At 45.9% G+C, this 144,179-nt stretch overlaps 1 protein-coding gene across 1 annotated transcript; it reads left to right on the top strand.

Annotated features, from left to right (window-relative positions):
* Window positions 1-24,781: 24,781 nt before the first annotated feature.
* Window positions 24,782-140,361, top strand: SLC35F3 (solute carrier family 35 member F3). Its single transcript, XM_039248838.1, has 7 exons — window positions 24,782-24,910; window positions 40,395-40,719; window positions 125,439-125,658; window positions 132,337-132,462; window positions 134,932-135,124; window positions 135,900-135,989; window positions 138,869-140,361. Exons 1-7 carry the CDS (start codon window positions 24,835-24,837, stop codon window positions 139,102-139,104), a joined length of 1,266 nt encoding a protein of 421 aa, XP_039104769.1. The 5' UTR covers window positions 24,782-24,834; the 3' UTR covers window positions 139,105-140,361.
* Window positions 140,362-144,179: the final 3,818 nt, after the last annotated feature.

Here is a 144,179-nt window from a genome sequence, read left to right as displayed (position 1 = left end):
GTGGTGTGGGTCCCTACCTGCTTTTCCAACCTCGTCTCTCAGTGTGCCTCCTGCTCACTCCGTTCCAGTCACACTGTCCCCCTCGTCTTGTGTCCCCTCTAGCTGGAACCTTCTTCAACCAGCTTTTTAAAGCCTGGTTTTTTTCTTCCTTCAGTTTCCAGCTCAGTTTTCACGTTCTCGAGGAGACCTCCCCTGACACCCACAGACCTAACACATCACCCCTCCTTCTCCTTTTACTTGCTTATTGTCACTGATTTGTAAGGCCCAGGAGGGCAGAGGCTTTATCTTGTCAGAGATTAATACAGCCAGGTGGTAGTTCAAACAGGCTTATTTTTTTTAATGTTTATTTATTTTTGAAAGAAAGAGCAGGAGGGAGGGAGGGACAGAGAGAGAGGGAGACACAGGATCTGTCAGCACAGAGCCCGACGCAGGACTCGAACCCAGAAGCAGTGAGATCAGGACCTGAGCCGAAGTCAGATGCTTAACCAACTGAGCCACCCAAGCACCCCAAATCAGGTTTTATTCAGTGATTGCTGACAGTAGCGGAAAGTGCTGAGCTCCACTCAGATTTGTGCAGAGGTGACCGAGTGATTTGAAAGGAGAAGAAGAGGTTAGGGAAGAGGACATGGTAGAGTCAAGGAAGGGGAAAATTGCAGAAAGCAGGAAGTAGGGGCATCAGTTTATACAAAATGGATCCAGGTTTTGCTAACCTCTACTTACCAAGTTAGGCTCCTACCCTCCCACAGAGGTTGGACAATGGGTGTTGACTGGAACAGAGTCAGTTCTTCTGGCAGCCTTGAGTCTTCTCATATGGGCACTGGGTCATCCCAGAGACGTAGGCTTTAGATGTTAGAAACAGTTAGTGTTTGCTCAGGTGTTTGCTGGCCAAGATTGAGGCCTGAGGGCTCAGAGGAGCCTGGCTAGAGTTTAGGTAAGAAGGGAATCTTCATCAGTCCTTACCCACCAGTACAGTGCTTGGCACCTAGGAAGTGCTCAATTAACATTATTGAATCGGTGAACAAATGAGTGATGAATAACAGGAGGGGATGTGGATAGAGGGCTGGGTGCGGAAGGGAAGGAGAAGCTCTCTCACCCATGGAGGACCCCAGGGTGGAGGGTGACAGCTTAGCAGACCCTTAGGTTATAAAATCAGGCCACACCCCTGCCGTGGCTCACGCACAGAGTCCTGCAGTCCCTGTACAGTGAGTGTCTGCAGAGATTGCTTTAGAATCTGCGTCGACCTTGACTCAATGTCATTGATTTGAGGGGAAAGAAATTTCAAAAGAACCAGCAGCAGGTTTTAATGAGAGCATGTTTGCAGCAATAACACATCTGGTGTGTTGAAAGACCAGCCAGAAAAACAGAGGCAGCTGAACAGCACCCACATTTTTTATTCTTAACAAGATCAAATAGACTTATGCCTCTGATAAGCTATACCAACTATGGTTGTAATTAACATTGAGCTGTTAGAAATCCCGGCCAGGTCTTTCCTTCACCTGTGATATACTGTAAATATAAATACAGGAAGATGCTTTGGCATATGGAAACCCCCTTGAACTCCAGGGGCATTGGGAGATGTTAGTAGTGTCAACTCTAGCAGCTGAGTGACTTCAGAGGAGAAAGAAAGGAAACATCTAGGACAGCCATCAGTAGGTATTCAGATGCATTGATTAGCTCCTTTTGCTGCTAAGTAGGAAAGTAGTTCCTGCGGAGACATTTTGTTCATTTTCATGTTGATTACCTGGATTATGTTGTGTTTCTTTTCAAAGGTGAAACTGCTCATGGGAAACTGTGTTGGATGAGAGAATAAGACATTAATGACAGTCGCTTGGAGGCGGGAAGGAGCTATGCTCTAGTATCTCAGTTGCTGTGGAGTTGATCTTTATAGGAATGGAGCAGGAACTCAGCATCCCCTGTTGAGCAAATATTTTGAAAAAACAAATGCCAGACACTCCCAACTGTTAAGCTTTTCAGAAAAAAAACAAAAACAAAAACGAGTCATAAGAGGGAACAAAAGTATTCAGTGATTTGTTCAAGAAACACATACGAATGCTAAGAGTTTGCCAAGTAGCAAAGATGGAAAGCTAAAACAGGCGTACCTCGTTTTTTTGTGCCTTGCTTTATTGCACTTTGCTGATATTGCATTTTTTGTAATAAATGGAACTTTTGTGGCAAACCTGCATCCAGCAAGTCTATAGGCACCATTTTTCGAACAGCATTTGCTCACTTCATGCCACTGTCACGTGTTGGTAATTATCACGATATTTGAATTTTTTCATTATTATATTTGTTACAGTGGTCTTATCATCAATAGTATCTAATATTATTATATTTGATATGGTGGTCAGTGATCTGAACTCACTGAGAGCTCAGATGATGGTTAGCAATTTTTTAGAAAGTATTTTTAATTAAGGTATGTACATATTTTAGACAGTACTTACTAGACTACACTTAATAAAGTGCAGTATAGCATGGATATAATGTTTATATGCACTGGGAAACCAAAACTTCATTTGACTGCCTTTATTGTGATATTCTCTTTATTGCCATGGTCTAGAACCAAACCTGGAATACCTCCAAGGTATGCGTACAATTACAGCAACTCCCACTGTACAGTATGGGGCTGGGGGAAGTAGGTCTGTGATCACATAAGTATAAGAGGCAGTGAGGAAATCAGTTTCGGTGCGTTTTTGTTTTGTGTTTTTTAAATTCTTATTGTAGGTCTTCCCAGAGGCTTTCATAAGCTAATGTGCCTTGTGGATCTTCGAGGCGGGGAGGGGGATGTAAGTTGTGCCACATTTCCCATTTCCTGTAGCCCCCACCTGAGTAGCTAGTGTTCCATGGAACACCCTTTGGGAACGACACGCGCCACCGTAGGTTCTACATACACACAGTGTTGATAGAAGCATGAAAGACAGCAGCTCTGCCTTGGAGAATCAGGAAAGCCTTCTCAGAGAACGGTGTATCCAATCCGGGTCTTCAAGTGAGGACCAAAGGGAGGGAGAAGTGGAAAGAGGGCATCTACATTGTAAAGTTGATTGTAGAAGACGGGAACGTGAGAGGTTGGGTGGAGGAGAGAGGTTGGGACACATTGGGTTTATCCTGTTGATTCTCTGCAACAGAATCACCAGGGATGCTCTTTAGGACTATAGGTACCTAGGCGTGCCTCAGCCCCCAAGATTATTTAGTTGTTCTGAGGTGGGGCTTCACCATCTATATTTTCAAATAATCCAGTGAGCAGCCAGGGTTGAGAACTCCCATCATAGATGGTGGAGAGCAGTCCAGGGGCTTAAATATAGATCCTTCCTCCATCCTTCCTTTTTCCCCCCCTGGGTACCCATTCTGGCCCAACCTTTTATCTGCATTGCAGTGGCGAAATATCTTTTATTCTTTGAGAAATAGTCGACACACATCACTGTCTAAGTTTAAGGCATACAGCATGAAGGCTTCATTTATATATACTGTGAAATGATTACCACAGTAGGTTTAGCCAATGTATCCATCTTCTCATATAGATACAATAAAAAAAAAGAAAAGAATAAAGGGAAATAATCTCCTTTTGATGAGAACTCTTAGGATTTTTTCTTTAACAACTTTACCATGTGTCATACAGCAGTGTTAGATTCAGTCTCAATGCTGCCCATTACATCCCTAGTACTTACTGATCCTCTAAGTGGAATTTTGTGCTTTTTTGACCACCTTTCTCCAGTCCCACCCACTCGCCACCATCCCTATGCTGCCTCTAGTAATAGTAACCACAAATCTGATCTCTTTTTCTATATATTTTTCTATAAGTTTTTTATAATTTTTTTTAGATTTTACATGTAAGTGAGATCATAACAGTATTTCTCTTTCTCTGTCTTATCTATTTCACCTAGCACAATGCCTTTAGGGTCCATTCATGTTGCCACAAATGGTAGAATTTCTTTGCTTTTTTATGGCTGAATAATATTCCAGCATGTATACATATGTGTGTGTATACAACATATGTGTTTGTGTGTATATGTGTGTGTGAGTGTATATGTGAATATTCCATCCATTGATGGACTAAGCAACGTATTGCTGGATTTTGCTTTTCTGTTTTTTGTTATGTTTGTTTTATCCATTCAGGCATTCTGTATCTTTTGACTGGATAATATAATCCATTTACATTTAAAGGAACTTTTGATAAGTAAGGACTTCCTATTGCCATTTTGTTAATGTTTTCTAGATGTTTTGTCATTCTGATTTTTCTTGTTTCTTCATTCTGCTGTTTTTGTGTGTGTTTCGATGTTTGATCTCAGTATGCTTTAACTCTTTTATCATGTTCTTTGGTGTAATTACTATATAATTTTCCCTTACGGTTGCCATGAGGGTTACATAAAATAGCTCAGTAGAATTTGTAAACTTTACACTTTTACTTCTCCCCCTCACATTTTGGGTTATTGCTGTTACAATTTACATGTTTTTTTTATATGGTGTAACTTAAAGCAGATTGTTGTAGAATGGTTATTTTTACTTATTTTTCTTTAACTTTTAAACTAGAGTTGTAAGTGAATTATGTACCACTGATACCATATTGCTGAATGTAACTTTGACTATTTATTTACCATTACCAGTGAGATTTACCTGCCTTTTATGTTGTTAATTAAATTAGCCTTCTTTTACTTCCACGTGAAGAAATAAGTCCTTTAAGTATTCCTTGTAAGGCAAGTCTGGTAGTAATGAACTCCTTCATCTTTTATTTGTGAAAGTCATTATCTCTCCTTTGTTACTGAAGGACAGCTTTGCCAGGTGTAGGATTCTCGGTTGACACTTTCTTTCAATATATTGAGTATGTCATCCCATTCTCTCCTGGCCTGAAGAGTTTCTGTTGAGAAATCACGCTAGGCTTATGGGGACTCTCTTGAATATAACCTCTCTCTCCTGCTACCCTTAAAACTCTTTGTCTTTGACTTTTGGCAATTTAATTATAATGTATCTCTGTGTAGCTGTGAGACCATGACCTGAGCCAAAGTCGGACACTTAACCGACTGAGCCACCCAGGCGCCCCAAGAGGATTATTCTGAAGTCTTTGTCTGACAGTGCATAGTTGTCCATTTTTGGGGGGTCAGTTATTAGAGCTTTATTAGTTTCCTTTGGTTGCACCATATTATAAAATCGTATAAAATCAGATTTTTCATGATCTTTTGATTCCTTCCATTGGGAGATGTGCATTTGAGTAATGGGACTCCTCTTCTGGCCTTTACAGGTTTGCTTCGGCACAGACAGATCTTCACTAGTCAGCTCCGTTTAGGTTTCTGAGTGTCTCTGCCAGCAATGTCCTTGAACATAGGGAGTGCTGTATGTTCTGTGTTTAGGTGAGGCCAGTGTGGGTTTGAGCTCTGAAGACAAGGATAAGGAGGTGAGCAGTGCCACTGACTGAGAACAGTTGGATAGGCCTCCTGGTTTCTTTCACTGCCCAACTGAGGCCATAGCATGGGCTCCATGCCTGCTTGGATTCTCTGGTCAGCCCTACTAAGTGGTCAGAACTGGGTCCTATATTCAGTAGAAGGTGCTATGAATTAGCCTGCAACAGGCCGGGACCCAGAGCCTGTCCATCTCATTGTTTGGGAACCTGCATCAGGCCAGAGTGTGCACTGACCTCCCTGCCCAGATGAGGACTCTGGTTTTGTTCTGCAGGTGAAGGAAACCACAGGCTGGGCTCTCTATTCAAGGGCCACTGTCTGTAGGGCTGTTGAATGGGCTTCCCAGCTTCCCATGTGCTCTGGCTAAGTTCCCCTGTCAAATACGCCGAAGGCTTCGTTCAGCAATGAGCAGGGCTATGAATTAGAGACCCTGCCCACGAAGCAGCTCTAAAGCTGGAAAAGCTCTTTCTCGCCTTAACTCAAGCTGACCTAAAGCCCAAGTTCTCTGGCCAAAGAAGGCCACTGGCTTTGATCTGCAGACTATCAGCTCTGCCCACCTGCCTCTCAGCTTGAGTGCCTATGGGCTTTATAGGAATTGTCTCCGGCCCTTCTGGTCGGATGGGGCCTGAAAACATTCTTCACGGGGCGGGGTCTCTGTCTCGGCTCACTTCTCAGGGAGGGAAGAGGAGGAGCCATTCCAGGCTATTCTTAATTTCCCAAACAGCCTTTCCAGTTGGGAGGGGCCGGGCGCTGCCCTCACTTTGGCCGTGAATAATCCCCCTTCCGGTACACAGCGCAGGAACATTCCATGCTAAGCACTGGCTTTGCGCTGGGAGGGATCAGTCCTGCCTGCCTGCCTCTTGGCTGGAGCGCGCTGAGCCACACAGCCTCCAGGACTCGTCACCAGCCCTTTGGGTCTGATGGGGCCTGGAAGACATTCTCCGCAGCAGGTGGGGCTGTGACTCAGCCGTTTGGCCCGGGCGTGGGCAAACTGAGCTCTCGCGCTGGCACAACTCATTTAAGGATCTGGATCAGGCAGACTTGTGTGGTGCCAAATTCCCTGGTCAGAGCACACCTCCCACCTGATTCTGCAGAGGAACAAAACCACTGCCGGGGATTACCACTTGGGCACTGCAGGCACGAACTTCATCTGCCAGGATCCGCGGGCTGGTTGTGGCAAGCCCTCCCCCCTCCTCCATCACAATTAGATTCCCAGTGCAGATTCACCTGTGGCCCCCATGGTACAAGGAGATCAGAGTGGTGGCTTCTGCAAAGTGACCCACAGTGCCAGCGGGGACCGGTTTTTCCCACTGGCTTCCCACTGGGGGACCCAGAGGCCCAGGGGAGACCTCTCTGCACGGGGTTGAGCTGGCCTGGGGGAGGGGCAACATGGTCAATGCATGAGGGCTTCTCTTGTCCTTCTAACAGTCTATTTTAGCTTCTGTGGTGGGGGCGGGGGGTCTTCAGTGTCACTTCCATGTCTAAGAGTCTCACAGTGGTGTCTTATTCTTGAATAATTGTTGGTTCTTCTTGTGAAGGGGATCGAAGTCAGGAACAACCTATGTCGCTGTCTTGGTGACATCGGGAATCCATTCCTCCTTCCTTAATGCCTGCCATCTGCTCCCGCACCAGTGTTTGGACAGCTGCCTCTGTACCCTGCATCCTGCAAGCCCCGGAGATCCGGCTGTAGACCAGACTCCTGTCCTCCCGGAGCTTACTCAGAGGAGAAAGACCCAAGACTAAGCAAATATGGGCACAGCTGCCGATCGAGGGAAAGAGCAGATGCTATGGAAAGGGTTGAAGCTGGGACACCTGGTTGGCTCAGTGGGTTAAGCATGTGACTTCGGCTCAGGTCATGATCTCATGGTTCGTGAGTTTGAGCCCCGCGTCGGGCTCTGTGCTGACAGCCAGCTCAGAGCCTGGAGCCTGTTTCAGATTCTGTATCTCCCTCTCTCTCTGACCCTCCCCTGTTCACTCGCTCTCTCTCAGAAATAAATGAAACATTGAAAAAAATTAAAAAAAAAAAAAAAAAGAAAAGGCTGAAGCTGACCACTCATGAGTGACCACCAGGACACCGACCTACTGGGGGGTGAGGGCCAGGGGAGGCATCCTATGATAAGTGATGCTGAGGACCAAAGAAGGAGTAGGTCCTATGTGTCAGGAAGAAAGCACGTTCCAGCCAGCAGAGAAGAAGGTGCCAAAGGAAGATGAACAGGTCTGCAGGGAGGAGGCAGGAAGGTGATGGGCAGGGACTGGATCACCCGGGCCTGGAGGGCTTACACTTTAGAAAGACTCCTCTTGGGGCACCCGGGTGGCTCAGTCGGTGAAGCATGCAACTCTTGATTTCGACTCAGGTCATGATCTCATGGTTCGTGGGTTCGAGTCCTGCTCTGGGCTCTGTGCTGACAGTGCAGAGCTGCCTGGGATTCTTTCTCCCCTTCTCTCTTCCCCTCCCCCACCCACTCTCTCTGTCTCTCTCTCTCAAAATAAATAAACTTAGGAATGTAGGGAAGGAGAGAGGGAGGGAGGACGGGATGGAGAGAGGGAGGAAGGAAGTCCTCTGGTGGCTGTGAGTGCAGAAGAGAGAGGGCAGGACTCAATGCCCAAGTGGCCAGTTAGGAAACTTTAGCCATGGTACTGGCCCGTGCACTTTGGAAAATGAATTGGAGTTCATTTAGAATAGACACAGAGGAGAGACAAGAGCATTTGAGAGAGAATCAGCAGAATTTAATGGAAAGCCACATTAGGAGGAAGAATGTTTAAGCTACACTAGACCAGATTCCCAGTCTCCTCCACTGCACACAGCCAGGTGATTAACCCCTGATGAATAACAGATGGGCCTCGCATCAGAGTCTGAGAGCCACCATAGCCCCTTAGGGTTAAAGAAGTCTAGTCAATTCACCCTTCCTCTCACGGATTTGTGCTTGGACTGGGGTGCTACAGTTGCTGAGCTGGGTGGTCTAGAATTTTATTATCATTAACGTGTCATTAAATACACCTGGTAGTGTGCTGAGGCTCGTGGTATGGTGTGACATGGCATGGTGGCTCATACCATCTCCTTCCAGTTATACCTCCTCCCAATTTCAAGTTCAGTGACAGCACATTGATAACTTGAAATCATCAGTATTTACACCAAAGCAATTGGAAAAGGCCACAAATCAGGGCTTTTCTTTTCAGAGCTGGTTTGGCGCTTCTCGGGACATATAGTACATCATCTAGATTGTTCTGTGTGTTGCCTTCAAGGATTTTGAGAAAGAAGTACACACACGATTCTTTTTTTTAATTTTTTAAAATATTTATTTATTTTTGAGAAACAGAGAGACAGAGCATGAGCAAAGGAGGGCAGAGAGAGAGAGCGAGACACAGAATCTGAAGCAGGCTCCAGGCTCCTGTCAGCCCAGAGCCCGACACGGGGCTCGAACTCACAAACCGCGAGACCGTGACCTGAGCCAAAGTCGGCCGCTTAACCAACTGAGCCACCAAGGCACACACAAGATTCTTTTTAAAACCTTTCCTTGTGTGCTTAGTTATTTAAACCTCACCCTGCGTGGCTCTGATAAATGAGTTCCCTTGGGAAGCCTTTTGCTGGGTGACAGAGAAGTTGGTAGAAGGTACGAGTCCTACTGAGTTTTACTTCCAGTTCTAGGTATCTTTGTGAAGGGGTAGGTGTTTTCATTCCAAGAAAGAAAGAAAAAATAAGGCAATTATGCTCTAGAAAATCATGCCTTGTAGGAAAAGGGAGAGTGGGTCCCTGCTTTTTTTATTATCTTCCTCATCTTGGCACTTAGGGAAAATATACAGAGAGAATATAAAGTCTTGGATGAGGGTTGGCTAGGAGAACACTTATTGGAAAACTATAGCCACCCTTGACTTACCTCTTGTATGTTCGCTTTGTGGAAATACCCTTGGTTCCCAGTGATGTAGGCATCTTGTGCTTTGCTGGGAGGCGGAGCAGACGGCACCAGCTGCCAGGCCAGTGTCTGGCAGCCTCACCCAGCCAACAAGTGAGCCGAGCATTCGGCCCCCGGGCCCGGTCGCTGCAGTGCTGTGGAGTTCTGATTAATGCAGGGTCCCACTGAATCCTCCCCACCACTCGCAAGGGGAGCCATGTCCACTCCAGAGGCAGGAACTGAAATACTTAGCATAATCATCATCTATCGTAATTTAATGGGCTATCAGAACAAATACTGCAAGAATGTCAAAGGCCAAAGGCATCCATGATATCAAGCAGGTGCATTGAACATTTGGTCTGAAAGACTCTATATAGTCACCTGTAAAACCTGGCCAGTTTCCTTTTATAACATTTTTAGCACATATTTGCTTAAGAAAAATCAGTCCAAAATAAAAACAAAAAGGGGGACAAGAGAAATAATTTTAAAAGTCACCTGCAGTGCCACCAAACACAGTAGCTATATTTCACAATATTTTTGTGAAAACCCTCACTATTTAATAATAGATACCAATAGATCTATGTGACTGTAGTTCAGAATAAACTTTTTATCATAGGTTTTAAAGAGCATAGAATTTTTTAAGTAACAGCTTTATTGAGATGGATTAACAGACCATACAATTCACCTATGGAAAGAGCTCAACTCTGTGTTTTTTAGTATATTCACAGGGCAGTCTAACGATCACCGTGATTAATTTTATTTTATTTTTGTAATGTTTTATTTATTTCTGAGAGAGAGAGACAGTGTGAGCAGGGGAGGGTCAGAGAGACAGGGAGACACAGAATCGGAAGCAGGCTCCAGGCTCTGAGCTAGCCATTAGCACGGAGCCCAACATGGGACTTGAACTCATGGACCGTGAGATCATGACCTGAGCCGAAGTCGGACGCTTAGCCAACTGAGCCACCCAGGTGCCCCACCATGATTAATTTTAAACATGTTTGTATCCCATAAAGAAACTCCATACACATAAGCAGTCACCCTCAATTCTCCCTTCCCCTCTTCCTCTACCAACCACCAGTCTACTTTCTGTATCTATGGATTTGCCCTTTCTGGACATTTCACGTAAACGGGATCGTACAAGATGGGCCCTTTTGTGTCTGGCTTCTTTTACTTAGCATACTGTTTTCAGGGTCTTCAACGTTATGGGATATAGCAGTACCTCACGCTTTTATGGTCGAATAATACTCTATTTGTTGGATATACTGTGTTGTCTGTATTCATTTATCAACTCAGTGGACATGTGTGATACTTCCACTTGGGACTATTGTGAATATGCTGCTATGAACATTCACGTACAGGTGTTTCTAGGGACATGTGTTTTTATTTCTCTTGGGTATAAACCTAGACGTAGACTTGCCGAGTCATATGGCAAGTCTGTATTTAACCTTTTGAGGAGTGGCCAGCCCGTTTTCCAGAGTGACGGTACGTGTTACAACGCCACCAGCGCTGTATCCATTTTTCTTCTCAGTTTCTCCACATCCTCTCCAACACTTGTTGCTGTCTGCCATTTTGGTTCTAGCCATTCTAGTGGGCATGAAGTGGAATCTCATTGTGATTTTGATTTGTCTGATGTCTTTGATGTTGTGTATCTTCTTGTGTGCTTATCATAAATTTCACGATTCGTGTATCTTCTTTGGAGGACTGTGTCTTCAGGCCCTTTGCTCATTTTTCTAAAGACTTTATTATTTTAGAGCAGTTTGGGTTTACAACAAAATTGGGAGGAAGGTACAGAGATTTCCTGTATACTCCCTGGCCCCAAGCATACATAGCCTTCACCACCATCAACATCACTCACCAGAATGGTATATTTTGTACCAAGGATGAACCTACATTGACACAACATAATCACCCCAAGTCCATAGTTTACCTTAGGGTCCACGTGTGGTGCTATGTGTTCTGTGGTTTGAATAAATGTATAATGACATCCATCCATCATTATATTTACTATACAGACTATGTTTGCTGCCCTAAAGATGCTCTGTGCTCTGCTTACTCACCTCTCCTCCCTTTCTCCCCACCCCTGGTAACCACGGATCCTTTAACAGTCTCCATAGTTTTGCCTTTTCCAGAATCCCATATACTTATATGTCATATCGCCTTTTCAGATCAGCTTCCTTCACTTAGTAATATGCATTTAAGGTTCCTCAGTGCTTTTCATGGCTTGATAGCCTTTTTTAGCAGTAAATAATATTCCATAATATGGACATACCACAAGTTATTTAGCTGTTCACCTCCTGAAGGACATTTTGATGGTTCTCAGCTTGGGCAGTTAGGAAGAAAGCTGCTATAAACATCCACATGCAGGTTTTTGTATGAATATAACTTTTCACTTCCTTTGGGCAAATACCAAGGAGCATGGCTGCCAGATCACGTGGACAGAGCATGTTTAATTTTGTAAGGAAACTGCCCAACTCTCTTCCAAAGTGGTTGTGCCATTTTGCATTCCCACCAGCAGTGGATGACCGTTCCCGTTGCTCCATGTTCTTTGCCAGCATCTGGTGATGTCGGTGTTCGATTTGACCGTTCTGACAGTTGTGCTGTGGTATTTCATTGTTGTTTTAATTTCCATTTCCCTGACGATATAGATGAAGACCATCTTTTCACATGTGTATCTGCCATCTATCTATCATCTCCGGCGAGGTGTTCATATGGTCTTTAGCCCATTTTAAAATCACCTTTGCTTTCCATATGGAAACCAACTTGACAACAAACTATTTAAGAAAAAGAAATAAAATAAAATCACCTTTGCCTGGTTTTTAATTGGGGCTTTGTCTTTTTTTATTATGGAGTTGTTAGAGTTCCTTCTATATTTTAGGTAGAAGTCCCTAAGCATTTATATGATCTACAGCTATTTTCTTCCATTCTGTTTCTTGTGTTTTCACTTTTACCACTTTGTGGTGAGAAACAGACGAATTTGCCGTTTTGCACATGCCTACAACCTTTGTGACAGAACTGTCTCAGAGCCGTTTCCAGGTGCCCTAACTCACCTTCTGTCTCCCGAAAGGCTCCACTTGGAGTTAGGAAGCACTGACCTCGTCTTTCATTTCTTACAATGATTGGGGGGTTTTTTTGTTCGTTTGTTTGTTTTCCTCGAGGACAACTTCCTTTCCTAAAAAACAAGGAGTCGCTTTGAAGGCACTGTAATTGTCCTGAATCTTGTCCAATGTTTAAAATTGAAGTCCAAGAAGGAGTGGCCTCTTTATTTAACCTCCTGATGAGTCTCGGAAATACAGGCAGGTCCCATCGATCTAAAATAATCTGACTTCGTAGCAGCGGCGACTGAGAGACGGACCTCATCATTTGGTCCTTGTACATTTCTGGAAGTATATTTCAGTTGCTTCTCTTTAGTGTTCCTGGCATAGCCAGGGTTTTTTTTTCTCATAATGCTCTTAGTTTTATCTTTCCTGGCCCAAACTAAGGGTGATGCACTAGGTGATTTCCAGAACTCTTTCCACCCTGCAGAGTCTATACTCTTAAACAGTGTCACCAGGCCCTCCTTTGCATGGCCACAGAGTGTCACCTAGAAGCCATACCCAAAGTCTACTAGCAAGCAGGGAGTACTGTCACCCAAATGCAGAAGAGACCCCAGGGCTGTGAATTGGCTCGGCCCATGGACTCTGAATCCCACTGTGACTTGATCACTACTATTCAGATTCATAGAGAAGTTTCCTGCAAAGTTGTATGTCTGGTTGAAAATAACCATGCTTACCTATAGCATTTCTGGGCAGGGCTATAGATAAACATTTTGCAGTGAAAGTGATTTTTTTTTTAAATTCTAGTTTATGCCAACACATAACAAATATACATATTTGTTCATCTTCAGTTAGGTCCAAGGACAGTCGATCCCCTTGTGGTTTTTTTTCTCTGGTGTCATTAATGAATCAAATAATGCTTCAGGGGCCATGGATGATGTGAGCCTTAAAGTCTGCAAATATCACTGCTGGAAACATATTTTCAAGCTACAGTTATCCTTCGTGTCTCAGATATTTTAGGTTGTTACTGATCCCAAATTAGAATTCTGCTATCAATAGAGCATTTGATGCTGGCTCACTTTAAATAAGCAGTCAAGGTTAAAACAAAGATCGATGGGCTTGTCTTGTGAGTATTTCCCATAAGCTAGGCTCCACACAGAGCTGCCCCCATGATCGGTCCCCTCTGCGGTGAGCAGGGAGCCCGAGCCTTGAGTGGATTGTACATGCGTGACGAGTTTCTTTTGATGGCATGTTTTTTTGTCTTCTGTTTTCATTTTGGTAACTTTGCAGAAAGGGTGGGCTTGGAGTGGGGAGTAAGGTATAGAGAGGGACCGAGTTTCAGGCAGTAGCAAGAGAAGAAAACTGAGAGATGGGGGTGAGATTGAGTTGTGTCACGTTTTGTTCATCTGAGTCTTCAGGAAGTGGCAAGAACGTATCAGACCAAATAAATACCTGCCAAGAAGTATTATATTTTATTAATACAGCATACAGAATGGGTACACAAAAATCCAGTGGTAAAAACTATGCCTAATCATTTCTAGCCAGTGCCCTGCCGTGAAGCTGGTAGCTGTAGTTGATGATTAAGACAGATACTGACACAGTAGCAGTTTCACTCACATACACCCAGGGGCAAGATCTAAGACTACACATGAGCAGGAGTGAAGAGATGAAGGAAAGGATCAGACAAGAGTTCACTGAGGTTGGAGCAAAGACAGAAGCATTCTGAGGAAGCGGTCAGAAGGGGAGGCACCTGGTCTTCGCCAAGGCAATAGGGCATCCCTTCCCCCGACCCAGGTAGGAGGGCCGCCAAGGACTCTACCAACTCAAAGCTGTGGGTGGCCCTCCCTTCACTCTTGCAGGAAAAAGCCAACACCGCTCTTCACTCTCCCTTCTCTTTGTCTCATTACTCGCACCTTCTGAAAATTTGCACAGCACGGATATAAAAAGGCTGTGAGAAACAAAACATTCAGAATGTGGAAAAAAATGGAACTGTATGTTCCTTTTGATGTTGGAATGGACACTTCTAGACAGAGAGAGGAACAATGGCTTTGAAAGCATGGATCTGACAGAGTTTTATATAAGAACAGAAACTATCTAAATATTTGTTTAAGTAGGCTCCACGCCCAGAGTAGAGCCCAGTGCGAGGCTTGAACTCTCAGCCCTGTCATTAAGACCTGAGCTGAGGTCAGAAGCCGGTCGCTTAACCATCTGAGCCCCCTACTTGCCCTAGAAATTGTCTACTCATTTTAAAGGATTTATTTTATTTTATTTTATTCATTTAACAGTTGCAGCATTATTTTATACACTCCTGTACAGGAAGGCTTTTCCTGTTTTGTTAGTATTTGTGTCTTTTTACAAGAGACGCACCCTTTAAACTCGTCTCAGGCATCGATATTGGTCTCAACCCCATCTGCTATGGAACTGAACTTCTAAACTTAGATAAACTTCTCTTTTAGAGAATTCTCAAGGAGAAAGTAAACGAATCACTATTCTTGTGGTAGTTAGGGGGAAAAAAACAAAAAAATGGTAGCCTATTTAATTTTTTTTCAAATATATGTTATTTATACGTACGTGTGTGTATATATACATATATATATATATGAATGTATGGCCTGCATATAAAACAAATATGTGATATATGTAAAAATCTATTGGACATAAGTGCACACCTTGTTTTTTCTCCTTAACATTTCCCTTGTGTTATTGGATAAACTTGTTTTATCAGCTACAATATACCCTTTTGTGTAAATACACCAAACTTTATTTCCCATTTCCCTGTTAGTGAACCTTTATATTATTTCTACTTTTTTACTTACTCATATTAAAACTTAGATGGAGGAGAGCCTGGATGACTCAGTCGGTTGAGTGTCCAACTCTTGGTTTCGGCTCAGGTCATGATCTCAAAGCTTCATGAGTTCAAGCCCCACATTGAGCTCTGCACTGACAGCACGGAGCCTGCTTGGGAATCTTCCTCTCTCTCTCTCTGCCTCTTCCCCATCCATGTTGTCTCTATCTCTCTCAAATAAATAAACTTAAAAAAAAAAAAAAAACCTTGATGGACATCTTTGTCCATGAATCTATGTTCACATCAGATTACTTCTTGGGAAATTCCTTAAAATGGAAATACTGGGTAATAAGCCATAAACATTCGTATTTTTAAAGGAATTTTGATATACTTTGCCAACCTTCAGGATGGGCGTTCATGTGACATTTCCAAAGATCATTATCTTAAAATCAAAATGGGGATTCACCAAAAAATTCCAAGAACAGATTTTGACTAGAAAATTTCAGAAGGCTCCCAGCAAGCTGGAAAATGATACAGTGTTGATGTGCTGGGGCAAACCCAGACAAGCCTGGTTGTCTCATCAGCAAGTGCCCTAGGCTGGTCACTCAGTGTCACACAGCCTCAGACGCTCCCCGGGGGCACCAACAAGCCCATCTTTGTCCAAGTAAAAGGGAGCCAGTGTTAGAAGGTAGTTTTGCAAGTCACAAGATTCCATACATTTAATCCTCCAAACCTGACCAAGAGCTCTAGAGAATTCTTGAGACTTGTCCCCTTGCCGGTCATTTTGGGAAAAGGCAGGACTAACTGCCTCAGTCAGGAGCAAGGTCTCCAGACTTCTGGCTTCTTGCTTTGGTCCAAAATTTGCGGGACCTTCTCCTTCAGCCCTAAAGCAAAAAAACAGCCTTTGCCTTAAGCACAATTTTTGTTTGCTTTGGGGGGAAAAATGAGATGTATTCCTCATATCTGATTAAATCATGGAACATCTCTCTCCACGTCCTGCCCCTACTTCCGCTGAAGAATACAGTTTGTTGCAGGTTCAGATGTCTACCAGTGCCTACGCACGCCCAACGTAGGGCAACTAAGATCTTGCACAAAACAAGGGAGGAGCAAAGGGCAATTCTCAAGGCTTATTTTGGGGAAGACATGATTATTTCTTGGGAGTATTTTATATTTTTTGGCCAGGGGAGTCATTTGGTAGCCCCTGACGTGCCAAAATGTTTCCTCTCTCCCAGTGAGTTCACAGTGTTATGGGGATTTGGTCAGCCACTGTCTGAGCTCCCTGCATGTCGCACATGAATGTCATTGGCCAGAACTCAGCTTCATTGTCGCTGAGCAGGAAGCACACCCTTGGGTACATGGAATCAGCACTTAGTTGAAGGCTTTCAGTGAAGTGATGGCTGAGAGTGAGTCTGGGGGCAGCTGACAGCAGGTTTGTTGCAGTCACACGCTGACCCCGCCCTCTCCTAGAATGTGGCCTTGCTGGCCTCCACCAGGGTCCCATCTTTCTCTGAATCCAGCCCGAGGTGGCAGAAAATAGCCAGAAACCAGGGGCAGCACCTGGGGGCTTCTAATGCCAGCAGTTTGGCCAAGAACCAAACCCACTGCTGTAAGCATTGTTGGTTGGTCTGTTCTTCGGGGTAGGGGAGCAGAGGACACCATTATGCAGAGGACAGTCCCCCCTTGGGGACAAAATGAGCCTGAACCAGGACTTCAGGGAACCAAGTCTAGCAGGGAGGAGGCTTTTCGTTACTGGGATGCCAGGGAGCTTCCCCTTTCTGGTCGGGTCTGCAGAAGACACTTCCCAGGAGTTTCTACTTTGCCAGGCTGATACTCTATTAAACCCCTGCACCTTGGAGGTTTCCGGTGATTTGAGAGTATATGGAGGGTCAGTGCCAGGCCACGCATCAGAAGGGCCCAGCTGTTTCCTGGGTCTGTCCTAACTGGGGAATGAAGGATGATAGCCAGGTCCTCAAGAGAAGAAGGAAGCCATGGGAATCAGGGCCCGTGTGAAGAATGGGGTACCCAGAGGTTGCCCACACACGAAGGGGGTTTGTGCTGCGTGGGGCTCCCTTAGCCAAGGGGCAGGACTTTCCTGATCCCCCGAAGGGGCTGTTTCCAGGACTAGTTCAGGAGGCTGATCCTAACAGTACCTGCCCCTGCCCACCTGCGATTCTGCTTCTCTGGATTCAGCTCTTCGTTTACCTACGGCACTGGTACATCCCTGCTTCTTCCTGTCCTAATGATTTTCCATTCATTCATTAATTCATTCATTTATTCACCAGTGCTTATTGAGGCGCAGTTCATGGACAAGGTCCCTCGCTTCCAGTGCTTATGGCCAGCAGGAAGCTAAGGCAGGTGTACAGAAATCTCTAGGGCAGGGCAGAGGTGATCACTGCCTTCAGAGAAGTGCAGAGAGCCAGGTGACTTAGAGGAGGTCTCGATCCCAGGGATCAGGACTCCGGAAACTCTATCTGCCCAACTTGGAGCCTCCTCTGTCCTTGGTGAACATGACCCTTGCCTACTGATCCTGGCCTGCTCTGTGCTCAGGAACTAAAGAATAGAGCAGGCGCCTTCCCAAACCCATACGTCTTTCTCATTTTCAAGTCGGTCTGATGGCCAATCCCCTTGATTCACCCTTGGAAACGAACACCAGCCAAGGGAGTGCACCTCTGGCCTTGACGAGGATCCGATGTAGGTCAGTATTCTAGTTCCTGCTCTACAGAGGAAGAAGAGCCAGAGGAATCAGACAGGAGTCCAGCTGTGGTCGATGAATCATCCGGAACACAGCAAGCAGCTATTTCTGAACTAAATGGCATCAGATCTCCCTCCTCACCTTGAGTCCAGTGTCCTGGCCTCCAGGCACTTCCTCTGAGATGAAGCCAGTGAGGGGCAGAGAGCCATGAGCAGGAAGGAGATGGCCAGGCATGGTTGTTTTTGTCACTGTTGCTCCTGTGCAGGCACAGAGGGATAGTCTGGGAGGTGGCGGAAGCCGACAGTTCTAGAAAACTCCAGAATTCTGGGTCCTGTGAATATGCTCCTTGTTTGCTTCCTTCCTCCCTTCCCTTCCTTCGAAACTTCCTGTTTTGAGCACCTATCTCATAAGCCGTATATGGTGCTTGGTACAAACCAGAGATGGCCCTTCCCCATGAAAGAACTTAGTGGGAGACTAAAGATAATGACCGATGCGTTCTGAGTGCTGCTCTTTACCGGGAACTCTTACATGAACTTCACGTGTATTCCTTTTCCCGATCTTCAGAGCAACACTTTAAGGTATCTACTGTTGTTATCGCCATCTTAAGGATGAAGTGTCGTGTGTGGAGAGATTAAACGACATGCCCAGGTGAAACCATAGATAAGAAGTGCCCCCTTTCCAGTGTCGGAAGGAATTCATGGAATTTGGCATGTTCATTTCCCAAAGTAGAAGAGGATGATCACCTCTTCAGTATCTTCTGGGGACCAGACGTGGTGTACTTGCTCTATGCTCATGGTCTGTGTTGGCACCTAGGTAGGTCTCCGAGGTCCCAGGAAAGGGAGCCCCCCACCAGCCTACCCCCAGGTGTCCTTTCTGGCCTTTCTGCTCTTCCAGGGACGCTTCTCAGCTCCCATGATGCCACCACGCCATGGCCTGGTCTTGCAGAGGGCCACCCTGTGATGTCTTCCACTGGACAAAGGAGATGTTCCTGACGAGGATCCACAAAGAAAGTGACCAAACATCCCGTTCCCATCTCTGTGTGTCTCTTTTTGTTCATCATGATCCTGACTCTGGGCTCAGAATGGCCACAAAGCTAGCTATTGTCCAGTCACTGTGGGACAGTCATGGATGCTTGGAAGGGGTGTGTCTGCAAATGCAATCTTGACATTACTCTCCAGCAAAAGAGGACGAACCCTAGTGGGACCTTAATGAGTTCTCACTTTATCCTGTTGATGCACATTGCTGGAGAAGGGGCATGGGAGGATGGGAAGGGCCCCCAATGATCTGTCTATTGGTTCTTGTTTTCCTGAACTTGCACTTGGAGTTACTGAAAAAAGTTATCAATTCTTCCTGCCAGATCAGGGGAATGAGCTGCCCAATGCATGGAGTTAATTTCTTTCAATCTTTAACCTTCTCTCCTGTTGGAAATGCCAATGCATGAGCTCCACTTTGAAAGCTTCTAATGCTGCAGACTGATTTATTTGGGTAAAAACTCCATTTCTGGTTCTTGGAGCTACTTTAAGTGATTATTTTTAAACATGGGTAACCACAAAAGTAATTTGTTATTCTCACTGTTTAATACTACAAAGGACTATGAAGCAGTGTTAATATTTCAGAGCAAATTAATTGAAGCGGTCTATTTTCTGACTATTGAAAACCTTTGCTGGATTTAAAGTTTTTTATTATTTATTTTAAAGAGATTAAGTAAAGCTCTCTACTTAAAAATAATATCATTTTAATAGTATTTTTCAAACCATATGCATTATGACCCATGAGTGGATTGTACTAAAATGAACTTAACTTGATCACAATCAGCATTTTTTTGGCAATGAACAAAATAAATGGAACAGAATAGAAATAGAAATAGAATAGAATAGAATAGAATGAATAGACATATTTATACATGGTAAGAGTAGTATTTTATTAAATATTCAGATCAGTTATATATGTTTGTATATATGTATATTTATCAAGTGTTAAGTTGGTAGATGGTTGACAAACAGTAAAATTCATCCTTTTCAGTGTAAAATTCTATGAATTTTAATAAGTGTACATTGATTTCTGACTATGTCAAAAAAGTGAGAAAAACATTTAAAGGGAAAGTCTACTAACTGAGATATTCATGAAGGATAAGGTTCCTTTTTTTAATGTTTCTTATTTATTTTTGAGAGAGAGATAGAGACAGCATGAGCAGGGGAGGGTTAGAGAGAAAGGGAGTCACAGAATCTGAAGACAGGCTCCAAGCTCTGAGCTAGCTGTCAGCACAGAGCCCAACGCGGGGCTCGAACCCACGAACCGTGAGATCATGATCTGAGCTGAAGTTGGACACTTAACTGACTGAGCCTCCCAGATGCCCCAAGATAAGATTCTTTTAAGATCTTTGGAGGCAGTGACAACTATCTTTTCTTGGAAGATAAGTTCGTACACCTCAAATTTTAAAGCCAAGTGGGACCTTGGAGATTGTTCAGTTCATGGTTTTTAAAAGTTTCTTTTTACAGTGACAACTATTTTATAAACTGCGTCTAACATGGACATAGAAAAGTAGAGTCGACCTGCAGAGAGACCAGGAAAAACAGTCTGAAAACTACCAATGGGGTCTAACTGTCGTGTGCCCAAGTTAGAAAACTGAGGTCAGAATAGGCTGAGTGACCCCTCGAGGTTGGCCGCTCTTATTGGCAGAGCTGGTGCTCAAACTTGAGCTTTGCTGCCTGTTAGTCAGGGCATTTTCCATGTCTCTTCAGCTCAAGAGAGTCCTAAGTGTTAGTTAACCCCACCAAGGAGATCGCATGCTTATTTGGAATAGTGCGGTGGGTCTATAGATACGTACCAGTACAAAGATTGAAATGGCCAGTGACCACCATGAACGGCAAAAGTAGGAATCAGTCCAGGAAGACCAGACTAGATTTTTGGGGCAACACAAGTTATTTAGGGAGGCCGGAGCCTGAATATAGAGAGAGACCTGGGAGCCCTGTACCAGAAAGAAAAGTGGTAAGCCTCCAGAACTTGACAATCAGCCAAGTCCTTAGAACTACACACTTCCTTGATGATTCATCCCAAGGTCACCCGCCCGTCTCTTCCTAAAGGGCCGTGGCTAGATCCCTACATAGGGTTGCAATTTAAATATAGACTATTGAGTGTACAAGGAACTGGCTGATTTGTCTTCTTTCTTACCTGGGACTCCTCTTTTACTTCCTTACTCTGATTTGCGAGTGGGAAGTGGGGGTTAAGCAGGGAGGCTGTTGTGGGAAGGCCAGGGAGTATAAAACTCATACCCATGGTATGTAAGTTCTGCGTAATAGACTCATTATTCCCTGTATCTGCTCAATGAATTTAATTCATTGTTTGGACCATCATATTAAGAACACAAATCCCACTGACTCTTTATGAGCCTACTGTACAAGAATGCCACACATTGCCATTAAATATCCCACCTTGCCAACTGCAGCGATGAAAAGAGAAAACCAGAGAGTGGGGTTAGTGACAAAGAACATTCTTCTGTTATAGCAGACGCCTTGTCATGTAAAGCTGAGGGAGATACTGGGTTTGGTGAGCAAACCATTGACCATACCTTTTTAGAAGAAGACATTTATGAATATGATCTTGAAAAAGTCACACTCCAGTCCCTCTTTCAGATAAATTCCTCTAAGGTTAAAAGTAAGGCAGGTAGATACCCAATGACATCATTCAGTTATTAGCTCACACCAATATCCTCCAAAGAGGAATAGGGTCAAATGAGCCCACCTCTTGCCTAGATATTATATATACAGGGTTGTTTCCATTGATACTTCGAGGACCATGTCTGTCTTTACAAAAAGAATTATTAGCACCCTTTTTCATGTAATTTGAGATTTGGGTTTTTAAGTGGGGAGCTTGTGTGATTTTTAGGTATCCCTGAGTTAGGTCATGGTAGTCTCACTTTAGCATAGGGTTTTAAATTGTTGGAATTTTCAAAATATTAGTGTGTGCTCATATACCAGCACACAGTTAATGTTCTAGAATAATCTTATGTATATGAGTTTGTAAATATGCAGCGTCACCATGCTTACTCCCCCCCAGAAAAGTGTGCAATCAGGATTCTCAGCTCTCACATGGTCAAGCCACAGGAACTCCTTTTTTAAAAAAAGAGTAGAGGAAATATTTGCAAGAGTGGTAAGATTTTTTTTTTTTTTTTGGTACAAAGTGCAAGCGAATAGAGTTGAGTATAGAAAATGAGAAACAGCACTCGGTTCTTAAAAATCAGGGGAGGAATTTGATGAGAGCTGGTACTGCCTCTTTGATAAGCAGAAATCAATAGACACGAGGAGGTGATGACTTCTCAGGTATCAGAAGGTCCTGCAGTGTCCTGTGGGAGGTGGGGGGAGGGGAGAACGTTTAGGCATCACTACTGAATGAGTTAAGTTAACAACAGGGATTTTTAACAACACTTAATGATCTGGGTGCCTGAGTGTCTCAGTCGGTGAAGCTTCCAACTTCGACTCAGGTCATGATCTCGCAGTTTGTGAGTTCGAGCCCTGCATTGGGCTAGCTGCTATCAGCTCAGTGCGCCCTTTGGATCCTGTGTCCCCCTTTCTCTCTGCCCTTCCCCCACTTGCTCTCTCCAAAATAAATCAAAATTTTAAAAAACCACAGTACTTGATCATCTGTTTAACTTGTGTATGACATTGCAATAAATAGAAAGACACATTTTAAAAAAAACAGACAACTATTTATTGAGCACTTTCATTGTGAGCTGCCCAATAGAATGAGTGTGGATGGGCTAATTTTAAGTGCCAGGGGTAGTTGCTTTAGCACCAAATAAAGCTAAACATTGAAGTGCTAGGGGAGACCCAGACTCCAGTATGTTCAAGAGCATGATGAAATCTAGTGAAACCCACAGACAAGCAAAAGGAAATGGATTATGGGTCCCTTGATTAGTATCTCCTACCTGAACTGGAATAGTTAAGTGGACTTTCTGCATTTTACATCTCTAGCAGAATAGTACAGAACATTTTTCTGAGTACAATAGTAATTTGTTCAGACTGGAATGTGAATCCCGGCTTGGCCAGTTTACTCACTCTATGACCCGGGACATTTTACATAACCTCTTTTAGCCTCAGTTTCCCCATCTATAAGGCAAGGCAACAACAATCTCACAGGGCTTTTTTAAGTAAATAATGAAACAATTTCTGTAAAACAAACTAACTTGGTATTTGATACCTAGTAAGTCCTCAAAAAACAAGTATTTATTATGTGATATTTGTTTTAGTTGCTGTATATAATGTTGATTGAGGAACTTGGTGAAACAACCCATAAGAATATTATATTGCATATTAAATAGGCCCTCGTTATATAAGATGAAATGCTTTTGCTTTAGGCCTATTTATGCTTCATTTTCACAGAGAAGGGAATGAATAGCTTATTGACTTAGGGCATCATCTAGATCGAAGGGGACTTGGGACAAGTTCTTATATGTAAGAGGCATATATAATGTAGAGGCTACCACTAGAGGGCTCTGCAGAGACCTGAAAATCCTTTTCCTTGGCTATAGTGATGGGAGCGATCTTAAGAAGCCATGGCCTTTCGCGGAGCCAGGGCCATTCTGTCGTGGTGGCTGTCCAAGAGGACAAGTAATAACAAATCCCTACAACGCAACCTGTACAAACCACTTCTTCCAGGGACCTGAGGGTTTGTGCGTGCATGTCACCAGAAACAGCTGTTAGGTACCAGGCTAGGGAAACCCCATCGCTCCGAGGTCCCCCTCTGCCTCTCGCCATGCCACTGAGTCAGCCTCATGGGGATCAAGAATGACCTTGCACCGTAGAGTATCAACTTTGAGACAGGAAACCAAGCAGAGTGGGAGGTCCTCAGACTCTGGGGAAGGACTTAAAGACAACAAAACCCACCTTGAATGACGGCTGAATCTTCCTCTGCCCAGGGGAGGCGGAGACCCCCCCTGACTGGTGCCTGGGCGTGTGTGAGCGAGATGCCCATTAGGTCTCACGGAGTTCTTGGGCTGCCCCAGCCCTGTGCATCCTACCTGCAGGGTGATGGCTCCTCTAATGATGCATTATCATTGGATAAACGCCCCGGGGACTCGGTGGTCACTTAAGGACCAGCCCAGCCAGTGATGCAATAGGGATGTCATTGCTTTTTAACACGCATCATTGGCCAGTAGCTTGCAGCTGGGTCTGAGTGGAACAGTGAGACCAGTGTCTGCACAGGCCAGTGCCAGACCAGCTACAGTAGCATGAACCTGGGAGCTGGGCAGAAAGGAAGTTTCTCCACTTCCCAGGGAGTTGGGGCTCGCTGGACCTGGGAGATGGGACAGGAACGGAAATCTCAAGCCTTCCTCTTCTTGTTGCTGCTTTGCTCCATGGACTTTGCCTCTTCCTCCCCGCCCCCCCCCCAAAACTGTTGTCCCCCGAGGCCAGACAAGATAATGTGCCCATAGACTCTTTCAAAGAAGTTCACACAGGCCCTTGGGAAGCTTTGCTTTTTTCCTGACTTCTTTCGGTAAACCACAGCTCAAGACTCTGTGCAGGGAAGTCAGCTCTCAATTCAAAGTCAGACGCCTCGCTTTTTAAACTCTGAGGCTAAGTTCTCCGGTGTCCCCTCCCGTGAGCTGGTGATGGCAAAGGGCCGACCTGGGAGCTGATGGCCAGCCCTGCTGGAGGCCACTGCCTGGCCAGGGCTGGGAGGGAGGGCCCCGGGCTGCTGCGGGGCCGGGCGTCCCGGGGCGGGGGGCGGAGCAGGTGAGCCCGCGGGGTGGGAGTGGGGAGCGCACTTGTACGTGACGTTGGAGTTTGCAGCAGCCTCCAGGCGGGAGGCTGTGGGCGCGTGTGTGGAGTGGCTGCGCGGCCGGGGAAGATGTGCTCGGAGGGGCGGCCGCCGCAGTGAGCCGCACGGCTACAGGAGCCCCGCCGGCAGCCTCCGGGGCAGGGCGTGAGCGGCCAGCCGCTCGCGCTCCTCCGCGGCGGAGGCCACCGGGACCGGACCCGAGAGGCGCGCCCCGGCCGGCCCCAGGATGTAGGCGATCAGCGGAGGCGCTCCTGCAGGCGGACGGCTCATCATGAAGAAGCACTCGGCCCGGGTGGCCCCGCTCAGCGCCTGCAACAGTCCGGTCCTTACCCTCACCAAAGTGGAAGGTAACGGCTCCCTCCCGGGGCGGCGGGGGCTGGCGCGAGGTCGCTGCACCCCCGCGGGGGGCCGCCACCCTGCTGGGGCTGCCTGGTCGCGGGTGCTGCCGCGCACCCCGGGAAGCGTCGCCCGCAGTGCAGCCCCATGCCCGATGCCTGCAGGGGGTGGCAGCTCGGTAGGTAGCGCCAAGGCAGGGCTGAGCTGCTGTCGGGGAGGGGGGGGTGATCTGCGGGGGGGGTGTGCCCCCCTGCGGCCAGAACACAGGGCTGGCGCCTCCCTGTGTGGCCCCCAGCACATCTGGCGACAGGAGCGGGCAGTGGTGGCCTGAGCTCCTGCCTGTCCTGTCCTGAGGCACCTGCCAGCTGAGGCTGAGGAGGGAGGGGTCTCGCAGACACTAACCAGTGCTCTCCTGTACACACACCCCCACCACATTGCACACACAGGCGCACACACCCACAGTTGAATCCCCTGGGTTTGGAGCATCCCCTCTGCCCCCACCCCCACCCCAGGCAGCCCAGAGATATTGCTCAGCTGGTGAGGAAGGAGATATGCATATGCGGCAGCCCCAGATCAGCTCTCCTACCCCCAAGCCTCCCAGCCCCCAAGGAGTGTGCGTCCCCAGCTTCCCCAGAATGGGTGGAATGGGCGGGCAAGCAGGTGAGAGAGAAGCCCGCACCAGCCTGTACACAGGTCCTTTCCCCAACTCCAGGGACACACAGACATTTACACACAGCTGTTGTCCTGCTGGAGTAAAGGGGACCTTCCTTTCTGATGGGGCGGGGATGGGGGGTGCAGAGAGAGACCAGTCCTTAACTGCTTCTAACAGGAGGTGGAAGGCCTGAGTCTTCCTAGAGCTGGCCAAGTTGGCCAGGTGAGGGCAGGGAGGGAGCCGCCGGCCAGCGGGGAGAGGAAAGCAGACACTTCTGGGTTCCAGGCCTTCACTTCTCCCGAGCTAACAGAGCCCAGAGCAGCCAGTGTGTAAGAGAGCCCAGCTTCTGCCTTGTCCTTGGGACTGCAGCCTGGAGCCCAGACCTCTGTCTGATGGCTTCCAAGGACCAGTATCGCCTCACAAGTTCTTGCGTGTTTCAGTGAGGCAGAACCGGTAAGAACAAGATGGAAGCTTAGCAAGGCAGCTGTGTACTCCGCACGCAGCCCATCCGCTGAGGTCCGCCAGGAGCCTTCCTGGTACCATTACCCCCATCCCACAGCTGAGGACTGTGAGACCCTGAAAGGCGGATTGACTTGTCCAAGACCCATGGCTAAACAGTGGTGAGACAGGAATGGAATCTTGGGCCCTCTGATCCCAAACCTATGCTTTTCAGGACACGATTTTTCAACAACTTGCAACTCTTTACCTTTTTCATCATCTTCTGTCTAAAGAAGGTTGATGTTTTTTCCCCGCTTTGTGTAGCTGTCTCTGCCCCTCCCCCATCCCGATCTTAGGAGTGACTTGGCATCTGTCATCTGCACCTGAATTCAGTGCATGTGCCAACTTTCCCAAGGGGTTCTGCCTTCACGGGAACACTGCCCGGGCATACGTGCAAGATGGGGAGGGGAAGGACTGGAGGATATGTATGTCCTGTAGGGAAGCTGGAAGTGTCTGCCCACTCCTGGGTCCTAGGGGGGGGTCCCCCCACCTCCACCTTCTAAGGACAGCAGGCTGTTGCTGCGTTCCAGCAGGAGAGTGTCCGCCTCACTGCCCCCAGCAATCCCCAGCCCATCATGCAAGTCAGGTCTGAGCTGCTCTCCGAGTCAGGCTGAACGTGGATGGTGAGGCCACCCAGGCTGGGTGCCGTGACCCCACAGGGGCTAAAGGAGGCAGCGAGGGACATGCCAGAGGGACATCCCAGGTTCACCTTCAGGGAATAAAAATGGGGATTCCCCAGTTCCCTTCGGTTTAACTGTCAGGTGAGCATCGAGCTTCCTGTCCGCACTGATGACCTTAGCAAGCCGTGGACTTGGGTTTTTCACCAACGTGTGCCCGCCCATACACATCTGTAGATAGCGGAAAGCGTATGTAGCTGAGAATTGGAGAGATCAGGGATCAAGACTCTGCTCTTCTCCCCCCCTCCCCCCACCAACTTGTGTAAATCATGAGCATTGAGCCTCAGTTTCCTTGTTTTGAGCCCCAGTAAAACAGAAGTAACAACCCACCTCAGCTGGCTTTGGGGACGCAGTGAGGCAGGATGGGTGGTAACACGTAGCGCACATTAGGCGCACAGTAGATACTTAATAAATATCTGGCACTCCTCCAGTCACAGACTGTCTTGCACCTTCAGCAGACCTTCTTGTTCTCAAAGAGTGCGTGTGTGGTGACGGTATCTAGAAGCATCCGCAGAGTTCCAAGGATCCTAGAAAGCCCCCGATTCCCTTTTGCAGAGGACACCTACACGTAGGTCAGCAGAAGTCTGCAGGCCGGGGCCTGCTAAAACCTGCCGTTGGTATCTCTGGGACTCCATGTAGCACTTTCTCTCTGCCTGTTTTTTCTTTTCTTTTTTAGCCTGGTGTTTTTGTTCAGTTTGGCTCTAGGTCTATTTTTTGAAACCATTTGCATCTCGTGTGCTTGCTTTGGAAGTGCTGAATCATTTTGTTTTGCCTTGGATGCACAGGGCAGGGTGGTCCCCATCCTGAGGCTGTGTTTCTGTGTGGATGGCAGACGGGCTATAGTGACGGAATGCAGCCAGCAAGGAATATTTATTGGGTTGTGGAGCGTGTCTTCTATGGGGAGGCAAGAAGGCACCAGCGTGCAGTACACAGAAAACCAAAATAGAAAACGCTGTGCTGGGCTGAACTGGAACACAGAAAAACGGACACGCGGACTTCATTTACTCAACAGATACCTCATCCAACCCTACTGTGCATCCTTTGTCTAGTTAGTGAGGCCCTAGAAATGCAAAGATGAACAACACTAGCTTCGTTCCCATAAGGAAGTTTTCAGTCTAGTGCAAAAGAGGCATGCAGATTGATATATTATCTAGGGTAAGATAGTAAGTTCTGGTACAGAGCTAAGAACATAGTGTCACAGGGACACTGATAATTGAGGAAACTAAGGAGGCCCTCCGGAGGAGGAGACCTTCTTGAGGAGACCTTCCTTTCAGGAGGAAGAGGCCTGTCTGGGGAGGAAGCCTGTCTGAGGAGGAGGCCTGTCTGAGGAAGAGGCTTCTCTGAGGGGGAAGCCTCTCTGAGGAGGAAGCCTCTCTGAGGAGGAACCTGTCCCAGGAGGAGGCCTCTCTGAGGGGGAAGCTTCTCTGAGGAAGAAGGCTCTCTGAGGAGGAGGCTTCTTTGAGGAGGAAGGCTCTCTGAGGAGGAAGGCTGTCTGAGGAGGAGGCCTCTCTGAGGAGGAGGCTTCTCTGAGGAGGAGGCCTCTCTGAGGAGGAAGCCTTCTGAGGTAGAGGTGTTGTAACTGAAGTGAGAAAACTTGTCAGGCACAGAAGGGAAGGCTGTTTCAGGCAGAAGGAATGGTGTGTGCACAGCCTTGGCCAGGAAGCAAGAGAAGGGGAGAGCATCTGGGCCCCAGAGAGGGGTTGAGGTTGGAAAAGTGGTTTCCAGCCAGGTTGGTAGCATCTGTCCCATGTGACAGCATATCTTGTTCTCGTATCCTTTTCCTCACTTTCCCATCAGACGCAGACCCTGAGCATCGATCAGCAGCACATCTCTGTAGTAGAGGAGTATTTACGGGGATCGTCTATGTTCACAACCGGCTTATTCACGTTCAATACAAGCACATTCGGTATGAATTGGTAGTTGAGAACAATAACAACAGGTTTTCCCAAGAGGCTGACAGTATGTAGTATTCTGGAAAGAGTGAGGGCTTTGGAATCAGATGGACCAGGTTTAGTGCCCACCTCTCACGGTGAACCAAGTAACTTTGGCAAATGATTCAAGCTCAGTGCGAGCTTCTCTTATATAAAAATGAGAGGGACGCTCTGACCCTCTTAACAGTGATTGTTTTTGCTAAGGAGCCTTCCATGTTGCAGGCACTTTGTTTGGGGTGATTGCTCCCTGACTGCTATTTCTCCCAAAGGAAGGATAAGCATTGTTACCCCAATATATAGACAAGGAAACTGAGGTTCGGAGAAATCGTTCATGCAGGGTCATGTGGTTTGAAAGCAAGGGTGTCAGGCTGCATGTCCGTCTCTCCACTGGCTCCAGAATGTTACAGAACCTTTGTACCACTGCGTTTCACTTGACTGGCAGTGGGAATTCCACCTGCTCGTGGCCCTTTGGAAGAGCTCAGTAAATGTTTGCTCACCGGAGCTGCCACGACAATATGGCGTAGAGGACCGGACCGTCCCTGGGGCTCACGAGGCCAACTGTCATTGATATTCTTAGTACCTCTGCTCTGGGGCTGTCAGCCCATCTCAGCCGCCCCCAGCGCAGGTGTGGCTACTCGGTTTCTATTAATGGGGTAGGACTGTCATCCCCGGATGCCCCTTGTCATGTAAGTGGATCCCCAGTCCCGTTGGTCTCATCTTACAGGAGTCTTGAAAAATATACCACCAAAGGGCTCCTGTACCCAAAAATGTTTCCCACGTTGGGTTGTCCTGGACCCCAAGCTTCAGTAACAAAAGTCATTTGTCATTTGTATATTGAACAGACATGTTACCTAATTGGTGCAAGAGAATGAACTAGACATTGCTTGAGGACACTCGGAGGGGTAAATTACACAGAGCTTCCAAACAAATTACACAGAGCTTCCAAACAAGGGAGAACTGTCACAAATTCCATGTTGGAGTCTTTTTTTTTTTTTTTTTTTTTTAACTCCATGAAAGGATTATAACATAAATGACGTGTTTCGGTTGAGGGCAAGCGCACTTCTGGCTGGGACGCAGATGGCCACTATACAGCTCTTGGCCACCAGTCCCCCCGACCTTTACCAAAATGACCTAATCTAAAGACACGCTTTCCTGCTGAACCTGGATGTGGCTTCAGGATCCTCCTCATCTCCAAAATGCAGGTGATGGCTATACATTCTTTGGAACTGGACTTGAGCATGATCAGGGTGGCATGGTAGAGGCTATTTCTGTGCCCTGTGCTGTCAAGGGCGGGAGGTGCAAACACAGCGTTCCGGGCAGAGGCAGCCCACAGACAGAGGTGCAGAGCTAAGAAAGGCTGGCACCTGGCAGTGACCTGTATGCACTCTCCTGGGGCCAGAGCTCACGCTATCTGAAGAAGTAGTGGGGGAAGAAGGGGCCAGGGTTTGGAGGCCTCCTGAATTCTGGGCTCAGGAGAGCAGATTGAAACAGGTAGGAAGGGGAAGCCAAGAAGGGAGGAAAGACACCATCGAAGTCTGAGAAAAGCGGACAGTCTTCCATAGCTGTGGCGTTCCAAATGGGTCATGAAGTCCATTTCATCCGTCACAATAAATGTTTTTTAGGGAAGAAAGTAGGATAGAGTCAACAATACCAAAGTATATCACAGATAGTTTCTGTTGGAGGCCTGGGAAGGGAGCCATCAAAGACAGCCCTGAAGGTTAAGCCTGAGCAACTTGGGGGACAGAGATGCCACGATCAGTAGCATCAACAGCAAGGGTAGGAGGGGGGTGCACATCCGTGAAGGAAAGATGGGAATCAGAGTTAGATGGGCCGATTCAGAAGCCTTGGCGGTGCCTTCACACGCAGGTGTGGAGCAGGCCGCGAGGTGGAGAAAAGGGTAGTAAAGGCTGAGTGATGAGGTGACAGACGGCTGTGGGGGAGGGAATGGGCAGGCGCAGAGTCCTGACGGCCACATGCACCTGGGAGACAGGGAAGGCAGGAAAGATATCCCCACGGGCTGGACCAGAGGACCCACATCATAGGGCATCATAGAAACCACAGGAGGAAAACCAAGAAAGAACGAGTGTGATGTGGTATCAAGTACAGTAAAACCTTGGTGTGCGAGCGTAATTCCTTCTGGAAACATCCTTCAAAGCACTCGTCTGTCAAAGCGAATTTCAAGAACCACTGGCTCCGTTGTGATCACATGACATTCGGCATCACTTACTACCCGGAGTGCGAGACATCACTCGTGTATCCAGTTAATGTTGATTAGAAACGTTTGCTCATCTTGTGGAACACTCGCAGAACAAGTTCCTCGCAATCCTTGCTTTTACTATACGGCCAAGGAGGGTGTGTTTGTAGAAGCGATTTCAAGTGGGGGTGCAGGTCTGCAAGCCACCTTGCAGGGGGTGAACGTGGAGGAGGCAGAGGAACAGCGGATGTGGGGATACTTGGTTAATGTGTTTGGCAGTAAGAGCAGCTCTTTAAAGCTTATTTACTTATTATTTTTGAGAGAGAAAAAGAGAGCATGGCGGAGGAGCAGAGAGCAAGGGGGACAGAATATCCCAAGCAGGCTCCATGCTGTCAGTGCAGAGCTCAAGGTATGGCCCGAGCCCATGAACTGCAAGATCATGACCTGAGCCAAAAAATCAAGAGTTGGATGCTGAACTGACTGAGCCTCCCAGGCACCCCCGGCTGTGAGAGCAATTCCCCACCTTCAGAGAGAGGAGAGAGTTTTGAGAAAGCAGAGCATTGCTGTAGCCCAGAGGAAGGAGGCTGGTGCCAGCACAAGAGAAGAGTCGTTGATGCAACAGTGGCCAGGATTGGGGGCACGAGAGAAGGGGGCAGTTGGCCTTGAAAAAGCGAAGAGGAAGAGATGATGGGCAAAGACACAGGGAAATGTGGACATGCCGGGGAGGGAAGCCAGGGTCCTGAGCTGGCAACTTTGACCTTCTTTGCAACATAGGACGCGGAATTATCTGCCGAAACTCGTGGATGTGGACTGAAGGCTGCGGAGGAGGGAGAGGGTTCAGAAGAGCTGCGTTGGGAGAGCCAAGACGAGATGTAATTCTTAAAAGCCTTTTTGGCGAGTGATACATTCTCACTGGTTAAGACGTCATGTGACTTGGGAAAGCGTGTGTGAGGCCGAACAGCGGGGGAGGGTCAGGACGCTGGCGTTTCCTTTCCTGCCCCACCCCCCCTTGCTGATTAATATACTGGACGTGTCGCCTCACCTCTTGGAGCCTCGGCTTTCTCTCTGAAACGATGGGGGATTGGAATAGATCTCCTCTCCGTTCTCTTTGCAAGAAACATTCCGAGTCTCTGAAGTAGCTTCCTCATTAGCAGAGATGGGTTTATCTGATTAAAACCCTTCACTAGCTACACTCAAGAGAGCCGAGCTCTGAGGAAATGAAACCCGGCAGAAATAAGAAATTCAGCCTGAGTGCGTGCGTGTGTGTGTGTGTGTGTGTGTGTCCATGAGGCATGTACTCTCAGGGGTGGCTTTGGTATTTGAACATGGGGAGAAAAGACCAGCGGTTTGAGTACAACTTGCCCCTGAATCTTCGGCAGCGGGGACCTGCGGGGCTCCAGAGAGCACCCCCAAGTGATGGGGCCGTGGGGGAAAAAAAAAAAGTACAGGAAGACCTCAGAGAGAAGCTGCGACTTCCAGGCCTTGCTGGAGGCAGACCTGGGTGTCCTTGTAGAAAAGGCTCCGGGCTCGGGATGAGCTGAACCACCCGCCCCCCTCAGTTGTGCACAAGGTGGGAGACGAAGCTTAGGAGGGAGAGCCTCACACCTTAAGGCCGACCCCACATCCGGTCGGGATGCGTTCAGTCCTGCCCGTGCTGAGTGACCTTGCTGAGAACTTCGTGGTCTGTTTCGGAAAACTGTGCTTTTGTTCTTCAAGAGAAATCGGATCAGAGCCCATGGCATCAGCTAAAGCACGGCCCCGCTGTCCTGTTCCCGTCCGAGGCGCACCCCTTCCTGCCTGTGGAGCTGGATTCTGCCCGGAGGGCCCGTCCCTGCATGCAGTGTGCCCTCTTGGGAAGCCCTGGCACCCCCCCTGAGCTCTGCCAGCCTGAACACCAGTCCACACATGAGTCGCAGGGGTCCTCTGACGAGGAAAAACCTCAGCGATGGGGCGAGTGTGTGTGCTGGCCCGTGTGTGTGTATGCGGGTCACTCACTGGTGCCCCCAGAATATGACCTGCTGTGATGCAGAGGTGCCGCGTGCCCGGGGCCGTGCGCAGTAAGGCTGGGTGCCCGCGAGCTTGCTCCCCTCCCAAGCCAGACGTGGACTTTTCCTTCCCTGGGGCTCCAGTGGCTGCATTTAATGAGCTTTCTTTTTCTTTTTCTTTTATTTTATTTTTTGATGTTTTTGAGAGTCAGAGTGTGAGTAGGAGAGGAGCAGAGAGAGAAGGAGACACAGAATCCAAAGCAGGCTCCAGACTCCTAGCTGTCAGCCCAGAGTCTGACATGGGCCTCGAACCCACGAACTGGGAGATCATGACCTGAGTCGAAGTCGGACGCTTAATCGACTGAGCCCCCCGGGCACCCCTCCAATGGCTGTGTTTAAAGCTCACCTGTGGCCAGTCTCTTTCTCCAATGTCACGTTCGCCTGAGGCTGCATACGTGCGGGGATTGTCTTAAAGCCGCTGCATGGGGTGCTGGTGTTCGGAAACTTGAGTGTCATCGGGGGCCCTCTAAGGACACGCGGAGCGGGGTGCACATGCCAGTGCAGATATCTGGGATGTGTTTCCTGAGAGGGTGGCTATGGCAGGGGGAGCTGGCTGGCTGGAGGCCCAAGCCAGCCTCGCTCTCTCACTGCCACAGGACAGGGCTTCAGGGGAATCCCGGAGAAGCCTCCCACCTCCCCACTCCACCCCCCCCCAAAACACAGGCTTCATTCACCCCCCAATTCTGTATCCATACCCGGGAAATGATTGGTATTTTTTGTTTTTTTAATGTTTGTTTATCTTTGAGAGTCAGTGAGCGTGCAAGCGGGGTAGGGGCGGAGGGAGAGGGACACAGAGGACCTGAAGCAGGCTGCGTGCCCAGAGCAGGGAGCCCGACGCGGGGCTCGAACTCACAAAGCACGACCTGAGCTGAAGTCAGACGCTTAACCAGCTGAGTCCCCCAGGCACCTGTTTGGGTTTTTAAAAACAACTTTGCAGCTGCTGTGCGTTCTGCAAACTGCCTCTGGGGGCCTCTGGGACTCACTTTCCAGCTAAGACCTGAGCAAGTCACGGAGGCGCACGCATTTGAGATAGTATCTCAGATTCCTAATCAAATGATCGGTGTGGTTATTTCTTCTCCTAAAAGGTTATACAAATAAATACCGTGTCCTCTGCAGCTTGGCCCCACATCATGCACAGTGGTGCTCACGGTCTGTGTTCACACACACACACACACACACACCCAGGCACGGCACACGGCGCTGTGCCACCCTCGGGTTATTCCGCTCAGGCTGCTATAACTAAGCACTGTGGACTGGGCGACTCAGAGAGCGGACATCGGTGTCCTTGGTTCTGGAGGCAGGAAGTCCAAGATCAGGATGTGAGCAAGCCTAATTCCTGATGAGGGCCTCTTCCGGGCTTGGAGATGGCCACCCCCTCACTGTGTCCGCATGTGGCCTTTCTTCCACGTGCAACCACGGAGAGAGAGCGTGGTTTCCATAAATTGCCTATCTCTGGAACAGAGCTCTGGGTGGAAGTTCATACACAAGTGTGGTTACATCTCACCGGGCCATGGACTACACATGGCATCTAAGAGAACACTCCTCTGACACAGGAAAGAGCCCCCCTGTCCCCCAGGGCTTCTGAGTGAATTAGGTGGCATAACCGTAGGGAGATGCGTGAGTCCACGGTGACAGCATGTGGCCACAGGGCCAGAGCGTATGGTCCACTTTGCATTGCCCCCAGAGCTGTGGGCTAAAGGGTGAAGTTACAACGGAAAGCACAGGATCATAAATAGAAGGGTAGTTACTAGCTGGCGGGAGGGGGTGTTGGAAGAGTGAAGGCGACATAAATAGCGTTCCTCATCGTACAGTAATGGTCAGAGGAGCCGGGACAGGAAACAGCACGAGGCTCATTCCACACTGATTTCTTTGAGACAATCTGCACTTCCTCTTTCAGCTGTTCCCCTAAGGCGTGAAATCAAAGGCAGAGGAATTGCTTGACTTGCAATTTACGATGGGAGGGAAAGTCAGCAAAAGATTCCTGCCCTTGAAGATTTGAGAGGCTTTTGAAAGAAGGGATACTGTACCCCTTGTTAAAATTCCTTCTCTCTGAAGTCTGAGCATAAATTGGACAGTGCGTTTAAAATGACCCTGAGAATGGTACCTGACATGGGGTGCATTTGCTGCCTTGCAGATAGCAGAGAACCAGAGGCGCCTGGGTGGCTCAGTCGGTTAAGCATCTGACTTGGGCTCAGGTCATGGTCATGCGGTTTGTGAGTTTGAGCCCCGCGTCGGGCTCTGTGCTGACAGCTCAGAGCCTGGAGCCTGCTTCAGATTCTGTGTCTCCCTTGCTCGCTCGCTCTCTCTCTCAAAAATAAACATAAACGTTTTTTAAAGAGCAGATAGTGGAGAATGAATGCACCTGCAAACCAAATTTATCATGTCACTCTCTATTTACTCCTTAACTAATTCTATCTGTTTGTTATAGATGCTGGGGCATATACTTCCTAAATAAAGTAGGACTAACATCTGAATTTTCTCCCGTCCTTTCGGCCACCCTGGCTGAATGTCTGACCGAGGCGAGAACACTGTATGTTAACTAACTTGAATTAAAAAAAAAAAAAAAAAAAGATTGGGTATCCAGGTGGAGCAAGGTGGCAATGAATTTCAGATCCCACTGCCTTCCTCACTGCCCCTCAGCAAACCATGTGTATTCCTGACCCTGAACTTTGCTCCCCTGTTTACTCAGAGCCTTTCTCTCTCTCATCCAGGCCAGACGTCTGCTTTGTCTGGTTTCTTTTCACCAGTATCACAGCCCATGCTGGTGGTGCTCTGTTCAGAATTCCCCCTACGGTCAAAATCTCTGTTTCACACAGGATTGTTCTGTAATTCTTTCACAGGTGTGTTTTGTTACTCCCAGACAGACTGTAAGTTCCTGAAGAACAGTAACCACGCTTTATATTTCTTTTATTGACTTCCCGGAGCTGTGGGTCCAGGGCAGATGTTTTGTGTGGCTCCTTAATCAGCTGAGATGTCCCTACCATATGTCATACTGTATGTAGCCCTTTGAAATTTACGAAGTCCGTGCTGTTAAGCAGACAGTTAAATGAATACTGGAAGAAATACAATATGATCCCAGTGTTGCTGTGTGTGTGTGTGCGTGTGCGTACGTGAGTGTGTGTGTGTGTCTGTTACAAAGACACAAAAGACCAGAGAGAATGTAGCAAAATCTCCATGGTATTATTTATCTCTGGATAGTAAGATTTGTCTGTAGTCCTTATTATTTATGCTCGTCAGCAATTTTGTAAACTATTTGTAAAGAATATTTTTAACATCTGGGAGGTAGATCTAGTATTAGGAATGAATGAGGTGATGAAATTGATAAGTCATGATTATTATTAGCCTAAGAAGCCCAGTACTGTGAAATGGAAAGTTGGCAATGAATTCGGCTTGGATGCCTAGGACTCCTTGTGGGTCTGTTCCATTGTTTCCCAAAGTGTGTTCCAAGGGACACTGTTCCTTCCAGAGGTGTTACATGTAAATCATATAGGAAACACACACTCTGTAGCTGTGGAAATTCACAATGTCCGTCAGCCCTGAATATTCCTTAAGCAAAGGAACCTGGCTCTGATCTGTCTACCTAGTATTCCCCAAACTTTTCTGATCATGGAATCCTTTTTTTCCTTATAATGCCTATTGGGACACATTGTTCCATCTTATTTTTAAAGAACGGCATAGATTTTAGTTTTGAATGTCTTTATGTTGCCTATCTATTTTTTTTAAGATTTTATTTTATTGTAAGTAATCTCTACACCTAATGTGGGGCTCGAACTCACAACCCTGAGATCAAGAGCTCTTTACCAGCTTGTGTATTCTTAATATTCCCTTGGTTAAATGATCCAAAAGGCTAAGTATGACTTCTCATGTGGCTCCTGGGTGTCTCAGTTGGTTAAGCATCCGACTTCGGCTCAGGTCATGATGTCACGGTTTGTGGGTTCCAGCCCTGCACTAGGCTCTGTGCTGACAGCTCAGAGCCTAGAGCCTGCTTTGGATTCTGTGTCTCTCTCTCCTCTCCCTCACCCAGCTTGAGCTCTGTCTCTCTGTCTCTCTCAAAAGTAAATAAACTTAAAAAAACCTTATAAATTCATCAGAACAGCAAACAGCATCTGTCACCGCGTAATTCTTTAAGAGTTTTTGTTTAATGTTTATTTATTTTTGAGAGGGAGAGAACGAGCAAGGGGGGGAGGGACAGAGAGAGAGAGACAGGGGATCTGAAGCGGGCTCGGCACTGACAGCAGAGAGCCCAATGTGGGGCTCAAACTCATGAACCACAAGATCATAACCTGAGAGACTGAAGTCAGATGCTCAACCAACTGAGCCACCCAGGCGCCCCTAATTCTTTAAGTTTTGAAACTGTATTCACCACAAGGGACTCGATTAAAAAAAAAAATACCATCAACGCATGAATGGATGAAGAAGATGTGGTTCATCTATACAATGGAATACTACATGGCAATGAGAAAGAATGAAATCTGGCCATGTGTTGCAACGTGGATGGAACTTGAGGGTTCCAGCATCCAGAACTTATGCTGAGCAAAATAAGTCAGGCAGAGAAGGACAGATACCATATGTTTGCACGTATAGGAGGATTAGGAGGAACTTAACAGAGGACCGTGGGGGAGAAGAAGGGGGAAAATAGTGGGGGAGAGGGAGGGAGGCAAACCATGAGAGACTCTTGAATGCTGAGAACAAACTGAGGGCTCATGGGGGTGGGGGAGGGGAAGGAGGGTGATGGGAAGGGGGGTGATGGGCATGGAGGAAGGCACTTGTTGGGATGAGCCCTGGTGTTATATGTGAACCAACTTGACAATAAACTATTTAAGAAAAATAAAATAAAAATTTTTTATCTTTTTTATTTATATTTATCTTAAAAAAATAAATAATAAAACTAAAAAAATTTAAAAAAAAATACCAAGCCGCAAGCCTGCATTTGCTCCGTCTCCTCCAGAGTCCATCTTCAATAGGAAGTTAGTCGTACGAAATCCGTGGACTTTTTCTTTCGCCTCCCTAGTTGTCTTTTCCGTGAGTTTTTGACAGCGGTAGCAATGGCTGAGAAATCACTCCCAACACTGCTTGGAAAGTATCCCCATTAATGAAAGCTTACAGGGTTGGCCCTGCATGTCAGGTAATCGGTGTATAAAATGGAAATACGCGTGCTTCTCTCTGAAATTCCATTTCCCTGCAGTTGCGGGGATTCACTGGGAACAAAGCCAAGCCATACTGGTGGGAGGGCATAGCCCACAGGACGGGAACCTGCTTGCTTTCGCCCTTCTGTGTGTCTCCCTGCCCTCCAGCCCATGACAGAGACTTGCCACTTGCTGGAAGCTCAGAGGGTGATTAAGCATTTGATTTTCCACAGGCTTTCTCATTAGCATATACACTCGCAGGAAAAGTAAGAGGAAGAGGGAAATGAAACATTAACAAAGCAGATGAGGAAGCACAATACAGATGGTGGCGAGCAGGCGTTGAGCTAGTAAAGGACCTGATCCCTCACGTGAGTAGCCACGTTAAGACCTTGGGCTAAAACAGATACAACCGGGGCTGACAGTTCATAACAGGATTAGCCAACACCTGCGGAATAGGCCACTTTCGGCAGGATTCTTGCCTCATCCAATTGTTGTTTTATTTTTATTTATTTATTTATTTATTTATTTATTTTTTAAATGTGTTTTATTTATTTCTAGGAGAGAGAGAGAGACAGCGCGAGCAGGGGAGGGTCAGAGAGAGAGGGAGCCACAGACTGAAGCAGGCTCCAGGCTCCGAGCTGGCAGTCAGCACAGAGCCCGACGCGGGGCTTGAACCCACTAACCGCGAGATCATGACCTGAGCGAAAGTCGGACGCTCAACCGACTAAGCCACCCAGGCGCCCCTATTTTTATTTATTTTTTAATTTTTTAATGTTTATTTTTGAGAAGGAGAGAGAGGCAGATTGCGAGCAGGGGAGGGGCAGAGAGAGAGGGAGACACAGAATCTGAAGCAGGCTCCAGACTCCGAGACCCGTCAGCACAGAACCCGACGCGGGGCTCGAACCCACGAACTGTGAGATCATGACCTGAGCCGAAGTCGGATGCTTAACTAACTGAGCCACCCAGGCGCCCCAACAATTATTCTGTTCTAGAGAGTATCATCAACGGAACTCAGTTCACTGTCATGAAAGCCATTTAAATCACCACTGTGTTTAAACAAAACACAGAGTGCGCGTTTGGCCCCAGGAGATTTTGCACCGTCTCCTGCACCCCTGTGGCAGACATGGCCTTTTAGCACGGGGCGCCCCCATCCAGCTAAGTGCCAGGCTGACCTGCGGAAAGGCAAGTGAGCTGGAAATTTGCATCTGTCCGTGGTTACACCCTACGCACGTTACGGCTCTGTTTAAATTTCCAGCTGACCTGCACGCACACAATCATGAATGAAAACCAAACAGTGGAAAATAACGTCTTTTTTTTTTTTTTTAACCTCCTCATGGTCTGTGGGAACGACTCTGGCCCCAGAGTCAGGCTTTGGGCTGCAGGCCGGCTCCCAGAAGTCACATGGCTTTGAACGGAGTGTCTGAGGCCTCAGCCGGCCTCGGCTGCCAGGGGCTGTGGTTTTTAAGTAACACTTGGGAGTGGGACTGGAGGCCGCCGCGGGAAGACAAGGCGCATAAAGAGATGACAGGGGAAGAGTCTATTTTTGCTATACGTGCAAAATAAGATGAGCTTCTCTGCGTTCGTGCGTTTAACGGGCAGAAGGGGTTGGTGTCAGTGGACTGAGAGCTTTTAGAGGTCGGGGCCTGTGCCCTTCTCAGGCAGGACTCTCCCCCCCCTCCCCCCCGCATGTCCAGTGCCCCTTAGCACAGCGGGGCGCGTGTGCGGACACACACTGGAGTGAAAATATTTCCGCCTCTGTGTGTGTGCTGGAGGCGTGTTTACCAAATACACTCTGCATGCAGACCACCTGTTGAAAGGCAGATTCTTTTTTTATGTATAATATAATTTATTGTCAAGTTAGCTAACATACAGTGTATACAGCGTGCTCTTGGTTTTGGGGGTGGATTGCCGTGATTCATCGCTTAGTATAACACCCAGTGCCCGTCACCCATTTTCCCCTCTCCTCTGCCCTCCCCTACCCCACCATCACCCCTCAGTTTATTCTCCGTATTTAAGAGTCTCTTACAGTTTGTTGAAAGGCAGAGCCTGATTCTGAGCTTCTGGAGTGGGGCCTGAGAGTCTCCCGTTTCCACCAAGCTGGGACGGGGAGGGGGAGGGGCGCTGATGCTCCTAGCCCCCCCTCCACCACGCTTTGAGGGTCAACATCCTGGAGGGTAACTAGACCCAGCGAAAATGTCTTCTGCTTAAGTTTTGTTTCAGACAGCTGCCACCACCCCTCAGCCCCTCCCTGGAGTGGGGGGGGGGGGGGCTTGACGGTGGCAAGTGGGGTTCCACCCACGCCTTGGTTTCGGGGCGGCGAGGTGGAGGCATGGTGGCCCCCAGGTAACCAGCCCCTTCTCTTCTTCCTCCAGGGGAGGAGCGCCCCCGGGACTCCCCGGGCCCGGCGGAGGCCCAGGCGCCGGCTGGGGCGGAGGCCGGCGGGAGAGGCAGCCACCCCTGCTGGAAGTGCTCCCGGGCGCAGCTCAAGAAGATCTTCTGGGGCGTGGCGGTGGTGCTGTGCGTGTGCTCCTCGTGGGCGGGCTCCACGCAGCTCGCCAAGCTGACCTTTCGGAAGTTCGACGCACCCTTCACCCTGACATGGTTTGCCACCAACTGGAACTTTCTGTTCTTCCCGCTCTACTACATGGGGCACATCTGCAAGTCCACGGAGAAGCAGTCTGTGAAGCAGAGATACAGGTAGGCACCTCCCCAGGGTCAGGCCCCGCCCCCTGGGCCATTCTGCTGAGTGTGCTGGCCCTGAGAGGCCACGGTGCCACCTGCCGTCTGGGGGGTGGAGGGCGAGGATCAGAATTCTCTCTCCTCGGGGTGGTGAGCACCTGCTTCCTGTGGCTTCGGCCCTAAGGGCTCCTTTATGTGAAACAAAAGGCAGCATCTTTTAGAGACAGCCTGTAGTCAGACCCCAGAAAGGGGGGGACCAGACAGGTCTGTAGTTTCACCTCCGCTCCTCAGGCTAAGGTGAGCAAGCGGGAGACCCTGGCGCCAGGTGACACCACGGCTTCCTGTAGCTTCCCGTCCCCCATGGAGCCCGGCACTGCAGAGACTCGATGGCGCATCCTCTCTCTAGCCTGAGACAGTCCTTTTCTGTTGTGTGATTGCTGGGGCTTGAGAGCGGGGCTCTCAGAATCAGAGCTGAGTCTCAACTTTGTTGACTTGACATTCTCACGTGGAGTCTGCTGGTGTGACCTTCCTTTCCCGAAGAAGCCAGAAACCCTGACAAACCTTGCATCTCAATATACAGCAGGGTCCTCCCGCCCCACCCCCACCTTCCTTAGATGTCTCGTTGTTGGCATTGACCCTGAGCCCTCATCCTGTGCCGGTCGCTGGATCTCCCGGCTGCCCTAATTGGAGGCCCTCTGTGGGCTGAGTCAGGCACTTCCTGCTGGCCCAAATCAGATCTACTCAGGAAAACAAAAAATAGGCAAGAATGCTGGCCAAGGGGGCCAGGTGGGTGGGCCCTGGGCACTGAAAGCTGAAGAGTCTTCACTCCTTTACCCTCTGCCTTCTTTCTCATCTCACCCCCACCCTACTGAACACATGCCCCATAAAACGGCCGTGTCCCATGTACCATCTGCTCTGAGCTTCAACCCTGTTTTGAAGCTGCCATTAGAAATCACAAGATAACTCAAAACATCATGGGTCCAAGGAGTAACAAGTTTAGAGAATGGAGGTCTAGACTCAGAATCTTTCTGCAGGAATCTACCTACCATTAATGAATGCCACTGTAAAGGTACAGGTGGATGTGTGAGGTGCCTGGCTTTTTTACCGTTCAGACAGACAGAATCTGGACTGGAAGACCAAACTATAAATCAGACCACTGATTCCAGAAGAAGGGGCTCTGGTGGAGCATAGACTGAGTCACAAGGCCGGCCTCACACATCCCTCTTAGGGGCAAGGATTCAGAGCAAATTCCGTAGACAAGGCCCATAGGAGGAAGGAGACTGAAGCCTGGGACGGGGGCCCAGGCCTGGGGCATTCTCAGCATTTAATTAAACCAGCGGCCCATGGGCCAGCCAGAAATTGCCGAAGAGGGACTTCACACACCTCTCCTGAAGAGCAGCTGAACGCAGACTGAAACAGATCGGTCTAGAAGCTTCATTAGGACCCAAGATTGTCCCCAAGGCAACAGAAAAATAACAGTCTGCTTTTGGTCACAGACAAGAACAGATAGATACTCAGTAAATGATGTATTTAACAATCATGTGGCTCAAAACAGAGTTTGTGAGGAAGAGTTTGCCTTTCTTGAAACTGACTAGACGACGAAGCTCCTCTCAACAAAGAGAAATGAAATTATGTGTCCTTTCTTGGGAGAGAATCACTGGCAGAGAAGATGACTTGTTTCTCCCTGCTCCCTTCACCCCTGCGTGCTATAACGGGGCCTCCCCTGAGGTCAGCCCTGGCAGCTGCCTGACACACGTGTCCTCACACGACCATCACTCGCCTCGGGACAAGACGGGCACTGCCGGCCATCCCGGGCAGGCCTCGCACCACCTAACCAATTGCTGAGAACAGCTCAGAAGGAACCAAGCTCAGTGGGGGTTCAAAAGCCCAGGTAGGGAGAACGAGAGGTCACTGGAGTAGATTAGCTAAACACAGACATCCGCCAACACCTACTTCAGCTCATGGTCTTTGTGCAGAACATGTCTGGAGAATCACATCTTCCTGCAGAGTCATGAAAAGGTTTGTGGAGGCTGAGCGAACCGGAGAGTGGTAAAGAGCAGGGCCAATAATCACAACGTGGTCAGGGAAGCCAGCTAAAACCTTGCCCAGGCTCTGTGATACATCTTATGTCCGCCTCTTTAAAAGAAAATCTTCCTAAACGTCTTTTTCAAAATCAGCTCTAAGCAGAGCTGCCCACTTACTAACCAGTTGACTAGGTAGCTTAGTCAGGCCATGCACACCACTCAAGGGGCAAGGGATGATTCTTTCTCAGTAAAAGGGAGAGAAAAAGTTTAACATCACAGACTTCACTTAGGAGATCATGACTCTGTCACACTCAAATTGAGAGTTCTCTAAACAGACTTCGGGATTGCCAGGAATCAAGGAAGACTGAACTCACATCTCCCCTTTTGGTGCTTTTATCAGAATTAGTGCCAGAGGGAAGGATCTAGAATCAGTGGAGGAGATGGGTCTCTGGCCCAAGGTGCTTGGGCAGGAAGCTGGGGAGAGGTGTCACAGAGAGGGAAGCAGTTAAGCTAGCTCTTGTGGCTATCAGGAAGCAATCAGATGGAAGTCTCTTTTCCCCAAGCCCTCCCCACCTGGGCTGTGTTCCCAGCGTGAAGCTAGAAAAGTCAGCCAAAGCAGAGAGGAGAGCATACATTGCCTACTGCACAGCCCCTGAAACCCACCATGTCCGCCTGGGATCTTGCCGATTGAGTAGTTCTGGGTGGATCTGAGATTTTGCTTTCCTAACGCATTTCCAGGGGTGCTGGTGCTGTTAGCCAAGGGCCGTGCTTCGACTGAAACGGCCCTGGAGTTGTGAGTCTTACTTACAAGGTTTTAAATGCAGCTAATCTGACCAGCTGTAGGAACGAGGATTCACCATACCACGTAGAATGGATGAGTGACTCACTTCGGGCCCGGGGATGTTTGAGCCCCGTTCCTGTGCCACTTTCGAGAGAGGAGAGGCTCCATGGGCAATCATTTAAGCTGTGGGAGCCTCAGATGCTCATTTGTAAATGAAAGGTGATGACACATGTACTGTCTTACACACAAGATTGTTGTGTGATCAGCAGAGCAACATCCACACAAGCTCCCTAGAAACCGTGAGTTGCTGTTAAAAGGTGTGCAGCTGTCACCGTACCGTGCAGGCTTCTCCTGGGTTCTGTTGTCAGGGATTAAGAGAATAGGTGCGAAAAACTCCGGCCCAGCTGAACTGGGTTTCATGCCTCTGGTCCCCCGTTTCTTGCTGACAGCGGGCCATGGGGACGCACCAAGGAAATCGTGGTGCCTGGGACCCAGGGCGGGCACATGGAGACGTGTGTGGGCGCCGCAGAAACTGCAGACACAACTGGAAGTGGGGGTTCCTGTGAGTCTCCTACACAGCTGGGCACCGGAGGGGGGAGGCTGCCTCAGGTCCCTGCCCTGAAGAGGGATGGCTTTCTAGATCAGGACAACAGCTTCTCAAATCCCAGGGCTCACCACGGGGAGCGGAAATCAGCCAGAGCAGATCTGGGGCTCCTGCGCTCTGGTCAGAAAGGCTTCTAGGAATTTCTTCCAGTAGTGACCTGTTTTCATAAGCAAATGCTAGAACCTTCTGCTATCGTGCAGCTGCCAAAAAAGGGAACGATACAGTGGTGACAGATGTTTTGCTCTGCCTTTTGTCGCTTTAGGCTTCTAGAAGCTAGCCAACAGATTCTGTTTCAGAAACAGGGAGAAAGGTTCTGAGCCAAGGGGCAAAGGCAGTTCTGATACCTTTCATCTTATATCTTACCAGGGCCCAGTGTGTACGGAGTTACATGGACTTAATGCAGGAGCCAGCTGTGTGTGTGTGTGTGTGTGTGTGTGTGTGGTCCTGTACAACTGTGTTATTCAAGGTCAAAGGAGCAACTTGGGGCAATTGCAATCCAGAGGTTTATTCGTTCTGAAAATGGCATTGCTGTCTTCTCCGGGCGAGACACTAGGGACACAATGATCAACGGTCCGTCTCCTCAAAGGGCACCTGGTGTGGGAGTCACATGGGCAAGCAAGGTGGGGATGTGTGCGCAGGGGAGCCCAGGGGAGAGGCCAAGAGTGTGGGTCCTGGGGCAGGATGGGAAGGTTTCTTAGAGTAGATGCCGAAGGAACAGCCTCTTTAAAGCCAAAGCAGAAGGAGCTTGGGGCACCCTGGGCAGGCAGAGTAGCGCAGGGAAACACAGAGGGTACACGAAGAGCAGGGCATGTGAGGGGCTCTGGCTTGGCCGTGGGAGGTAAGCTAGACAGGAGCAGCCCCTGGTGATCCTCCCACACCTCGCACAGAGGTTTGAAATCTCACATGGATACTGGGGGGAGCCAAGGAAGGGTTCTAGGTAGGGCAGCGGAGCCATCACATTGGATCTAGGAATATCACCACCTCCATCAGACTAAATCTAGAAATATCACCACTGACATCAGGCTGGATCTAGAAACACCACCACCACCATCAGGCTGGATCTGGAAGGACCACCACCACCATCAGGCTGGATCTAGATGTACCACTACCACCATCAGACTGGATCTAGAAATACCACCACTGCCATCAGACTGGATCTACAAATACCACCACTGCCATCAGAATGGATCTGGAAATACCACCACCATTATCAGGCTGTTTCTAGATGTACCACCACCACCATCAGACTGGATCTGATGATCCAGTAGATGATCTACCGCCATCGGGCTAAATCTAGAAACACCACCACCACTATCAGACCGGATCTAGAAATATCACCACTGCCATCAGACTAGATCTGGAAACAACACCACTGCCATCAGGCTGGATCTATAAGGTCCACCACCACTACCAGGCTGGATCTAGATGTACCACCACTGCCATCAGGCTAAATCTGGAAGGATCACCACCACCATCAGGCTGAATACAGAAATACCACCACTGCCATCAGGCTGGATCTAAAAATACTACCATTGTCATCAGACTGGACCTGGAAGCACCACCACCACCAGGCTGGATCTAGAAACACCACCACCACCGAACACTGGTTGACGGCAGCATACCCGGGGCACCTGGACAACGTGGGTAACGCAGGTGCTGTTCTTCCCCTTGGGAGCCCACAGCAGAGTTGGGGAGAGACCCACGTGAAAATCAGACGAGCCGTACGGGATGTGAGGAGGAGGCAGGCAGGTTTTTTGGCTTAAGGGCACTTTATTATTGTTCTTAAGGCTACTTTTAAGTACAAAAAAAGATGGCCTGCCAAACCTTTTTTTTCTTCTTCCAGAAAAACAGGCCACAGAGAACGGTATATTACACAGATTTACAGATGTGGGGAGAACGGTCAGAATGTGCAGCGGCGGCGGGGCTCTGCGAAGGCCTCCCTGTGCTCCTCCCGGGGCCAGGGAGCACGGCCCTTCCCAGTGAAATGTCTGGCTCGCTGCTCCCCGCGTGCCCGGCGTGTGCCCGGCTGGCTGGGTGCGTGGACAGGGCCCGATACGCATTAGAGCTATCGGGCAGACCCAGGCCCAGAGGGGAGGGGCTTTGGGTGCTGCTGGATCAAGGGCTTTATTCTCTAAGCAGTGGGATCCTTAGGGACGTTCTGCGTAGAAGACAGATGCAATCAGAGCTGCTTTCAAAAGTGAGGCTTCCACATGCTAATTACACAACTGGTTACAGCATCTGCCCCATTTCACATCTGCGGTACCATGATTTCTGGCGGTTTCGTTTTTGTTTCTTGGTGAGGTGTTTTGTTTTGTTTTGTTTTGTTTTGTTTTGTTTTGTTTTGTTTTGTTGGCGGGGAGAGAGAACCCGGTTCCTCAGAAATGGCAAGCTCCTGAGTGTAAATCTTGAAGTATTGCAAAGCCGCTCTCTTGCTTTGAGTTGTCACTTCTTTACCCTAAAGAACAGCACTTCAGTGGTTATTGTCTCGCCAGACTCAGGCATTCTGAAAACGGGGGACGTTTTCTTTTCAGGAAACATTGGTACATGTTTGTGAGGCCCCCCGTGAATGCCAAGGCTGCACCACGACGGCCCTCATTAGCACACCCCTGCCTTCCCAGCGCCATGGGACCTTCTGCGTGATGCAAGCTGGTGGATTTCTTTCCTTGCCCTGTCTCACCCCAAGCCCCAGACATACTCTGGCCCATTCTCCCATCAGCAGCCCTTTATCGGGTGGAGCACTGTGAAATCAAAGCAGCCAGGATCTTTCCCTCTGGGAGGATGGAGATGCCCCTTCGTTCATCTTACACACTCTGCCAGGGTTTATCCTACACAGTCTTCCACTGCTGTATCCATAGCAGTGACCAAAAACAATGGTAAATCCCTGCCTAGGGAGAGAGCTTACGTTTTAGTGGGGAAACGAACACACACATAAAATAGGTCAAATGAAGCAAGGCTAGAGGGTTGGCATTGGGGTGCCCAGTAGGGCGATATTGATTTCAGGCCGGGGACCCCCCTGTCTCTTGAAGGGGCCTGTGGTGAACTTAACACCTCCCCATCCCACCCAGTCCCAAATGCCAGGGCTACCCCTGATTACCCATGGCTTGTTGAGTCTCATCCCTATAAGCGTTCATTTGCACAGTAAGGGTTCACCAAATGCCTCCTCTGACCGTGCTCGGCGGAGCACTGGGGAATGGAAGTTCCAAGCACATTTCTGCCCCTGAGCTGCTCATAACCCAATGGGTGCTTTGTACCCCTTGGATACAGGAGTCAGGTGGGAAGGAGGCCTGACCTGTTTGGCCCCCTGTGGGACCCAAGAACACCAGCTCGGAGGGTCTAGCAGGCAGAGGGAGGGTCAGGGTGTCCTGTTTTCAGCACATGCTTCTGCCTCCACTCTTTCTCCTGACTTGTAGCAGTCTTGTTTCCTGTCTCATCTTCGAGAATTGTCAACCCCCAAAGCAACGATACGTCCAGGGCCCTTGCAATTGATGTACAATGTTTTGTTGTTTGTTTTTATAACTGGTTTAGAAAAAAATGGGCAAAATATTTGGGGACGTTAGGTTTTCATTTGGTCTGTGTCTTCTGCTTGGTGGTAAATAATGGCAATGCGATATAGCCATCTTTAGGCCAGGGGATTTTGGCCAGGCTTGCTGCTGAGGCGGAGTACCTCCCCCCATCCCCTCCATACACACCACAAACACTGCGCGCATGTGTGCGTTCACATGCATGTGCACATAGCCATCTGAGCACAGAAGCAATGCTCCAAGTCTAAATGGGAAGTCATAATGGAGCCCGGTTTCAGCCAAAGAAGAAATGAGAGGGGGTGGCTGACATAGGTTTAGATCATCTCTGCCTGTTTTAAGATATCATTTGTAATATTCAAGGATGCATTCGTGGAGAAATGAAGCACAGAGCATTGTCCTCGTGACCCAGATGGTGACAGTGCCCAAATGCTTTTACACCAGGTCCCCCTTGCTCTACACGGTCCACCTCCAAATCCTATCATCATGGCATTCACAGTTTGGCTCCTTTCTTTCTCTTCATGCATCATCCCCACCTCACCACCACATCTCAGTTAAACAGCTCCTGGCTCCATCCCAGTGAAATTCAGTGACAACCAGACTCTCCTACAGATGAGTCTAGAATATTCCACAAGTTATTCTTCAGCTTTCACTGAGGCAAGTAGGAAATACCGTGTTAGCTGCTGATCTTCTCTGTCCTCATGTACTTCAGCCTCCATTCACCATGCTCCCCCGCCCCCTACCAGTTATCTGAGGTCTTTGATAATCCCCAAAAGGATATCAAGGATTTGTCTTGGAAGCTCAGCAGTTTAAGGAGGTTATACGATTTACCTTTGTAATTTCAGAGCACGTATAATTCAGCTGCAGCAATGTTATTCTTTCCCATGCAGTTTTATGGAAATTTTGCCATATTGGTCGGATCCAATTGGTCTGATCCAATGCACTTGCTTATGGGTTTGAAGAATAGCAGCTATTTAAGTAATGGCCCTATCAGTGTGATTGGGGGTCAAGGTGCCCTTGGCTAGACTTACCAACAAGAGAAACACATTTTTGACACAAAATGCCAGGACCTTGTGACATTGCAAGATCAGCGTCACCATGGCAGAGAGGTAGAGCAAGGAAGGATGGCTTTCCATCCTTCAGCCAGTGGGTTGAGGAGCAATTAACATTTGTACAAGTAAGACGATGGAGAAGGGCTCCATTGCATGGATGCAGGAAGGTTCAGAGAGACGTGTGCGTGGATCAGCTGCAGAAAGATGCATGCGGCTTATGTGCATAGGAGACACACTCCACATCCCGTCCCACCCAGCAAATGTGAGACATTTCTTACTTTTCTGTGTAATGTTTAGTCATAAACTCAAGGCAAGTAAGCCAGCTCACAGGTGTATTGAAAAGTTAAAATTTTACCACATTTAGAGAAAAGATCATCTGCCTAGAGATCTCAAAAGATCAGGAAGGGACTTTGAGGATTTTCTGACCCGACTCATCTATATTATCAAAGAGACCACAGATGCTCAGAGAAGGGGCATGAGACCTTTGTCTTCATCAGCTCTAGACTTTTTCAGAAATGCCACCAGAAAGGAAATAGGTCAACACACTCTTTCCTCAGAGGGAAGAACATGGAGGCAGCTCCTGGGCAGGATGGAGCAACAGTGAGTAAAAAAGCCACTGGCCTACATTTGGGGCACAGTGATAAAATGGAGAGAATGCAGGCTTGTCATTAGGCAGCTCAGATTTGAAGCCCACCTTCACCTTTATTTCACAATTTGGCCATACATTAGTCACCAGAAAGCTCCAAGCTTCACTCCTTCTCTGTAAAATAGAGTCCCCAATACCCACCTTGAAGGGTTGCAACTGGGATTGCCCTTCCTCTGGGCTCTCTAAGCTCTTTTTTTTTTTTAATGTTTATTTATTTCTGAGAAAGAGATAGAGTGTGGGTGCGGGAGGAACAGAGAGAGAAAGGGAGACACAGAATCCAAAGCAGACTTCAGGCCCCAAAATGTCAGCACAGAGCCCAACACAGGGCTCAAACTCACTAACCATGATATCATGACCTGAGCCAAAGTTGGATGCTTAACCGCCTGAGCCACCCAAGTGCCCCTGGACTTTCAAAGCTCTTGTCTAGATCTTGTGTTCCACCCACACAGACTTAAATGTGATAGTGTATAAAGCCCCAAACTGTACTTCGTCCAGAGGTTTTATGTTCATCATCAGTTGACTTCAAATGTGAATCCCTAGACTCACACAAACCATGGCTCCTGCTCTCTGCAGATTGTAAAATGATGATGATAGTAGTGGTGGTGATGGTGATGGTGATGGTGGTGATGATGATGATGACGATGGTAATGATAGCGATGATGATAGTAATGATGATGATGATGATTGTGATGGTGGTGATGATGATGGTAATGATGGTGGTTATGATGATGGTGATAGTGGTGATGATGATAATGACGATGATGATGATGATGATTGTGATGGTGATGATGATGGTGATGGTGGTGATGATGATGGTGGTGGTGATGATGATGGTGATGGTGGTGATAATGATGAACAATATTCCAGCCACAGATAACTGACCCTTTCTCCTCATGAACACTCAGATAAGCAGTGTAGCTGGTGTGGAGCCCACAGCACAGAGAACAGCCTTATGCCCTGTCATGATGTTGGACTGTCAGGATGGGGACATTTCTTGGCAGAGGGGAGTTGTGAGACAAGATGGACAGGAAAAGGGCAGGGAGCTCATGCTGTACATGAGCCAAAAGCCAGACAGATATTCAAGGCGACTCGTTTGTCTAAAGATCAGTGTCAAGCTCTCATTCTTTTTGGTTTGGGGGAAGCTAAACAAAGGCAAAGGGTAACATGCTGGTCCTGTATAGATGCTAAAGCAGATGCGTGTCATTTTTCTTGCACTGGCGCTAACTCAGCCTTTATTGTAGACAACTCTTAGCCACACTGGAACGCCCACTGTTCTATAGGAACAGACATTATAATGGCTTCCAAAGCCCTCGTCCCGCTTCCTGCCCCATACTAGAGTGTACCTACTAGTACCATCCCCCATCGGGCCCCAGGGATACAGGGGAAGGCCACATGGCAGAGGGAAGGGACCCCACGCACTGGAGTCAGGCTGGTTCATGTTTTCAGATTCACCACTTACAAACCGTGGGACTTTGGGTAAGTTGTTTATAAGTGCTCCTTTTGCTTCAGTGTCCTCATATTTAAGAACGAGGCCAGTAAAGCCTGTTTTCACAGGCTGGCTGCAAGGTTGGGGGCACTGTGCCCAAATCAGCTTGTCCAGAACTTGGCCATATTTTGGTGTTGAAATGATGGTGGTTGCTGCGCCCCCTACTGCTGGAGCAGTGGTTACTGTGGTGGTGGTTGTTAATTTGCATTCTCTGCCTTCACAGCCTTACTGTGCCCACCATATTGTTTTTAGCTGTTTCCTTTCTATTGGACCATAGAGCAAAGGGACTTTTGATACTTAGATTTTCTCCTATATTATTTCTTTTTTTTTTTTAATGTTTATTTACTTTTTGAGAGAGAGAGAGAATGAACAAGCAGGGTAGGGGCACAGAAAGAGGGAGACACAGAATCCAAAGCAGGCTCCAGGCCCTGAGCTGTCAGTGCAGAGCCAACACGGGGCTTGAACCCACAAACTGTGAGATTGTGACCTGAGCCAAAGTCAGACGCTTAACCAACTGAGCCACCCAGGTGCCCCTCCTGTGTTGTTTCTTTACGTTGCATTCCACATGGGCTTTCCTCAACTGAGGAATTGGGACCCTGTGGGCAAAGCAGTCACTGGAAATTGTCATGTCTGATTTTCAAAGCAGAATCAAAGCAAATCCTCTCATATAGCCAGCATCCATGCTGAGTGCTTCACAGAGTCAACCCCCTCCCCTTCACCAAAACATATTTTACCCACTTTGGGCATGAGCTGGAGTAGACCAGTCCACGTGCCCCGGCCCCCTCGGGCCAGCCCTCTACCCTACCGACCCCCCAAAGCCCTGAAGATCTGGGACTGGGAGGGTGGGGGCTCTCCAGCAGAGAAACTTCAGATAATTTTCTAGCCTGGGTCATCAGGCTGCAAAAAGTCAGGCCCCCAGCAAGTCGTGGGTTCCCTGCGCCTTAGTGCTGGTGAGCCTAGTCCTGTAAAGCTCTCAGTCATTGAAAGTACATATTGGGTTGAAGGCCACACCCCATACGATCTAGTTGAGTTTGTCACAGAAGATGACAAATGTGGCCCAAATAAGCTGCCTTTTTTTTTTTTTGGATGTCATAGAGTTTTATTTATTTATTTATTTTTTTACAAATAGTTTATTGTCAAATTAGTTTCCACATAACACCCAGTGCTCATCCCCACAAGTGCCCTCCTCCATGCCCATCCCCCCCTCCCCCCCACATCCATCAGTCCTCAGTTTTTGTCAGCATTCAAGAGTCTCTCATGGTTTGCCTCTCTCCCTTTCCCCCACCATTTCCCCCCTTCTTCTCCCCCTTGGTCCTCTGTTAAGTTCCTCCTAGTCCTCCTATACGTGCACACATATGATATTTGTCCTTCTCTGCCTGACTTATTTCGCTCAGCATAACACCCTCAAGGTCCATCCATGTAGCTACACATGGCCAGATTTCATTGTTTCTCATTGCCATGTAGTATTCCATGGTATAGATAAACCACATCTTCTTGATCCATTCATCTGTTGATGGACACTTAGGCTCTTTCCATGTTTTAGCTATTGTGGAGAGTGCTGCTATGAACATTGGGGTACATGTGCTCCTATGCATCAGCATTTCTGTATCCCTTGGGTAAATTCCTAGCAGTGCTATTGCTGGGTCATAGGGGAGTTCTATTGTTAGTTTCCTGAGGAACCTCCACACTGTTTTCCAGAGGGGCTGCACCAGTTTACATTCCCACCAACAGTGTAGGAGGGTGCCCGTTTCTGCACATCCTCGCCAGCATCTAGAGTTCTCTGATTTGTTCATTTTAGCCACTCTGACTGGCGTGAGGTGGTATCTCAGTGTGGTTTTGATTTGTATTTCCCTGATGAGGAGGGATGCTGAGCATCGTTTCATGTGTCTGTTGGCCATCTGGATGTCCTCTTTGGAGAAGTGTCTGTTCATATCTTCTGCCCATTTCTTCACTGGGTTGTTTGTTTTTCGGGCATGTAGTTTGGTGAGTTCCTTATAGATTCTGGATATTAACCCTTTATCTGATATGTCATTTGCAACTATCTTTTCCCATTCCGTTGGTTGCCTATTAATTTTCTGGGTTGTTTCCTTGGCTGTGCAGAAGCTTTTAATCTTGATGAGGTCCCAACAATTTATTTTTGCTCTTGATTCCCTTGCTTTTGGGGATGTGTCAAGTAAGAAGTTGCTGCGGTGGAGGTCAAGGAGGTTGTTTCCTGCTTTCTCCTCTAGGGTGTTGATAGTTTCCTGTCTCACGTTCAGGTCCTTTATCCATTTTGAGTTTATTTTTGTGCATGGTGTGAGAAAATGATCTAGTTTCATTCTTCTGCATGTTGCTATCCAGTTCTCCCAACACCATCTGTTAAAAAGGCTGTCTTTTTTCCATTGGATATTCTTTCCTGCTTTGTCAAAGATCAGTTGGCTGTATACTTTTGGGTCCACTTCTGAGTTCTCAATTCTGTTCCATTGGTCTATGTGTCTGTTTTTGTGCCAATACCATACTGTCTTGATGATGACAGCTTTGTAGTAGAGGCTAAAGTCTGGGATGGTGATCCCTCCCGTTTTGGTTTTATTTTTCAGGATTACTTTGGCTATTCGAGGTCTTTTGTGGTTCCATACAAATTTTTGGATAGTTTGTTCTAGTTTTGAGAAGTATGCTGGTGCAATTTTGATTGGAATTGCATTGAATGTGTAGAGTGCTTTAGGTAGTAATGACATCTTAACTATATTTATTCTTCCTATCCATGAGCATGGAATGTTTTTCCATTTCTTTGTGTCTTCTTCAATTTCCTTCATAGGTTTTCTATAGTTTTCATCATACAGATCTCTTGTATCCTTGGTTAGGTTTATTCCGAGGTATTTTATGGTTTTTTGTGCAATTGTGAATGGGATCAGTTTCTTGATTTCTCTTTCTGTTGCTTCATTGTTGGTGTATAAAAATGCAACCGATTTCTGTACGTTGATTTTGTACCCTGCAACTTGGCTGAATTCTTGGATCAGTTCTAGTAGGCTTCTGGTGGAGTCTGTCGGGTTTTCGATGTAGAGTATCATGTCATCTGCGAAGAGTGAAAGTTTGACTTCCTCTTTGCCAATTCTGATGCCTTTGATTTCCTTTTGTTGTCTGATGGCTGATGCTAGGACTTCCAGCACTATGTTAAACAACAGTGGTGAGAGTGGGCATCCCTGTCGTGTTCCTGATCTCAGGGGGAAAGCTCTCAGTTTTTCCCCGTTGAGGATGATGTTAGCTGAAGGCTTCTCATAGATGGCTTTGATGATGTTTAAGTAGGTTCCTTCTATCCCAACTTTCTCGAGAGTCTTTATTAAGAAGGGATGCTGTATTTTGTCAAATGCTTTTTCTGCATCTATTGACAGGATCATATGGTTTTTATCTTTTCTTTTATTGATGTGATGTATCACATTGATTGATTTGCGAATGTTGAACCAGCCCTGTAACCCAGGAATGAATCCCACTTGATCTTGGTGGATGATTCTTTTGATATGCTGCTGGATTCGATTTGCAAGGATCTTGTTGAGTATTTTTGCATCCGTATTCATCAAGGATATTGGCCTATAGTTCTCTTTTTTTGCTGGATCTCTTTCTGGCTTGGGAATCAGAGTGATGCTGGCTTCATAAAATGAGTCCGGGAGTTTTCCTTCGATTTCTATTTTTTGGAATAGCTTGAGAAGAATTGGGATTAATTCTGTTTTAAATGTCTGGTAGAATTCCCCAGGGAAGCCATCAGGTCCAGGGCTCTTATTTGTTGGGAGATTTTTGATCACTGATTCGATTTCTTCACTCGTTATGGGTCTGTTCAGGTTTTCTATTTCTTCCCGTGTGAATTTTGGTAGTGAGTGTGTGTTTAGGAATTTGTCCATTTCTTCTAAGTTGTCCAATTTGTTGGCATATAATTTTTCATAGTATTCCCTGATAATTGCTTGTATTTCTGAGGGGTTGGTTGTAATAAGTCCATTTTCATTCATACTTTTGTCTATTTGGGTGCTCTCTCTTTTCTTTTTGATAAGCCTGGCTAGAGGTTTGTCAATTTTGTTTACTTTTTCAAAAAACCAACTCTTGGTTTCATTGATCTGTTCAATTGTTTCTTTGGTCTCTATGTTGTTTATTTCTGCTCTAATTTTTACTATTTCTCTTCTTCTACTGGGTTTAGGGCATTCTTGTTGCTCTGCCTCTAGTTCCTTTAGGTGAGCTGTTAGATTTTGGACTTGCGCTTTTTCTAATCTCTTGAAATAGGCCTGGAGAGCAATGTACTTTCCTCTTAGGACTGCCTTTGCTGCATCCCATAGATTTTGAATTGTTGTGTTTTCATTTTCATTTGTTTCCATATATTTTTTAATTTCATCTCTAATTGCCTGATTGGCCCATTCATTCTTTAGAAGGGTGTTCTTTAACCTCCATGTTTTTGGAGGTTTTCCAGACTTCTTCCTGTATTTGATTTCAAGTTTCAAAGCATTGTGATCTGACAGTGTGCATGGTATGATCTCTATTCTTTTATATTTATTGAGGGCTGCTTTATAAGCTGCCTTTTTTGATGTTTGCGCAAATTCTATTCTCATGCTTCCTGGACCTTTTAAAATAGAATTATAGTAATTACATTTACGTCCTCAGCTGTTTTCTACTTCAAGTAGAGAGAAAACAAAATGATTTATATATTTAATGTAACATTTAGGAGTGCATCAGGATTGTTTCACACTTTTCTTATCTAAGTGCCTTGCTTTATGGTACTTACATTTAATGAATTAAATGAGTTACTCTCCATCATAAATACGTTATTAATTTATAACATAAAATAAATGAAAAGCAATGGAAACTAAAACTCCCTTGTTGCAGGAATGTGTCGTTAGAACCATTATTTGGCATCATTCTGCTGTATGTATGTTTCTCTGGGGGTAAATGGAAGAGAATTTTTTCAGAGAAGGGCTTTATGTTTCCCACCAATAGAATGGGGACAGCCTTCTTAATATTTTATCATGAATTAGTGTTGAGGGGATGTGGGCATTTTAAATGCTTATTGGTTATTTTTTAAGCATTTGGTTTTATGAAAGTTGGTGTGTCGAAGCCCCCCTCTGAGAGTGTCCCTATTTCTTGGTAATGATGTTTTCTCCCGTGCAGGTAGCAGAGGGAATTGACAAAGCAGACTGATAGACGTGTGTACATATGCATTTTACAGAATCCTTTCTGCAGGTGCTCAGGTGGCTCAGTCGGTTAAGTGTCTGACTCTTGATTTCGGCTCAGGTCATGATCTCATGGTTCATGAGATCAAGCCCTGTGTCAGGCTCTGCACTGATAGTACAGAGCCTAGTAGGGATTCTCTCTCTCTCTTTCTCTCTCTGCCTCTCCACTAGTCATGCTCTCTCTCAAAAAAAAAAAAAAAAATCCTTTCTGGGGAGGTGTGAGGCTTTGTAGATATTCCTACAGAGATGGGATGGAGCTACCTAGGTTTCTTGGCCAAGTCCCCAGCTTTCAGGAGTCCTTAGCAAGCCTCTGTCATTCCATAGTACACTGACACCATGGTAGAAATTCTCCAACGTCACCCAAAAGCAGATATGGGGAACTACATAACAAAGATCTCTGCTTCTCCTGCCATAGTATCGGGTTGTTGTGAGGAGAGGCTGTCCAGTCAGGGGCTGTATCTCCCAGTCTCCCTTGGCATCTAAGTTGGGCCAAATGATTTCTCTCCAAACTGATAATGTATCAACCAAGGCAGATAAAAAGCATGTGGGCATTTCCCTGCCACTCTTCTTCCCTGCTCCCCTGGCTACACACACAGGATTCCCAGGCTCCAAGGGATGACAGAGCCACCACCAGAAGGAAAATCCCCAAATGGGGAAATGCCACCTGTCTCCCAACAACATGAATCAGAACTGAACTTCTGTTGTGCCAAGCCTCTGAATTAGGGGGTTTGATGCTGTAGCCGGCATCGTGCTAATTGATACAGTCCTCATCCTTCCTGCCCACAGAGTCAGAGTTGATCTGAAAACCCATATCCTCAACCATGTGTACATGGACATTATTACTACCCAGAAACTCCCATGTACTTTTATTTGTATTCTGAATATTAAAAAAAAAAAAAATTTTAAGTGGCGTCTGGGTGGCTCAGTCAGTTCAGCATCCAACTTGGGCTCAGGTCATGATCTCGCAGTGTGTGGGTTGGATCCCAGCTTGGGGCTCTGGGCTAACAGCTTAGAGCCTGGAACCTGCTTCAGACTCTGTGTCTCCCTCTCTCTCTTCTTCTCCCTTGCTCTGTCTCTGTCTCTCTCTCTCAAAAAAGAAAATCATTAAAAAAATTTTTTTAAGAAATATACTGGACAGAAAATGGCAGCTCCTTTTTACAATTTTTTTAAAATTTATTTTCGAGAGAGAGACAGACAGAGACAGTGCTAATGGGAGAAGGACAGAGAGAGAGAGAGGGATACACAGAGTCCCAAGCAGGCTGTAGGCTCTGAGCCATCAGCACAGAGCCGGATGCAGGGCTCGAACCCATGACTCGCAAGATCATGACCTGAGCCAAAGTCAGATGCTTAACTGACTGAGCCACCCACACACCCCAAGAAAGTGGCAGCTTCTACATACAAGACGGGGGATCACATCCTCCTTGCCCACCTGCATCTCCCCAGCACCTAGCCCAGTGCCTGGTGCAGAGTATACACCTGATGGATACTGAAAGGGAGGGAAGCAGGGGAAAGGCAGGAAAGATACAATCACACGGGCAGGGTCATGGTTATCATCCTCACACTCGTGCGGGAGCGTGCTTGCTGAGACAGGTCTTACCAGGCTCTCACTCTCCAAGGGGCAGCCCTGGAAGTGACCCTTTATCCTGACCGCAAGCGGTTCCCCTACCACGCAGAATGATAAACCGATCCCGTTCTGAAAGAGCTCTTTAATTATAAAACAGTATTAGAAAAAGAAGTGCTTAATTATCAGACATTTTTTAGGATTAGTCTGGTCTGAAATTTGGAGGCTCCAGCTCAGGGGTGAGGGTGCTCCTTTACACGATGTGATTAAAGCCAAGCCACAAAGCTATCCCCATGAAGATTCGAGTTGGCACTCACCTTGGCTGGAATCTCATATTCTCTGAAAACTGCACCCTTACTGTGTCCCAGAACAGAAGAATGTAGAGGAGTTGTGCATTTAGGATCTTAAAAGGGTTGCACATGTTTTAACCTGCTATGAAATCTTGAGAGTTTACATCTGTTCCCGTTACTATGGCTGTTTAACCACATGCCCTAAAACTTAATGGCATAAACACCCTTCTTGTTAAACTCCGGGACTTTGTGGGTCAGGAATTCCAGCAGCATGTCAGGGATGGCTTTTCTCTGCTGCACAAAGTGAGGAGCCTCCACTGGGAAGTTTCCTGGGGCGGGGGGGCAGTAACCTGACAGCCAGAGGCTATGGTTCCCTGGGCTGTCTCTCCTCAATGCCCAGCAGTTGTTGCTAGTTGTCACCCGTGACGTCAGCTGGGGCTGTCTACCTGAGCACTTTTCCATGGCGTCTTTAGGTGGCCCGGATTTCCTCGCAGCATGGCGGCCCAGAGTAGTCAGACTGCTTTCACGGTGGCTCAGGGTCCCCCAGCAGTGACGGGAGGCCTCATTCCTTGTTGCACCTGGCCTCAGAAGTCACCAGCGGCATCTCTGCCATCCTCTCTCTATCAAGGCAGTCACAAGCCCGCCCAGTTCCAAGGGAGACATACAGCCCACCCCCTCAACTGGAGGCTGACAAGATCCCTGGAGAAGGAACACTGAGTTCGGGAGGCATTGTTGTTACCGACTTGGAAAATACAGTCTTACCATAACATCTAAAGTACCATAGGGTGGAGAGGAGAGCAGTAGACCTGCCTCATCTGAAAAAGGTGTGTTTCAGGGTTCCTGGGTGGCTCAGTTAGTTAAGCATCCAACGCTCTAGATTTTGGCTCACGTCATGATCTCATGGTTTGTGAGTTCAAGCCCCCCATCGGGCTCTGGGCTAATGGTGCAGAGCCTGCTTGGGATTTTCTCTTTCTCCCTCTCTCTCTCTGCCCCTTCAGAACTCTCTCTCTCTCTCTCTCTCTCTCTCTCTCTCTCTCTCACACACACACACACTAAATAAACTTAAAAAACAAAAGAAAGAGGTGTGTCTGGGCTACACGGGCTTGGGATGTCAGAGGCAGAAGTGGAGGAAGATCACAGGGGAGGCAGCAGGTGCCGAGGAACCTCTCTCGCCCTGACCCGAGAGAGGGGTCAGAACCCGGGTGTCCTCCAGAATCTGGTGGATGCCAGCCAGGCCAGCCCTGAAGCCCATGTGGACATAGTGGGATCTTGGGGCCAGATGTCAGCTTGCTCCCCACCCCAGGCTTCAGCAGCTGCCTCAGCCACTCCTTTCTCCGAGAAGCAGAGTTTTTATCAGCAAAACAGAAAATAATATCAGCCTGGATGGAGAAGGCTAATAGAAGTGATGATAAATGACTCAGAGAGTGGAAAAGTACTCGGGACCTGCCAGAGTGGAAGAACAGAGACATGCCGTGTTGACTTCCCAGCTGTCTCCTTGATCCCTTTTTCCATACTGCTGTTTCCCCCTCTAAATACGTGAATTATGTTTATGCGAATGGTATGCAAGGACGACAGCGTTCCAGGCCACTGTTAACACAGTAATTTATAACCCGAATCACATCCCTTTATGCACCGAACCTGCCAGAAGACCTGGCATTAGCAAAAAAACCACAGAGAAGACCGAATCAGCCAGATGCTGAGTTAAGGCATGAATAGGAAACTGCTCCCGGAAGCAGCAAGGACAGCAGAGCATTCTTGTGGCTCAGGGGGTGCAGCGCTCTGAGAACTGGGAGCCTCTGGTGGCCGCCATGTGCGTTCAGGTCAGTGGCACACGTGGGGCCGGTAAGGCTGTTCTGGGACCCAGGGCGGGCACGTAGCAGAGGTGACAGGCGCGGCAGGATGGGATGCCTCGAAGGAGCAAAATCCACAGTCAAGTCCAAGATGGTGGCAGTTCACAGGGCTGGAAATCGAGGTGTGAACCCAAGTGGGGTGGAGTGCAGGTGTCAGCAGTGGCTTCCTAAAAAGTTCAGGGCTAAGTGCATGGGTACACTGGGTGCTGAATGCCTAAAACAGGAAAGAGAGGGAGGTGGGGGAGGATAGCAATGGTTTTATTTTTTTTTTAATTTTTTAAAAATATGTTTATTTTTGAGAGACAGACAGACAGACAGACAGAGAGACAGAGACAGCGCAAGCAGGGGAAGGACAGAGAGGGAGGGAGACACAGAATCCAAAGCAGGCTGCAGACTCTGAGCTGTCAGCACAGAGCCCCACACGAGGCTCGAACTCACATCCAGGAGATCTTGACCTGAGCCAAAGTCAGACGTTTAACCAAGTGAGCCCCCCAGGTGCCCCAGGATAGCAACAGTTTTAATCTTTGTTTGATGGGTTGGTTACTTGGTTGCTCAGTCTGTAGATTGGTTACTTGGTCAATTCTTCGGTCAGTTGGTTGGCTTCCTTGATTGATTGGCTAATTAGTTTTTGTTTATTTTTTGTTTAGCAAAGGAATGCTTGCTTTCTTCTAATAAAAACAAATCACACAAGGAAATGTAGTATAGAGGAGCTATCCTAGCGTTATGCAGACGGCACTAATCTTTCTCCTGGGCATATTTCTTCCTTCCTCTCTCCCTCCTTCCCTCCTTCCCTCCCTCCTTCCCTCCTTCCCTCCCTCCCTCCCTCCCTCCCTCCCTCCCTTCTTCCTTCCTTCCTTCCTTCCTTCCTTCCTTCCTTCCTTCCTTCCTTCCTTCCTTCTTTCCTTCCTTCCTCTCTTCCAACATTGTGAGACAGAATACAAGCAGGGGAGGGGCAGAGAGAGAACGAGACACAGAATCCAAAGCAGGCTCCAGGCTCTGAGCCTGTTCAGCACAGAGCCCGATGCGGGGCTCAAACCCACAAACTGTGAGATCATGACCTGAGCCAAAGTCGATGCTTAACCAACTGAGCCACCCAGGTGCCCTGCCCCCGGCACATTTCTGTTCCTCTTAATCAGATGCAAAAGCCTGAGATGCAAGTCTCCTCCCCCAGAAGCACCACGTCATAGCCTAGAAACCAAAATGTTTCTTGCCACTTAAGTGAACAGGGTGCCAGCCCCTGCCCTTCCGGAGTCGAGGACCCCTCTTAGAGTGAGAACCAGGTGAAAACACCACCTTTGCAGCCCTTGTAGGGACTTTCAGATCATCTGGGAGGTCTGTTCCAGGTTTCTCCTGACAGAGTCCCTCGTGTGTTCTTCTATCCAGAGGAGGGGAGAGTTGCTCTTTCCTTGGGTGGGTTTTAGGGAACAGGCCACTAGGAAACAAGTGGTCAGAGCTAAGTCAAAATTCTTAAACACCTGCAGGGAATTGCTGATCCTCACAGTCCCCTGCATATTCCCCTGGGAGAGGCAGGGGCCCAGGGCCCCGTGGGGGTGGGCATCATATCCACCCACTCACTAGGGCCTCCAGAGTCCCCTGGATTTGCCAGCTCTGGTGGCCGCGCCTCCTAAGAGGGCCTCCTCCTTCTCACCAGCTCCAGGCCATGAAGACTCATGTTATTCTGCTCCCCTTCCATCTTCCTCCTTACGTATTTCTAGCTTCTTTCCTAGTTGTCCCTTCTATCTCCTGTAGAAGCTTCCATCCCCCTAATGAGAAGGAGAAATCTCTCACTTCCGGTTTTTTCTCCTCCAGCAAGGAGGCCAGACCACGTGTGTACCTGAGGCGGGAGAGGGGCCTCCCTCTTGCCTTGCGGGTCTCAGAAGATTCCTTTTGGTTTTCACTTCCAGGGTCTCCATAGGGGCCCCTTGGCCACCCGTGGCCAGTACCAAGTGCATCTTAGAGTGGAAGTTCCAATCCATGTGGGGTCACCCATCAGCTGTGGGTTGGGGCAGAAAGCCTGTAGGAAGGGGGAGACTGAGTGCCCTCCCCGCCGACCAGGGCCCCATATTTATATTCCACTGAACATACAGGTAGGCTCTGCAAATGATGTAGTCGTCCTGAGGGACAATAAACAAACTTGAATGTAAGTGTTCTATTCCCGTTCACAGTTCATAGGTGAACTTGACACCTGAGCCCAGGTAGATAACTAATATCCCAGGTGTCCCGAGCAGAGTGACTCAGGCAGGCACGGGAACTTACGGTCTCAAGGCTCCATCCCCTGAAGTGTGTTCCACAGAATGTGAGTCAGGCAGTGTGTTAATTAATGAGGTTTCTGCGATCAAATCATTCCGTGAAGTGTGCAGGACTTCCCGGCCTTGGTGTGCACTGGGACCTCACAAGTGGCATATAGCATGGAGTACCTGCCAACACAATCTTAGAGTGCTTTTTGTACTGAATATAACACCTGCACTGGTATTCTGAGTAGCACGTTTTTGAAGATAGTATTGAAATAATGATTCCAAGTAGAAGAAGAAATTTGGAGGATCCTGAACTAAAAAGAGATGCGCTTTGTGGCAAACGGTGAGCCTAATGGTAGAGAGAAGTAGAGCAAAGGCCAAGCGGAGGCTAAATGGAGCTGGGCCCTGGTCCCCCAGCAGAGGGGTTACGGTATAGATTGGTATAGATTATAGTGCCAGCAAATCACTGAGAGCAGAGCAAGAGCAATGGGATCTTCCAATGTCCTGACCGTCTTTAGATGCCTTATTGAGCTAAACAGTGATCCTCTGATGAATCTCTAAACTTCTTCAGGATAATTTCACTTTTAGCAAAGAAAGGACCTAAAAGTGGTGCTCTTTGACTAATAAGGAAACACAGTGTCATGGGTGAAGTTTGCAGAGACATCAGGGAAACTGACCTTGTCCTCCTGAAGGTTGGGAAAGAGAAGCACGTGCTTGGTGGCCAGATCATTTAAGTGGGATCCTCTGACCCTAGGCTTCTCATGGGAATAGCAACCATAGAGAAACTGTATGAAAGACAAGAGCCCATTTACAGGCTTAACCAAAACAGTTCCAAGTCCTGGGTAATAAACACAATCAAAATTTATAAGACCTTGATGAAGAAAAATTTAGAACCCGCCTGAGACTCAACAACATAAAAATGTCAATCCTCCCTACATTCATTTATGAGCATAATGCTATCCCAGTTAAAATTAGGTTTGTTTTAGGAAGTGGGCAAGAAAACTCAGAGAAAGGGCAGTAAGGAGAACTCGCTGTAGCTAGCTGTTCTGGAGGTTGAATATGCAGCGAAGTCCCAGAGATTGAAGCAGTGTGGTACCGACATATGTTTAGACAGAAGACAGATCTGATGTAAGAGAACAGCCTCAAATGAACCTGACCCTGAGGAACCTTAGTATATGGTAAATATGGTGTCTTGTCTAAGTGAAAGAAAGATGAACTATTTAGTGAATGATGTTGGGACATCTTGGGGGGGGACAAGTGACTCAACCTCCTCCTGTAAGCCTAGCTAAATTCCAAATCGAATTTAGGTGTAAAATCTGAAATTTTATGAGTAGTACATAAAAATACTGGATAATCCTTTCACTACCCTTCTCATTTTGTTACAAAGCCTAGGAATCATCAAAGGAAAGATTAACAAGTTATAGGGTAAACTACATTTTTTTAAAGCCTTAAGTCTAGTCCTTGGCCAAAACCAAAAAATAAAAATCACCATAGACAGAGTGGAAAAAACCAACCTTGACAAACTGGGGAAACTATTTGCAATTCATATGAGAGGCAAAGAGTTCAGCTCTTTAACAAAGAAAGAGCCCGCATAAACCAATATAAGCAACAATTCACTAGAAAAAAATGTGCAAAGCACATGATGAGTAATTCATAGGAAAGGCCTACAAATATAGGCAAAAAATGCTTAATCTTACTCATGATGAAGGAAATGTAAATTAAAACTGATTGACAGAGAAAAATAAATGAATAAAGAGATTTGATAATATGCTATGTTGGCAAGACTATGAGGAGGGAACCTTTCTTCAACACATGGCTGGTGGAGTGTAGATTAGTAAACTTTATGTAAGGCGATTTGTAGAGTAGTGTTTGTCATCATCATAAATGTCAACTCACTTTGATCTAGTGCTTCACTTGTAGGAATTTGTGTTACAAGGAAGCATAGATCATGAGATATGAACAAGGTGTCACTGTAGCATTGTTTATAATTAGGTAAAGATTAGAAATAACCTAAAATATTTGCTAGTGGGAGACTGGCTAAAGAGGTACAAGCTTACAGTGGAACGCTGTTCATGACTGAACTGTAGCTAAAGAGCAGATTGGGGAGTCAGGTAAGCGTCTGACTTCGGTTCAGGTCATGATCTCAGGGTTCTTGGGTTTGAGGCCTACATCGGGCTCTGTGCTGACAGCTCAGAGCCTGGAGCCTGTTTCTGATTGTGTGTGTGTTTCTCTCTCTCCCCCTCCCCTGCTCGTGCTCTGTCTCTCTCTCCTCCAAAAATAAATAACCATTAAATACACTTCTTTTAAAAAAGCAGGTGTCCCCAGCCCATCTCAGTGAAACCACTTTCCATTCCCTTCCAACCCATTCTCTTTCTGACCTCAGTTTCCCATCCTCTACTCTTTCACAGGCAATAAAATGCCATCACAGATGCTGAATGAATTTGACACTTATTTCAAAAGTTTTCATGGATATTCACCCTGCTTCTGTTTGCTAGCATGGGGAGAACAACTATAACTCTTAAATGGCAAAGATCTGACGGTTTGATGATACCCCAGTGTAAGAGAGAGTGAGCAGATTTTGGTAGTCTCAAGCACTGTGGTGACAGAGTAGATTGGTACAATAATTTTGGAAGACAATTTGACAATATCTATTGAAATTTTGAATGCCCATTAGTCAATCGATTCTGCTTCTAGAAATTTATCCTGTTGATACCTGCATTTATAAGAAAACTCAGTGTGTGTTATTTAGCTTGGCTCTAGGGATTTGGGGTCAATGTTGAATGGCAGCAGGAAAAAAGGTCCTAATGCCTTATGTCTGTCAGTGGCTCATCTCTACCCGCAATGCTAGTTAGTGTGTGTAGCTAGCATTCCCATCGGATTACTGATTTTACAGCAACAGAGAAGAAACACCAGCTGCTGGTCAGTCAATTAGAAAGAAGAGTCCTACTGGTGGAAACCAAAGCCTCTTACCTAAATGCAGTCCTGTCTTCTGTCTTTCAACGTACAGTCTAGAACACTAGTTCTCTGGTGATGGTAATGTGGTACGCAGGGTGTTAAGAACTCATGACTATAGCCAAGAGATTCATCATGAGGTATATTCCATTTGACCTAATTGACTGAAGAAATTTACTCGAGGAAAAATAATTGAAGAGGAAAAACCAAAAATATCAGTTTTTACTCTCAAACACTGAAGTAAAAATTAAAAGGCTACTAGAGACAAGGAAGCATGGGGTGCATGTTGTTTTAAAATAAAGCCCCAAATTCTTTGATACTCTTCCCTTCAAGAGGTGGAGGTTAATTTCCCCACCCTTAGGTATGAGTTGGCCTTAATAGCTCTTCCAGTGAATAGACATGATGGAACTAATTGATGGTGGATGACTAGCTCATCAGAGACATTATGGCATCCTCCTCGATTTGCTCTTGGGAAAATCTGCTACCCTGTTGTGAAGACACTCAGGTGCCCTGTGGAGAAGAAAGACCCCTTAGCAAGCAGATGAGGCTCCTGCCGGCCCCTGCTGACATCTTGACAGCAAATACATGAGAGGCTCTGATCCAGAAATGTCCATTAAACCACTCCCAACTTCCTGACTCACAGAAATTGGAAAATGATAAATGCATTTCCCTTCAAGCTGCTAAGTTTGGGGGTGACTTGTTATGCAGCAACGGCTATCTGATACAAAGAGGGAAAAAGCAGTTTAGGGTTAATAAAGAAGGTGTGTCATTGGCGAATGTTCTGCCCATCTCTTGCTCAGGAAATGACTTTGGGTTTTTTGTTTGTTTTGTTTTAACTTTTTTTATGTTTATTTTTTGAGAGAGAGAAGGAGACAGAGCATGAGCAGAGGAGGGGCAGAGAGAGACACACACACAGAATCGAAGCAGGTGGAACCTGGAACCTGGAGGCTCTGAGCTGTAAGCACAGAGCCCGATGTGGGGCTTGAACTCATGAATGGTGAGATCATGACCTGAGCCGAAGTTGGATGCTTAACCGACTGAGCCAGTCAGGCGCCCTTCGGTTGTTTTTTTTTTTTTTTTAATATATAATTTATATAATATAATTTATTGTCAATTTGGTTTCCCTATAACATCCAGTGCTCATCCCACCAAGTGTCCTTCTCAATGACTTTGTTAAGCTCTATTTTCAAAGATGTGTTGAAAAGGCTCTACTGAAGCAAATATTATTACTATGGTCAGGGTTGGATGTTAGCTTATGGTATATAATTTGGTATAACAGAATAATCTCAAGAAATTTAAGACAAGAATCTTTTGATGCTTCTCAGATAGTATTTGATTGCCCTGTATTTTACCTTAAATGTTCATCTCTTGTATCCTTAATCACCAAAAAAAAGTGATCATTGACATTTTACATTACAATTTCCTTGTGAAATCTCATCAATTTAAATTAAAGACCCAAACTTTTAATGAATGAGTGAACAAACATTAGGTGTATATGCAATATTAAGAAAAGACCCCCAAGAAATACTTTTCAGGGTAAAAGAAAGGATACGACTAATTATATTTTAAAACATAAAATGAACAAAAAGAAAGAATAGATATTTATATCACTTGAATGTGCATTAAAAATCTCTGGAAGGATAAACAAGAAACTAAAAACACTGGTTACTGGGATGCCTGCCTGGCTCAGTCAGAAGAGTATGAAACTCTTGACTGTGAGTTCAAGCCCCATGTTGGGTGTAGACATTACTTAAAATAAAACAAAAAATGCTGGTTACCTGTTCATGGGATTGGAACAGAGCAAATAGTTGAATATATTAAGTAATCAAAAAGAAATAACACACTTTAAAAAAATTAAACAAATAAAATGAATAGAGGAACCAAGAACATGAGTATGACCACCCAGGGTGCTGTCTGATGAGCTCAGAGCTCTTTAAAAGCAGGTACAGAAAATAGGCACATACCCAAGGCTAGATGCCAAATAAGGGCAGTCATAAACCCCAGGATGAGCTAAGCCTTGTGAAAGATGTCAGGTACAGGGCTATTTTGGGTTGTTTTGAGTGAGAACGTAACAAGAAAGGGTCATGTCATCACTGCTATTAGTGGGTATGGCAAGATGCAAACTGGTGACAGACAGAAAGTAGAACTGCTTTCCTCTTGCGACCCTACTGCTTCTTACCTGTGGGGTTTTTAAGCTCTGCTTGTAATTGGGCCTCTTAGCTTCTCCCATTTTCAAAGCAAGGCAAAGGCTTCTCACGAGTTGGGGCAACATTTCCAGTAGGTACCCAGGTGATTCCCCTTCATGCGGCTGCCCGGGTTGATTGACTTGTGCAAAATCAATAAACTTTGGTCATCTCCTCTTCGTTTCTTTTCTTTGCTTGGCTTAATGTGGCGGCAGTATTGCATTTGGTCTGCCCGTGTTCCTTTGGGTTGGTTGCCCCCTTTATGCTTTTGGCTCCTTCAGAGCCAAAATGTGTGCTCTCTGTATCCTTAAATAGTGTTCACACTCTCGTCTGGTCTCAAAACTCATTTGGGACCTCATTTTAGCCTCTGGGCAGCTTCACCTGCCTGCTGGGTCAACTGTGAGTGCCTCCCCTGTGCCCTGGCCTCTTCTTTCCAGAGGCCACCAGTAGTGCACGTGTTGATTTCACCCTTCAGGTACCAAACCATTGGAGAGAAGTATGTCACCATCTTCTCCAGTCCAGGAAGTATAATCTTCAAATGGAGTAAGAAAAGTGAAGCATAGAGTATATGAAGAAAGAGTTAAAACTCTAAGAAAGGAGACAAGATTGAAGAAATACGTTTAACCATTCCAAATACCCTTAAGTCTTTGGGCCCAAGTTAATTCTGTCTATCCCAGGGTAGTGAGACACCTTGCAAACATGATTGTGCAAGATATTATAAGATGAGGAAAGACACTGGAAGATCATTCCTCGGTTTTCCAAATGATGGGAGAGAAGACTCTTTATCAAACAGGCATGACGTCGACTCACGGCAACACTCATGAATGAATTATTAAATCCTTTGCAAGCTCTTTTACAAGAAGGACATAACTAGAAACCACCATGGCTCATGTATGTCACATGAGCTATGGAATCTTGGTCAACATGTTTTATGTATATATTTTCTTTTCTGTTTGAGTACAGGTGACACACAATGCTAAATTAGTTTCAGATGTATAGCATAGTGATTGGACAACTGTATACAGTACGCTGTGCTCACCACCAATGTAGCCACCACCTGTCACCATACACTATTATAATGCGTTCACTATATTTCCTGTCCTGTGCCTTTTATTCCTGTGACCTATTCATTCTGTAACTGGAAGCCTGTATCTCCCACCCCCCTTGACCCATTTTGCCCATCCTTCCCTCTGGCAACCATCAGTTTGTTCTCTGTATTTTTAGGTCTGAGTCTTCTTTTTATTTGTTCATTTGCTTGCTTTTTTTAGAGTTTACATATGAGTGACATCATATGGTGTTTGTCTTTCTCAGGCTGACTTATTTGATTTAGCATAGTACCCTCTGGGTCCATCCATGTTGTCACAAATGGCAAGGTATCATTCTTTTTTGTGTGTAATAGTCCACTGTGTGTGTGCGTGTGTGTGTGTGTGTGTGAGAGAGAGAGAGAGAGAGAGACAGAGAGAGAGAGAGAGAGAGACAGACATCTTCCTTATCCACTTTATTGATGGACACTTAGATTGCTTCCATATCTTGGCTATTGTAAATATCACTGCGATAAACATAAGGTGCCTATATCTTTAAAAAAAATTTTTTTAATGTTTATTTCTTTTTGAGAGAAAGAGACACACAGCATGAGCAGGGGAGGGGCAGAGAGAGAAGGAGACACAGAATCCGAAGCAGACTCCAGGCTCTGAGCTGTCATCGCAGGGCTCAAACCCATGAACGGTGAGATCATGACCTGAGCCAAAATCAGACACTTAACTGACTGAGCCACTCAGGTGCCCCTATCTTTTTGAATTAGTGTTATCATTTTCTTTGGGTAAGTCGTGAAATTATTAGATCACTTAGTAATTCTATTTGTAGTTTTTTGAGGAACCTCCATACCATTTTCCACAGTGGCTGTACCAATTTTTATTGCTCCCAACAGTTTCAGAGCGTTCCCTTTGGTCTGTATCCTTGCCAAGACTTGTTATTTCTTATCTGTTTTTACGTTAGCCATTCTAACAGTTGTAAGGTGGGCTTGATTTATATTTCTCTAATGGTTATTAATATTGAGCATCTTTTCATGTGTCTGGTGGCCATCTACATGTGTTCTTTGGAAAAATGTCTGTTTATGTTTTAGCTGATCATTGTTTGCCCAGGAGGAAATATCCAATGCTCAACACTTTTGAACCATCCTATTCATTACTTTTGTAGTGACTAAGAGGTATAGACGTGGTAAAAGTCTGTTATCCCAGGGTAATTTGTTTTACATAGTGTATCTTAATGTCATAATTAATTTAAAACTTCTGCTTTGTGAAAGACACCATTAAGACAATGAAATGACAGGCCATAGACTGAGAGAAAGTATGTGCAAAACATCTGATAAAGAATTGGCATCCAGATGTGAAAAGGACTTCTGCAGCTCCACAATAGGATCTTCTCAACACATGAGGAATGACTACTCTCAAAACAAACCAAAAAAATGAGACAAAAATTAAAAGTCTTGGCTGGGATGTGGAGAAGGTAGAAGACTTGTGCACTCTTGTTGGGAATGTCAAGTGTTACCTCCTCTATGGAAAACTGTGTGATGGCTCCCTAAAAATAGAATGACCATGTGATCTCTCAATTCTACTTCTGGGCATATACCCAAAAGAATTGACAGCAGGGCCTTTCAAAGATATTTGTAAACCCATGTTCATAGCAGCATTATTCACAACAACCAAGGAGTGAAAGAAACCCAACTGTCCACTGATAGATGAATGGATAAGCAAAATGTGGTATATCCATACAATGGAATATTATTCAGCCTTATAAAGGAAGGAAATTCTTTGTTTTTTTGAAATTTTTATTTAAATTCTAGTTAGTTAATGTATAGTGTAATACCAGTTTCAGGAGTAGAATTTAGTGATTTATCACTTACATATAATGCCCAGTGCTCATTATAACAAGTGCCCCCTTTAATACCCATCACCCATTTGGCCCATTCTCTGTCCACCTCCCTCCATCAACCTCCAGTTTGTTCTCTATAGTTAAGAGTTTCTTCTGGTTTGCTTCCCTCTCCCTCTTTTTTTTTTCCCTTTCCCATGCATTCATCTGGTTTGTTCCTTAAATTTCACATATGAGTGAAATCATGTGGTATTTGTCTTTCTCTGACACTCTAGCCCCATCTATTGTTGTTGCAAATGGCAAGATTTCATTCATTTTGATGGTTGAGTAACATTCCGTTGTGTATATATACCACATCTTTATCTGTTCGTCCATCGGTAGACACTTGGGCTCTTTCCATAATTTGCCTGTTGTTGATGATGCTGCTATAAACGTTGGGGTGTATGTGCCCCTTCTAATCTATATTTTCATATCAAAAAGGAAGGAAATTATGACACAGGCTACAGCCTGAATAAACCTTGATGATGCTATGCTAAGTGAAATTAGCCAATCACAGAATGGCAAGTACTGTATGATCCCACTTCCATTAGATAGTCAGAATAGTCATCATAGAGAGAAAATGGTGGTTTCCAGGGGTTAGGAAAGGGAGCAATGGGGAGTGACTATCAAAGGGTACAGAGTTTCAGTGTTATAACATGAAAGAGCTAGAGAGATAGAGGGTGGTGATAGTCCCACAACATATGAATATATTCATCATCACTGAATTATACACTTAACAGTGGTTAAGATGGTACCCTTTATGTATATTTCACAGCAAAAACATTGAAAGAAAGAAAAAAAAAACAATAGAAAAATCCAGTTAAAAAGTGAACAAAAGAAACAAACAGGCAGGTCACCAAAGAAGGTATAGAAATGGCAAGTGAGGATATGAAGAGACACTCAACATGATACGACATCAGAGAACTGCAAATTAAAACAACAATAGGATATCACACCATACGTGTTAGCAGGGCTAAAAACAAAACCCTGACAACATCAAATGCTGACAAGGATATGGAGGAACAGGAACTCTCATTGACTGCCGGTGAAAATGCAAAATAGCCTGATGAAAAGCCAGCCCAAACAGTGCTTTGGAAGGCAGTTTGGCAGTTTCTTACGAAACCAAATTTACTCTTACCAGGTGCCCCAGCAGTCGTGCTTTTCGGTATTTACTCTTAAGAAGAGCACTTAGGGCCACAGAACGGTCTTCACAGGAATGTTTAGAACAGCTTTATTCATCATTGCCAAGACTTGGAGGCAAATAAAATGCCCTTCGCAGGCATGAAGGAAACTTACGTATATACCACTAAGTGTAAGACTTTTCTATCTAGAAAAGCTACATAACCATGATTTCAACTATAGGACATTCTGGAAAACGCAAAACTACAGATAGAGCAAAATACAGATCTGGGATGGGGATGTGGGAGGCGGGTGGGCAAACAGTAGGTGAAGCACAGGGGTATTTTAGGACAGCAAAACGATTCTGTATGATACTGTAATGGGGGATAACATGACATTATGCTTCTGTGAAAAACAAAAGAAACCCTGTGTAGTACAGAGCGAACCCCAGTTTAAACTATAGACTTTAGTTAATAATAATGCATTAATAATGTTTCTTCCATTGTAACGAATGTACCACCAGTGCAAGAGGTTAATAATGGAGGGGGCGAAAACTACATGGGAACACTGTACTTTTGTGTTCGGTTTCACCATAAACCTGAAACTGCTCTAAAAAATAAAGTCTATCCATTTTTCAATATCCAAGCTAAAAAGTAGAAACAATTTTTGATTGGGAACTTTTCTGAGAACGAAACCAAAAATTATGAAACGAAGCTCTCTTAAAATTACTTTAAAATTGCATCAGTGAATTAGAATGAACCAAAAGTGAATCAAGTAACATTATGGGGTGATGGAAATGTCCTTTAGCTCGATACTGTTGATACGATCATGGTTGTGTAAACTGATCAAAAATCATGGATATTTACAACTTAAAATGCATTCATTGTACTGTCTGTAGATTCTATTCAGTGACGTCAATTTTTTTAGTGAGGTGACTGATTTGGCATGGAATGTTATGCCGAAATTGTGTGGAAGTGGAGGAACTATCCTTCACTTCATGTTCGACTTTTCCTGAGTGATCCTGAAAAGAATTCTTTTCACCAGAGCATTATCAGTTCTTCACATATCCCCTCTAACTATTCTAATATTCAGTCCATTTTCTTTTAAGCCCTCTTTGAAATCATTGCACCTGTTAGTCATCATCCCCTTTAGTTGCTAACCCTTCTGGCCCCGCTGCCCTTCACTGACCAGCGGCGTAGTGTATGACCTTCTCTGTTCTCCAGCATCAATACCATGGAGGGACTATTGGTTTGTTTCGGTTTGGGGATTCACTTTGGTGAACTCAGTTTGGTTTCGCCATCCACTTTGCAAGTAATCACCCTGCAACTGCACTCAGCAGAAGATAGACAAGAATGTTAAATCAAAGGATGAGCACAGATGCTAGTGTTGAATGGGGAAAGATATCTGAGTAGGAAATATTTTTATATCGCTCTGGAGTTGGTGCATTAAGGACCAGTTTCAGGTTAGGATGATTTTTGCTTTCCTCTACAATGTTGTTAACTGCAGAGACTGCAATAATAAAGGTGTGAGAAGGCCTGAGTGAACCAGGATGCATTTTTTAATCAAATATGTCGACGAAACATGAGTGGATGGCCCTATCGGGATTCAAAAAGATATTGACAAGATGGAAATGATCAGCGTAAACAAGCAAAAGGAGATTTAATACATGTTACCTATAATCCCCAGCTGTTTCAGTTTAACATTCCCTTTTCGAGGGTTCAGTGAAAATTACACCTGTGGCTTTTTGCACCTGTGTTGACAGGGCACGGTTGCCTTTAGTTAGTGTCCAGATGAAGGCGAGCCAACAGCATCAGACAGCGCCATCAGACGGTCATGTCCTTCTATTTTGGGCTAATTACCGTACCCGGTCCTGACTGGTGGAGACAGGAGTCATGCTGCCTCCTGCACTGACGGGACCACGTGGAATAATGTGTGCTCTTCTGTGCTCCACCCTGTCAGAGGGGAGTGATAAATTTTCGTGTCCAGAGGAAGTTGAATGGGATAATTGCAGAGGGGGGAACCAGAAGCTATTCGTATGAAGAACGGTTGACAGAACAGAGAATATTTATCCTAGACAAAGCAAGACTTCAGAGAGCTTGATAGCTGCCTTCAGCCCTTCAAATTGAAAACTATCTCCAGCATTTTGCTGAAGGACAAGATGACCTCTAAGTGTTCTTCTCCCTGGCAGATTCTGATTCTTGCCGTTGTGTTAAATCTTCCCTTTAAAAGACATTGTCTCGTACATTCTGTTTCTCCCCGCAGTATTCCATGGAAGCCTTAAACAAAAGCATAGCACTGCAGTTTCATAGCAAGCTAATCACTTCCCACCTCCCATTAGCTAATTGAAACCAACGATAATAAGAGGGTTTTTATTCAATGCGAGCTGCTGCACACATAACGGAGCTTCTAAGTACAGTTTCAGAGTGCTTTCTCCAGATGCAGGCTGGGGGTGCTCCAGCTTCTCTGGGGCAGGGCTGCTTCAACATAAAGAAACCATCTCCTGATTTGTGCCGACACCCTTGTCTAGGCAGAGTTGGGCTATTTTTATTCTCTGGCGGTTGTGTCTCTATCAGTCAAGCCTGCTATAATCAGTGATATCTCTGTTTGGATGCTGATGCCCTTACCCAGGGAAATCACCACCTCGGCACTGCTAAATCTTAATTCAGGCACCTTTAGTTGAGAATTAATGTTGGCCGAGATTGAACCGCAGTATTTTGAGCTCCTCCTGAAGAAAAAGTTTGCTGAAGAAATGGATGGTGTATGTAAGTGGGGAAGGAAGGGCAGTGTCTGACCTCTGTGAAAAATAATGAACAGTTTTTTTCCGTCTGTCCTCCATCTACTTGAAATTAGTTGGTAGGATAATTGGATATTTTCTCTTCTGTACATCAGGCTCTTTAGAACCTGTTCCTGTGTCTCGCCAGTTCTTCAAGTTTGGTGTATCAAAGAATCACCCAGGAAGCTGGTTACAATGCTGATTCCAAGGCTCTGTACCTAGACAGTCGGAGTCCTGCCCAGTGCGGACCTGGGGCTCTGAATTTACAACAAAGGCTCTAGGTGATTCCACATTTTGTAAATAGCTGCAAATAGCAAAAAACTGCCCTGCCATTCTTTAATATGTTTTCACTTAAAGAGAAAGATCTGGGGCACCTGGGTGGCTCAGGCAGTTACGCATCCAACTTCGGCTCAGGTCACGATCTCAGAGTTCATGAGTTTGAGCCCCGCACCGGGCTCTGTGCTGACTGCTCAGAGCCTGGAGCCTGTTTCAGTTTCTGTCTTTCCCTCTCTCTCCCCGCCTCTCCCCTGCTCACCCTCTTTCTCTCTCTCAAAAACAAACACTAAAAAAGAAAAAGAAAGAAGAAAAAGATCTACCAGCTTAGACCAAAAGAGTGACGTTTTCCTTTGTCATTCAGAAATGAGTTCAGTAATAATCATCTGGAATTAAGGTAAAAGATACTTGGGGTTTTTGGGTTTGTGTCCTGTGAGTTCTGCTTAGGAGCCCAGAAAACTGACTGGGTGGAGGTTTTGGTCTCTGACTCCAGTGTCCATCCTCCTTTTTGGGATTTGGATGGTGAAGTCTAACTAGCCTAGGCTGGGGGATAAAACTCTAGGGTCGGGGCTTGGCGTATGGAATTCAGATATCTGAGTACGATGGGCAATTTGCTTCACCTTTGGGAGCCTGGACTTTTTCACGTATTGAGATGGGGAAACAAATCAATATAGGAAGGCTGCTGGGCGGGTGGGGGTGGGGGTTGAAGAGTTAATGATTGAGCACATGGCTCACGGGAGGAGCCTACCACATTAGCTCCTCGTCATTCCCTTCCCCTGCGCTGTGATTATCCAAGAACAGAGTACGGTGCTTGACTGGGCTTCTCTGTGTTTGTTTCCCTTCCTTGTAGCCTTACATATCCACAGCAGGCTTCCTAGCAGAGGGAAGAATGTGCGAATCAGAACATAAATATGGGTAACTTTTCCTTTTTTATTTTAACATGAGGCTAAACCAAGAAAAATGGAAAGGTTTCTGGACCGAAATTCTTTTTCTCTTAAAAATGAAAGTATACAGGGGCGCCTGGGTGGCGTCCGACTTCGGCTCAGGTCATGATCTCGCGGTTGGTGGGTTTGAGCCCCCTATCAGGGTCTGTGCTGACAGCTCAGCGCCTGGAGCCTGTCTTCGAATTCTGTCTCTCCCTCTCTTGTCCCTCCCCTGCTCGCACTATCTCTCTCTCTCAAAAAATAAATAAAAAACATTAAAAAATGAAAGTACAGTAAAACCTTGGTTGGTGAGCATAATTCATTCCAGAAATATGCTTGGAATCCAAAGCACTCATATGTCAAAGCAAATTTCAAGAACCATTGGCTCAGTTGTGATCATGTGACATCTGGCCTCGCGTATGACTCGTGTTGCAAGGGCATCATTTGTGTATCAAGTTAAAATGTATTAGAAACGTTTGCTCGTCTTGCAGAACGCTCGCGGAACAAGTTACCCACAATCCAACTGTTTACTGTAATTGTATTAAGTACATTTTGGTTAACACAATGCCAAACAGGGCTTGCTCCTGGTGAACCCCCTCAAGCTGCCTCCCACACCCTCTGATCCCCATGGTGAGCCTGCTGCTAAGGCTCAGGTGTTACTGTTTGGGGACGTTGCTGTCCCCGCCCTCAAGGATGTGTGTGGATGAATAAACAAAAATTAAAGGAATTGACTAGTGTCATCGAGCCAGCAGGACTGAGACTCCAGTCTGGGTTTGCAGGTGAGAAATCCTATGCTCTTATATCATCAGGAGATTGCTATCTCTCCAGCTTCTCAGCGCACCGCCCCCCCCCCCCCCCCCCCCATCCCGCCCCTGGACTGTCCCCTGGCTGGGTAAGAAGGAGGCTCTTGGTGTTCCGTATTTCCTTAGCACATAAGTGCAGCAAGTTCTGTGTTAAGTGCTAGAGGGTAAAGCACTGGCTAAGTCAAAGATCAGCTGTCCAGGCTTTCTGTGAGGCGGTTAGCACTGAGCATACCTGTGGTGGCACTGACTTCATTTATATCAAGCAAGGGACTTACTTTTCAGAGCATTGCTTTTCTTACCTGGGAGATGGGGCTCACAGGACTGACGTTACAGGCCTGTTTGCAGTGACTCTAAGAAGTAATTCAAGATGAAATGCATTAATAAAAAGTGCCTATAAAAGCCCTAGCCCCGGTGCCCGGCATGGGCGTGGCACTCTAGAATTGATGGGGGAGGGGGCGTTGTGATGGCAGCTTTTCAGGTGTGGCTCTTCTCGAAGGAGAAGAAAACAGCTCCACTTCCTTCCAGGTGAGCTGCCCTCATTAGTCCCCTCTTGGTCCTCGGGAGGTCCTCTGGCGTTTATTTTGGCAGAATCAGGACTTGAGTGTGCCCAGCCCATCAACTCATTTCCTGTGGGTAGGCTGTGACACATACAACAGCTTCCAGAACAAGGTTCTGGTTGTGGCTTTGGGGCCGGTGATACGACTCTCAGCAGTGCCAAGGCACAGGCTGGGATCCCCACTGTCTTCTTCTCACCCCTCCCCCAGGCCCCAGGTGGGGAGTGGAACTCCAGCTGCTTCAGGGAAACAGAACTGTTTGTGTTCTCATACTTAGTTAGTCAACTAGAGGTCAGTTTTTATTAGGCAAACAGCTATTTGACTAATGGGTTTGGCCTTGGAGCAAAGAGCAGGCTGTTTCCATTTCCTGGTTGCTTGGTTCTGGGTTACAGTTGGTATCTGGAGCAGGTGTGCCCCTGGGTATGGATGGGTCTTTGCATTTGGTTACCTTGCTGATAGGATCAGATACACACAGACAGGCAAGCACACAGAGATTGCGGGTGAAAGACAAGATCTGCTCTGTACAGTAACTCCGATGATTGATCCCATCAACTCTGCTCACTGTGCAGACCTTCAGAGCAAGGCTGGGTGAGCTCCTTCTTAGACAGGGGAGAGACACAAAGAGGCACAGGGGGGAAATCCCAGAGTTGGGACCTACAAGTTAGGGAAGATTCCAGTGCCACTGAGAGTGACGTGTGCTTAACAGAGAGAAAGAAGAGCCTGGGTGGTTCAGCTGGTTGAGCGTTCGACTCTTGATTTCGATTCAGGTCATGATCTCATGGTTTGTGAGATCAAGCCCCATGTTGCTTGGGATCTCTCTCTCCTTCTCTCTCTGCCCCTCCCCCCTCAAAATAAATAAATAAACATTTGATTAAAAAAGAGAGAGAAGGAAAATTTTAAAAGAAAAATGTGAACGAGAGCTGGAAGAATTTAAAAGAGGGAACAGAAATTTTGTGGTGTTAAAATGTCCATACCACCCAAACAGTCTACAGGTTCAGCACAATCCCTATTAAAATACTGACAGCATGTTTCACAGAACTGGAACAAAGAATTCTGACGTTTGTATAGAGCCGCAGGAGAATTTTAATTCTTAGGATCGTCGGTCGGTATGCAACATAATCCATCTGTTTCACTTCACATGTGAGACCTTGAGTAAAATGTATCTTGCTTGCTTCTGTGTTATTTTAAAAATAACCACAATGCCATTGCCATACCTAAAATAATTAATAATTCCTTAACAGTATCAAATATCCAGGCAATGTTCTGGTCGATAGGCCTTTTAAGCCTTTTGATCTATAGTCTCTCTCTCTCCATCTCTCACTCAGTTTACTTATTGAAAAGTTAGCATGATTCATTCTGCAGAGGATTTTGTCTGTGATAACTTGACTCCTTCAACACGCACCATCCCTGCTTTTTGTTTTAGTTGCTAATAAACATGTGACATTGTGGGTCACTCACCTCATTCTGCTTCTCATCTCATTTCACGCTTCTCCTCATTCCTTCTGACCCTGCCTCATCCCCTCACCCCCTTCTAGGAGCCTCACTCACCTTCATTCTTAATTGACAATCATGACCATCTACATAATTTCCCAGGCCCAGTGCAAAATGAAAACACAGGGCCCCTTGTTCAAAAAGTATGAAAAGCTCCAAGACGGTAAGAACAGAGCCATTAAATCCGTATGAGGCCCTCCTGGTCCTGGGGCCCTGTGTGACTACACAGGTGATGCCCATGAAGCCAGTCCTTCCCACACCACATCCCGGACCCTTACTCTGTCCCTAACTCCACCCCACCCCCCCACCGCTACCCACTGGTGGTGAAGTAAAGCTCAGGAATGAGGTACGGTTTGGGCCGACATAAAGATGCCCTTTCCCTGAGGAACTAGAAATACACTGTGGATAGCCCAGGAATGTGGCATGGAAGTCTATCACCTGCCCTGGGTCATAGATTCTTTTTTAAAGGCACCTATAAAAAATTAGAACCCTAAATTTTCCCACATTCAGTGGAGAAATCAAATCAAAATCTGCCACGTGAAACCCAGAAACTAGAGAAAAAGGTCCAGGACTGTGAATACCTCAGAGCTTTGGCAAAGATGCATGCAGACCCTCTCTTTAGGAAGTCCAGAACCCAGAACCCCCTCCCACAGCAGATGAGCTCCATGAAGATGAGCTTGCTGCTCTGAGAAAAAAGTAGAAGCTGGGAGGAAAAAGCTCTTACTCCATGAGCTACAGATAGTAGGGCAATGGAAAGAGCATGCTCAACATAAGTATGTTTAAAATAAGCAAAGAGAGGCAGCTGGGTGGCTCAGTTGGTTAAGCGTCCAACTCCTGATTTCAGCTCGGGTTGTAATCTCACTGTCGTGGGATTGAGCCGCGTGTTGGGCTCTGTGCTGAGCATGGAGCCTGCTTGATATTCTTTCTTCTTCTCTCTCTGCCCCTCTCCTGCTCATGTTCTTTCTCTCTCAAAATAAATAAACATTAAAAAATAAAGAGATAAAGGAAGAAATATAATCCGTAAAACAAGAGATATGGTGGGAAGAGTAATGCCACTCCCAAAGATGTCTGTGTCCTGATTCCTAAAACCTGTGAATATGTTCTATGACATGGAAGAGACTTCATGGATACGGTCATCCTTCAGAACCTTGAGATGAAGAGCTCCAAGATGAAGCCAGATGTGTCTGCCAGGGTCCTTAAAATTGGAAGAGACAGACAAAGAGTGAGTCAGGAGTGAGAGGACAGAAGAAGAGACAGGAGAGATTTGAAGTGTGAAAGGGATTTGACCTACTTTTGATGGTTTTGAATGTGGAGGAAGGGGATACACCAAAGAATGAGGCAACCTGTTGAAGCTGGAAACAGCAGAGAAATGGGGACCCCAGCCCTACAAACTGAGGAACTGAATTCGGCCAACAACCCAAATGAGCAAGGAGATGGACTCTTCCTCAGAGCTTCCAGAAAGGAACACAGCCCTGTGGACATGTTGATTTTAGCCCAGTGAGAGCTGTATCAGACTTCTGAGGTCCAGAACTATAAGAGAATTTGTGGTGCTTAAGGCTTTGTTTATGGTGATATTATTACAGCAGCAATAGGAGGCTAATATAGCACATTTTTAAAAGACAGGCTTGGAAAAGCATCAAGCAAAATCTATACATAAAATGTGTAATATTAAAAACTTAATAAGCAGATGAAAAGGTAGGTTATACTTGACTGAAGAGAAAACTCATAAATTCAAAGGAAGTCTGAAGAATGTATTAAGAATATAGCACAGAAGGATAGGAAGAAAGATACCATGGATGCACAAAGACATTGGTAATAATTATTGACTACAAAAAAAAAAAAAAACTAATGGAGGATAAAAATTGAAGAGGATCTAAAGTACTGAATTATAACAACATGTAAAAGTGAGAATTTCAGAGGGAAATTAGTCCATTTCTTATTCAAGAGAAAGCTAGAGATGTTGATAAGCTTTTTTAGACTTAAGAAAAATATAAGGTTATATTTTCATGCTGAAAATTTTTTATATGGAATGTGTAGAGGAAATCAATCCATTAAAACATGGGAAAGGAGAAAGAGAAATAAAAATGAAAAGCATGGTACATAAGCCCAATAAATCGGTGTAAGTGAATCCAGACATATCACTAATTACACTATTTACAGTAACAGATTAAGTTGGTCCACTAGGCGCAGAGACTAAAGTTAGACTTTTTTTTAAATGTCTTGAGGAATATTCTGGGGTTTTTTTTTTGTTTGTTTGTTTGTAATCTTTGAGAGACACAGAATCAGAAGCAGGCTCCAGGCTCTAAGCTGTCAGCACAGAGCCCGACGCGGGGTTCGAACTCACAAACCGTAAGATCATGACCTGAGCCGAAGTTGGATGCTTAACCAACTGAGCCACCCAGGTGCCCCTATAGTTAAGATTTTTAAAACTCGGCTATATGCTATTTTCATAGAGGTGAAGTAAAGTATTTGGACTAAGGACTGGCCGTGTTTGAATAGGAGAATGGATCTCAACCCCAGAGAGAAATGGCCTTCAGGAAGGGTCTCCATGTGGCCCAAGTAGCTGTCATCCTGAGGGTCACCTACCCAGCTCCACAGTGGGGAACATCCAGTACAAAGATGCGTCTGTGGCCCAGCCCACAGATGGTGGACGGGAGCTGCGATCCCCACCAAAATCTCTTCCATGATACCCTACAGCGAGGAGACTGTTCACAAATCAGAACTTCAGCCTTTCTGTCTCCAGTTTCTTTTTTAGAAACATCAGTAATGACTTCTGTTTCTGGCAGTGTTGTGTTGATATCCTGAAAAACCTCCCAAATGAAAATGATGCTGGATAAAACTTTTTTAAAAACTTCTCTTTTTAATGAAGAAGCTAAAACCACAGTGACAGCGAGATTCCAGAGCTATAGATGAGCCTTTGACACATCCAAAGCTTTATGGACATGTCCCCAACCCTAAGACTGTGAACTTCCATCCCGACTGTGCTGTGGGGCTCAAGGGTAAAGCAACCAATTTGGATTGGTTGCACATGGCCAGGGAGGACTTAAATAGGTCATAAAGTGCAGATTGGTCAACTTGTCTACCTTAAAATTAAGAATACCTTTCACTAAGAATAAATTGGGAGAAAAATATTAGCAGCAGCAGTGATTGACAAGGGACTAATATCCAGAACACCATTCACCATGCTCCTTCCTATCTGATGCCTACCCTCCCGGTGGATGCTGGGGACCTTCACCTTCTGCCTCCTCAAGTACCTCCCCCCAGCAGTTGTCTTCATTCTTTCCTGCTAATCAACTTCTACCTCTTAGTGGAACATTCCTATCAGCCAATTATAACATGATAGCACTAAGAATTTAAAAAACACTCTTGACCAAATACTGCCTCATTAGTCTCTCTAAATACGGCAAACTCACCTGAAGAATAGTGTATACTCTCTCCCTCCCTTTTCCTCTTAAACCCTCATTACTCCCAGTAAGCTCTTATCAAAGGCATATGTTGCCAAATCCAGTGGTCATTGTCCGTTCTGGTCTTCCATAACCTAATGCATGATCACTCCTCCCTTCCAGAAACACTTTATTCCCTTGGCTCCTCGGATACCACACTCTATGTCATTCTCTTTCTACCCTGGCTATTCCTTCCCAGGATGCTTTACTGGTTCTTCCTGCCCTCTGAACAGTCAGGCTTGGTGCTCATCCTCTATCCTCAACTCTACAATATCCGTATTCACTCACTGACAGGGGGAGGGTGTTTTCTGGTTTTATGTCTGCAGGATGAAGATTTCCTATATGTGTGTCCCCAGATGGGACCCCTTTTGTGAATTGCAGCACTTACAACCAACTATCCTACACAACATCTCCCCTGGGGTAGCTAAAAAACATCTCACATCGAAAATCAGACTCCTTAACCACCTCCCCCATCTGTTCTTTCCACAGTCTTGCTCCATTTCCAGTTACGACAACTTTATCCTTGTTGCTGCTCAGGCCAAAAATCTGAGCATTTCTCTTTGATGCCCCTCTTTCCCTCATGCCCCATCCAACCCACCAGTGATCCTCTTGACTGCACTTTCATGATGTATCTAGAAACTGACCACTTACCATCCCCACCATGCCCTCCTCAGACCAACACATCATTCTCTCTCCCCAGATCACCGAGTTAGCCTCTGGAAAGTTCTCTCCTCTCCTTCCCGTGCCTGACTGCAGTCTGTTCTCAACACAGCGCAAAGTGAGCCCTTGCAGATACGAGTTCTATCATCACTCTTGTCCTCAGACCCTTTAGTGACCTCCCAAGTCACTCAGAATAAAAGACAGAGTCTGCAACCCTGTGATCAAGGCCCTGATCCTTCTCACACCTCATCCTGGCTTTCCCTCCTGGCCTTTCAGCACCGCACTCCAGCCTGGTTTCTTGAACTTGCCACGCATGCTCCTACCTCCCCAGTCTCTGCTCTTTGTTTTCCTTCTTCCTAGGAGGCTCTCCCTGGGCATCTGCACAGCTTACTCTCCTAACAGATCTCTGCTCCAATGTCACCCCCTCTGTGAGGCTTTTCCTGACCCCCTGTCTCTCTCACCCTGCACCATTTTCTCTGTGGTATTCAGAAGCCTCTGGTACACTCTGTATTTACTCGTGTGTTTGTTTGTTCATTCTCTCTACTAGGATGCATGAGTAGAGAGACTTTGTTTTATACACAGCTGTATCCCAGAAACTAGGATAGAGCCTGGCAGAGAATAGGCATTCATTTTTTCTTAATTATGGTAAAGCACGCATTACATAAACTTCACCATCTTAACCATTTTTAATGGTACAGGTCAGTGGCCTTAAGTACCTCACAGTGTTGTGCGGCCATCACTCCCATCTATCTCCAGAACTTTCTCATCTTCCCAAACTGGAGCTCTATCCCCATGAAACACCAAGTCCCATTTCCCCTCCCCTGCTTCTGGCTGCCATTCTAGTTTCTGTTTCTGTGTATTTGACCACTCTAGGTACCTCATACCAGCGGAATCATACAGTATTTGTCTTTTTGTGACTGACTTATTTCCCTTCGCAATATGCCTCTTATGTCACTTATTTTCCACTTAGCACTATGCACTATCATGAATAATACTATCATGTGCAAATGCTTCTATAAGACCTTGTTTTTCATCATTTTGGATATATACACGAAATAGAAGTCCCTAGCTGCTCAGTGGGATATATGCATGGATTTGCCGAATCATATAGTAATTCCATTTTTAACTTTCTGAGGAACTGCCATAACGTTTTCCAAAGTGGCTGCACCATTTTACGTGTCTACCAAAAATGTTTTCCCCCATTCTTTAAGATGCCTTTTCACTCTGTTGATCATGTCATTTGATGCACGGAAGTTTTTTTTATTTATGTTGATGTTAGTCCGGTTTATCTATTTTTTTCTTTTGGTGCCTTTGGAGTCCTATCCAAAAAATCATTGCCAAATCCAGTGTCATGAGACTTTTTTCCCTCTGTGTTTTCTTCTACTAGTTGGACAGTTTTAGCTATTATGTTTAGGTCTTTGAATCATTTTGAGTTAATTTTTATGTATGGTGTAAGGTATGGATCCAAATTCATTCTTTTGCATGTCGCTTCCCAACACCATTCATTGAAGAGACTGAATTCCCCCACTGAATGGGCTTGGCAGCCCTGTCAAATATCATTTGACCAAATTGGCAGCCCTGTCAAATATCATTTGACCAAATATGCTAGGATTTGGGGGGAGGGGGTATCTATTTTGATTTTAGTTCTGTGTCTGTCTTTATGCCAGTATCACACTATTTTGATTACTATAGCCTTATAATAACTTGAGGTCAAACGTATGAGACTTAAAATTTTGTTCTTTGTCAAAATTGTTTTGGCTATTTGATATTCCTTGAATATGAATTTTAAGATGACTTTTTTTAAATTTCCTACAGTGTTCTATTTCTGTTTTCTATTCCTGTTTTTCTATTGTTTCTATTTCCTTCTTTTTAAATCAAACTTAAACATATTTAAATATCTTGTGTATTATCAAAAAAATATAATAGAAAATGCGCAGAGGGTTTAACTTGCATGCTATGGAAGAGAAAACACATAGGCCAATAAACATATGAAATGCTAAACCTTGTATAATCACATGAAAACCAGTGGGATATGCCTTTTGTGCCCACTGGATTGTCAAAAAATTATCAAGGGAAGAGAGGATGTGCAGCATCTAGAACTCATATTCATTGTTGGAAGAAGGATAAAAATCTTCAACCTTATTCTACATACCTCTGACCTAGCGATTCCATTCCTAGACTTATGCCCTAGAAACATTTGTACTTGAGTCCAAATAAACTATACAGAAAAAGTTTCATGCTAGAAAAACTGCTAGCAGCAATGTTTGTAATAACACCAGAGAACAACCCAAATACCCCAGCAGCATTATGAAAGTAATCTGTGGTGTATGCGTATGCTGGAATACTGTATGGTAGTGAAAAGTGAATGAAATTCAGCACTAGGCATCTCCAGGATGACCCTCTGGAACATGGCATTAGACACACAAAAAAAGGGGAGGGGCAGATCACAGAAGAATACAGTCAGTGTTATTCCATTGATGTGAAGTTTAAAACATGTAAAACTAAGCTGCATAGAAGTTGTAGGGATGACAGACCCAGAATATCAGACATCTGCCAGAGGAAAGGAAGGACACATGACATGGAAGGGTGCAGGGTTTGGAGTTACTGGAAATACTCTGATTTTTTCTGTTGAGAAATCCACTCTTATCAGGGTTTCCCTTGTACATAACTTCTCTCTTTCTATTCTTTTTTCTTTTTTAATATTTTATTTATTTCTGAGAGAGAGAGCCAGCACGAACAGGAGAGGGTCAGAGAGAGAGGGAGATACAGAATTTATAACAGGCTCCAGGCTCTGAGCTAGCTGTCAGCACAGAGCCCGACGCGGGGCTTGAACCCACGAACCCTGAGATCATGACCTGAAGTGAAGTCGGACGCTTAACCGACTGAGCCACCCAGGTGCCCCTCTTCTCTTTCTATTCTTAAAATTCTTTCTTTGTCTACGATTTTTGACAAGTTAATAATAATGTGTCTTGGTGTAACCGTATTGGTGTTCAAACTCTTTGGGGTTCATGAGGCCTCATTGATCTGGATGTCCATTTTTCTCCCCAGATTTGGGAAGATTTTAGCCACTAATGCTTTAGATACACTTTCTGTCCCTTTCTCTTTCCCTTCTTCTTCTAGAATTCCTATAATGTGAATATTGCTTCTTCTTATTGGGTCCCATAATTCCTTAGACTTTTTTCAGTCTTTTTATTCCTCTTTTCTTTTTGCTTCCTGGACTGGGTAATTTCCAATGTCCTGTCTTCCAGGTCACTGATTGTTTCTTTTGCACGGTCCAGGCTACTTTTGAAATTATCTCTCAAATTCTTCAGTTCAATTTTTGCATTTTCAACCCTAGGATTTTGGTTTTGTTTTTGATGATTGCTGTCAGACTTCTCATTTTGTTATGCATTGTTTTCCTAGTTTCAATTCATTGCCTGTCTGTGTTTTCTTAAGACTGTCCTGAATTCTTTGTCTGACAGCTCATGGATCTTCATTTCTTTCAGGTTAGCTATTGGAGCTTTATTACTTTCTTTTGCTGGTGTCATATTTACCTTCTTTTCCATGACCCTTGATTCTGTACATTGCTTTCTGCACATTTGAATAATCAGGTTCCTCTTCCAGACTTTACAGGTTTGCTTTGGCAGAGACACAGTTCTTCACCAGTCAGCTCAGTTTGGGTTTCTGAGTGTTTCTGCTGGTAATGACCTTGGCAGATGGGGCCTCCTGTATGGTCTACTTCGGGGCAAGGCAAGTGTTCGAGCTCTGAGGACAAGGATAGGGGGTTGTGCCACTGGCTGAGAAGCATTGGGTAGGACTGCTGGTTTGGCTCCCTGCACAAGTGAGACTATAGGATGGGCCCCATGGTTTCCTGGATTCCCAGATCAGACTTACTAGATGATCAGAACTGGGTACTATATTCAGTAGTAAAGGGGAGCATACACTAAATCTCTTGGTCAGGTGAGGCCACAAGGTTTGCTCTGCAGATGGGGGAAGCCACGGGTTGGGCTCTCTGTTCAAGGGCCACTGTATGTAGTGCTGTTGAATGGGCTTCCCAGCTTCCCATGTGCTCTGGTTAGGTCCCCTGATCAGACCAGCTGAAGGCTATATTCAGCAATGAGTGGGGCCACAAATTAGATTCCCTGCCTGGGCACAGTGGGAGAAACAACCCCAAAGCTGGCAAAGTATTTGTTGTCTTAAGACAGCCTGGTACCCCAGGTTCCCTGACCAAACAGGGCCACTGGCTTCCAGCTGTTTTTGCCAGCCCCTCTGGTCCAAGAGTGCTCAGTGGTAGGCCCATGTCCCAGCCCCCTGGCCTGGGTGGGAAGGTGGAGAGGTCACTCCAGGTGGGAGGGACAGGAGGCTACCTTTAGCTTTAGCTATGAATTAATCCCCCTTCCTGAATATAGCACAGAACAACTCCATGCCCGTTACTGGCTTTGTTCTGGGGGTAATCAGCTCTACCCACTCCCCAACCCCCACCTCTCAGCTGAAGGCCTACTTGGTGCACCTGGACTCTAGGGCCGGCAAAATTCTTCATCTGAGAATCTAAATCAAGCAGATCTGGATCCTTCCAAGTTGCCTGGACAGAGTGCACCCCGTGACTTGGTTCTGTGGATAATCAAAGCTGTTCACTTGGGGGCGTGGCAGATGTGAACTCAGTCTGCCAACATCCACATGGTGGTGGTTGAAAGCTCCTCCCCATTTCTGTGTCAGACTCCCAGTGACTGGGCCCCACAGATTCCAGTGCAATCCCCATCATGCAAGATCAGACTAGGGCCCTCCACAAAACAGTCTACAGTGCTGTGCAGGGGCTAGATGTCCCCCGCCCTGAGTTTTCTTTTTCCACTGAAGGAACACTAGGCTCAGAGGAGACCTCTCTGCATGGTGATGCACTGACCTAGGGAAGGAGCAATGCAGTCAACGTGGACCTGCTCCTCTTAACCCTTCTAATGCAGTCTACCTTGGTCTCTGAGATACCTCAAGCTCCCTGTCAGGGAATTAGAAAATCACCCAGGCTTGGAGTGCCTGAGTGGCTCAGTCATTTAAGCGTCCACCTTTAGTTCAGGTCATGATCTCACAGCTCTTGAGTTCGAGCCTCATGTCAGGCTCTGTGCTGACAGCTCAGAGCCTGGAGCCTGCTTCAGATTCCCTCTCTCTCTCTGTCTCTCTCTCATATATATATATATGTATATATATATAAACATTTTAAACTTTTTTTTAAGAAAAAAGAAAGAAAGAAAAGAAAATTGCCCAGGCTTCAGAGAAGGCAACAGCCAGCACAGAGGAAAGGGTTTCATCCCATAAACTTTGTAAAGGAATTCTTAGGCCATCTCAGCTTCTCAGAGATAAAAATAAATAAATCTATCAAGTTGTTTACACATTGGGGTGCCTGGGTGGCTCAGTCGGTTAAGCATCTGACTTTGTCTCAGGTCATGATCTCACGGTTCGTGGCTTCAAGCCCCACACCAGGCTCTGTGCTGATAGCTAGCTCAGAGCCTGGAGCCTGTTTCAGATTCTGTGTCTCCCTCTCTCTCAGACCCTCCCCTGTTCATTCTCTCTCTCTCTCTCTCTCAGAAATAAATAAAACATTAAAAAAAAAAGTTGTTTACATATTGATGGCTATCCCAGCATTTGTGGGTTAGTGATACAAATGAAAATTTTTTTTTAGTTTTTGAGAGACAGAGACAGAGCATGAGCAGGGGAGGGGCAGAGAGAGAGGAAGACCAGAAACTGAAGGAGGCTCCAAGCTCTGAGCTGTCAGCACAGAGCCTGATGCAGGGCTTGAACCCACAAACCACGAGATCATGACCTGAGCTGAAGTTGGATGCTCACCAACTGAACCACCCAGGTGCCCCACAAATAAAAAACTTTAAGACTACTTAACCATTTCACTGTGGTGATCTATGACAGTGTGGAGCTTTCAGACCATAACGTGTGCTGCTCAGATGACAGTCCATTCACTCTGGCCCTCCAGAGTCCATGGAAAGGCTGGTAATTTCCCACAAAGCTCAATGCACACTCTGGAAGCCTGTGCTGGCCCAGACTTGGTAATTGGGATGGATGGCCATCCCAAGCTGAGGCCACGGTAAAAGCTCTCTGGGAGAGAAAAAATCAGGATTCACTCCTGAAAGGGGTCCTGTGTAACAGCTGAAAAGGCCAAGTTGGGATGATGCCTGCCCAATGCAGGGTCTTGTGAAGGTGGGAGGTAGCTATCATGGGAGCCCAGGAGAGAGGGGCTTGAGAAACTGCTCAAAAACAGTCCTCATCATGCTTATGATTGGTTTAGTGTTAAGCAGAGCCAATTCTGTGTAGGTTTTAAAATAGGAAAATGTCACCTCTTCCTGTGGAAGGAGGGATCTTCTTCTCTCTAGCAACACAGCTCCAACGGCAGAGAATTTATTGTAAACCATAGCCTAAGCGTGCACTTCTTGGGTTCTTTATACCTCGGCCTTTGGAATTTTATTGCTGTTAAAAATTAGATAAAGTTCAAATCAGAGGCTTCCTAAAATAGCAAGAGAGTAGCTATAAATTTAAAGATGGGAGGGGGCAGATATGGATTGATTTAACCCATTGAGGGTCTCCAGTGGTTACTGCCAGGATAGACTTTTCCATCTAGGCTTACCTCTGCCTCTGTGAAGAGGTCCTGGGTGGGTACCAAGACTGAGCAAAAGACCATTATTTTGTACTGTGTACAGAGCCCCAACAGTGTAATGAGTCATTCTTTATTCTTCTCAGATATTACAAAAAAAAAGGTTTTGAAATACTTGTCACTGGAATCTTAACACTATCAGTATAGAAACTGCAAATATCCACAATTTGGTCTTGTTAATTAAAGGATTCATTCCTGGGGTTATTAGCAAATGTCTTGTTTAGAGCTTCTTCCTTTTGAAAAATAGAAATCATGCTTTTTTTCCTTTCTCTTTTGCTTTATAGCTGTTTGTGAGGTCCTTTGAGACCCATATAGGAAAATGGAAAAGATGCTATAAAATGTAAAGTGTAATGTGTTATGGGTATTGTTTAAGATAAATCTGGCCTAAAACAAAAATCTCATTCATCAGAGATTTCAGTGGCAAGCTTAATCATAGTATTAGGAGACTTTGCTTGCATAGTAAAGCCGAATCTTACTATTCACTGTCGAATTCACTATTGTAGTCACGCTTCACTGTTGCTAGTGAATCTGATGCCTTCATCCCAGTGAGTAATGAGAATACCTCAGTTTTCAATTCAGGGATTTTGCTCTACATAATAAATGTGTGAGAATCACAAGCAGAGTGATAGGACCCATTAGTGTTTTAAGAATCACTGGCTGGCCATCCTGATGGAATATTCTAGAACTAGATATGCTTGCCAGAATGTGGAAAGTAAAATGGTAGGAGACCGGTAGATCTCTATCAGTGAAACTCTTCAAAGAAACTGGGTAATAGGACATAAGGGGTTCTAGCAATAGAACGATGTATTTCAGCCAATAGCTATAGGATCAGAAAGGTCAAGAAGGAGCTCATCAGGAACATCTTCTAAACAACCTTTGTACACATACTGTTGGAACACCTGTTACACCTGTGACCTCTTTGTAGTCCTTTCCTGCATTTACAGTGGCCCTAAGACAGCGTAGGCTGAAAGGTGGGGTTAGGGTTGGGTACAAGCATAGGCCTGCGCAACCAACGTCAGATGGATTGTGAAGGAAATCAAGAGATGGATGTGGGGTTGGCTTTCCTATTCTTAGAATCCCTTGCATCCCTGAGAGTCTCTGTCCTATGACTTCATCAGAGAAGCTTTATTGTTCTTTCTAAAGATGCATGAAAATGGTGTCAGATCTTCCTTAAACTTCATGTGTCTTCCCAACCTCCTTTTCTGTCCGTGATGGTGACATTCCTATATAGATTTGCTTTCCAAATGAAAGGTTGCATGGTTTTATATGCTGTCTTTGTGGGGCTCTTTGACTGACACTATTTGTTGTTTCTCTTGCCCAGTGGCTGTTTCTCTCCATCAACTTGGACAGCAAGGATGCTGTCCCTGGTGAGCCAGAATTATGATATGGACTTTGAACCCTCATAGGATGGCCTCAGCCCCTGGAATTTATTAACTAGGGGGTGCTGAGTCTAGACTGCAGGATAGGAAGTGACTGTGTGGCCAGCACTAAACCAATGCCTTTCTTGCTTTCCTCTTCCTTCTGTTCCGTGATCCATTATTTCATTCCAGGACCATTATGTAATTTGATACCACCTGCATTCCAGAGATTTGCCAGTATCAGATCACTCTAGCTGCCCCTGCCTGCTTTTATATAAATGAACCTCCTTCATTCAGTACACTTATTTTCACTTGACTTATTTCCAAAGCCATATATCTGACTTCCAGCTGTGTCTTTACTTATTTTTCCTACACTTCGCATAAGCTGTTGCTTACACAACTTCAGAGTCTCAGTGATGAATTCCTTTGACTCGCCCTTTACAAGCAGCTCCCAGAAGGGCTGATGGGAATGTGATTCATAAATTATGTGCTACAGAGTATAAGTGGTGTAGGATTTAGAGCAGGTCACAGTGAAGGCTGGCGTGGCTGGGAAGGCTCTCAGAAGGGTGGCTGTGGTAACCCATGCACAAAGTTGTGAGGCCCTGGAATAAGGTAGGAATGGGTGTCACTTGAAAGAACACATGGAGCCTTGGGGGAATGACAGTAAATTCATGAAATGGTATTTAGAGCAGCTTGAGATGGAGGGAGGAGGGGAAGAGGAGTCAGGGAAGTCCCCTTGCCCAGGGGTGCCAATAATCAGCACCTAGAGGCACCCAGGTCACAGAAAAGTTAAAACGGACCAAGAATGGCTTTGTACCTCTCTTACTCATCACATACCCATTTAGTCACATTTGAGTACACTCAAAATGGGCTACACTCAAGGATGTAGACTTCTGGTTAAAAATTTATCTGTATACATTGAAGTCTGCTCTAAAAAAGAAAAATCAGAGATGGAATGAGCAACCTATATAGCTCAACTCCTAAAACTGTTGGTGGTAAAATTTTGATAGAACTCAGGGGAAGTTTTTGTTCCAATTAAAAGTATCCTGTTGAGAGTTTCTGAGCTGCTGGAGAGCAAACACAGTCTTAGTAAAGACTTGCTATGAGCTGTGACACGTGTGGACACTGGTGTAGACATCAGGCAAGATGGAAACAGATACATAAAAGAAATAGTCTGGTAAACCCAGGCAGAGTATGATCCATTTAGGAAAACAACTACACACAAGATACATACAATGTTAAAAAGAAACCTAAGAAATTTCATGAGAGACAGCACATAATCCATTGCCAAGTGAGACAAATAGATAGTCATTTGGGGGGAGGGGAGTCCCGGTGAAGAAGCATGGCCAGTCAGGGGCATGAGACCTTGGCCCTCCCTGCTGTCAGTAGGAGGATGCACTGCTCTGCCCATCAACCCAGATGGAGAAAGGCATCCAAGCCAAGGCCAGGGTGACGGTGCAGACTGCATTTGCTGAAGAAGAACATCCTGGCTGGTGGCGGAGTCCCTAGTCATCGTCTGTCTTTTCTTCCCATACATTAATCTTCAGTGTTGCAGACAGGATTCTGCCTTTGAAAGACTTCACATCTCATTAGTTGAGTAAGATTCCTTTAGATACCAATTTCATTCCCCTGAATTCCTCATTTTATGTCATTTCCAGTTAAGAGTACACAGATTCTTTTTCAATATTGCAGATACAGAGGAGTATTCAAAACAACTACACAAGCTAGCTTGTTAGGTCCATCCATCCATCCAAAGGTACATGGATACATAAATACATGGATGGATATAGGTGGGTGGGTGGGTGGATGGATGGATGGATGGAGGGATGAACCGACAGATGGATAGACTGATACACACATATGTGGGTATATAAAATACACACACATATATACATAGATGTACCACACGTGTGTGTATTTTATATACACACATATATATCCATCGATGTACCAGACAGACAGACACACACACACACACACACACACACACACACACACACACAAACACGTTACTCAGGTCTTAATCTCAGACAGTCGATTTGTCTATGTTATGTTCTCTGATGTATCTAAGCATCATTGATAATTACTAATACATATGTGTGTATATATATATGTGTATTTATTTATATATGTGTGTGTGTGTATGGCACAGATGATTATGATGATAGCTAATATTTATTTAGTGTTTAATATGTGGTGCCAAGTACTATTCTAAGTACTGATAAAATCCCCACAAGGATTTAGTGCCTCTTTTTTTCCAAGTTACTTAACATATAGTGTAATAGTGGTTTCAGGAATAGAACCTAGTGATTCATCACTTCCATATGACACCCAGAGCTCATCCCAACAAGTGTTCTTCTTAATGCCCATCACTTCTTTACCCCATCCCCTCACCCACCTCCCTCCAGCACCCCTGTTTCTTCCCTGTATTTAAGAGTCTCTTATGGTTTGCCTCCCTCTCTGTGTTTATCTTATTTTTCTTTTCCTTCCCCTATGTTTATCTGTTGTGTTTCTTGAATTCCACATATGAGTGATATCAGATAGTATTTGTATTTCTCTGACTGATTTATTTCACTTGGCATAATACCCCCTAGCTCCATCCACGTAGGTGCCTTTATTTTCTTCATTTCCCACAAGAAGCCAAGGTGCCGGAAGCCCTCCTCACTTGCCTGAGGTGACACATCTGTGAAACAGGAAAGTCAGAGCTGAGCCAGGTGCTCCAGGCCCAGGGCCCCCACTCTTACCCCTTCCTACATGAGGCGACCCTATGGGAAGTGATTACCATGCAACTGATCATGGTCAGGCACTGGCATGGTGTCACGTCTTCACAGTCAATTAAGTGGATGTTTTTATACAACAGAAATCTGAAAAAACCTCATTCAGTAGTCTAAGTCTGTTCCAGCTCAGAAATGTGAAAGTGGCATAGATTCCGGGTCGTCTAAGATAAGCCCTCACTGCCTGTCTTTTCTCACCCACAGTGAGACTGACCCACCGGAACCTGTGGGTGCTCAGAGCAGAGAGACTTAGGGGCTGGAGGAGATAATGGCCAGCTGTGCATGAGGGGCTGGGGCCAGGAGTCCTTCCCAGCATCTCGGTGGTTCTTTGTACCTTGCATGAGGCACATTGTGCACTCTACCTGACATGAAGCTTATTGTACATGCTTTCTAACCAACTCAGTAGAAAGGTGCATGAAGCCAAGATCCATGTCCTGTTGATCTGTACATATTCTTAGGGTCTAGCCCAGTGCCTGAGTCAGAGCAGATATCCAAAACAAACAACGTGGGCAAAGCACAGCAGGATGGGCAGAATGAGCCTTGGGCCATATCATCACACCTCTTTCTCCAGCAGATTCATTCCTCAGGCAGGCCGCTCTGTAGGCCTCTGTTACTCTTTGATAACTGGCATCCAGGACTGGAGGAAGCCAGAGAAGAGAAGAATGTCATGCAGAATAAAAGGTAGAGATTTTATTTGAATTAAATGAAAAATGAGGATGAAGCTTGCTTTGGATGTTAGTGGAATCCAGCAAGTGCCTTGTTATAAATAGCATTCGGTGCCCATTAAAGGCCAGCATCTGGCCCCTTGCCACCAGCGTCAGTAGCAAAGCCAGGTGGAAAGCACAAAGGGGCTCCATGAAGAATCGCGGGGGGCAGCTTTGGGGTGATTCTCTCCCCACCCCCCACCCAGAGCTGATTCTGAACACTGTGTAACTTCAAATAGTAATTTCTCAGTTGTTGAAGAGGAAAAGGAGAAAGACCAGAGCCATTCTTAGAGGGATGCTGCTGCCTTCTCTGACATCACCAGGAGCAGGAGTAGCCTGAGAGAAGGGAGGGAGGTCTTCACAGGATTCTTAATCAGACACAGTCCAGTGAGGGAAGAGTGAAGCCAGCCGCCAGCACCCTGTGTGGCTGGGAAGGTCAGCATTAGGGGGTATACCTGGCACTTGGACACACTTGGGAATGTTGGCTGCCCAGCCAGTATCTGCTGGGGAGAAGAAGTAACTTACCATGACCTTGAAAGTAATATGTGCCATGTTCAGAGTAGTAATGGATTTCACACAGTGTGCCTTATAATTCCCCTTGATCCGCAAGTTTGGGGTAAAGCTCCCACCCCCCATGGGTTCAGAGGAAGGAATAACAGAGGAACCTGAATTGGGATTTTCTGACCTCTTGCACATTCACAAAATGGGAGGAGATTAACACCTCCCGTATTTCTTTTCTGCTTTATTTCTTATTCATTGGCTTACTCAACTGCTTATTTAGGGTTTTCCCCAGTTTTATTGAGATATAATTTATTTGTTCTTTCAACTAACATTTATTGAGTGCCTAAGATGTACCAAGCCCTGTTCTAGACCCCGGTGATTTCACAGCAAACAAGACCAAGTGTCTGCTGACATTAGTGTACATTCTTGTGAAGGCAGTGATGAACCCACACAGGCACACACACACAAAGACGTGCACACACACCCACATCCAAATATACCCGCACACACATTTATATACATACACATCCGTACATTCTAACACATCTCTAAGTACATGCACATACATACTACACATAGAAGCATACATGAATACATATATAGTACAGGTGACCATTGAACACCGTGGGGGCTAGAGGTGCCAACCCCCCTGCAGTTGAGAAGCCGCATATACCCCTTGACTCCCCAAAATCGTAACTACCCATTACCTACTGTTGGCCAGAAGCCTTACCGATAACATCAACAGTCAATTAGCACATATTTTGTATGTTACACGTACTCTCCGCTGGATTCTGACAATAAAGTGAGAGAAAAGAAAAGTGTTATGAAGAAAATCATAAGGAAGAGAGAATACATTGACCTTACTGTTCTATAAAAGAGCCTCACATAAGTGGACCTGCACAGTTCAAATTCATGTTGAGCAAGGGCCAGCTGTATACACATTCATGGGATTTCACACGATGTGATCCTCTGAAGCAAATCATTAAAAAAGACTCTGGGGTGATAGCGGGCTTCACAGGTGGAAGGATGAAAGCAGTGCTGCGTGGCCGAGCACGGGGAGTGAGGACACAGCAAACACGGGGCCTTGAACCTGCAGAAAGGAGCTGCCTTTATTCCAGCTGCAGTGAGAAGCTGCCAGAAGGCTGTGGGGAAGAGGAAGACTCACAGAGCTCTATGTTCACAAATTTGTCAGACTCTCTCAGCATGCTTTTTTGGAGAACATGCATCTAACCCAATTCCTTGGTTTTAATGACAAGGGAATAAAACCAAGTAGGTTAATCACCCCTGGCCACACAGTCAGAATTGGGACCCAGCCTCCGAACTCTCCAACAGGGTTCTTCTGACTCCAGTTCATGCCGTTCCATTGGGACCTACTTGGTCTTCCCGCCCCCATCCCCTGTCCCCAGCCACCAACCAACATTCTCTCCCCTGGCTTGGTTCCCTTCGCTTGCATGGCCACCAGCCTCCCCAGCTCTAGAGCCCCGCACGACAGCTACCCAGAGCTGTTCACCCAGTGTGGATGCAGGCCATCGCTCTGCTGGACATAAACTGAGGCATCTCAGCAAAGACATGTTCCCAAAGCAGGTGTTAAGTTGCAGATAGTTCTCGGGCTTCACCCTTTCCCAGCAGCTGCTGCAGATTCCTCCCCACAGCCCAAGGCCATGGATCCAGAAATCCCAACTGAGTCTGGAGGTGCTGGCAAAGTCACTGGGCTCCAGAGGTGGCACTGGTAAAAGAGGGAATGGAAAAAATGATGGCAATCCTTCTTTCATTTGCAAGAGAAAGGCTCGTTGTGCTTAGCGTGGCCCAAACGCTAATGGTTACTCAAAATTCTGCACAAGAGTGAAATTTAGGGGATGGGAGGGCATCTGTTCACCACTCCTTGAGAGCATGTAGCAAAAAAAGACCACAGTGGTGATGCATCTAGAATACATGTCAGCTGGACCCTGAGTGACCCTTAAAGCAAAGCTGCCCCCATAGAACTTCCTGAAATGGTAGGGATGTTTCATCTGCAGTGTCCAGCAAGGCTCCCAGTGGGCACACGTTGGTTGCACATGCGAAATGTGACTAGTTCCACTGAGAAGTTGAATTCTTCTATTAATAAAAGAATAATTCTTTTATTTCATTTTTATTAGCCTAGATGTAAAAAGCCACATGTGACTAGTGCCTACCACATCGTGCAGCATGACCTTAGGGAGAGTTTAAAATGCTTAATGTGAGGGGCACCTGAGTGGCTCAGTCATTTAAGCCACTGACTTCAGCTCAGGTCATGATCCAATGGTTGGTAGGTTCGATCCCCACGTTGGGCTCTGTGTTGACAGCTCAGAGCCTGGAGCCTGCTTCAGATTGTGTGTCACCCTCGCTCTCTGCCCCTCTTCTACTTCCACTCTGTCTCTCAAAAATAAATAAACATTTAAAAAAATTAATAAATAAAACGCTTAACTTGAAGAGAAAATTCTGGGAAAAGGGTGTCTCTCTTCAGTGTTTTCAAATATTTTGGGACATTATCATGTATAAGAGAGGCCAGACTTATACAATTTTTTTAAATTGTTTCAGACATCAAAATGAGAGCTAGCCAAGAAAGCTGAGTATTGCTTGTAATGCTCATGAATACGGACAGTGGAGTCCAGTATTTTGAGTTCAAGTCCTGCTCCACCACTTCTTAGACTTGCAGCCTCCATAATTATTAGTGTTAAGTATTAGTAGTTGCTACACAAAGGCCCCATAAAGGGAGCTGTTTGTCTTGAAGCTGTTCAACAGTGGAATAGCCTTCCCACTCCCAGAGGGATCTCTGAGCTTCCTGAACTCCCGCCAGCACTGCTAGAGGTGAGAGAGGCCAAGATGAGAGGCAGGTCACACCAGACGACCTCTAAGAGCAGTGATGCTTAAGGCTAAAAGAGTCTGAGAGCAGAGTGGCTGCAAGGCGGGGAGCCTACCCAAGTGGAATATTCTCAGAGTTTGGGGAGCAGGTGCCAGCAAGTGAGAAGCTGGAGTTCCCAACGGCCTTTGAGGGGAAGAGCAGGAACAGAGGAACACCTCAGCATTGCTGGCAAGGATGTTGGTGCCTCCAGCAGAAAAGCTTCTGGAACGTTCTTAAGCAGATCTACAGAGAGCACAAAGGGCAGAAAGCCATCAGAAAGTAATCTGGACCTGTGTTCCCAAGGCTGAAGACCCAAAAGAAAAGCCATCTGCTTTCTTGAGGATAGAGAAATCGGAAAGCAATGCCTCTTCTGTGGTACAGAGGAGATGATGGCAAAGCTCACAGTATCTGGTCACAGGAGGAGTTTGGACATAAAACGAGGGATGCTTGGAAGAGATTTTCAGCCAAGTTAAGTTTACTTGGGTGTGTGACACGTGCCCCGTAACTCAAAGCTAGCCATTTTGTAGATCGCTGGTGTCCTCAAAGTCACAGTGGTTTCAATGGCATTTTATTAGCTAACAGTGGGTCCCCGTACAGCAGGCAAGGGGTGGGATAGGGAAAGCAGGAAGAAACACCCTCCATCCCAGGAGCGCTAGGTCTCTAGAAAAATCCTTCCCGTCCCTATGGATAATGGTTGTAAGAGAGGGAGCAGTGGGCAATGAAATCACGGAGGTAGAGACAGGACTCCATTGTGGCTTGGAGGCCACTTGAACTGCATTTGTCACATGCTATTGTTTTCTAATTAGAGAGTTTTAGAGTGAAGGCAGCTTACCAGCCACATTTTTATTTTCTAAGGGGCGGGGGAGGAGGGGGAAAGGTTGGGTGAGATATGAATGTAGAGGCAAATACTTTTTGCTATGATCAGAATCTCTAGGCGAAGAATGTTCCTCATACCCAGACACATGGGCCATCTCAGCCTTCGCTGAAAGCCATGTTAACCATGGTCCTGTATAGGTGGGAAAGAGTGTCCACACTTTGAGCCCTTTGCTTTAATACTCTTCCACATCACTACCTTTGGAAGTGGGTTTGTTCTCTCGCCTAAAGTCCCATTAAATGCTTCTCTCATTTTCCTAAACAAGAATTACAACAGAGGGTGCCCCCATTTGATCTCACCCCATATCACCTTCGATCTACACGTCTCTTGCTCTTACACCATAACCAAGTGAATACGACACACCTGAAAAAGACGCAACCCAAGATTGTGGCTAGAAAAGGGGGCCCACAAGGGTTATGGGTTTATATTGGTTTTCTGGAAGGCAGAAGACACTGAAAATTGAGAACAGGAACGGCTGAGGCCTAAGTCATTAACTCTATAAAGGGGACACCGTAATCTTTGGAAAAGAGAAGGACCAAGCCTGGAATGTTGTCATGTGGGTGTCTTTCTCCCAAGATAACTTTTTGTGGGGTTTGGTTGGATTCGTGTGGTTTTGAAAAACAGGTGAAAAAGCAGAAGCGAAATGAACATGTAGCTTCTAACTTTGAACCCCCGGCTCGGCTGAGGGCTCCGGGACCCTCTGTGCCAGGGAGCAAGGGCCCAGAGCCACAGGTCAGAGAAGAGCATTCACCCAAAGCACCCTGAAGAGACCTGAACAGGGAGAGCAGGAAGTGGAGACTGGTGTCGAAAAGAGTGGAGGCCAGGGCCCACACAGAAATAAACATGGGCAGGACCTCTGGGAAATAGCTAGGCAGCTTCTGGAATGGGCCTGGGGAATCAGCTTCCCTTAAAAGCTAGATCCCCACCAGGAACAAAAAATATGGGCTTGTCTCACCGTTGAGAACAACAAAGACTAAAAATGCTAATTGTGAACTGGTCCATTTACAGCTGTGCTATCAGACTTTGGCTTGGCTCCATTATGTAAATAAGTGATGTGTTGTTATTTCACAGCACATTAGTTCGACTTCCCTGGATTCGTCGGCAGGTCAGGCACCATTACCCAATTCATCCTTGCCCGGTTAGCAAATGATCGTGCTTGACAGTGAGCGTGGAAATGGCACCTGGCTCATTAACTGGTTCACCATTGTTCTTATGCCTGAAGAGTTCTAGATCCTTTATCCACCAGGAGCCACTTCCCTTCAGGATAGAACCTGTTAGCATTTCGACAGCCAGAGAGTCCCCGTTTGCTTCTCTCCAGCACACCATTGGTGGAAATGGTTCGTGCTCATTTTCAGTTCATGGCTTCACCCCAACCGGGGACACTCACTAGACCACTTTGGGTGACGAACAGACATCCGCCTAGGCTGCCGGCCTGGGATACTGCCCTTTTTTTGGTCACCCCCTACTTTCAGATGCCAAAGCTCATTCGCAGTATGGAGGGGAACCATAATTAGAGTAACTAATGGCTGAGTTAGCCTCTCCAGTGAGAGTCATCATTAAATGAACTTGTCCCGTAACTGAGGCAGGCCTTGCGGGGCTGCGTGTTGCAAGCCAGTGGAGAGAATAACAAGGGATGCCCTTGCGACCAGGAAGGCACAGCACAGTATTAGGTGGGCTTTCCGAGAGGAGAGTAAGACAGGAAAATGGTTGGGGAGCACTGAATTATAGGAAGACGTAAGTGCGGTGACTGGGCCCCTAGATAGCCCGGGACAATTCTTCCAACTGCCAGGACATTCTCTTTGCTTTACACGTTATGATGAATGGCCCCGTTCCTGAGCCCTGGCTAGGCACCAGCATGGCACTAAGCACACACACATACTTCATCCCATTTCAACCACACAGGCATCCGAGGAGGTAAGTATTGTTAGCATCTCCTTTTTAAAGATGGAGAAACTGAGGCACAGACAGGTTGAATAACTTGTCAGTTGTCATAGGCAAGATTGGAACCCCAGTGTGCCTCTAGCTGCTGCCTGGCTTCCCCACAACCTCATTCTCACCCTAACTGGGATGCTTGAGAATTGTCTGCCGTGGCTGCGCCACTGGGACCCTGAGGAGAAGCACGTGCTATTCTGCACAGCAGCTTGTCTTCGGTGCCAAACGTCTTCCTGAAGACAGAAGTCAATGCAGGTCATGGTGGGGACAGCAGAGGGCCTCCCCAGGCTCACGTGAATGTTACAAGCTGAGCTGTGTGCCCCCAGAATTCAATTCATATGGGGAAGTTCCAGCCTCCAGTGCCTCAGAACGTGACTGTATTTGGAACCAGGGCCTTTAAAGAGGCACTTAAGTTAAAACGAGTGGTCCCTGGGGGCAGCTGGGTGGCTTGATCGGTTGGGCATCCGACTTTGGCTCAGGTCATGATCTTAAGGTTCGTGGGTTCAAGCCCCGTATCAGGCTCTGTGCTGGCAGCTTGGAGCCTCGAGCCTGCTTCGGACTCTGTGTCTCCCTCTCTCTCTGCCCCTCCCCCACATGCTCTCTCTCTCTCTCCTTCAAAAATAAACATTAAAAAAAATGAGTGGCCTTAATCCACACTGAGTAGTGCCCTTGTAGGAACAGGAGACTCGAATAAAGATATACAAAGGCATGACCGCATGAGTTCAGAGGGAGACCATGGCCATGTACAAGGCTGGGAGAAAGGCCTCAGGAGAAACCAAATCCACCCATACCTTGAACTATGACTGCCAGCCTTCCAGCTTCCAGAACTGTGAGGAAGTACATTTCTGCTTCTAAACCACCCAGCCTGTGGTGCTTTGTTACAGCGATCTGAGCCAACTAATCCACGTGGTTTGAGGCTTCTGTTTCTTCTGTGTCCCCAGTTGGCAGAGACAAGAGTGGACATGAAGTCAACCTACATCAACTGGATACTGCCTTGGAAAAACAGATTTAATGAAGTGTTCAAGCAGACTTTTTTAAACTCTCAGAACCAAAAAAAAAAAAATTGTTGGTAGTTTAAAATAGAATCTTTAGACACACATCATGGAATAAGTGTAAGCAAACAGAGTTGCCAGCTCGGGTTTTTTTTTCTTCTAGAACTGGAAAGGGGTCTGTGATCAGTAGTCATCTATCCCACACCTCCAAGGTGACCTTCAGAACGGCTTGGCCTCTTGCTTGGAAAGAGACGCCCTCCATTGTCCGATCCTGGGAAGCGGTTGTATCAAGTGTATGTGAAGACCTCTGTGTACTTTTTCTCAGGATTATAGCACATTGTGAAGGCCCAGCCAAGCATTTGCTTGTCTATTATGCATCATGTCAAATTACTGTCAGAGCCGGAGCGCTGGCCAGTGAGTGAGGAACACGCTGTGGCTGTGTTTAGCCTCAGCCCTTGGTTCTTTTCTGATGCCAGCATTTCCTGGTACATCACGTAGAGGAGCATCTTGGCCTCACAGCCCTGTGATGTGAGCTGCCGGGCAGAATAAAGGCCCCTCCCAGTACCCTTTGACATCATTGCACCCAGATGTATATAAGCCCCAGTGAATCACTCTCTACAGGAAAGCAAGAATCCCAAATCCTTCACCAGGCACTTACTGCTCTGCTTGGTTCTAGACGAATAAATAACCATTCAGGGGACCACTAAGCTGAGACCCCAGTCCCTACTGCTAGCCAGGAGAACTAGGGCTAGGCTAAGCCTGACAGTGGACCTGTGTGAACCTTCCAGCTCACTCCTGGGTTTTTAGTTTATGATCCAGGTGAGATTAGAACTGGTAGTCTGCCACCCATGCTCTTGACCTGAGTCTGTCCTTGAAGGAGAACAGAGCCTTGGTCTAGAACAGAGCCTTCCCATGGGCCTGATGGAAGACTTTCTCCATGGCCATCCTGCATCAGGCTTGCCCAAGCCTGACCATAAGCCATGTCTTGATTTTGCAGGAACTATTTTGAACAAACTACTTTACCTCCTATGATTTACCTCACAAATAGTTTTAAGACACAAAGGACAGGTATTTTGTGCTAATTACTGCTATTTTCTCCACAAATGACTAAGAATAAACACTGGCACAACTCACTGCTAATTTGTAGCTGCAAGTTCAGGTCTACTTGATGGTTTATTGAAGGTTCTGTGGAATGCAATATAGCACTGCAGCCCAACAGGCAATTGGGTTGGTCCATTTGTTCCTAAGGCAGACCCTCATAACGGTGGGATTGAATGGTGGGATTCCATAATATGGGCCACCCATGAAAGGCAGCTCAATTCTGGAATGCTTATAAGGGCAGGAACCTTTGAAGGCAGAAGAACCCAGCCTTCCACAGAACATGTGCCTAGAAGATGAATCCTCACCATTCTGTTCACTGGCAACAAGGTGCAGGCACTCTCCATGGAAATGTTGATTGGTGGTAAGAGTGTGGTGCCTGAGCATGACAGCATGAGAATGGTCACCCCCAGTACCAGAATTTTAAGCACACAGTAATTGTCATGATGATAGTAATTCTCACTGAGAGTACTACACGTAGCAGATACTACTCTTGGACCTTTTCCATTGTAGCTAACTAAATAGTGATCATAACTTTTTTTTTTAATCTTTTTTTTACTTTTGAGAGAGTGTGTGTGTGTGAGTGGGGGAGGAACAGAGAGAGGGAGACACAGAATCCGAAGTGTCTCCAGGCTCTGAGCTGTCAGCACAGAGCCTGACACGGGGCTCAAACTCATGGAACGCCAAGTTCATGACCTGAGCTGAAGTTGGATGCTCAGCTGACTGAGCCACGCAGGTGCCCCTCATAACTTTTTTAAAAAATTTTCTCAATGTTTTTATTTATTTCTGAGAGAGAGAGAGAGACAGCGTGAGCAGGGAACGATCAGAGAGAGGGAGACACAGAATCTGAACCAGGCTCTAGGCTCTGAGCTAGCTGTCAGCACAGAGCCCAATGCGGGGCTCAAACCCAGGAACCATGAGATCATGACCTGAGCTGAAGTCGGACACTTAACCGACTGAGCCGCCCAGGCACCCCATAACTTTTTAAGATACATATCATTGTCCCCATTTTTTAAATGACAAAATTGAGTCTCAGAGAAGGAAATTAACTTTCCCAAGATCACACAGGTAGAAAGTAATAAGGACAGAATTCATACCGAGGTGTGTCTGATGTCCAAGTTTATACATAAAAACAACTATTTGCTGCACAGCACACATTTATTCCTGCTCATGTTCCATATAAATGTTCACCTTGGACTCTTCACCTCCCTGTGTGAGTTGGTACTGGAAAATGTTAGCTGGGTTTCAAGTAGAATTCATACAACAAATGTTCATTGAGTTCCTTCCTTCTGCGTGTTTGGCTCTGTTCTCGTGGCTTGGGGAATGTAGGAGAGAAGGCAGAAAGTCCTTCATTGTGATTGTGTCTCTTGTGTTAAAAAGATTCAAACAATAGGGGAAAGAATCAAAGGGGGCTGAACGCCCAGAGTGAGAAGGAGCGTGCGTGGCTCCCCTAAAAGCAGGTGTCCTGGTCACTTGAACCAAAGGGTGACATTGCAAGGTATCAGTAGAATAGCAAGTGAGGTCATGACTCACAGTGGTCTTAGCAGAGCTCTGGGGAAGGCGTGGGGGGCAGAAGAATGGTTTCAAGAAAGGGAAGAGGAAAGAAAGACTCCACAAGTTCCACCTTTTATGAAGGGTGATCCCAGACCAAATGCGAGGCTGGATTATTAGTAAAGGGATAGTTTGTGAGGCTCTAAAGGACCACAGGTGGCGACTGCTAGGAAGCAGCTCACACTTTCCAAGCATCTCTCTTGTCAACTGGGCACCATTTTTTTTAGGTGAGAATTCCTGAGTGGTAGCTCAAGCGGAATACTCCAGTAGACCCTGTATAGCTGAACTTCAGCAAAGCCTCTGACCTCATCTTATAAGGAGGTTGGGTGAAAAATAGAGAAATAGGTTTGAAAGAAAGACAAGGGACTAGAGTAACGGCCATTAACTACGTCACCTCCGAGGACAGTGTGTCAGGGCCTCTAACTGGGCTTAGCCCATTGTGTAGGCTTGTTCGAAATTCTTATCAATGACTTTAATAAAAGCATAAAAGTTACTTTTGTGAAATTTGTGAGCGCCACAAAATCTAGGCGGGATAATGATGTTTTTTATGATAAAACTAGGATCCAGAAAGATCTGGCAGGCCAGAAGGCAGGGCCAAATACAACAAGAAATTTAATAGGAATAAATGTAAAGTGTCCACGTGTCCACAAGGAGTGGAGCCGATGTGGGGGATGGGGCAGCCCGACAGTCACACGTGGGAAAAAGACTTCAATGGACTATAACCGTTACATGAGTTATTTGTATGATGAAGGCATCAAAACGTATTATTTAATCCAGGTTACACAATAAAGCACAATAATTTGAACTGAGGAACTGACAGTTTTGTCCACTTTTGCGGTGACCAGATTATACTAATAATGTCACGTGGGAGCACATTGTAAGAGAGACACAGATGAGTGGTAAGGAGGGTGGCCAGAAGACCCCAAATCAAGTCCCACAAGATGTGACAGGAACCAGGGATAATTAGTCCAGAGAAGAGAAACTTCCAAATATTTGATTTTCCATCTAAATGGAAAAGGTATGAGATTGGGTTTTAAAAGGTAGAATTAGGACCCATATGTAGGAGACATATGAAGGTAGAGCATAAATGAAAATAAAAAGAGAACAGTTCCTCAAAGCTCTCAGAAGGAGTGAGTTTTGCATTAATAGGAAAAGTAATATTTATAAAGCACCAGTCAGACACTTCAATTTCCCACATACTTTCTTTTTTTAAAGTTTATTTATTTTCAGAGAGAGAGAGAGCGTGAGTGCATGCACAAGTGGGACAGGGGCAGAGAGAAGAGAGAGAATCTGAAGCAGGCTCCATACCGTCAGCGAGGAGCCGGACGTGGTGGGGCTCAATCTCATGAACTGTGAGGTCATAACCTGAGCCAAAATTAAGAGTCAGATGCTTAACTGACTGAGTCACCCGGGCACCCCTTCCACATACACTTTCTCATTTTACCTTCACAGTAATCCTGCAACCCATGCCTTATGCCTATATTGGACATGAGAGTGTAGATTCATAGAAGTTAAATACCTCAGAGGTATTTCATCACTAATGAATAAAAGAGTTCATATCCGAACACCCAAATACGTACTCAACTAAGACACGTTGCCTAGTGATCCTTCTATATCCCTAAAACCACTAATCACAATCATATTGGCTAATGTTTATTGAATGCTTACCACGTATCGGGCACGAATCTCAGTACCTTAATATGAGCAATTCATTTAACAACCATATGAGGTGAATACTATTATTCCCATTTCCAGATGCTAAAGCTGAGACACAGAGAAGTCCTATAACTGACCTAAGTCACTGTCCTACCCAGGATTTGGACCAGGCAGTCTGGCTCCAGAGCCTGTGCCTTTAACCACATGTCATGTCTGCATTATGGGCACCAATGAAGGGCTGCTGCAGTGTGGTGAAAGCTTTTGCCCAAGGATATGAGACATCAGTATCTGAATAGGATCATTCACTTTGACTCTAACCTTAAATTCCAATTCCTTCATTTACATTGACTTTGGATTCAAAGACAGTCACCACCATGTTGAGATTGGTGTGGGGCAAATCTTTATGTTGCCCAAATGTTAAAGTGCTGGTCTGTACCGCAGTATAGATGCCCCTTCCCCCAGCCAGAGCATTGCACCTGTGAAAAGAAAGAAGGCAATAAAACTCACAGCGTTAGGAAATTGAGCTGAAAACTGTAGAATTTGGTAAAACTTTAATTAAGTGCTCAAGATATAAATCATTATACATTTAGTACTTAAAGAAAAAACCCTTACGACTTCTGTGGTTTAACAACTATTAATAAAACTCTCTGAAATGCAGTCAGACTAATCTGTGTCTACTGTGATTTGGTACAAAATGCAAAAGACATTTTTAGTCTGTGACTCTTGGCAGCGTGAGAGATTAGACTCCAGCCTCAAAGTCGTTTCCTTAAATTGAAGTCTGTCCTCTATGAAGGGAGGGATGTGGGGGAGGATGATATATAAGGAGTTTCTACCCTGTCAGCCACTTTGGTAATTGTTTAACTCACTTAATTTCATTTAACTATCACCACAGTCCTCTAAGGTTACGATTAAAATGCCCGTTTTCTGATGAGAACATTAAGAGTCCTAAGTTTCCATAAGATGCTTATTATAATGGCCTCACTGGTCACAAGTAGTGAAGCAGGGTTTCATCTTCATTTCTGTGGCTTCAAATATCATTATGTTTTATTTACTAACTCACTTTCAATCCATGAGAGGAGACTTGAAACACTCTGCCTACAAAAGCAGGGGGTGCAGGGAGTGTGGGGGCACAGAAACAGGTTGCCCACCCTTGGTATAGGAGAAGAAAACGTCACCTGTAAGAAGCTAGAACCCCAAACCCATGTTATGTGCAGATATGGAGCCCAAGTTCACCAAACCAAACAGAACCAAACCATAAGCTAAGAACTCAGCAAAAAAAAAAAAAAAAAAAAAGCTGCCCAAGTGTAGGGAATCCCATGGGATCCATGCAGAAGCAAACATGATACTGCCCCATTTATCTCCCAAGTACGGCAAATGTGGTATTTTCACAAAAAAACAACCCCCATGTAAAATGAGTCCAAAGCCAAAACTTATAAATCACAAGGTAAAAAAATAAATAAAAATAAGCAAAATCAACAGCAACAACAAAAACCTACCATGACAGCAAAAGTTAGCAAACCACAATAAAGGACAGAAAACACACCTGAGAAACTACTGAACAAACCAAAAGAAGTTCATTAAAGGTCTATTTAAAGTATCCAAAGAAGGAAGAGGAGAGGGCATGTAGGTGAGGGATGAAAATGAAAGCTATGTAAACATTCTAGAAATGGATGAGTTAAACAGTAAACCAGATATAGCTGAAAGGAGAATTAGTGAATTGGAAGATTTTCTGAGGAAAGCACCCAGACTAAAATACAGACGTAAAGAGATGAACAGTACCAGAGAGAGAGAGAGGGAGGGTGAGAGAGAGAGAGAGAGAGAGAGAGAAAGGCCAATGGAATGTTAAGAAACTAAGAAAATTAAAAGCTACAACATTCATCCAATAGGGGCTTCAGAAACATAAAAGAGGGAGAAGAAATTTTTAAAAGAATAATGGTAAGAAAATATTTCCAGAAATGATGCACGATAGTAATCTTCAGGTTAAAAAGTACAGGAAACCCCCAGATGAGCATAATAATATATCACCGGACTGAGACATTGTAATTATACTCTAGCAAACCTGTTCCCACAAGCACAGGGCAGACTCCATGGTGTAGGAGAGCCTGAATGGGAGTGATGCTCTGTGTCCTGGAGTCAAGGATGAGGACACTCATCAGCACAAGAGACACTGAGAGCCATGCTCAGCTTCTCTTCTTCATCCTGGTGCACCACATAGGTGCCAGCCTCTGACTTTGAGGACTCTTATTAGGTCACTTCTAACCTTAAGGTTAGAAATGAATAAAACCAAATTATTTTAAGGAAGACAGAAAGAAAACTGGAATTTACTAGACGGACATTGTAGAGGCTCAGAGACTTGAGGAACTGGGCACCTGGCCTTAGTCTGGAATGAACTAGAAAAGTAAAGAACCTGAGTTAGTGGAACCAGGAGTTTGAAAGCTTGGGATTCCCGGCTTGGGATGTGTGCCTGTTCCTCACACATATACACAACATTCACTGTGGCCAGAAAGGCAGCACTTGCCATTCAATCCAGATGGCTAACATGTACTCACATCATGGGGGGGATCTTGTTAAAATGCAGACTCTGATCTCGAGGAGGAGGACTGAGGTGGAGCCTGCGCTTCTCCATCCCTTACAAGCTCTCCAGCAGCGCTGATGCTCCTGGTCCCAGGACCACACATGGGGACCTTGGCATGGGCATGGTGGGGGGTGGATTGCATCAGGAGGGTAGCACAGAGCTGGCCAGTGGAGAGATTTTTGTGATTGGAGAAGCCACCATCCTTTGTGTTCACAGCAATCACGAAGCAGAAACAACTCCTCTTGGACCTGGTACTTTCCAAGTACACTTTAAGGCAAAAACCAAAAAGGCAGAGGAATCAGTGGAGAAGACAAGAAGGAGCACCAGGCTTCAAGGCAGGATGAGAGCACCAGAGGAACATGAGGTAGAGAGTGGAGAGTGGCAGAGGGCAATGGTGGTTATCTTGCCTCCAGGGAAACCGTAACTCACAATCTCAGGCTTCGCATACCTGGGCTTGGCTGCAGGTCTGGTGGCTTGAGCTTACCTTTCTTGGGATGAGGTGGGCAGGGATTTGTGAGTTCTCGATTCATCTGTCCCTGTAGACGTGCTCCCAGCACCTGTCTACTGCCTTCTGTGATGAGTTTTGACCCCTGGCAAATTTAGAGCCCTGGAAAACATACAAATGGTGGAGGCTGGTCCCTGCCAAGGGGCTGAGGACAAGAGGGAAGACATCTGCTCCTCCACTGTGGCCCTTCTGCAGACCAGCGGGGTCTTGATTCCGGGCCTGCAGAGAGAACGTGGGCAGGGAAGACTTTGGCTCACTGAATCATCTGTTTCCTGAACTTTGACCGAAAACTGATGGAAGTGGTTGTGAGGCTCACCGGGCATCCTGAGAGGCTGGGAGGGACGTTGGAATCTGACATGAGTATGTGGGCATCCCAGAGGCCCTGCATGAGAGGGGAAGGACCCTGCCACTTTGAAGCAGAGGGCCTGGGGTTCAACTGAGCTGGAGTGAATATGCCCAGGGAAAGGCACGTTGCTGGTTGGGGCAGTGCCTGAGTTCAGAGAATAGGGAGCTGTGCAGGCTTGGAGGGTCCTCCTGCTGCCTCACAAACCAGAGCCCGCTTTCAGCAGGTGCCTGGGTCTCTGCTCCAGGAAGGTACTTCCAGCTCTATATTTTCCACCTACTAGGATGAGAGTTTCTTTTTTTTTTTTTTTAATTTTTTTTTAATGTTTTATTTATTTCTAGGAGAGAGAGAGAGACAGCGTGAGCAGAGGAGGGTCAGAGAGAGAGGGAGTCACAGACTGAAACAGGCTCCAGGCTCTGAGCTGGCAGTCAGCACAGAGCCTGATGCGGGGCTCGAACCCACGAACCGCGAGATCATGACCTAAGTGAAAGTCGGACGCTTAACCGACTAAGCCACCCAGGCGCCCCGAGAGTTTCATATTTATAGATAGTTTGCTGTAATAGGATCATTTGAACTGGGTCCTGCATTTCACAGATGGAAAACCAGACCTAGACACATAGAGCTTATTAATTTTTAGATTTAAGATTCCTAAGGTTCAAGGTGAAGGTAGGTAGATTTCCTTTTAAATCATAATATGCTTATGAAAATCTCTTATTTTCTTATTCCTAGGACTATATTTTTTCACAACGGATTTATGATTATCTGTGCAAATAAGCTTGCTAGGAAAAATAAGGATTCTTCTCTCCTACTTGTTTACTTTTCTTTTAAGAATAGAGCAGAAAATTTTTAAGTTTTCTTCCATGGCTGGGACGCCTGGGTGGCTTAATTGGTTCAGCATCCAGCTCTTGGTTTTGTCTCAGGTCATAGTCTCATGGTTTGTGAGTCTGAGCCCCACATCAGTCTCTTGCTGACAGGGTGGAGACTTCTTGGGATCGTCTGTCCCCCTGTGTCTGCCCCTCCCCTGCTCACGCTCTATCTCTCTCTCTCAAAATAAATAAATAAGCTTTAAAATATATATATATAAGGTTTTTGGTCACCTAGGTGGCTCAGTTAAGCATCCAATTTCGGCTCGGGTCATGATCTTGCAGTTCGTGGGTTCAATCCCCACATCAGGCTCTGTGCTGAAAGCTCAGAGCCTGGAGCCCGCTTCAGATTCTGTGTCTCCCTCTCTCTCTCTGCCCCTCCCTCACTCATGCTCTCTCTCTCTCTCTCTCTCTCAAAAATAAATAAACATCAAAATTTTTTTAAAAAAAGATAAAGTTTTCTTCCCTGGTATCATGTAGGTGAGGAACAATTTTTCCTTCTTCTTGAAAAGTGTCATAAATTATGCTACAGGTTTTTAATCTCCAAAATCTGCATGTGATTATTTTTCATTCTCACTTTACTTTGTCTTTTGTCACACAGTCATTTAAAAAGGGTCTTAATTAGCTTCACATACTGAAAGCTGATTTGATGGTTAATACTGTACTTCACGGAGATGTTCCCACGTAAACAGAATACCTTTATTTTTAAAAGATGAATAAAGTAAAGTTTTTTACAGACTGTCCACAATAGATTGAAATCAATGTGGGCTCCAAAACAAAACAAAAACAAAAGACTCTTAAGTTTTATTATCAGATTTCCAAAAAGGGCACACAAGTAAGAGTCTGCCTCAAGACACCTCTGCCATATGAGATTAGATGGGGTTATTTTACTTTGCACACTTCCACTTCCCTAGAAAACGTAGACTACGTATCACACAACCAGAGCTGGCCACAACTGATGATCGTAGAATCTGGGTGAACAGAAAGGAACCGTAAATTGTAATTACAGAGAGACAGGAAGTAGGAAGGCCCATTAAGAAGCCTCTGGAGTAAACAGGACCCCTGAAAAGCTCATTGGATGCAGGTCTGGGTCTAGTATGGGAGGAAGTCAGAGCAGGAGTTCACTTGAACCTCCAGAGTTTTCTCTACGCTATAGAAATTCCCAAAAGCAAAGACAGCTCTCTCTCAGCCATTTTTTTTTAAATCCTTGAGTCTCAGGGAATCACCAGTGACCTCTTCAAGGGTAGACAATGTGTGTCTTGAGTCAATACCACAGGGCCAACCAATATGTATTTAGACAGTTCCTAAGGTTCAATATAATTTATTTTTAAAAGGAGCTGTTGGTGTGTGCCTTGGAAATCCATCCAATTCTGAAGAAATCTATGCTGTTCATTTGGATCGAGCAGTTCTGGCTATGTGTGTAAGGGAGACACACACACACACACACACACACACACACACACACAAAGAGGGAAAACGACCTTCAAAATCACTGGACACACATCCACACACCAGTCTCCTGGCACCAGCTTCAAAAAGCTTCACAGCTTCAATCCATCAGTTCTTTCCAAAATGGCCCATTATGGAATTGGCCTTAGCTGGGAGCATTTCTGACCTAGAGAGATGACAAAATTTCATTTCAGCTTTTGTGAAATTGTTTTCCTTAGTAACAACACTGATTTTTCAGCCCCTCTTGAGTGTGTGGCATCTTTGTTTGACTCTAGGTTCAAGATAAAGAAAACACAGCCTGTTCATCTGATGCTGAATTACACAAATCTTCACATCTCTTCAGTTTGATGGAAGCTGTTTTGTAGAAGCAGAAATCTGTTGATAAAGCCAAAGGGGTAGCCTTTAGGCAAATTTCCTTGAATCTGTCTTTATAAAGATAAATTTATGCCCATGGTTTTAAATAGCTTTGACACATCTCCTGAAAATAGCAAAGAGCATTGCCCACACATCTGCATAATTAGTTGCAGGGAATATACCCTAAATCCACATGCCCATTTCTGCAAAATCCAAAGAGGCAGGTTCTTTGCACTCAGCACTCTACACACACACACACACACACACACACACACACACACACACACACACACCCCTCTTTGATGGTCACAGAGCCTGAAGTGACAAGGGAGCCATTGCAAAGGGCTCTACTTTGTTTTGTTTTCTCCTTCTGGCCTAGACAGCAGGGTGGGTGGGCAGCTACTCTTTCCATCATAAAGATAGTCTGCTTTGCCTGGCACATCAGCCGCCATTAAGGTTTCATTAAAGGCAGAGATGGGGAAGTGAATCGCAATCCCTTGATTCTAGACTCAGCCTTGCTTTATTAACCAGCTCCATAGTCCTGGGCAGAACTTGTCACCTCTATGCCTGAGCTTGCCTACATCTAAAATAAGCAAGTCTGGAGCACTTGGGTGGCTCACTGGGTTAAGCGTCCAACTTCCCAGCTCAGGCCATGATCTCATGGCTCATGAGTTTGAGCCCCACATCAGAGTCTGACAGCTCAGAGCCTGGAGTCTGCTTCAGATTTTGTGTCTCCGTCTCTTTCTGCACTTTCCCCGCTTGCTCACTCTCTCTCTCCCTCAAAAATTAAATTAAAAAATTTTTTATTTTAATTAATTAATTAATTAATTAATTAAGCAAGTTGGGTTGTTCCCATCCCTGCCAGTGCTGATAGTCTGAAGTTATATAATAGTCACTTGCTGAATTTTCTAGCGGTACTGACATTGGCAAATTATGCCTAAATATCAAGAGCTAAGTTTGTGATTTATTCACTCAAGTGTATTGAGTACACTTTTGAATCAAGCGCTGTCCTAAGTCCTGGCAGGTACAAACGTGACTAAGACACAGGGGTCCTTCTTCCAGGTAGAAACCAGTGGTTTATTAGAAGAAACACTGATGCAAAGAGTTTCATAAAAGTCTGTGGAGGGGCGCTTGGGTGGCTCAGCCAGTTAAGCGTCCAACTTTGGCTCAGGTCATGATCTCATGGTTCATGATTTCAAGCCCTGCGTTGGGCTCTGTGCTGACAATTCAGAGCCTGGAGCCTGCTTCAGATTCTGTGTCTCCCTCTCTCTCTGCCCCTCCCCTACTCATGTTCTGTCTCTCTCTGTCTCTCAAAAAGAAATAAGTGTTACAAAAAAATTTGAAGTCTGTGGAGATATGAGGGCGCTAGGCCCTGAGTATTAGGGGGATGTATTTGCAGGGTACTTCCAGGGAGCTAGAAGTTGAAGAGGAAGCCCTGCAGAAGGAGATATCTGGTAGCTCAATGGAGGAGTAACTCTGAACTTCTGAAGCCCATGGAAGTATGGCCCTCAGAAGAACTGAGTTTGGGGGCGCCTGGGTGGCTCAGTGGGTTAAGCACCTGACTTTGCCTCAGGTCATGATCTCACAGTTTGTGAGTTCGAGCCCCACACCTGGCTCTGTGCTGACAACGCAGAGCCTGCTTGGCATTCTCTCCATCTGTCCCTCCCCCACTTGCTCTCGCTCTCCTTCTCCCTCTCCCTCAAAAATAAACATTTAAAAGAAGAAGAAGAACTGAGTCCAGCCCAGTAGAGAGAAGTGCCTTGATTCCTAACAAGGCAGGAGTCCCTCTCTGTGCTCTCCTCTCCAAACTGGGCTCTGTGACAGGAGCTCTGCCTTCCTGCAGTCAGCTTTAGCAGACAGATTGTAGGACAAGATTTTGCTCGTACTCCTCTGAGAAAGTCCAAGGACAGCAGATGATAGTAAAGTGCATGATAAAGGGACTAAAAGTCAGGCTAAGGGCTTTTTGGAATCCCCATGGCATAATTTAATGATCCCATTATACTGTTCTTGAGTATCTGTGGAGCAGATCTTTGAGACAGCTATGACATCTCATCATACCCTGCATTACTCCCTTGCAAAACTTGGGCTCTAATGATTCCCATTCTGGCTACTGACCTTGGCCAAAATGCCATTGCCTTTCACTATGACAAATGCAGACAGCGCTCTGGTCACTGACCCAGGCCTCAGTCTCAAATATTGGATTTTCCATTGCAAGGATGGGAGCAGTCTGAGACAGAGAGGGCTGCTCACCCAAGGTCTTCAGGAAATTTGATCAGATTTTTGGCATTTCTGCTGGTCATTTCTCCAGACTGATAGAATCCCAGATACCTGAAAGGTGGTATGGGAAAACAAAAGCAGGCATAGCACCGGAGCCCCCAGTTCTTCTCTTGTTGAATAATTTCTAGAAGCTTCTTCTCTACCATGAACTAAATATGCTTCTTTCTACCACTCCAAAGCCCCACACAAATAACCACCAACTGGAAAGAAAGTGAGGCTGGCCAGCAGGTGAATGCAGGCATCTGCTATAACTGTGGGGTTCAACTCTTTGACTCTCATGACACCATTGAATCCCATGTCACCGCACCATCACAAAGTCTGAGTTCCAAATTCTTTCAGAGAGCCAAGGAAAGGTCCACTGGATCCACCATGCCTTCATTCTGTGATGAAAATGCTGTTGGATCATGTGTTGTAAAAATATATTCCTCGTTCAACTCTTGACAGCTTAGCAAAACTCAAAACAGGTCATTGCTAAAGTGGAAGTGGCAAAAAAGAAGTAAAAACCCAAAAGCTGTTATTTTCCGGGGGCCTGTTGAACCAGTGCTTGGTGATATGTCCTTCTGCTTCTTGGGGGGATGTGCTTCATTAAGCAGAAGGTTGTCTCTTTCCTGAGCCACAGGTTCTATTTCAGCACTAAATTAACAATTCTCATAAGGCCATATAAATATGCTATGCTGCTGGCCATTCTGCCATCTATTTTTAGTAAAATCCTGAAGTAGGTGCTGAAGGCTCAGGAACTACCCCTTGAATGAAAAATGAACAGCCAAGTACACCCTAGGGGTCTGAAACCTAATTCTTTCCATGGCACCTGTTTTCTTTATAATACAGTGAATTATACAGGTGTGCCCTACTCATGTGAGTTGGTGGTGAATTTTATAAACAACACTTGAGTCATCTATAACCTCCTCAACATTCTATTTTGAATACAGTTATTCTTCAGGAAAATTTTGAAAATGTGTAGAAAACTTTAAGCATGAAGATGTTTGTCACCTTTTTTGTTAAAAACAAATTGGAGTAACAGTAGAGGAAGAGTGAGACTAGCCCCAGTTCTAGGCAGGATATCGCCAGAATATCCATGCAGGTATCAATCAGAAGGTCACCACCCTAAAATGAATCCAGTGAGTAGAAAGCCATGTGACCTGCAGGGAACATTCGTATGAGATGTTGTCAGTTAAAAAAGATATGGCCTTGGTGTGTGCATAATGATTACATGCGAGTAGACACATCTGTCGGGAGGAACCTGAAGGAAATATGTCAAAATCACAATTGGGTTGAAGTGATTTCACCATGAGTAAGACTTCTTTTCTCCTTTCAGATTTTTCTTTTATGTTGTTTTATGTTTTTAAAAATTGCTTTAAGAAAGCAAATAAAATGTTCTACAAAGTTAATATTTTTAAAAGCCCATTGTAGAGAAAAGGAATCCAGTTGGATTTTCTTGAAATTAAAGGACAGCCTCCTCTTGGCCCTGAACTTAGTTTTTCTTTTATTTGAGTATTTGCCTTTATCTCTCCTTCATCTTTACCAAGTAGAATAAGCACACGCCATAGGGCACAGGCCATCCCCCTACGCCTAAATCCATTCATCATGATTCTTTTTTTTTTATGAATATAAGTTATTGTCAAATTGGCTTACATACAACACCCAGTGCTCATCCCAACAAGTGCCCTCCTCAATGCCCATCGCCCATTTCCTCCCTCCCCCACCCCCCATCCACCCTCAATTTGTTCTCTGTATTTAAGAGTCATCATGATTCTTTAATTAGGGCCCATCAAAGATGAAGGAATTATTTTATATCTTTAATCACACAGCAGATAAGCTTATCAGTTTGCTGTATAATTAAATTATATATAAGTATCTATGTGGCAAAAAAAAAAAAAAAGTAGTCACTTCTGTTTGACTCTGAATAGGCTCTTCCCAGAAGGCACAAACCTGTCATGGTGGTTGACTTTGAGGAGAACTGGGGATTGGGGGGTTAGGAGTGAGAGACAGTTAAGTTTTAGGATCCTTCTGTAATCCAAGTTGGGTTTTTTACCATATGGACAAAGTTTAAGAATGGTAACAGAAGCAAATCAATCATTAGGATTAGATTACTGATCTACCTTAACTCTGACCTCAACTCCCATGACTAGGCTACTTATTGGTTTATCCAGTCCCCAGGTTGAGATCAGTGTTTTAAATTTTTTTTTTAATGTTTTATTTATTTCTAGGAGAGAGAGAGAGAGACAGCGTGAGCAGGGGAGGGTCAGAGAGAGAGGGAGTCACAGACTGAAACAGGCTCCAGGCTCTGAGCTGGCAGTCAGCACAGAGCCCGACGCGGGGCTCGAACCCACGAACCGTGAGATCATGACCTAAGCGAAAGTCGGACGCTTAACCAACTAAGCCACCCAGGCGCCCCGAGATCAGTGTTTTAACACAGTTTATCTTCTCTCCTTTTCTGACTTTCTTACGAGGGTCCAGCCTTTGTCTGTAAGAGACTCTTCTGTTTTGAGGGGTTGGCTATCCTTGCTGCAAACCTAATTAGCTCTTTTTTTTCCTTCTCAAATCCTTTTCTTTTTTATATTGATGAAGGAGCTTTTTCCCTTCCTGAACTTCATTTTGGCTAAAAGAAGTAACTTCCAGGCAGAAAGTCCTACTGTAGAGAACAAGATACATCTTTGATTTACGGCACTCCTAACCTCCCTTGAGAGTGCTCTACTCCCACAAAATGGCAGCACACCCAAGCTCTGGAAGCAGGAGCTTGCTCAGGGCTTCACTCTCATTGCTTTCCTGTCTCCTGTGTGACAGTTTCAAAGCTATGGCTGACATCACCTTGGAGTGCATTCATGGGCAGATGCTTGCACACCTGTTTTTGGATTAATCTTTTTGTTGAAAGTGAATGTTGGCAATGGACTAGAACGCGAGATCCTGTCCATGTTTTCTTAGGGATACACTGACCCGGTGGTTTGTATTTTTGAATGAATGACCATGGCTTAGCTCAGGAACTGCACTTAGAGTATTTGCAGGGTGAGGTAACTTTATGGAATTCCAGATGAAATCATTTTTTTTTATTCTCTAAAATCTTGGTCAACCTGATCTGTAAATAGGCCATGAGCAGTAAGCTCATGTCACAAAGTCACAAAGTGAATAGGTGTCAAATTTCTTCTCTGTTCTTAGAAGCTTGCCCAACCCACTTGGCTTTTTCTGTGTTGCCTCTGTTCTTGAAAGTAGGTGGTCTTTCATTCATCTGCTGAGGTCAAACTATACAGTAGGTCCTCTTCCAGTGTAACAGGAAAGCTGGCCTCTGCCCATAGGGCTGTGTGTCCATCCCCTCTACCATGTGCCAAGGGATTCTGGCATTTCCCAAAATCTCCTTGGGAGGCTATGGTAGAAAAGCAGTTCTGTTCCAAGACAAATTTCCTTCCCCTGTGGTTCCCAGAGATCATCTCAGCCTGTTGCTGAGTAATACTTTGGGAATTTATCCTGCATCTTTATGTCCCCACGACCCCCTGCCCATCCCCAACTGCTGCTCTGTTGATTTACTATTTTGATTTTTCAGAACCGATTTTCATTTCTTCCTTATCACAGTTTTTTTTTTAATTCTTTGATTAGTTTCCATCTTCTAATTCTTCCATTTCCTTATTCTCTTTCATGGCATCTGAGCCAAAACTAACACACTGAACTGTCTTTTGCATATCAAATATATTTAAGGGATGCCTGGTGGCTCAGTCAGTTAAGCGCCCAGCTCTTGATTTTGGCCCAGGTCACAATCTTGTGGTTTGCGAGTTCAAGTCCCACATCAACTAACAGTGTGGAGCATGCTTAGGATTCTTTCTCTCCCTCTCTCTCTGCCCCTCCCCCAGTCTCTCTTTCTCTCTGAAAATAAAAAAACAAATTTATTTAAATGACCATATATATGGCTTAAGATTTACCAAAGGAAGGAGAAAAAAATGCATAACTGGGATTATGGCTCTAATTTTCTATGCTAATATTCCCATCATTATTTTTATTTTCAACAAATTTGGTTTGTGTTATGACCCAAGGGAAGCCCCAGTTAGTCATTTCGTTTAGTTATATATGCATATATATAAAATATATGTGCGTGTGTGTGTGTGCGTGTGTGTGTGTGTGTGTGTATGTGTGTGTGTGTGTGTACTTACTTTGAGAGAGAGAATAAGAGAGAGGGAAACTCCCAAGCAGGCTCCACACTGTCAGTGCCGAGTCTTATCTTTAATAATCTATAGTCACTTGGCTTAAAGGTGGCATTAGCTATGTCACATTTAAGCCATGGCCGTTTCTATAAAATTTTCCTTCAGGAAATTGTCTTTTTTTCCCCGCCTTCATTTTAAATATTTTAATACAGTGAGCAAGACAAACACACATACATCAAGAAAGTAGCACACACACAGAGCTTAACACCATTTTCCCATTTCTTTACATTAATTCTCTGAGAATACCATCGTTCCTGGCATAGCCAGAGCTAGGATGACACTTAAAACTTTCCATTTAAGGGGCGCCTGGGTGGCTTAGTCGGTTAAGCGTCCGACTTTCGCTTAGGTCATGATCTCGCGGTTCGTGGGTTCGAGCCCCGCGTCGGGCCCTGTGCTGACTGCCAGCTCAGAGCCTGGAGCCTGTTTCAGTCTGTGACTCCCTCTCTCTCTGACCCTCCCTTGCTCACGCTGTCTCTCTCTCTCCTAGAAATAAATAAAACATTAAAAAAAATTAAAAAAAAAAACTTTCCATTTAAAATTTTTCCCCTTTTGACACTAATTTTTTGGATATGAATTACATTAGAGGATTGGGAGTATACATACATTTGAGATTGTTCCTCTTCAGGGTATATATACAAAAGAATTGAAATCAGGATCTCAAAGAGGTATCTGTACATTCATATTCTTGACAGCATTATTCACAATAGTCAAGAGGTGACAGCAACCCAAGCATTCATCAATGAATAAATGGGTAAACAAAATGTTGGCATACCCATACAATGGTATATTATTCAGCCTTAAAAAGGAAGGAAATTCTTCCGCATGACACAGCATAGGTGAATCTTGAGGACATTATACTAAGTTAAATTAGGCCAGTCACGAAAGTACAAATACCATATTATCACACTTATATGAGGTCCTAGGGTAGTCAAATTCACAGAGGCAGAAGGTAGAATACTGTTTGCCAGCGGCTATGGGGAGGGGAGAATGGGGAGTTGTTAATGAGTGCAGAGATTCAGTTTTGCAAGATGAAAAGAGTTCTGGAGATTTATTATACAATATGAGCATACTTAACACTATTGAACTACATTAAAAATGGTTAAAATCGTAAATGTTATGTGACTTTTACCACAATTAACATTTTTTAAAGAAGGAAAACAACTTTTGAATCCAAACTTAGCTGCACATGAGAATCGTTTGGAAGTTTTAAAAAAATACAGTCACATTTTAATGCAAATTTGCAATAACAAAATATAAGCATGACTAATTTTCATTTATGCATAAAATTTCAAATAATGTGATTCCCTTGAGAGTTTAAAAGTTAAATAAGAATCACAATATCAATTCTGGGAAGCCAAGGGAACTATAAATGCCAGGTGGCAGTGTTAGCATTCACTGGCAAACAGAAATACAGTATGGGAAAACAAATTAAGACTTGTAAATTTTGAACTATGGAATATTGTCAAGACTGTACCCCTTCTGTAAACTGCACCATTCTCTATAGGATTTTAGGTCTTTTTTAAAAAATGTTTATTATGAGAGAGAGAGTAAGCACATGAGCAGAGGAGGGGCAGAGAGAAGGGGAGAGAGAGAATCCCAAGTAGGGTCCATGCCTTCAGCACAGAGCCCAACAATGACATGGGGCTTGATCTCACAAACCATGAGACCATGACCCAATCTGAAATTTAGAGCTGAATGTTCAACTGACTAAGCCACCCAGGTGCCCCCAGGCAATCTGTATTTTTAAAGAATCCCTTGGATTTCTAAGACTAGTGATATATATGGAGAGGGAGAGAGAGAGAGAGAGATTTTGTCTTAGGCTATGAGGATAAAAGATGAAGCAAAAATACAATGACCACAAGGAGTTTATGTTTTAGTGAAGAAGACAATTAAATAAGCAGTTACAGTAAAGTACAGTTACAATAGAAGGTACTATATGCCTGATGAGTTTATGGCATTTGGGGAGCACATCAGGCACACTTCACTGAAGGGGGTATATGAACTGGTACCCAATGGATGGAAAGAAGCCAACCAAAGAAAGAGGGGAAAAGTAAGAATGTTTCAGTAAAAGGAAACAGAGAATGGATTGAGACCTAGAGCAGAGAAAGAAAAGTCATGAATTCACAGAACTTAAATGAGTTCAAGGCAAGTGAAGTTCAGAGTATGAGTGGGGGAGTAGTGATTGGTAAATTAATGGATGGGGTAAGGCCAGGTCAGGAAGAATTTGGCAAGCCTCATGGGGAAGCCTGGCCATTATCCTAAGGGAAAGTGAATTGAGAGGAGGACCTCTCTAGCTGTAGCATGGAATGGATTGGAGAATAGACAACAGTGGAGAGAGAAGCTCAATTAGATTTGGCAGCAGTGGTCCAAGTGAAAGCGGAAGACGCATGGGCCAGGGTAGTAGCCATGGGAATAAGATATTTAGGAGAAATAATCTGTAGGTCTTGGTGAATGAATTAGGTGTGAAGAAGGGGGAGATTTTTTAAGAATGATTCCCAAGTATGTAGCCTGGGTAGAAACATGAATTATGGTACCGTGTCATGATTGAAGGCTGAGGGGGAAGATAGCACATCCATTTGGGAAGGCCAAATTTGACTTGCCTGGGATGTCCAGGATGCAGATGATATCCGGTAGAAGTGTCTTGACTAAAGAATCACCAGCTGGGCTTTGAAACCAAATAAGTAGATGAGGTTGCTCAGTGACTGTCTTCAGGATAAAAAGAGGAAGGGGTCCAAGAGAAATCTAGGAAAATACCAAAGAAGTCCTTCAGAGGAAGCTTTGGAAGTAGGTGGAGAGGTTAGAGGACACCCAAGAGGAATGTGCAGAGTTGGAAGTCAAGAAAGGTGTTTCAAGGAGGAATCGTCAATGTCAGAGGCTTCTAAGAGAAAGAGGAGCGTCAGAAGGTACCTGTTGGGTTTAGCAATGCAGAGCTCATTAGTAATCAGTCCATGGGTTTGGGTGAGTGGTGGGAGTTGATACTGGGTTAGTAAACTAGAGAGTGAGAGGCGGGCATGGGGGACGTGAGTGCAGACCACCATTCTGAAAAAGCTTGGCTCTGAAAGAGGATGAGGGAAGACAGGGGGCCGATGGGACACTTGCTTTTGCTTTGGGGGGTGTATTTTAAGGTTGGTAAGGCTTAGACCTATCTAAATAGTGATAGAAAGAAAGGATCCAAAAGAAAGGGGGACCATTGAGAGCGTTCACTGGGGAATGAGCACAGGCTGTAGGTCTGGTTCCACTACTGTCTGAACTTGAGCATATCACTGAATCTGTCTGGGCTACAGCATCTTTTTTTTTTTTTTTTAATTTATTTCTAGGAGAGAGAGAGAGACAGTGTGAGCAGGGGAGGGTCAGAGAGAGAGGAAGATACAGACTCCGAAATAGGCTCCAGGCTCTGAGCTGGCAGTCAGAACAGAGCCCGACGCGGGGCTTGAACCCACGAACCGCGAGATCATGACCCAAGCGAAAGTCGGACGCTTAACCGACTAAGCCACCCAGGCGCCCCTGGGCTACAGCATCTTTATCGGTACCTTGCAAGGTGTCTCTGTAATTATGGTCTTCAAACTACACTCTTCAGAACTGTCTGAGAGCACTCATATTTCATCGTCAGCCCCAGCGACCTTGACCTCTCTTACGTGTTTTTAAACAATTTTTTATTCTTTAGTTTTGGCAATTTAATACATGTATTTTGGAAAAGTAAAATAGTAGTAAAAGAATTATGAATAAAAATAGCAGCCCCTGTCCATACCTCCTCACTCTCAGCCACTCCCGATTCTTAAGGTATTTATGCCAATTTCTGTAAAATTCTTATCTCCATGTTTCTTCAATGTAGACATCTACTGATTTCTGTCCCATTCTATACCCGCTTTCCCTGATTCCTTTCCCTCACATAATGTTTGTTTAATAGTGTTTTCATTATTATAACCATGCAAATATTGCTCAGCGACTCTGTCCCCTTTTGTGAACAACCTGTCATTTATCTGGCCAGTAAAATTTGCCTCTTTTGTCTCATTTTCCCCGATTTCCATTAACGATTGATATTTTTTTCCCTAAATGTTCTGCCATCTCAATAACCTGCCAATAGAGTCTCTGTGTTGGTGTGATCACAAGACTTCCTTAGAGACTCCATTCCCAGAGCCCCATGTGAGGTGCCGTGGAGCCCTCTCCTGGGACTAGCTTTCACTCTTGCCTGTGTTGGACCCATGCCTCTTGCTGCCATATCTTCTTCTTTCTTGGTTTACACCCCTGTGTTGGTGCAGCCTATCCTCTAACGGTAAGGGAGACCATGTTTTTGAATATTGCATAACTGAAAATATCTTTATCTTCCTGTCCCATTTAATTGATGTTTGGCTCGTTATAGAATTCCGGCTTGCCAAAAAAAATGGCCCTTGAAAAATGCTGAAATCATCATTGTATAGCTTCCATTGTGGTTGTGGAGATGTCAGATGCTATTACAATTTGCCACCCCTTGGACCTTTTTGTTTTTCTTTCTCTTAGGATCCTGTTACATTTTATTTTTATCCCTTCATGTCACAAATATGTGCCTTGCTTTGGTTCTTTCTTCAGCCATTTTGCTTGGTACTTGGTAGGCCCTTTGGTTACGAAGATTCATATCCTACATTTCTAAAAAGGATTTCTTGAATTATTTCTTTTGTAATTTTCTCCACTTCATTTTTTCCATTTTCTCTTTCTGTAGTTTCTTTCAGTTTAATATTGGACCCTATGACCTGACCTTCTAATGTTACCTTTCTCCTCTCTCTCTCTCTCTCTGTGTCTTCCCCCCCCCACTCCCCTCTCTCATGAGAGATCTTGGCTTTATATTCCAACTCTTCTATTTAATCTTTTTAATTTAACCGTCTTTTATTTAATTTCCAATATTATCTCCTTTTTATAGCCATTTGTTTTTGTTTCATTGATACAATTTCTTCTCTCTCCAAGGACATTCTCTCTCCCCCATCCCTTACTATAAATCCTACCTATCCTTGAGTGTTCAGGTCAAAATCCGTATCTTGTGTGAGGCCTTGTCCAATCAGTTTAAATCTCTCCCTTAAACATGAATTCTGTGGCATTGTTATAATTAGACACCATCTAATATGTAATTATATTTAAATGTGCATTGCTTTCTGTTGAGGAAATCAGTTCTGTTGAGGAAACCAAGGAAGGACTGTTTACTTGTTCTAGAGCAGCCAGAGTGCCTTGTCTAGAATTGTGAATACAACAAGTGATAAATAAGTGCTTATTGATTTGAAAAAAATGGCCATCCTAATTCCACTGAGCCAGGCTATCCTAGTTGGGTTATTCATGAGCAATATTTTAGTGACTTTTATTGACTTTTCCCTGAAATTCTCAACTTAGATTTCATAGGGAAAACACAACTTTCTTTTCTCACTATATTTCATTGGTTTAGGAAATATCTAATAAATTATGCAGTTGAAATAACCAAGAACAATTGGCACAAACAGGATTGGAAACAAACAATATCTAAATCTCGGCCAACACATGACTCAGTTGGTAGGAAGCAGAGGGCTTGGGCATGCTGGAGAATAACCTGCCAGCCTTGAGCACTTGGTCTGCCAAAGGAAGAAGGGCATTCAACTGTCATATCATTTAAGCAAAAACAAGTCAAGAGAGTATCTACCGTACTCTATTCTTTGTGTACCAAGAAGAGGTATCTGGAAGAAATGAATTTGTGCTCATCATCTCCCTTGGGTCCATTGCAATCAAGGATACACATGGGCAATCAACCTGACATAGATTAGCATACAGCCTTTGGTCTTAAAACAGCACAAGGTTCACTGGCTCAGGGCCAATCATCTTGGTCTCCTTAGATCCCAGATCTACCCATCTGAACTGTACTGTCCCAGCCACAAGTCCACAAAGGGCCAAACGAACTCTACTGGGCCCAGAAATCTTGTTTTTTCCATCTCCAGGATGGATCCCCCTTCCCCACCACTTCTACAACCATCACACTTTGGAAGAATTACTCACAGATTCTCAGAGAAGACATAAGATGTCCAACTAACGTTGGATGGACCCTACCACAGCATGAATCATTTTTTATAATAGTGAGTCAGGGAAACTTGGAAATCCTACCTTTATAGTGCTCCCTTAAGAAGGGTAACCTCTAAGTAGAGTTAAAATTTGTACTTCCTGAGGCTCCTGGGTGGCTGAGTTGGTTAAGCATCCAGCTTCAGCTCAGGTCAAGATCTTGAGGTCCATGGGTTCGAGCCCTGCGTTGGGCTCTGTGCTGATGGCTCAGAGCCTGGAGCCTACTTCGGATTCTATGTCTCCCTCTCTCTTTCTGCCCCTCCCCCACTCACATGTCTCTGTCTCTCTCTGTCTCTCTCTCTCAAAAATAAACAAACATTACCAAATTTTTAATTTGTATTTCCTATTGATCATGCTGAAAGTACTGACACCACTTTGTGGCTGCTGTCAGACACAAACATGAAGGAAGCCATCCTTGGTCATCGCCCCTGAAGAAAAGAAGACTGTTCCATAAACAGAGACTCAAGAAAACCCCATAGAGAAATTCCACTGTAATATTGTATGAAAATCATGCAGCAGCAGAAACATCAACCTATCAGATGAGAGTTTCGTCTATATAAAGCCAAATTGGGATCATTTCAGTTGAACCGGTCTCATGGTAACATCAGAGATTCAGATGTTTCCTCTGGTGCTGGTTTAGAAGCAACAGAGGGCTGAGTTCAGCGAAAGAACATGAGTTTCGCTGTTTCTTCTGTGGCAATCCCACAGTCGAGTAATGAGCAAAGGTGGATTGCATTTTGGATTAATTATAAGAACAAATTAAATTAAAAATCACACCAAATCCCCTTTGACTCTTGCTCTTAATTTTCCTCCTCTTCTGCTGCATTTTAATTTTAAGTGGCATAGACTACAGCTATCGCCCCCCACGCTAGTTATTTCTTTTCTCTCACTCCCGTCCTCCCTCGCTCGTGCATCAGCTGCACTGGGCCCAATCTGTGAGCCTGGGCACTGACAGCCATGGGAGCCAGGCTCCTTGTTCATCCATCCCTTTGTCTGGCTGTCAGGGCAGCAGAGCAATGACCTTGGCTCCCAGGGAAGTCCTGGCAACAGCAGGCTCTCTGAAGACCACGTCCCTCTCAGGGCTTGGTCCTCTCTGTCTACCCCACGGCCTCCTCTACTGTCTTCTTCTTCTGTGTGTGGAAAGCTGGCTTTGTTTTTCTGAAATGGTGTTTCATACACTCATGGTCCTTTCCCCTGAAATCCAGAAGGGCATTCAAAAACCTCCTTCTAGAAGTGTTTCCTCAGCTCGCTCTCTGTTCAGATGCTGAGCTCTTGAATCTGTGCTAGTTTCTTAGGTGGCATGGAGACATGAACTTCAATATGGTGGAAGGACAGACCCTAAAAAACGACCTCATGGAGAAAATGCATAGATAGTTAACACCACTTATATTATAGCCAAAATGTATGAGATGCGCCCAAAAAATGATTGCCCCTGCCTGGCCGGAGACAATTCCAGCTCAAGGTAAATTTTTTTTAAAATATGTTTTAGTGAGCTCTCTTCAAGTATTCTTCCCTCCCTGCCTCCCAAAAAAAGATCTAGTGACTTCCTTCTCTTAATAAGCAGGTAAAAGAATTCCTCGGACAGTCGCCATGGAACTGGGCCTTCTTCAGATCAGATAAGCCCAACACTCCACCACCTTCTGTCTAGAACCATCAGTTCCAAACTTAGCATGAGCAGAAAGAATAATCTATGATGTCAGACCATCATCGTGGGACATTTTCTTCAATGGACCAAAGTGATAGGTTGAAGGGCTTTTTAATAGATGTTCCTAAAAACATAATAAGAAGCGACCCCACCCCTTCCTCATTTGCTTTAAAAATGGGTATAGGGGGAAAAATGATCTGTCTCAACCCAAGAATATAATAACACTGCCTCTCTTTCCTTGTTTTAGGGAATGCTGTCGATTTTTTGGAGACAATGGCTTGACTTTGAAGGTGTTTTTTACAAAGGCAGCACCCTTTGGTGTTCTTTGGACACTCACAAACTACCTGTACTTACATGCAATAAAGAAAATAAACACTACGGATGTCTCCGTCTTATTCTGCTGCAACAAAGCTTTTGTGTTCTTGCTCTCATGGATCGTTCTCAGGGACAGGTTCATGGGAGTGAGGGTAAGTTCCTTATTCTCTGTCTTCCTCCCTCGCTCGATCATGTCTACCAAAACCTGCCCATTGGCTTGCTTAGCTCCATGCGCTGCATCATAAGCATAAACTGCTGACCACTTCCCTTCTGATTTGAAGCAGAAAAGGGGGCCCCGGCTGAGGGCCCAGTTCTTGGTGTGCCTTGCAAACTCTCTTGCTTGCAAACCATCCTAGACCAGCATTCATTAAAGCACCGTTCATTTCAAGCATTCCAACAAGCATTCCCTACAGTTTGTGCCAGTTGGGGACCCGCCCAGGGGATAGTGATGCATTTCCTCTCTGCGTGCTTTCTCTCTCTCTCCTGGGCAGCAGTGCCCTCCAGCCTGGAGCCCTCTGCTAACCTTGTCACCCTTTGCTTAGGATGCATCCGAAAGCCTGAGGATCCTTCCGCATCCACATACATATGTGTGTAGTCTTGTTGGCCCTTTGTCTGGACCGTGTGTACAAGCCAAAGTGGGCCAGATACACTTAGGCTAAATCCAGATTGTAGAGGGCCAGTTTCATCTCCTTCACACCCCAGGCGAAGGGAGAGGGTGGTTCTGTCCTTTGAATTACCTCGTGTTGTTGGATCAGATCCGAGACTTAGTAAATTCCGTCAAGAGCTAGTCAAACTCAGCCAGTCAAATTGCATAACAGTTGTGTGAAATATGACAAATGCACTATCAACTCTCAGGTGTTAAAGCAAGGGACTCACCCTGAATAAAAGCACGAGGTGACAGTTCAGTTGACAGAATCCTGATGGCCTCTGCTTGCCTCCCTCTGGTGGCCAGGAGCTGCTACTGCCCCATCACCACGCCGTGAACAAGCACAAAAGATTTGGCCACGCAGCTAGTTGACAGGGCACATCACTTACTCCTTCCTGCACCTTCAGGCCATGTGGGCCGGCCATGCAGCTGAGAGCCCTTTTGATGGGCAGCCCCGTGACCGTGAACCACAGAGGCATCCAGCAAGGGGCAGCCTCCACTCCAGGCCCTCCACTGTGTCCTTTGCTCATTGTCCTGGGAACAATGACATCACCCTGATGGAGGATTCACACCCACCTAGTTACTCAAACAGCAGTGGGGACATGAGTCAACTGCTGAGTAGTATTTTTAGCTTGCAGTCGGGGGAAATTTTGTTTTGAGGCTCAGTGTTAATTTTGGAATTAAAACTCACTCGCTGTGCTACCACCCAGAAAAGCTTTCAGCAAATAAATGATCTAATACATCACCACAAGAAACACAAGTACTTCCAGCAGTAATCTATTCAACAGCCTACCTGACTGGACACGGCAGACTCCAGTGACCTGGGTCCCACTGTGACTTTATTTTGATGCAACGTGCCAAGGGAATTCAGGAAGCTCTTCGACCTGATTCTGATGTCCAAAGAAAATTCCAAATGAGACTCTATTAATTGGGAAGAGAAACTTCAAGGTGAATTCCGCACCTAAGTTGGATATTCCTTTTTTTTTTGAGCTTAAGAGAAGTAGGTGGGAAACTACTTGAAACCCTCCTACACTCATAGAGGACAAGATGGCACACCCAGATCTTTTCTTTGTTGCTATTCATGGATAGGAGGGTTTTGTCCCCTGACATCCCTTGAACTACAATCCTGTCTAGCCGTCCTTGCCACTTGGTCAGTTCGGTCCGTCCTGACCACTTTATACTGAACAAAATTTTGTGTTGAAGCCATCACTAGGCCAGCACTGAAATGAGGGTCCCAGAAGCTGGGGTCGGCAATGAAATTTTGTAACCTGTAAAGTGCTGTTCAGCTGTGGTCTCTTTAATCAGCATTACTCCTCTGAGAAGCTTGTGACCCCCCCACCCGCCATCCAAGATCTTCCCACTCCAAGTCATGGTATATTCCCCTCTTCTCCTCTTTAAGAATTCAGAGAGCTAGCAAAATCCGTGAGACCCCAGCAGCGGTCAGAGCGATGGAAACTTCCCCCTTGGTAACAGGTGGAAACCTAGGTCCAAGATAAAATCTAACTGGTGCAAGCGTTCTTTTAGATTCCCCTGACTGCTGGGTTAGCCAGCACGAAAGTTCCAGACATTGAAGGAAACAGACAGTGTTCCCCATCCTGGGGGCTGAGCATCTGAGGTGGAGAGTCACACAGATATAAGACGAAGGAGCATCAACTTTATGTTTATGGGAACAGACTGCACAGAGGATCTGCATCATTACGACAGTTACTCGCATCGCAAGGGTTGTGGTTCGTGGAAAACATCAACTGTTCCAGGTCACATGGGCTGACCAAGAAGAGGCAAACGTATCTTCTCACGCCGGGGAGATCTGGCCACTTCAGGCATCAGAGGTGGCTGTTGAAAACAACTCAAGTTGGCCACTATGTCGACTTTGACCTGTGCTTAGATGGGCTTTCCGTATGTCCCCCCCGACTCTCCAGATTCAGGGTTTCTGATGCAATAGGGAGATGCTCTAATCTAGACTTGAGGGACTAGGCTTTGGGCCTTGATTCCATTCTTACAAGCTGTTAGGCCTTGAGCAAGTTACTTAACGTCTCCGAGCTTTCATTACTCGTTTTATAGGACAGTTGTGAGAATAAAATAAGATGATGCGTGCCTGGCACATAAAACCCAGTAACTGTTATCTTTCCCAGCATTGTTATTTTGATTATTCCTTCTCGACTGGAGGGCTTTGTTGGATCAGCTCCGTTCTTCTGGCGACAGTCCCGGAAGCTGACAAATGTCTAAGGAGGCAGTTTTGTGTAGCGAAAGCAGCGGTTGAACAAAAGCAGGTAGAACTCAGGGTGTGAAGAATGGCCTCTCCTAAAGCCGAGACCCACCCAGCTGTGCTCAGCAGCTGGATAAAGAAGCCTTGTCTGGGTGAGACCCGCTTCTCGATGGAAACGGAAGATGGGATCTTTTGTTTCCTCAGCATCTGGTCATAACTGTGGTAGCTGGGGCTTTCTAGCCAGGAGGGACTGAGGCAGAAGCAAGACAGCAAGCTGAGAGCTCATCACGTGGTCCCCCGAGTCCCAACAGCCCATTCCTGGGGATCCCATGCTTTTTCCAAAGACCAGCTCCCATTTCAGATTCCAGCCGATGTTTGCAATATGACGGTGCTTCTCGGTGCCGCCCAAGGGGCCATTTCCAAACGGTAGCTCCAACTTCGGATCTGACTGCCTTCTGTTTGGGAGGCTGCCCCCTGCCGCTTGAGCACAGCCGGGGGATGACCCAGAGCATGGGGGAGCACTTCAGGGCTTACAGCCAGCCCCTTCCCATGCTCTGAAATCGGAGGAGTCACCTAGAGAGAGGATCCCCACCAAACTCCCATAGTCTGAGTGGGGAAGAGTGGTCAGGAGCTGGGAGGGTTAGAGTTAGGGAAAGTATATTTAAAATGTGTCCTTTCCATTCCTCAAAATTGCCCCCGACTGTCCACATCCGCAGTGTAGCACCCGGGGCTCAGTTGGGCAGAGGGCGTGTAGCCCATCGCGGTCTGGGCAGAGGGGAGAGCAGAGCCCATCTGAGAGGTGGCCCAACTCTACAGTGCTGCACCCGGCGTTCCGCCTAGATGCTCGAGGGCTTTACCTCCTTCCCCTCAGCCTGACATGGGAGAGGGGACAGTGTGGCCACGAGGGAAGCAGGGTACATCACTGAGTGGCTGGGGTTCTGAATTCAGAGCCCACGGGGGCCAGGCAGGCTCTGGTGGGGTCACCATGCGAAGCAAGGCCACCAGTAAGAGGGTAATTGGCACCACCCTGGCCTCGGTGTCTCCTGTGTCTCAGTCCCCTCCCCCTCCAGCTGAAGAAGGGATGGTGGCTCTCACCCTTGTTGGTCTTAGAGCCACCGTCACCCATCAGTTTGAAGCCCTGAGTCCCTGTTTAGGAACAGGTCAATGGGCTACATGGAGGGGGTGGTGGAAGGTGGGAGAAAGGAGGCCCGGGGGAAATTCAGCTGTCTACTTTGCTTTATTTTCTCCTCAAACTCAGCATTCTCCCCCAGGGACACCCTGATCTAGACGACAAGGGGCATGTGAAACCACAGGACAGGCGTGTCTGGCCTTCCCGGAAAGTACATCGTAATGCAGGAAATACGCAACGAAACATTTCCAGGTGTAAACCAAGAACCCCAGATATGTTACGATATAAACGTAAAGTATGCACGCATTTAAAAAAAATTTTTTTAATGTTTCACATTTATTTTTGAGAGAGAGACACACACACACACACACACACACACACACACAGAATCTGAGCTGTCAGCACGGAGCCCAATGCGGGGCTCAAACCCACGAACCATGAGATGGTGACCTGAGCCAAAGTTGGACACTTAATGGTCTGAGCCCCCCAGACGCCCCTGCACATATTTTTGAAAGACAGAACTAGGATCTTGAAAGAAATGTCCATCTTGAGGAAGGACTTCCAGGCTCCGCGCCCCAGATCCATAGGGTGTTTCAGCCCTGCCCTGTGTCGGGGGGCATGAAGAGTGAGCTGAGCTCCAGCACTGTGGGTGCGCCCCAGGCTCAAGGCTAGGGGGTCCCATCAGGACTGCTGGTGCCAGGAGAACGGGTGCTTACAGTGGAGCTCACGGGAGTCCCCGGTGACTTGTGTCAGAGACTCCCAGGAGGAGAACTGGAGGTCTGAGCTGGGAGGAGACCCACAGTCCCCTGGGGCCACCTGTCAGCATGAACTCTTGGGGCCTCGACTCCCCAAGTACTGACTGGAAGGCTCTCCCTGTTACCCCTCCAGCCCCTTCCCTCTGCTCTTCTGCACAGCACAGCCCAGGCGGAAGCTTTCAGCCCTTCATTATTTAACCAGTAGGGAAGGCAGAGCAAGAGGCTGGAGACCAGCCTGCTAAGCCTTCGGGAGAAAAGAAGCCCCTGATCTCCTTCGTTTCCTTGACACTTCAGCCCCAAGTTTGAAAAGCCTCAACTGCCTTTGGAGCTGCACCGAATCATCCGACATGCAGCTATTTTCTTCCCTCCCTCTTTTTTCTAGTTATTTTTCTATCTGCGGACCTTCAATGCCCAGCCAGGTTGAACTGTTCCAGGCAGCACACTGTGCGTGTGTCCCCTGGACCAGAAGCCACCCTCTTCCGCTGCCGGCCTTATCGCTTGCCCCTCTCTTCGTATGAAGGGGGAAGAAGCTCCTTTATTGTCTTACTATCTCTGTTTCTTTCTCTACGTGACCAGTTGTGCACAGTACGGGTAGCATTTGAATATGCAATAGATTCAAGGGACGATGCAGAATGAAGCCTCTCAGTGACAGCGAGTTCCTAACCCTGAAAAGGACAAGTAGGCAGACACAGGCCTGCCTGGTCTTCTCTAGCAAACGACCGTCACCTGCTCCCTCCAGAGCCTCTGTGTTCTAGGCACAGATTTACCATGACAAGGAAGTACTGCATAAGGAATATACCAGAAATAGGTAACTCACACTGCATGAGACTCAACCACATTACCCTTCACTAACCTGAACATGTTATGTTTAAGCCGCAAAGGAAACCTCCGTTCAACTCTCAGAGAGTGTGGTTGACGGCGGCATATTACGTGAACCATCCTTTCCTGTTTAGACTTTGCAATCAGACAGACCTGAAATTTGGCGTCCCGGCTCAGCCACACACCAGGGCTTTGACCTTGGACGAGTTACGTAGCCTCTCTGAGCCAAAATCTTCACGTTTACAAAATGAAATGAATGATCATATCTACCTACTCTGAGATTTAAATGAGAAAATACGTAGAAAACACTTCTCCCGTGACCACCGAGTTAGTAAATGGCGACTGTCTGATATTGTTGCAGGTAGCCGAGGTCAGTTTGCATGATCCGTTAAGAGAAAGTGCTCAGTGAATCCAGTAGTGTAAACTTGTATTGCACACATTTGTTCCGGCCTCCCCGTGTTTTGCTTACAGCATCCCCCTCCGCACTTCACACCAGCGACATTTAGGTAGCTCCCTGACCACCTCGGGTTCAAACGTGTCCTTATTCTCTGTGCTGATGCATTCCTCCTTGGCGAAATGTTATCCCACGGAGCTAGTCCCCTGGGTCATCCGACAGTCTTATTGTGCGCAATGGCAGGAACGTGTACATCTCCCTGGAACGGCCATTCAACTCAAGAAGTCTGTATCCGGATAATGACAGGATTAAGAGGGTGCAGAGTGAGGGATGGCCCTGCAGCAGCTAAGAAAAGGAGCTGCGCCCCCAGGGTTAGGACACTGTTGCCCTTTGGCACATGACACTTGCTCTATCAGAAGACCCTACTGCTGGCGAGTTAACGGGGCCAAGATCTGTGCCCTCTCTCTGTTGAGATACAAAGTGAGTAAAAGCAAGATCACATGAGGCGCCTTCAGAAGGTTGGGAAGGAACTGAGGCGATTTCCAGATGTTGTCTACCAAGCCTTGTCACGGCCAAACCGCTGTTGGCATTCTGGCCACCTCCCCTGTGGTTCCCGAGGCTGACAGTGACGGGTCACCACAGGATGCTGGGCCTCAGCGTGTCTCCTTGCGGCCAACCATCCCAGGTTCCTTGGTGGCACCAAGCTTTACTGAGCAAGAGCAGAGACCTCGCTCATTCTCCAGAGACCTGGAAAGGAGGTCTTCCCTTTCCCTTCCCTCCCATTACTGAACTTCCATGAGCTTTTCTACCTCATTCACCCCCTGGCGGCCCATCAGATTTCCCACCACTACCCTCACCGCTGTCTTCTTCCTTCTGTCCAGATTGTGGCCGCCATCCTCGCCATCGCTGGGATCGTGATGATGACCTATGCGGATGGCTTCCACAGCCACTCGGTCATCGGCATAGCGCTGGTGGTGGGCTCTGCATCCATGTCTGCCCTCTACAAGGTAAGTGTGTGCGGGGCAAGCTCTCTGAGCTTTCCCAGGAGAGAACAGCAGGCCTCTGCATGGCTGGCCCGGCACTTTTGGGGCGCCTTGATGGCACTTGGTTTTAAGATGAGCAGCAAACAGACTTGTAGTAATGGAGGCGTGCACCCGTTCTTGGCTTTGGCTCTCTAGATCTTTCCATCAACGGCCATATCTTTGCAGTACTAGGGATAACATAGATGGAACAGTGGATCGGCAGTGTCAGATTTTAGTGACTTCATTGTTTGGCAAGGACTGGAGAGTATCAGGGGCCCTAAAGGGCCGCTTCAGTGTTTGGGGAGATAATTTTCCACCAGGTTCGATGTGAAGATTTAAATATCTGGTGCAGCCTTGTCAGTGAAATCTCTTATCACATGGTTTTTGCTCAGCATGAATTCATAATGCATTTTAAGCACCACCCAGAGATCCAAGAAACAACTACGATATGGGAATGATAATGTATTTTTGACAAAATGTTGGGAAGCACTGGAAAGCATGTCCCAACTGCAGATCTGGATGAGACCATTTAAAAAAAAATTTTTTTTTTAATGTTCATTTATTTTTGAGAGAGAGACAGAGTACAAGCAGGGGAGGGGCCGAGAGAGAGGGAGACACAGAATGGGAAGTAGGCTCCAGGCTCTGAGCTGTCAGCACAGAGCCCGATGAGGGGCTTGAATTCATGAACCTCAAGATCATGACCTGAGCCGAAGTCAGTTGCTTAACCAACTGAGCCACCCAGGTGCCCCTGAATGGGACCATTTTTGATCCCTGCTCTCTCCTTCCCCACCCCATCATGGCTCCTGACTGCTCTCGCTCCTCCTTCCCTTTCTTCCTCTCTCCTTCTTTTATATCCACGGTGAAGAATGCAAAATAGTCTCTGGCCTCCAAGCTGGGAACCCGACCTGGAAGATTCAATGAGGAGTGAGGACTTAGCTTTGAGACTTACTGGCCTTTTGTGGATCCAGACAGGAGGACAGAGAGAAGGAAGTATGGTAGAGAGGTATAAGAAAAGGCACCTTTTTCCCAGCTCTATGCATAAAATGTTTTGTGGTTTTGGGATGCGAAATAACTGTGCCTTCCCAACCTTCATCAGCTCCCCGCCCTCACTGCCCACAGAGAGATGCGCACACGCCATCTCCCTTCTCTGGAATGCAGCTCGCCACAAGGATGCGATAGGCCCACACCACTCTGAGACTTCAAAGCCACTATTCAAATGCAGAAAATAGGACAAGGCCACACTCAATCAACTGCGTGCTAATGGGAAGCAGAGAGCATACGGAAATGCAGTCAATCCACAATGAACACAAATAATGCTGATTTCTACTCCCATGACCCATCTCGTCCACTGCCCCATCTTTACTCAGAGGGTCCAGTGGGTGGAAGGCCATAAGCAATTTATTTCCCTTTTCATGCTCCTTGCACGTATGCCCAGAAATACCTGAAGGATTTGTGAACTGGCTGAAAAAAGGAAGAAGCAGGCAGAGAAGGAAGAGACTCAAGCTGGACTCACATCAGTTAGTTCCCTGGTTGTGGATCGTTCCCTGAACACGGGGGCCGCTGCCTCTATAATCCCAGCTTCCCGGCCACTCCAGGCACCTCTATCCGTCTCTTTCCGGCCCTCACACACTTGAAATACGTACAAACAAGAACAGGTGTAAGAAATCAGAGTGGGACGCATTCCACTATAATCCATGCCGTTTCTGGAACGGGATGGTGGGATGGAGCAGAGATGAGCTGTGAGTGTTAAAGTCCCTCTGCCTTCGATTTGTAGAAAATGTTTTTTCAGTCAAAGCTCTTTCTGCTGGGGTCAAGCTGTGTTGTGCAGAGTCAGAGATCCGCAAGAGGACTGTGTCGTCATGGCAGCCACTTCTAATGCCTGTGGCTTCCTCATCTTCAGACTCTCTGAAGCTGAGATGTCATATCATGAATACAGCACAGACATGGGTACCTGGGGGGCTCAGTCAGTTGAGCATCTGACTTTGGCTTGGGTCGTGATCTCATGGCTCGTGAGTTCGAGCCCCACGGCTGGCTCTGTTCTGACAGCTCAGAGCCTGGAGCCTGCTTCCCATTCTGTGTCTCCCTCTCCATCTCAGCCTTTACCCACTTGTGCTCTGTGTCTGTCTCTCTCTTTGAAAAATAAATAAACATTAAATGAACACAACAGAGACAAATCAAGCCTAGAGTGAAAACCCATGAGCCCTGCAGATGCCTTCTCTGAGGCCAGAGATCCAGAACTCTCCATTGTGGCACTACTGAGATTTGGATATGTGTACAGGTGCTCATAGGTCACACCCCACCACCTTCTCCAGGAAGCCTAGTGAGGTAGGATTTACCCATTACGTGGCTGCTCTCCTGTGGTCCAGCCCAGCCTTATCAGGTGTACTCTACTTCCCCTGACAAGGGGACATCCGGGGCGAGCCTTCACCCACCCTCCTCTGCTTTCTCTGGCAGGTTCTGTTCAAGCTCCTCCTGGGCAGTGCTAAGTTCGGAGAAGCCGCCTTATTTTTGTCCATTTTGGGTGTGTTTAACATCCTCTTCATCACCTGTATTCCCATCATCCTCTACTTTACCAAAGTGGAATACTGGAGCTCTTTCGATGACATTCCATGGGGCAACCTTTGTGGATTTTCAGTCCTCTTATTGAGTAAGTGGCCAGCGCCCTGTCCGAATGCCCGCCGTCAGAAGCGGGGATGGATGAGCAGGACTGGGATCTGGAAACCCGTGCCCTGAAGAAGAAAACCATTTTCTTCTTACACTTAAGTTCCCTGGGCTTTTCAAGATCGTTGAGTCTTTAAAGACTGTTAAGTCTTGGTAAAGATGGCCCTGGATTCTAATTCAGAGCCACAGTCGAGGCAGTAGTAGCCATAGTCACTGCCCCTCTGAATAGTGGTGCATCTGACCTGCTGAGAACAGAATAATCCCTATAGGACCGGGAGGGAATTGGCAAATAATACGTGCAGAGTTCTTAGAACATTGTCTGATATGCATCAATGTCCAATTAATATTATCAGTTACCATTACGGTTAATACCAGCATCACCATTACTTGATGGAAGGCTGGTCCTAGGCAGAAAAGTAGCCAAGAAGGTGCCTTGCCCAGTTTCCATCTAACAGTGCATGACCCAAAGCACCTGCCCATAGTCACTGCTGGCAAAACGCACTGGGATGTAGGGTGAGTAGGGTGCCCCCAGCCCTCTTTTCCAGTGCCTTTCCTTTCTTCAGAGCTCAGGGAAGGGGGGGAGGCTACATAATCAGAGTGTTTGACCCTAATCTCCACCCAAGTCACTGAGTCAGAGCAAAGGGCAGTGGTAACTCCTGTGACTCCAGCCTCATCAGAGAAGGGGGGGTGGGACAGACCGGGGAGGCTGTAAAGTTCAGGACCAGTCACGAATAACCCCCTTTTTCTGTTCTTTATTTCAGCATTCAATATTGTATTAAATTTTGGAATTGCTGTTACGTATCCCACTCTGATGTCTGTTGGAATCGTCCTCAGTGTACCTGTAAATGCAGGTAAGCCTGTATGGCTTCCTATATTTGCTTGTACACGTACACACACACACACACACACACACACACTCACACACACGTATGCAACTTACAAACACGCATACTCACAGACCCTCTTGCTGTGCCTGCTATGGAAAGCATGTTTAACCTTCTGTATAGGAAGAAAGCACTTAGGGCGCCTGGGTGACTCAGTCAGTTGAGGGTCTGACTCTTGATTTCAGCTCAGGTCATGTTCTCACAGTTCGTGGGACCAAGCCCTGCATCAGGCTTCACGTTGACAGCACAGAGCCTGCTTGGGATTTTCTCTCTCTCTCTCTTTCTCTCTCTCTCTGTCCCTCCCCTACTTGTATTTATTTATTTTGAGAGAGAGAGTAAGGTGTGCTCACTCTCTCAAAATAAATAAATAAACTTTAAAAACCAAAAGAAAGTGAGCACTTAGGTACAAAAATGTTGGTGTTTGTCACATATATGGTATTTCTCCGGAATGCACGGATTTTCACTTAGCACACCAAAGTACAGCTAGTCTCAAGCCATCTCAGTGCTAACTGGCGTGAGGACCAGAGACGAATATCATTAATATAATAATAAGTATGGAAAAATAGCAGGAAAAAAATTTAATTTTTGTAAGTGACTTCCTGGGGCAGAAAATGTGCTCAGGGTGTGAGGGTTACAGTGAAGAGTTTACAGACTGAAGAGGCACAGCGAGAAAGCGAGCGCCCTTTCCCCGGTTACTCGGGACCTTGCTTTGTTTTCCGCTGGGGACTCACCAATGCACCAAGTTGGCAGCTCTTCCAAAATGTGTTGCCAACGGCCCCTCACCTTCTTCCTTTCCTGGCTCGTTCCAGTGGGAATTTTAGAGTCCCCTCCTCACACCTGATGTCCCTGTATAACCTGTTCTTAGCCAAAGAAGGGTTTGGAAATCTGTTCTCTCCGTAGCACTCACCCCCTTGGCCCTGGTACAGCTCCCTCCAAAGCCACTTCCAGAACTCTCCCTCTGCCAGGCCATTAGAGGATTAGCCCCCGGGGAGTGGCAACCCCTTGTCCTGTTCAATATGGCGTCAGTAGGCAGAACAGCTCTCAACTTCCTACGCCTTTTCCCATGATCTGGTTCCTTGCCGCTCCTGTCCCACATGGTCTGTGGAGGCCTCATGAGGCCCCAGACCCTTCTAGGGGTTTCAGGGCAGTGTGTGGGAAAAGGTTTGGCTGGGATGTTGGCACCCACTCTGCCCACCTGAACGATGGTGGTCCCAACTCATCACCTCGCTGGGCCTCCACGCGTCTCCCCTAAATGTGAAGGTAGTACCTCTCCTCAGTCAACATCTCAAAAGGCTGAATGCTCCAGAGCCTCCGGAGAGCCAGTAAACAGTAGTCTAGACTGTGAGCCTCCAAACGCTGCTCCCTCCTGAAAAATAGCTTCTCAACTTACGCCCACCCCTTACGGCATCTTTATAGTCATGGTGTTCTACCTGCGAGAAGGCAGATCACAGGTGGCTCCTAGATGGGTGCTCACTTTCACCGTATCATACAGCCAGGTGTTTGAGAGAGAGATCAGGATCATTTCTCATTACTCGCCTGCAACATAAGGGGTTTGATTATGCCTCAAAGGAAGGGATCGCATTCCATTTTCAATCGGAAGAGAGGAGCAGAGAAGTCTGCCATTACCTGTTGTGTCAGAGCAGAGCCTTTGGGTGGTTGCCCGACTCTCCCTGATGCCTGTCCCTGGCGCAGCCCACGGGCCCGGCTAATTGACTATCCCCCGTCTGTCGAATTCACAGAATGTTCTGCCATTATTAAAAATTAAAGCCTTGCTGAATTACAGTGAGATACAAGAGGCACTTTAATTCCACAAAAGGGCTACTAACAATTTTTTTTTTCAGTTTTAACTTTTATCCCTTTGTCTTTCTCTGCCTGTCCTATAGACAAGGTGAGAGGGAGGGGAGGTTGGGGGGGGGGCAGGGAAAGTGGAGGCCCGTGAGGGAGAAGGACAGAGCCAGGCCATGCCCAGGGCCACATCCTGGACCCAGAGGTGGAAAGTTGGCAGACTGCAGGCCAGCAAGGTGGTTTTCAAAGGCGGCGTGCTCTAAGTCAGCAAACGCTCTTTCACCGAGTGATTTAAAAGAAAGCAGTTGGCATCTCTTGTGTAGAAGGTGGCCTCCAAATTTGCTTTGTCTGGTTTTAATTAAGAAAACAGGGAAATAAAACCAAAAAAAGAAAAAAGAAAAACCTTGATGTCCCCTTAATCCTGTGTTCCCTCACCCGATGTGGGTGAGGTATGAGCCCTATGCCCCGTGGACCTTTAATAAACTTGAATAGTCAGTGACAGCCCAGGTAGCTTTAGAGCCTCCTGCTAATGATGGCCTGGGGCAGAACAAGAAATTGTCTCTATTATCTTCAAAACACCAGTGTGAGTTTGGTCTTCAAACTGTATATATGCATATATTGGGAAATGACGCTTTTAAATTACAAGTATAAACTGTCATCGTAGAAAACATGAAAAGTACCAAAAAAATAAAGAAAGTCATAGTGTTTTCATTATCCTGCCACCCAGGGGTGGCCAAAATTAATCTTCAGGGTGTGTGTGTGTGTGTGTGTGTGTCTGTGTCTGTCCAACTGCCCCCTGCCATTTGCTTTGTCTGTCACATAAATCAGTGTCTGAACTAAGGTGCTGGGTCAGTTTGAGGAAGTGAGATACAAGCACCAGGCTTCACACCAAGGCGGTGTTTTAAAATTAAGAGGCAGTCCCTGCCCGCAAGGAACAAAGCCACACCGAGGAAGATTCTGTGGTCAAGGAAGACCACTTCCTGCCGGCCCGCACGAGGAGACGCCCCGGCCCTGCGCCGGGCTCACCTCCCCGTAACCCGGCTTTTCTGTGTCCCGTGCAGTGGTTGATCACTACACCAGTAAGATCGTCTTCAACGGGGTCCGGGTCATCGCCATCATCATCATCGGCCTGGGCTTCCTCCTCCTGCTCTTGCCCGAGGAGTGGGATGTCTGGTTGATCAAGCTGCTCACCCGCCTCAAAGTGAGGAAGAAGGAGGAGACGGCGGAGGGCGCCGCAGACCCGGGCTCGGGACCTCAGAGCAAGAACAGAAGAGCCCGCCCTTCGTTTGCCCGCTGACCGAGGCCCCCCAGAACTCTGGGGCGAACGCTCACGCTCGTTGTTAGTGACTTGGGGGGGGGTCTCTTCCTGGCGGGGGTCCCTCACTTCGGTAAGGTGTACATACCTGTACAGTTCCGGTAATCTGCGGTAAGTTATATGGTATTTATTGGCATGTCCAATTTGCTTGCACTTTTTCCACATCAGACCTTTCACCTAAGGTTACCAATTCAAGATGAAAGAGACCAGAAGGGCCTCTCGGCCCTTTTTCAATGAATGTAAGGCTGGTTACGACTACCCTGGCATTGGTTGTCTTGGGGATGACGAGAGGCAGGGCCAAGTGTTCTGAATCTTAGCAACTGAAAAATTACATTGCACACTGTGATTACTTTTCAGCTATGGTAGGGTCATATTTTGTTTTATACCAGAGCTGTATTCTTAATTTTAAGGGATCTCAATGAACCAAAAGCTAACTGTTCAGTTAATCTGGACGGACGGAGGGACGGATGAGGATGTCAAGAGGTGACGCGGAAAAGGAAAACGGACTTTGGAACCCATCGACTGTGGACTTAACCTCGGGCCGACAGTTGGAGGGGGACAGGCCCGAGCCGGGTGACAGAGAGGGAAAGAGACGTCCAAGCCCCAGCTGGCCCCAGTGTAAGATCATGCGCGAGAAATTACAGTGCCTTCTACAGAATTTTCGTCTTTACCTATGTGAAGCGAGGTGACATTGTAAGTCACTGGCGCCGTCTTATCATTTAGATGTAAAAATCTTTAGAAACCAATAAAACTATATGTGTGTGTGTATGTGTACAAAAAATGACGAGCCGGTGACCGGTGTAATGGTACATGGTTAGCAGTGTGCAATGCACATACAAGGTAGGCTGTGCCGGAGGTGGATTGCTGATTGCTTTCACTTCACGACCAAGATTGAAAAATTTCTTCCTGAACCTGTAAACCTTTTTATGAAACTTTTAAAGCACCAGGCTGTTTACGTACACAATCTAGGTCTGCCAGAAAACTTCTATCTGTGATAGATCTTGTAAAGAGGGACAAGGGGGTTAGAGTTTACTATTTTTGAAGTTTACATTGTTACATACGAAATGGAAACCTTATTTTGAAATGTTGTCATAACCCAATGGTGCACTCTGTTACCCATGGAGTCTTTCGTTTCATAGGGGAAAGGGGCATTCGTGACCTGAACTTTTTAGCAGATTATTATTCTCAGTTTCCATTACCTGTTTGGCCAAACAGATTAATAAACTATTTCAAAACGAAGCATGGTGTGCTGTGTTGGTGGCCACTTTGTTGAATTCCCACACCCACACCCCCACCACTCCCACCAACCTCCGTTCCCAGCAGGTCCCAACCTCCCACACCATCAAGGCACGGAAACCCACCCAACCACCTCCAGGGGAGAAGATTCTCACTGGAAAAACAGAGGTCACAAAAGCAAAATGCAAAATGGCCAGTTGAGCCTCATAGAAAACGTCTTGAGGCAACTTCTCCCTCCCCTCCTCCTCTCCATCACCCCCCTCTCCTTTCCCTCCAGGCGCCTGCCCCCTACTATGCTCTGGACATTGCTTCTGTCTCTCTTTTCAGCACAGACTGCTTCCTCAGCTCGGCTTTCACTCATAGCTGCCTCCAAGTGGCGGCCTCAGGCACCATGTTGACGCCTTCTTCCAGCTCCACTCCCTCCCACCCCTCACTTCTGCCTCGGTGTCCTAACCTCGTTCTAGCTCCGTAAAGATTTTGCGATACCAGCTTCAGTGTTCTGTTCCAAGTAGCTGCAGCCGGGGGCTCTAAGGTCCCATGTCTCTCATTCTGCAGCTACAAATGGCCAGGTGCTCTGAGGGGGGGAGGTGTGGGCAGAGAGGAGGTGACAAGCCTCTTCAGGACACGTCACCCTGCCAGCCACACCTAGAACAACTATACACCATGCACCACTTGCTCCTGGGGGTCAGAACTGGTGAGCTGATGCTCGACATCACTGATCATCGGGGAAATACAAATCCAAACCACAATGAGACACCACCTCACACCTGTCAGAGTGGCTAACAGGAACAAGTCAGGCAACAGCAGATGTTGGCGAGGATGCTGAGAAAGAGGAACTCTATCGCACTGCTGGTGGGAATGCAAACTGGGGCAGCCACTCTGGAAAACAGTATGGAGGTTCCTCAAAAGATTACAAATAGAACTATCCTATGACCCAGCAACTGCACATTTATCCAAGGGATACAGATGTGCTGTTTCGAAGGGCACATGTACCCAACGTTTATAGCTGTGCTATCGACCATAGCCAAAGTGTGGAAAGAGCCCAAATGTCCACTGACATGAATGGATAAAGAAGATGTGGTAGATATATATGATGGAGTATTACTCAGTGATCAAAAAGAAGGAAATCTTGCCATTTGCAACCACGTGGATGGAACTAGAGGGTATCATCCTAAGCGAAATTAGTCAGAGAAAGACAAGTATCATATGACTTCACCCATATGTGGAATATAAGATACAAACAGATGAACATAGGGGAAGGGAAGCAAAAATAGTATAAAAACAGGGAGGGAAACAAAACATAAGAGACTCTTAAATATAGAAAACTGAGGGTCGCTGGAGGGGTTGTGGGAGAGAGGATGTAGGGCTAAGTGGGCAAGGGTATGAAGAAGGACCCTTGTTGGGAGGAGCACTGGGTGTTATACGTAGGGGATGAACTGCTGGATTCTACTCCTGAAATCATTGTTGCACTGTATGCTAAGTAACTTAGATGTAAATTAACAAAAATAAATAAGAAGAAGAAATAAGAACTGGTGAGTTGAGTTGTCCAAAGCAGAGAGCTCCCTGCCAGATGCATCCAGTGTGTGCTGTGAGGGGGATCCCTTCAGCCCCCTCAATGGAGCCTGGATGAGTCACCTCCATGATTCTGTTATGTCAGGGTGCCAAACAAACATTTCCTATGGAAGCCATAACATGAAGAATTTGGGAAAGCCTACACTAGAGTAGCTTTACCCCATTCACCCATTTGGCCTGAAAGACGGTGAAGACCCAAAAGAATTGAAAGCAGGGATTCAAAGGGCTATTTCTCCACTGTGGTCATGGCAGCCTTCTTCACAACAGCCAAAGCGTGGAAGTACCACAAGTATACCATCAATGGATGAATAGATGAATGGCATGGACTCACAGTGGAATGTTATTCAGCCTGAAAAAAGGAAGAAAATTCTGACATGTGCTATACCATGGATGCACGTGGAAGACATAATGCTGAATGAAAGCCGTGACAAATGGAGAAATATATGATCCACTTCTTTGAGGCACCCAGAATAGCCAAATCTGTAGAGACAGAAGGTTGGTTACTATGGGCTGGAAATGAAGAGTTTTCATTTGGTGGGGACAGAGTTTCAGTTTTGTGAGATAAAAATGTTTTGGAGCCGTATGGTGGTCATGGGGGTACAACAATGTGAAGGTACTGAGTGCCACTGAACCGTACACTTGAAAACGCTTACGTGGTAAATTTTATGTTATTTACATTTTACCGTAAAATGAATAAATAAATAAATAAATAAATAAAAGACTAGGAAAGGTGAGGTATGTGAAATGAAAAGGTTAAACTCTCAGGAATTGTTAATGGTTCTCTTAGGACATTATAAACATGAGTTGGAAAGGGGTCAGGGGGCTTTGAGAGCTCTCTTTCCAGAAAAGATTCAAACCACAACCTCCCACCTCCACCCCAGACAGGTTTCAAGGATTTCCGTGAGCTGTGGCTAACCCAGAAGGGGTCTATGAAGACAAAGATCTCAGAAAAAAATGGCTTCCAATGGAACGGTGGGGTGGCTTTGAGAAACGGGCCCTGCTCTGTCTGGGAAATCGTCTGCCCTCTAGAGGCCAGTCTGGATAGCAATGAAAGGACTCCTATTTTCGCTCCTTTGAAGTGTAAAAGTAAAAATAGGAAGTACAAAGAGGATATGAGGCCTCTGCTGCTGATCAAGGTGCCAAAGACTCTTAGGTCCCTTCTCCGTCAGGATATGGCCATTTGGAGCCAGAGGGCGCAAAGTGACCAGCCACCTTGCCACATCGAGTCACAGCTGTCTGTGGGAACTCGTACCTGCTGTGCAGACGCTCGGGCTGAAGAGAATCAGGAGAGAAGAAACTGTAGCCAGAGACCCACCACCCTGTAGGACACATGTGTTTCCAAATCGAGCCAGGGACGTCGAGTGTGCAGTTCTTCATATTCAATTTTGAAAATAAATGATTTGTTCTAAAACTGAAATGTGGTGGTGGTTGCACGATTCTGTGAATATTTTAGAATTCAATTTTGGGGGTACCTGGGTGGCTCAGTCAGTTAAGCATCTGACTTCGGCTCAGGTCATGATCTTACGGTTTGTGGGTTCAAGCCCCACGTCGGGCTCTGTGCTGACAGCTCAGATCCTGGAGCCTGCTTTGGATTCTCTTCCCCTCTCTCTCTGCCCCTCCCCCACTCATACTTTGTCTCTCTCTCTCTCTCAAAAATAAACATTAAACAAATTTTTAATAAAATTCATTTTTTTTGTACACCTTAAAGAGGAGAATTTCACGGCATGCGGGTTTATATCTCAATAAAGTGGGTTAATACATAGATAAATGGTTACCCCACAAAGTGAGTTAAAATTTCTCTGCCAAAATTTTATGAGCAGAGAGGACATTTCCTCGGTAGTTGGCTTGGTTTGGGGCTGCCCGGCATCTGATCCCTGTTTAAAACAGCACATTTCATTGATTCCGAAGCCAAAGGGAACAGATGCTCCGTACTGGACCCACCACAGTCCAGGGTGGGGAACAGAGGATTGAACTGCACTTGGCCGGCAGGCTGCAGTGTCTTAGGACTTGGTTCTGGAGCCAGGAATCCCAGACCCCCAGGAGCAGCCTAGGAAAGGCACACTGACCAGCCAGTCCCCAGGCTCCTGGCCATGGCCTCAGCCCCGCCCCGTGTGGAGACCCGTGGTGGGTGCCTGATTCCAAACAGGTCCTTCCCACACAACTAGGCCTGTGATGGCCCAGCAGTACTCCTCAGTCAAACTGCTTTAAGAATGACTAGGAACGATTTTAAGAAATGCATCAATGACATA

The sequence above is a fragment of the Hyaena hyaena genome, unplaced genomic scaffold (genome assembly GCF_003009895.1).
Source record: "Hyaena hyaena isolate Hyena2069 unplaced genomic scaffold, ASM300989v1 scaffold_319, whole genome shotgun sequence".
NCBI classification, from domain to species: domain Eukaryota; kingdom Metazoa; phylum Chordata; class Mammalia; order Carnivora; family Hyaenidae; genus Hyaena; species Hyaena hyaena.
This window is presented reverse-complemented; position numbering and strand designations above follow the sequence as displayed.

What these genes read in the sequence shown, in the direction of transcription:
- SLC35F3 (XM_039248838.1), top strand. Translation starts at nt 24,835, where the DNA reads ATGAAGAAGCACTCGGCCCGGGTGGCCCCGCTCAGCGCCTGCAACAGT. An exon ending in TCTGTGAAGCAGAGATACAG is followed by an intron (nt 40,720 to 125,438) that starts GTAGGCACCTCC and finishes TCCTTGTTTTAG; the next exon opens with GGAATGCTGTCGATTTTTTG. An exon ending in ACAGGTTCATGGGAGTGAGG is followed by an intron (nt 125,659 to 132,336) that starts GTAAGTTCCTTA and finishes CCTTCTGTCCAG; the next exon opens with ATTGTGGCCGCCATCCTCGC.